General features: G+C 33.2%; 12 protein-coding genes across 14 annotated transcripts; 4 read left to right on the forward strand and 8 right to left on the reverse strand.

Annotated features, from left to right (window-relative positions):
- Positions 1 to 3,646: 3,646 nt before the first annotated feature.
- Positions 3,647 to 4,544, forward strand: LOC131650636 (uncharacterized). Its single transcript, XM_058920342.1, has 2 exons — positions 3,647 to 4,130; positions 4,177 to 4,544. Exons 1-2 carry the CDS (start codon positions 3,647 to 3,649, stop codon positions 4,542 to 4,544), a joined length of 852 nt encoding a protein of 283 aa, XP_058776325.1.
- Positions 4,545 to 20,696: 16,152 nt separating this feature from the next.
- LOC131652955 (elongation factor 1-alpha) lies at positions 20,697 to 23,286 on the reverse strand. The gene is made up of 3 exons (XM_058922952.1): positions 23,131 to 23,286; positions 21,942 to 22,413; positions 20,697 to 21,847 (listed from the first exon to the last, which is right to left on the reverse strand). Exons 2-3 carry the CDS (start codon positions 22,401 to 22,403, stop codon positions 20,966 to 20,968), a joined length of 1,344 nt encoding a protein of 447 aa, XP_058778935.1. The 5' UTR covers positions 22,404 to 22,413; positions 23,131 to 23,286; the 3' UTR covers positions 20,697 to 20,965.
- A 15,010-nt stretch (positions 23,287 to 38,296) lies between these two features.
- Positions 38,297 to 42,137, forward strand: LOC131652956 (ras-related protein RABB1b-like). The gene is made up of 6 exons (XM_058922953.1): positions 38,297 to 38,476; positions 38,567 to 38,706; positions 40,153 to 40,235; positions 41,181 to 41,385; positions 41,495 to 41,563; positions 41,846 to 42,137. The coding sequence occupies exons 1-6, from the start codon at positions 38,431 to 38,433 to the stop codon at positions 41,936 to 41,938; spliced, it is 636 nt and encodes a 211-aa protein (XP_058778936.1). The 5' UTR covers positions 38,297 to 38,430; the 3' UTR covers positions 41,939 to 42,137.
- A 3,120-nt stretch (positions 42,138 to 45,257) lies between these two features.
- LOC131650637 (uncharacterized) lies at positions 45,258 to 48,260 on the reverse strand. The gene is made up of 7 exons (XM_058920343.1): positions 48,129 to 48,260; positions 47,661 to 48,045; positions 47,321 to 47,568; positions 47,014 to 47,226; positions 46,833 to 46,925; positions 46,658 to 46,759; positions 45,258 to 45,808 (listed from the first exon to the last, which is right to left on the reverse strand). The coding sequence occupies exons 1-7, from the start codon at positions 48,258 to 48,260 to the stop codon at positions 45,287 to 45,289; spliced, it is 1,695 nt and encodes a 564-aa protein (XP_058776326.1). The 3' UTR covers positions 45,258 to 45,286.
- Positions 48,261 to 58,535: 10,275 nt separating this feature from the next.
- LOC131650638 (protein FAR1-RELATED SEQUENCE 5-like) lies at positions 58,536 to 68,197 on the reverse strand. Its single transcript, XM_058920344.1, has 5 exons — positions 68,124 to 68,197; positions 59,470 to 61,259; positions 59,159 to 59,397; positions 58,984 to 59,064; positions 58,536 to 58,898 (listed from the first exon to the last, which is right to left on the reverse strand). Exons 1-5 carry the CDS (start codon positions 68,195 to 68,197, stop codon positions 58,536 to 58,538), a joined length of 2,547 nt encoding a protein of 848 aa, XP_058776327.1.
- A 2,233-nt stretch (positions 68,198 to 70,430) lies between these two features.
- Positions 70,431 to 73,457, reverse strand: LOC131647425 (pre-rRNA-processing protein ESF2-like). Its single transcript, XM_058917313.1, has 7 exons — positions 72,994 to 73,457; positions 72,837 to 72,900; positions 72,645 to 72,712; positions 72,468 to 72,557; positions 72,256 to 72,386; positions 70,800 to 70,925; positions 70,431 to 70,693 (listed from the first exon to the last, which is right to left on the reverse strand). The coding sequence occupies exons 1-7, from the start codon at positions 73,247 to 73,249 to the stop codon at positions 70,676 to 70,678; spliced, it is 753 nt and encodes a 250-aa protein (XP_058773296.1). The 5' UTR covers positions 73,250 to 73,457; the 3' UTR covers positions 70,431 to 70,675.
- A 9,926-nt stretch (positions 73,458 to 83,383) lies between these two features.
- LOC131652957 (pentatricopeptide repeat-containing protein At4g35850, mitochondrial-like) lies at positions 83,384 to 92,435 on the reverse strand. Its single transcript, XM_058922954.1, has 13 exons — positions 92,309 to 92,435; positions 92,066 to 92,219; positions 91,212 to 91,374; positions 90,405 to 90,470; positions 90,190 to 90,287; positions 89,910 to 90,027; positions 89,614 to 89,823; positions 88,286 to 88,362; positions 85,034 to 85,127; positions 84,226 to 84,291; positions 84,061 to 84,138; positions 83,849 to 83,950; positions 83,384 to 83,723 (listed from the first exon to the last, which is right to left on the reverse strand). The coding sequence occupies exons 1-13, from the start codon at positions 92,331 to 92,333 to the stop codon at positions 83,628 to 83,630; spliced, it is 1,347 nt and encodes a 448-aa protein (XP_058778937.1). The 5' UTR covers positions 92,334 to 92,435; the 3' UTR covers positions 83,384 to 83,627.
- Positions 92,436 to 101,174: 8,739 nt separating this feature from the next.
- On the reverse strand, positions 101,175 to 106,059 carry LOC131652958 (E3 ubiquitin-protein ligase RGLG2-like). Its single transcript, XM_058922955.1, has 12 exons — positions 105,900 to 106,059; positions 104,734 to 105,057; positions 104,095 to 104,179; positions 103,855 to 103,995; positions 103,648 to 103,761; positions 103,445 to 103,542; positions 103,042 to 103,121; positions 102,856 to 102,961; positions 102,616 to 102,743; positions 102,274 to 102,493; positions 101,743 to 101,799; positions 101,175 to 101,538 (listed from the first exon to the last, which is right to left on the reverse strand). The coding sequence occupies exons 2-12, from the start codon at positions 105,043 to 105,045 to the stop codon at positions 101,458 to 101,460; spliced, it is 1,422 nt and encodes a 473-aa protein (XP_058778938.1). The 5' UTR covers positions 105,046 to 105,057; positions 105,900 to 106,059; the 3' UTR covers positions 101,175 to 101,457.
- Positions 106,060 to 116,722: 10,663 nt separating this feature from the next.
- On the reverse strand, positions 116,723 to 118,563 carry LOC131647426 (GDSL esterase/lipase At5g33370-like). The gene is made up of 4 exons (XM_058917314.1): positions 118,250 to 118,563; positions 118,033 to 118,160; positions 117,707 to 117,949; positions 116,723 to 117,599 (listed from the first exon to the last, which is right to left on the reverse strand). The coding sequence occupies exons 1-4, from the start codon at positions 118,488 to 118,490 to the stop codon at positions 117,114 to 117,116; spliced, it is 1,098 nt and encodes a 365-aa protein (XP_058773297.1). The 5' UTR covers positions 118,491 to 118,563; the 3' UTR covers positions 116,723 to 117,113.
- A 10,688-nt stretch (positions 118,564 to 129,251) lies between these two features.
- On the forward strand, positions 129,252 to 133,844 carry LOC131652961 (uncharacterized RNA-binding protein C1827.05c-like). Of its 2 annotated transcripts, none has more exons than XM_058922959.1 (9): positions 129,252 to 129,390; positions 132,350 to 132,452; positions 132,566 to 132,680; positions 132,792 to 132,847; positions 132,942 to 132,989; positions 133,093 to 133,190; positions 133,286 to 133,355; positions 133,423 to 133,533; positions 133,615 to 133,844. In XM_058922959.1, the coding sequence occupies exons 2-9, from the start codon at positions 132,366 to 132,368 to the stop codon at positions 133,660 to 133,662; spliced, it is 633 nt and encodes a 210-aa protein (XP_058778942.1). In that variant the 5' UTR covers positions 129,252 to 129,390; positions 132,350 to 132,365; the 3' UTR covers positions 133,663 to 133,844. The 2 variants fall into 2 exon arrangements, with proteins under 2 accessions (XP_058778942.1, XP_058778943.1); XM_058922960.1 differs by lacking the exon at positions 129,252 to 129,390 and adding an exon at positions 131,183 to 131,317.
- Positions 129,258 to 131,538, forward strand: LOC131652959 (uncharacterized). 2 transcript variants are annotated; one of them, XM_058922957.1, is made up of 2 exons: positions 129,258 to 129,390; positions 129,626 to 131,538. In XM_058922957.1, exon 2 carries the CDS (start codon positions 129,642 to 129,644, stop codon positions 131,049 to 131,051), a length of 1,410 nt encoding a protein of 469 aa, XP_058778940.1. In that variant the 5' UTR covers positions 129,258 to 129,390; positions 129,626 to 129,641; the 3' UTR covers positions 131,052 to 131,538. The 2 variants fall into 2 exon arrangements, with proteins under 2 accessions (XP_058778940.1, XP_058778939.1); XM_058922956.1 differs by having other exon boundaries at positions 129,264 to 129,390; positions 129,642 to 131,538.
- Positions 133,845 to 135,737: 1,893 nt separating the features above from the next.
- On the reverse strand, positions 135,738 to 140,946 carry LOC131650639 (uridine kinase-like protein 5). The gene is made up of 14 exons (XM_058920345.1): positions 140,835 to 140,946; positions 140,651 to 140,742; positions 140,353 to 140,422; positions 140,149 to 140,264; positions 139,976 to 140,072; positions 139,823 to 139,902; positions 139,548 to 139,742; positions 139,364 to 139,447; positions 139,220 to 139,280; positions 139,089 to 139,149; positions 138,698 to 138,791; positions 136,233 to 136,305; positions 136,072 to 136,154; positions 135,738 to 135,980 (listed from the first exon to the last, which is right to left on the reverse strand). Exons 1-14 carry the CDS (start codon positions 140,944 to 140,946, stop codon positions 135,834 to 135,836), a joined length of 1,365 nt encoding a protein of 454 aa, XP_058776328.1. The 3' UTR covers positions 135,738 to 135,833.
- Between the last annotated feature and the right edge of the window lie 3,233 nt (positions 140,947 to 144,179).

The following is a 144,179-nucleotide window of genomic DNA, read 5'->3' on the forward strand; positions in this document are numbered from 1 at the left end:
CATCCTCCAAAAGCAGTTTTTTGTCAAAAAGGATATGATCAAGATAAAAGCTCCAAATGAAAAATATATTCCAACGTGGCTTATAAAGGACCTCTTGAGGTTTCCAAAAAGTCTTAGAACTCCCTCATAGCTTAAAAATTGAGTGAGATATGATTGATCAAAGTTGAGTGATTTTTGGAGGCAAAATGTGAAAAAAGAAGGTTCAAATTGAGAAACTTTGCAAATAGGCCTATGGTTTTTTGATGCAATCTTGGTCCACAAGTCATTAGCATGCCCAAAATCATTTGCCACGAAATTTAGCATTATATTTGATTTAATATGATTTTTTATTTCATTTTAATGATTTAATTAAGATAAAAATCAAATATTTTGGTAAGGGAGGTATATTGATTGTTTCCAATCAATTCTAATGACAAAATATATTGCAATTTTCGTGACAATTGGATTGGGAAAGAATAAATCAATTTTAGCCAAGAATAGAAATTTTTGAATCAAGAACAAAATCATATTTCCTCAAACTTGCAAGATTTGATTCAATGATCTTTGGGCCTTTATTTCTAACCTAATTCCTTCATCTATAAGTAGAGAAGAGAGGGCAATAGACTAGGGGTCGGAAAATTCTGGAAAGAAGGAGTGCAGCCAAGAACAAAAAAAATCCATCCAAAACTCAAATTCGGTTTGGAGGAATTAGGTTGTTGCAAAGAGATTTAAAGCTGGCAAAAGATTCCTTGGATCATTCTGAACCTGTGTGGATCATCACTCGACCCCAACAACCCCAGAATAATCTCCTATAAGCCAAGGTAGGTCTTTCTGAAACTTTGCTCGATTTGCATGATTGAAGCATTCATATGTTAATTTGTTTGTGTATTATGATTGGTGTGATGATTGTGAACGTTCCTGAATAATTAATTGGGTTTCTGGGCGTGTTTGGCATGATTCACCATTATCGGCCGAATTAGGGTTCATAAATTGGATTTGGGGCTTTCTGGTTAGGGATAAAATTAGGGGCAATTGAGAACACCGTTGAATTCGTATTATCTGGACGAAGAGTTTGAGAGTGTCGCGAAACGTTTCTGTTGCGTATGCATGGTTTTGGTATTGCAGGGTTAAAAGGCTACGAATGTGTTCGTAGCAAAATCGTAGCAGAATATATGTGTGATTTGCAGGTCTGGTTGGGGAAGATGACTAGGTGTCCTCACGGTATTGGCGAATTTGAATTTCGCGCGCGTTACCATGTGTCTGTTTGTCTTTTTTATTTATTTCATTCAAGATGTTTTGTTAACACATCAACGACACAGCTGAGTTGGTAAGCGCGTTTGGGGGTTATACCAAGGGTCCAGGGTTCAATCCCTGGCCCTTGCTATTATTTTTTCTGAAATTTCTAATTCCTGATCCTGCGCATGCATCATCATGGGGTTCATCGTAGACTCTTAAAATCTGAACCATTCAACCTCCATCCATCTAGATCACACGCTCCAGATTTATTCCCCATACCATGTACCACACTAACAACCACATCAAATCCCAATCCTAATAAACTATAATAATTTTAATTAATTATTTATTTTAATTAATCTCTTTTAATATATTTATTTATGTAATAATATTTATCTTTATAAATAAATTAGTACACGATAATAATATTAAAAATGTCAATTTGTTGTTCGTTCCGATTAAATCGATTAATCGCTATGGTCAACAATAATTTTAATTAAAATGTATTTAATTAAAATACAATTAATTTCTATTTGATTAAATGGTTTCGACTATCTTATTAGTCGCGATGATTAATCTTTCTATTTTCCTTATTCTAATTCGCTATTCTTTTTAATCGAATCAATCGATTACGAGGGGTAACGATACAAACTAATTATTCATAAAATTATTAAAAAATACCTTAATTCATTATTAGTGATAATCGAATCAATCGATTAAAATTGGTAGTGATGCAATTTCAATCTTTTAACTATGGCGATCGAATCTATTGATCGTTGCGGTTAATAGTGCTAAATCAAATCAGGGTTGTACGCCCAAATCCTAAAACACTTCCCAAATCTAAAACATTCCAAACACTTCAAATCAAACTACGGATTTTTATCCTTATTCAAAACTACTATGGGCCTTCAAAAAGCCTTCAAACCATCAAATCAAATCCCAATTTTAGGGCGTACAACCCTTCCCCGAACTACGTTGACTCTGATTCTCCATAAGGAGATACGTAGGCACTTGGATAACCAAGGGGAGTCCCCTTCCCTCTAAATCTCATTTTTCCCGATTCGTTCCTCTTAATTATTTAACCCTCGAAAGCATAAACCTTTATCTTTAAATGTCAGCCTTTAGGAAAGGGTTGAGGGTGCCTAACACCTTCCCTCGACCTGAATATAGTATCTTACCCTGATCTCTTAACTACGTAGGGTTTCCTATTCGCCCTTCAGAATAGGTGGCGACTCTAATCTTTAATTTTTAGGGCAGGTTGCTACACACGGTTCAAAAAAATGTGAAACAAGGTGGAGGCAGTCAACTAACTCCCAAGCTGAATCAAGAAGTTTTGAGGATCAAACAACCTTCCTGGGACGTTTTAGAAACTCTCCCCATCAGTCCCAGGTGCTACAGCATATTTGAGTTGCTCACATCACCTCACGGTTTGCATCAATTTTTTTCCAAATCGATTTCAATCATTCGCTCATTGTAAATCTGCTTTGACTCCATATTTGCGTTAGTAATGATGTTTGCGAAGTGTTTGGATCGTTCAATTTAAGTTTTGACGCAGGAATACCATGATGCCATTCTTAGGGTTTCAAAACCTCTAATTGGGATCCCTCGTTCTAAGCAAAATTGGGCCAAATCGATGGCACCATTGAAACCGGAGCATCAATTCCAATCGAACCATGGTTTTCCCTTGAACTTATATTGTGTATTGCTAATTTGTGAAAGTTGCAGGTGTTAGCCACGAATGAAACCGTAGCAAAACTAAGGCCAATTCGTAGCTAATAGAAACTGGGCTCAATGAAGATGATGAAGCCAGGGCGCGTGCGTTTCCAATTTAAAATTTTAAATATCTTGTTTTCATTAATACTATCAGTGCATTTGGTTTTGTTTGCAGCGGATGTAACATGGCCCAATGGCAAGGAGAAGCGCGTAAGGCCTTTATGTATGAGGGAAGGGGTTCGATCCCCACTCTCAACATTATTTTGACAATTTTTCTTAGGTTGCTTCTGGCTATAGATCTGACGCGTCCAGCAAACAAAGGACCATCGTGCGCCCTCATCGTACAACCGTTTAATAATCTCAGATGTAGATTTAGTGCCCATGAACCGTTTGAGCTTACTAATTCACACAATGCTAATTTACTCTTGGCCTTCTTCGGTCTTAAAGAACATTCATAAATGGGCGAGAAATTTTATTTGGAGTGGGGAAAGTGACACTCGCAAGCTTGTTACGGTGGCCTGGGATAAATGTTGTCGACCTTATGAGGAAGGAGGCATGGGGATTAGATCACTGGTTACTTTAAATGAGACTGCAAATTTGAAACAGTGTTGGGATTTAGTAAGCTCTCATGATCAGTGGGCTTGCTTACTTCGTGCTAGAGTTTTGCGGGATAATCAACCGATTTCGTACCATATTTTTTCTTCTCTGTGGAGCAAGTATGAGAGCTTCTTGGGAAGATGTTAGAAGTAATTCTGGCTGGCTCATTGGCAATGGGAAAAATATTAATTTCTGGTCCGACAGTTGGAACGGTTCCAATGTGCTTGACACTCTTAACGCAACCGAAGGTTCCCATCCTTTCGCAAAAGACAAAGCTGCAACATACATTCAGAATCGCCAGTGGCAGCTCCCTAATGCAATCCAAATAATGTTTCCAACCCTTGCTAACTTACTGTCTAATGTTCATCTATCCATGTTAGAAAAAGACGACCTCTTTATTTGGACTCCAGCAGCTGACGGCATTCTAACCTTGAAAGCAGCTTATGACTTTAAGTCTTGCAATTACAACGATTTCGATTGGGGGAAGCTTATCTGGAATGCCCACATTCCAGCCTCGCAATCTTTGGTTTTCTGGAGGTTGCTTCATAATAAAGTTCCGACGGACGATAATTTGATTATTCGAGGAATTCAGATACCTTCAATTTGTAATCTCTATTGTGGAACACTTGTTCTTCTCTTGTCCTTTTGCAGCCAGGATCTGGAAATTTTTATCTTCGATAATGTCGCATAATTTTTCCTCTGTTACGGATGTTTGGACTGCTTACAAAAAGCTTAATTCTGATCAGAGTAAGTTGGTTCTTCTGGATGCAAGTATTAGCATAGTTAATACGATTTGGAAAGCTCGTAATCTGAGCCGGTTTGAAGATAAAAACATCACTTGGACATCCGTTTTGAACTTGGTCAAGGTTGAGGTTGCGTTCACGGGCAATACTACTCCGAAAATCGGTTCAAACTCAGTCTTGGATTTTCAGCTGCTTAAGAGTTTTAACATTAAGCTTAATCCTCCCAAAGCTTTTATAGTTAAGGAATTCTTGTGGCATCCTCCTGTTCTTCACTAGATAAAATGCAATACAGATGGCACATCGTCGGGGTGCCTCAGAATGCGGCTTGCGGTGGTATCTTCAAAGATCACACGGGTAAGCATCTTGGTAGCTTCTCCAAATGCATTGGGCCTGGGAATGTGTTGATGGCTGGGCTTGTTGGAGCCATCTTGGCTATTGAGATCGCGAAGCAGAAAAACTGGACCAATTTATGGCTTGAAACTGATTCTAAGTTGGTGGTGTTAGCTTTCTCCAAACCTATTGTTGTCCCTTGGGCTCTTCGGAACAGATGGGAAAATGTCCTTCATCATACTAGAAATACTAATTGTTTGGTAACTCATATTTTTAGGAAAGGAAATCACTGTGCGGATAGACTCGCTAACTTAGGATTACATGTTCAGGATTTTATTTGGTGGGAAGTTGTTCATTGAGACATACTAATGGAAGTTGCTAAAAACTCTTTTGGTTTTCCTTTTTATAGAGTTACTCACTAAGGGGTTTTGGTTTGGTCCCCTTTTTTTCCTCTTTATCTGTAACCTTATTTTTTTCTTTAATATATTTTATGGTGGCCAGTCCACCATAATATTAAAAAAAAAATTCAAGTATGATAAGTGGTTAAAAAAAGAAGACACATTAGAATTTGAAGATCTTTGCAAATATCTTCCCATGATGGTAATCAATCCATTTAGATAAAGGGTAATGCTAACATGCGTCCTAAAAGCACATGTTAAGAGTTAAATGTGAAAAAAACTTAAAAATTGTGCATCATTTTTATTAAAAGTTATAATTAATATATTTATTACGTTTTTCAATATAAATCTTCTATATTTAAATTCAAAGTGTGAAATGGGGGAATCGAAAGATTTTTTTCATAAATTAAGAATCAAAGAACAACTTTAATAAAGAACAGACTAGGTTTCAGTGACTGACTTTACTGAACCATAACTTTGGTGACTTTAGTCACTTGTATGGATCAATAAATAATTAATAGAATTACATTAATATTTGAAAGTAATTTGATAAACAAAGTTATGAAAGTCACGATATAGAAACGTCACTCAAACACATCCCTAAAACCTGTTTGTGTGGTGTGGTCTATGAAGCGCGGACACCTCTAGGAGTAGGCGTGTCGCGGTGTCCGACACGCGTCGGTGTCCGACACTTCTATGACACCCGTACGAAACGTGTCGGAAAAGTCAAACAAGTGTCGGAAAAGTCAAACAAGTGTCCCCTAAAAAAATGTTTTTTTCTTTGCTTCGACACTCTTTTAATCAGTGTCCGACACTCGTATGACACTCATATCACATATTTCCGACAACTCAGATAATTATTTCAAATAAAAATTTGTTTTATTTCTTTGCTTCAATACACATTTATATATTTTTTGGACAAATCTCACACACATCTAAAAGAGTTAAACATGTATTGACACAATGTTATCAATATAGAATTTCAGACATTAATTTTGATCAATATACGGATAAATGAAACTCAAATATTAGCTTATATGTAGCGGTGTCGGTGTCCTATGTTTTTAACATTATCGGTGTCGGAGTGTCCGTGTCGTGTCGTGTCCCGGTGTCCGTGTCGGAGTCTGTGCTTCATAGGGTGTGGTTGCCTGAGTTTTTGTGGTTTCTGCAGTGTTTGGTTGAATGGAGCGCCGTATGCAGTCTGTGCTAAAGGGAGTATCTCAATTTAGTTTCCTTTTGCTGGGGTCTGTTGCTGGTAGCTTCCCCTTTTTTGGCTATCTGGCTGCTGTGTTTGCATCATCAGAGCTTCGTTTTGGTGTCTCATGAGCTTAAGGTTCTGTGTTTGTGATGTCTGTTTTAATAGGTGGAGGTATCCTAGGTGGAGGTATCCGGTCCTGCATTGTGCAGTTTCATGTTTTCCTTTTATCTTGAATTACTGTGTATTCTGCTTATGTGTTTCTTTGTAGTTTTTGGCTCTGGTTTTAGTTTGGGCAGTTTTGATGTGCAGGGGTTTTGTTATGTGGATTAAGCTGGTTTGTAGCACTTCTTGTGCGCTATCCCTTTATTAATTGATATACTTTTTTGCTGCTTCAATAAAAAAAACACATCCCGTAAAGAACAATGCCTTGCGTATGTACTTCTTAAATAGTCTTTATCGACTTAATTACTTAAATATGAAGCATACCAAAACCATTATATAAAAATGCAATTATATTAAATTCAAAATGATATCCTGCGACTCAACTTACTCCGTAGTGTTATCTTATAGTTATCTGATTTACAAAACCAATGGTTATAGGAATGATTCCCAACATATTAAAAAAATGAATCATTAATCTTAAACAAAGAATCACAAAAGTTTGAGAAAAAGAAAACCCCTAAACAATGTGTATGCAGCCAAACGAAGCCTTCAAAGCACTCATAATCGTTCCTCGCCGCCGTAACGGCCGAACCAATTCCCAACAGCTCTCTCCACCGCCGTCCTCTTTCGACATAAACTTCGGAAGCGGCGCCGGCTCTTTACGCTCTTGCCTCATCTTAATATCACTCAGTTCCATTTGTAACGGAAACTTCACCATCCCAAATATACCAGTATAACTCTTCCTCTTGCTACCGCTCCTCCGGTACTGGCTTTCCTTGCCAGACGGTGATCGCATTCCGGGAACAACCGCGTTCTCTCTTCTTGTTTGCGATTCGGTTTTGCGTGTTATAACTTTTCCGAAGATAACGACGTCGTTTGGTAGTTCAGTTAAAACACCGGGAGAAAATTCAAAGTCGGTTCGGGTTGTACCCGTTTTAGAAACGGATCTGGGTTCAAGGAGTTTGTTATTATGTTTCATAGTTTTGATTGAAAAAAAGAGTGAAGGGGATGTGAATGATGTTTGAAAGGTTAGATACTTATTTTCTTTTAATGCGTATGCTTATTTATATAGTTTTCTTTCTTCTTCTCAAGAAATATAATTTTATATTATTATAATTATTTAGTTGGAAGAAAAATGAAAGAAGAGATATGGTTCAGGCATATTCGGCGTCATATCATAAGTGTGGGAAACACGTTAACGAGACCTATAGTATCATGATATGACTTGTGAGTTTTATTTTCTAGAATGCTTGTTTTTGTCGAATTTTTTTTCATCTAGAATACTAAGAGATACTATTCAGATGTTGAGAGATAAATTGTTTAAAATGTTATTCATATATATAGTACTTCCACCTTCTCAAAATAAATATTATATTTGCAATAAAATATTTGTCACAAATGCATTGCTTTAATTTTTTATCCAATTTTAGTTTTTATTTGTAAGAGTATTATTTATTTAGTACTTTTAATTTATTATTATAATTAGAATACACCAATAGATAATAAGAATAATTTGATAAAATTGTTTTTTTTTATTTATTATATTTTTTAAAATTTATCTGAATGTGTCAGGTGTGACACTTATTTTGAAACGAACATAGTATCTATGATTGCAACCATTCATATATGTTGAAAAGGCTCTTCGACTCAAAGATAAATTGGTGTAACTTGAGTTATTTTCTTCTCCCCCTTCTTTCTAAGTCAACAAACCCTTTATTCTCTTTCCCTCAATCTAAACAGTTGGTTCGACAATATAAATACTCTGATTTTGGTTGTGTGATGCCTCTTCTCGGGCTAAACCACCCTTAACCTCTGTTGAGATTTTCAAGCTGCTGTCGTGTCTATGGTTTCCTTACTTTCATATCTATTCTTTTTGAAGCTCTTGTGCAAAGATTTGTGTGTAAAGTTCATCGGCAACGAGCGTTGTTCTGTTTAGGATTTGTCGGTTGACAAAGTGTTCGTTTTTTGGGTGGGTTCTCGGCAATGGTGAATTCCGTTGTCTTTTCCGATGGTCATATCTTGTTCGCCACCATTTGGTTCTTATGAATATTTTGTTGGCTGGTTCGGTGTCGCTGTATTATTTTGATGCAATGGTTGGGTTTTTTTTCACTAGTTTCGCAACGAATGTGAGTGTTGTTGTTCTCATGCTACATTTTGAAGTTGCATTGTCTGCCTCCTTTAAGGTTTACGATTTGATTGTTTATCTTTACCTTTTGATTTTGTTTATATCGTTATTGAGTCTACTATCAATTGTGCACCTTAGAGTTAAATTTTAAATTTATTTTTACGCTTGCATAAATCAAATTGTTTGGTTATAGTGTAAGCAATACGCTTCAAGTCAATTTGTTGAGTTTTTGGATCAAGAACTATATCTGAAAATGGTTCAAGTCATGGCAATGTTAGAATCTCAAAAACACTTTTAATTTTGCAAAAATTGAGATTTTGGAAGTGTGACTCGAATCACACACTTCTATGATTCAAATAAGAGGAGCAGGGAATTTAGGAAATATTTTCATATAGTCATGATTTGAATCACATATAGCTTGATTTGAATCATTATGAGACAACTTTTCCTTGGATTTGATTTTGTTAGCTTGATTTCAATCACAAATTTACATGACTCAAATCACAAAGTTGGTTATTTCAGTTTTCAGTCTTTGATTCCAATCACTTGATCCTTTGACTCGAATCATACATCTTGCTTACGACTCAAATCAAACACTATTTTCACTCTTTTTTGTGCTAGATCTCCAACACATATAAAAGCATTTTCACTCAAAAATCTTTCACAATGTTGGAAAACATACACCTCCACTATTGATTTGAAATTTCACAACACAATTGTTCTCTCATTTTCAAAATGACTTTGAATTTGTTATGAGTGTTTAGCAAACGAATTCTTTCATCTTTTACCTCATTATTTTTCCATTTTAACATGGATATAAATCTCGTATTTTGATATGTGTGATTTTGAGGATATTTTGTTATTATGGTTAACGTTTCTTTAAAGATTTCTTAAGATTTTAGACGTTTGCAAAATGTGTTTGGTTGTGGCTAGTTTTGACAAGTCCATTGGAAAAGATGGAGGTTTTTCTCTCTATAATTACTTTGGCAGTTCTATGTTGAAGCCTACAGAAAAAGTGAGAGTTCTTCTCAATCTTCGAATAGGCCAAGGATCAAGATACCGTTAACATCGAGAGAAAAATTGTTGCAAAACTGAGACTTTGGAGCATCATTCTTGGCATTGGAAGATTCAAGATGATTTCGAGTAAAAACTTTGACAGGATTCAATTTGGATACTCTGTACAATTCAACGAGGATTCAGGTAGAAGATTTTTATATTTTTAGCATTATTCAAATCGTGATTGTACTTAACATCTTGTAATTTGTCACAAAATTTAATAGAAGACCAAAAACTTTCAATGAAAACCCATGGGAGAGTGAAGTAGGCTTAGCAAGAACGATAGTCGAACCACTCTATATTTGGTGTACTCTCTCTCTCTATTATCTCTCTTTTCTCTCTCTCTCTCTCTCTCTCTCTCTCTCTCTCTCTCTCTCTCTCTCTCTCTCTCTCTCTCTATATATATATATATATATATATATATATATATTAATTTCTCAAAATTGCATGTTAAGTCGTCTTTATCGCTTTTATAGAATCATATACTATTAGCTTATTACCTTGGTAGGAATTTATCTTTTAAGTAGGTTTTATTATATTGAGACTATATTGAAGGTCAAAGAGGAGAAACGGGAAATCCCCTTGAAAGCTTCATCATCAAAGACTAAGAAAATAGAGGATAATAGTGATAGTTCTAATGACGACTCTTCTAAAGAAGAAGAGATGAGGTTATTCACCAAGCGCTACAATCAATATATAAAGCAGCACAAGCTCTAACATTCTGACAAAAATTTGATCAACTTCAATAAGACATATATGCATAGAAGGAAAATAATAAAAAGGAAGAAGATGTCACATGTTACAAATGAGGAAAGTCAGGTTTTTACCTTACAACATATCCAAGTTTGAACAAGCACAATAAAAAGAAGGATAAATAATCCTACAAAACGAAGGGCAACTGTGCCAAAATTCGTAGGGCCTATATCGCTTGGGCCTATAAATAATCCTCTTCCATTTCTAGTTCAGATGATGAATATGTAAATCGTTGCTTGATGGCGCACAAGAAAAGGAAAGACTCGGTGGTATATAATTTTGATTCTAGTTTTAAACCATCTTACGAATAGTTGTTGAAAGTGTTTAGAGAAATTCATTTGAATGCTTTAACTTGATTACATTGAAATTGCTCGTAAAAATTATACAATGATATAATGTCATCATAGCCTTACCTGTGTATCTCAAACACAAGTACCACAACCTTCAGAGAAAGTTGGTCACTATTAACATCGATCTCGAAGGAGAAAAAAGAATCTTAAGCACTACTGCAAGACCAAGGAAAAGGTGTGGCTATGGAGATCAACATAGCTTCCTTCATTAGCCAGCTCAACATGATAAGCATTTGTCAACATGATAAGCTCCTACACATTTATTTGGCCTTATTTATTTATTTATTTTTCAAAAACTGCAACAATAGATGTATTGTATGGTGTATTGTGGGGTTTAGTGGGACCTATTTTAAAATATTTAATGGGTTGTATGAATATTTAGAAATGTAGATGAGTTGTTCAAATAATTAAAAAACTTAAAATAATATTAAAAAATTGAGTGGATCCCATTTAAAGAACTCAAATGAGTATGATGGATGTGGATCTTCTAAATTTAGAAGTATTATTATATGTTTACAAAATGTGCTAGTAAGTTTAACCCATAGAATAAATAGAAGTATTTTTATATTTTTATAATATACAAATAATCCAAAAAGTGAATTAAAAAACTTACAATAAATAAATCAACCAAATCAATGGTTAAAGTGTAAATCAATAAATAAATCTCAAAGAAAAGGAAGCATTCAAAAAAACAAGTAAATAAAATACTAAGCAGTAGAAATGCAACTAAAAGACGACTTCAACGTCCTCATAAGCGATCTCCGACGCCGTAACGGCCGGACAAGTTCCCAATAACTCTCTCCGCCGTCATCCTTCGTCGTAAACTTCGGAAGCGGCATCGGCTCCCTCCGTTCCTGCCTCATCTTTATATCACTCAATTCCATTTGTACCGGAAACTTCACAGCCCCAAATATTCCAGTGTAACTCTTTCTATCACTGTTACTTCTCCGCCACAGGTTATCTCTACCGGAAGGCGACCGGAGTCCGGCAACAAAGACGTTAATCCGATCGGATGTGCTTTCTCCTTCCGTTTGTGTTCTCTGCGATGCTGATCCGGGTTCTGTTTTCCGACTAATTACTTTTCCGAATAAAACGACGTCGCTTGGTGGTGAACTAATTAAACCAACGTTAAATTCAAAATCGGATCGGGTTGAATCCGATTGAGAAACGGATCTGGATTGAAGTAATTTATAACCGTGTTTCATTGTTTATGAACAGAAGTGAAAGAGTTGCTAATGTTATTTGAAGTGAAACATTACACAACACTTGAGTTGGGTACATATTTATAAAAATATATAGTTTTCTCTTTATGAATATTTTTCATTTTCTTTATGAATAATATATAGGAGTAGTTAGTTAGTTGAAAAGAAAATAAAGGATTATTGCTGGCACTATAGATCTCATGTAATTAACGCTATTGATACGAGTTTTTTAATTTCTAGAACTTGGAGAAAAAGAAGATTATTGACTTGGTCATTGGTATTTTATTTTGTTTCTAGACTGTTTCTTGTGAAGCATCAGCACATGAGTATGAAGCATTCTAGATTTCTAGCTAGTAGTTCTAAATAGTAAAGAGTTGAAATCTAAGCCAATTCTAGATGATGCTTTCCCCATATTAAGTGTAGGGACCAACTCCCTCAAGACTTTTGGAATTTCTCATTGATTTCTTTTAAATTTGAACTGAAAGATTTTATCATGAAAAATATACTATGTCAATTTAGTATGTTTAATCTACCTAACAAAATAGTATTTCTAAATTATTTTAACCAACATGATAATAAATTTAGGTATCTTTGGAAGGAAGGAATATAATTTTGTCGAGTAGAATAAAATATAAAGAAATAGAATTAACTGAAGACAATTGAAATTTATATCCGCTTTATTATTTCGGTATTTTGTTTTATTTTAGTGCATACATCTCATATTGGATAGAACGAGATTAAATGGATTCTATTATATTTTATTTTATTTTATCAATTATTTACCTATTCAAACAACGGATTCAGATTATTTACTATTTCACTACATTCTATTTTATCACATGCCATCAATCCAAACATACTCTTAGTGAAAGGTGTCACACCCCATCAATGTGATGATCAAAGAAGCATAATAAAAAAATAGAAACAAGTTGTACCCCATTTTTTTAGAAAGAAAATACGATTAAAGAAGTACAAATCAAACATATGGAGGAAAAACCAGATTCGAGATACGAAAAATGTGAAATTTAAAAATAGTAAAAAATGAAAGATGAAAAGTGTTTTGGGTAAGCCAAATGTCCAATAAAGAGAGCCCCATGTGCTACTCCAAAGGAAGCCCAATGAACCACTTGATCCAGAGGTATATATATCCACATGTGCAATTCTTGAGATACACATATACTTTCCATACATCACTTTACCCTTTCATGAGGTATATATATCCACATGTGCAAGACTTGACATACACATATACTTTTCATACCTCCCTACACTTTTTTGGACTCATTATCTAATTTAGGCGTTGGAGCTAACCTTGCAGGTACACCCTCGTGTTCCGCCACAGAAGAGACTTATAGCACCATATTATGAGTCCAACCCATTATCCAATCATAATTTTGTTTTTGATTCACAATAACGTCATTGTTTGTGGCAATCAACTTAAGATTCTCGCAAATTTCCACGATCAAAACTTGTCTGATGCAAAAGCTAGTTCACCGTAACATAACACCAAGAAAACAGAGGATGCCCAGTGTTTAGAGTTCCTTCATATCTTATGAACCTACGTCTCTCCTATTTTTGTCGTTGAATAATCCAAGAGAAAATTTCCATGCAAAATAAAGTTTTGAATTCCCTTCAAATCTACGTAAATAGAATATGAAATAGAATCGAGAACCCCGATACCATAAAAATATCGACAAGATCATTGTTACAACATCGTTAAAGTGATGAAAAATGAACTCGTATTGATAGATTTCATTCAACTTCCCACTAACTCCAAAAAACACTTTCGACGATATAAAAGTAGACTCCAAAAGACTCTAAATTCGCGCAATCACATTGCACCTAACCCTAATCACACTACTATTAAGTCACTTTGTTCATTTGAATTTTGATAGCTAATTTGGACAGTGTCACTCATATTGGGTCGCGATATTATCAGATAATTCTTTTTATTCTTGCTTCAACAAGGAGTTCAAATCATATTGATGGGCTTGATTAGCATCTTTATAATCTTCTATAAAGGTGTACGTGGACCGATTTGGATTGGGTTTGACCAAATTCATTGTCCAATCTATATACATTCCGGTTTGGACGAGGTAAAATAACCACTTGTTACATTAATGGGTTGATTTGGGAAAATCCACTAATTTTCGTGTTGGACTGGGCAGTGAATTGTCTATAATTTTTTTTATTAATATTAAATAATAAATGATGAGTCATCATATTTTTTTATAAAAAAATTATTCAACATTTATATCTTCTTAAAAATAACTAGATAACTTATTGTTACTATCTTTTAGCATCATATAATAATAAATTATACCATCAACTTATAAAACTATCACAAAATACTAGTAACAAATTAATGTTGCATGACATAAAATTGTATCAGCATCAAAATAATTAAAGAGTGAAACATTTAAAATTAGTTAAAGTCATGGTTCACTAAAATAGTAATGTTAAGAGACTAAATTGCAACAACTAAACTAATATTCACCAAAATCATTAAAATTGTAATAATAAATATTTGATTAGTGGGTTAGTGGATTTTTTGGATTTAACTTCATGTCCACCTCATTTTTAATGGGTTTTTTAGTTTTTAAATCTATATCCACCCAATTACTCGATCCAACCTATTTTTTAATTTTTTTAGTGGGTTTGACCGGATTTTAGGGGTTGATCCAACCCATGTACATCTCTAGTTTTCTAGGTCTTGATAGTATCCATTAGCGGATTTTGTGAGCTAATATCTCATGCTTTTTGTAAATTTCTCTATTTCTTTGTGTTTCATTCCTCTTCTTAACTTTTATATGAAATTCTAAGAAAGTTTTTGATTAGAATAATTTCATCATATTTTTCACGAATCTTTGAAATCTTCATTATATGGAATAGAAAAGTAAACATTCTTAAAAATATCAATTTTAAGTCCTAAAAATATAACATGATGGACTGTCATCACATCTACAAACTTTGAATTTTAATATTCTAAGTAAACTTTAAAGTTTTAAAAAAAAATTCTCAAGGAAAATGCTTCTTTTATTTTTTATGTATCTGTCAGAGATAAAATGATTTGCTTAATAATCATTTCAGTTTTCACACACTTACTAACAAACAATAAACTAACTATTAACTTTACAATTGTAATACACTCCGCTATCTGTACCAAAATTATATCTCTATCTCTCCCTTGATCTTCTATCTTCACACCATACGGTAGGGATAATCTACACTCATTTTTTGGTATAGAAGAACCATTTTATTTGTATTAGTGTCCCACTAAAAAATGGTTATGCTACATTAATTAGTGTATTATTATCTAAAAAGTTTTTTTTGGTATGATGTTATTAGTAGTATGGGAATTAGTTTACTGTGAAAAACACTGAATTATGACTAAGTATGAGAAGTATACATGTGATACAATTGAGAAACATTGAAGCATGACAAAAGTATGTTTTGATAAGATGTGGAACATTGAATCATGCATACAAGCATTACACATCATTCGTTAGCTTAATCTCTAACACTATGAATTTTATTTAAAAAACAATTTAGAAATATCAATCACTCCTATAACCCCTCAAACAATTTGATGGATCTAGCGGAGTTCCGACGACTATGAGCGAAAAGGGGAAGGGAAAGTCGGAAGGCGTCGCTTTCACCGATTGACCATTGAAGTAATTCTGCAGGAGTAGAGAAGGGTACGAATACCAACAACAAAGGCAAAGAGAATGCTCCAGCTCGTAATCAAGTGATAAACCCTAATGGAGAAGGTGTGCCGAAAGTAGCGAAGGTTGAAGAGAAAAATGAAGAGCCTAAGAAGTTATGGGTGGATGTGATTAGTGAAAAAAGGAACTCGACTAATGGACTGCAAATGGTGTTTGCAGCTCCTAAGGTGGTTAATGGCGAAGTCGAAATTGAAATTAAAGAGGAAGATATTATGTCGAAAGTGAAATATTAGGAAACGCCGCTTATCATGTATGCTATAGGACCAGCTCAGCATGAATATGGTCAAACAATTTATGATAAAGAACTGGATGTTTGTTCAACTCCCAGATCTATATTATAATGATGATAGGTACTTCATCTTGAGATTCAAATATTACCAAGATAAGGATGCAGTGTTAATGAAAGGACCTTACTCTATCCATAACAGACTTAGGCTATTGAGAGATTGGAAGCCAGACTTCAACATGAAAATCGATATGCTACAACCCAGCTGCCACTTTACTTATGGGGACAAAAGAGTTTGAGCAAGATTGGGAGCGCGCTAGGGATGCCACTTGTGACAGACGAGTGCACTATGAATAAACTAGGGATCTCATATGCCCAGATACTAGTAGAGATAGATATCACTCAGTAACCAACAAATGAAATCACAATCAAAGACATGGAGGGTAACAAGATGAAGCAGACGGTTGAATATGAGTGGAAGCCTAAGTTTTGTGGGAGATGTTAACGAGTTGGGCATAACTCTGATGAAGTAGTCCCAAAGAAAACCCAAAATTATGGAAACCAAAAAACGTGCCTCGGGAGATTAAAACTATAGAGCAAACTGATAAGGAAAAGGTGGAGGATCAACAAAGTTGGACAACAGTGGAAAGAAATAAAAGAGAGAAGGGAATTGTCATAGAAGGGTCAACAAGTGAGATCATCAGTGAGAATGCATTTGATGCACTAAACCTTATGAATAAGGTTTCAGTAATTAAGGAGAAAACACGATGGTCTCTTGGAATGTGAGGGGACTAAATAAGCCAGGTAGGATTCTCGAGATAAGCTCCCATTTTTTAATCTTAATCTTGAAATTGCTATTTTACTTGAAACTAGAGTAAAAAGCGATAAAGCTTTAGCTAATAGAAATAGACTGAATGCTTCATACTAGGATAACTATGAGTCTCGTGAGAATGGGCGAATTTGGATAGTGTGGGATGAAAGGAAAATTGATATCAAGCATGTCAAGAGCACTAGCCAAATGATACATTGTAGTGTTTTTTATAACAATGGTAATTTCATATATTGGATAACTGCAATATATGCTAAGAACCAGTCGGTATGGAGAGACATAAAGAGGATTCGCATGAGTCAACAAGGGGCTTGGATGTTAATATGAGACTACAATAATGTCTTGAAAGCTCGAGACAGAATTGGAGGTAAACTTGTCACAGAGGCAGAATTATCAGACTTGGAAGATATGATGAACAGGGTTGGGCTGGCTGAAATGGATAGTGTTGGAGACTATTATACATGGTCCAACAAACAAGTTGACAAGATCATTTATTCAAGAATATATAGGGTTTTAGCTAACATGGAATGGCTGCATGATAATCTGGATTCTACTCTTACTGTAATTGCTCCTAATGTGTCAGATCATGCACTCTAACACATTAAGGGGAAGGAGAAGTTTAGCAAATTCAAGAACCACTTTAAGTTTAAGAATTGCATTGTGAAAGTGAATGGATTCCAAGAAGCCGTGGCAAACAACTAGAGGCAGGCATAGTTTGGAAATCCTATGTATGTACTCTGGTAGAAATTAAAGAGATTAAAGTCCATCATTCAGGAGTTGAGCAAGCCTCTGAAGAATTTGAAAAGTAAAGTGGAACAGGCTAGACTTGAGTTACTAAATGCCCAACTACAACTCACTAATGACAGGTTGAATGCAGATATCCTTAACAACATTAAGCACTAGAATGAAGAGGTGATTAAATGGTCTGAAGTGGAGGAAATGGAATTAAAACAGAAGGCAAAAATTGAATGGATTAGACTAGGTGATGGGAATAATTCATTTTTTCGTGCATCTATAAAGATAAAGCAGAAACAAAATGTTATCAAGAGACAAATTAAGGAGGATGGCACTAAAATTGTGGAACCTGAGGAGGTGGAGGATGAAATTTTGAGGTTATATGGCACTCTGATGGGAATAGTAGAGGAAAATCTTAAGGAAGTGAACTATACTATCATGAGGGAAGGTACTCAATTGAGCCAAGAGCAGAGGGAATCTCTTATTAGTCCTGTGACTGAGAAGGAAATCAGAGATGCCCTAAGTGGTATAGGTGATAATAAAACCCTTGGTATAGATGGATATGGGGCTAGTTTATTCAAGAATGTATGGCATATAGTGGGAGTTGATGTTTGCAAAACTATCAAGGAGTTTTTTAGCCATGGGAGGTTGCATAGATGTTTCAATTGTACAGTTGTAGCATTGATTCCTAAGAATGCAGAGGCAAAAATTATTAAAGAGTATAGGCCTATATTTTGTTGCACTACTATCTACAATATAATATCAAAGATACTTACTTGCAGGCTTGGAAAGGTGATTAGTCATTTAGTAGCAAAAAATCAAACTGTCTTTGTAAAAGGTCAACATCTGCATGACCATGTGCTACTGGCTTTTGAACTTCTGAAAAGATATGATAGAAACCAGTCTACTCCCAAGTGCATGATGTAAATTGATTTGCAAAAAGCCTACGACATGGTTGATTGGAGAGCTTTAGAGAAAGTTCTGTATGAGTTTGGGTTTCCCAATCAATTTGTTGTGTGGATCATGAAAGCATTGAGGACAATTTCTTATAGATTCAATGTGAATGGTAAATACACCAACAGTATGGACGCTAAGAGAGAGATCAGGAAGGTGACCTAATGTCACCAATTCATACCAGATTTCAACTATCCCACTAAATGTAAAAACCTGCAGCTCACTAGTCTGTCACTTGCAGATGACTTGTTGTTGTTCTCTCGAGGAGATCTGATTTCTGTTGAGATTATGATATAATAATTCTACAAATTTACAAAGTCCACATACTTAAAAATGAATGCAAGTAAGTGTTATATCTACTTTGGTGGTGTTGATGGGATCACAAACAACATATTAAAGATCATATCCGATTCAAGGAAGGCAATCCTTCATTCAGGTACTTGAGAATTCCAATGACTAATAGGAAGTTGGCTATCAAGCACTACTTGGTGCTAACTAATAAAATCATGCACAGGATAATCCACTAAAGTTCAAAGTTATTGACTTAAGCAGGACGTATCCAGTTGATCCAGAGTGTGGCATTTGCTATCTCCAATCTATGGATGCAATTTCTTCCTCTTCCCAAAACTGTCATTCACACGATCAATGCTATTTGTAGGAGTTTTCTTTGGGGGTGTTTGTTTGATGGATTCAAATAGGGTTCCTAGAAATGAGAGGTTGGGAATCTCATATTCCCATGTTTGTTTGAAGTTTGAAGAAATTATTCCTAGGTACTTTTATTCCTTGGAATAAAATTTATTCATGAAATTTTATAAATTTATTCCCATGTTAATGGGTGGGAATCTTACATTTCCATAGGAATAAAAAATAACCACCTATAACTACTCATTTATATAATATTTTAATATTTTTGTATGTATTTTTAAATTTTTAAAATTATAAATGAAATAAAATTTTAAATTATTTCCAAGAACTTAAATAACTTGCCAAACAAATTGATGGGAACTATTTTTCCAGCAATAACATTCCTAGGAATAACATTTCCAGAATTATAAATATAATCCATGAAACAAACACACCCTTTAGACTAGAAGGAAGGAGCAAACCAGAAAATCGCTTGTTGCTTGGGAAAGAGTTTGTAGTCCTCGAGCTAATGGAGGAATGAATATGATTAACATTAAGAATTAGAATCAGGCCACCCTGCTAAAGATGTGATACTTATGTAACAAATCAGACAATCTATGGATCAAATGGATCCATACTTATTATGTCAAAAATGGTAATATTCTGCAGATTCAATGAAAGATAGTCGGTCTTGGATCATGAAACATGTGTTGAAATTGAGGGAAACGTACTAGAGTCTGCAACTGAGACATATAATTGGAGATTGTTTCAACATGAAGTTGTGTATCTATGTAGGTTGAGATACCCAGAGTAAGTTGGAGGAGTAATGATATGATGACACTGGATTTTTACATCTGTATTCTACACCGTATATTCATGTGAGTGGTATTATTAAATTGTGTACAAACCCAAATTTTGAGAAATAATTAAAATATTAAAAAATTATAAAGTAGTAGTTTTATACGGTGTAGTGTCATTATATGGTATACAAATAGCAATGCTGAAGTTGGAGAAAGTTGTTCTGCAGTAACTTGGCTAAACCCCAAACACAATTTATAACAAAGGCTTGTAACGAAGGCTAGCAACCAAAGAGTGTATGCATAGATATGGTATGGTGCAGGATAATAAATGCATCTTTTGTCAAGCATTTATTTTTCGCGCTTATGCGGTATGAAAATAAAGAAAGGGTATGAAAGTAAAGAAACGTATGGTTTTTGGGAGGAGATTATAGAACATATAAAGGGCGGATACACAGGAAAGTTTAGGAAAAACATTGCCACTCTTATGAAGGTGGTATAGAAAGGTTTGCATTATTTTTCTTTTAGATGTAGGTTGTAGATAGGTTTGCACTATTATTTTCTTGTTTGGATTTTCAGGATAGATCGTAATTATTATTTTCTTGTTTGGATTTCAGGATAGATCGAAAGCGCCTTGAACATAATTGGTTCAAAATAAAAACTTGATGGTCAAAAAATAACTATAGAAATTATCATAGTGTTGAAAATGCAGCTCTCCATCCTTTTTACTCCACAAAGAGAACATATGTTCTAAATACTTTCATGAATCATTCTAGCTTGAAAATAAGTCTACTTTGAAAAATCAATTTGATGTATCTAAGTAATCTATACTGAACTAACATCATCACTGTGTCCATTCAAAATTGCAGGGCCTATCAAACTAGCAGGCATTCTCAATCACCCCACAACAACTACAAACATTACCACAAACATCAAATACAAACATTTTGAACATAATTAAGGGTAGACATAACAAAACTCTTTCATAAATTTAATGAAACTTTAACCCTCAGCAGCAAATTGAAGGTAAAAACCTTTTAGCTGCTTAAAAAGTGAAGTTCTCAAGACTAAAATAATTAACACGAAAAACAGTACCACCGCCGATCAAGTACCCAGTTCTGTAAGTTAATACTGGAAAAACGAAACCGGAAAAGCAAAGAACTAAGACTCTGAAAATATGATAAACTACTATAAAGAAACAACAACATAGGCAGTAGTAACCATGGAGTCAAATCACTTCTTCTTGGCTGCAGCTTTGGTGACCTTGGCTCCAGTTGGGTCCTTCTTCTCCACACTCTTGATGACTCCGACAGCAACAGTTTGTCTCATGTCCCTCACGGCAAAACGACCAAGAGGAGGATACTCAGCAAAAGTCTCCACCACCATGGGCTTGGTTGGAATCATCTTAACCATACCTGCATCACCATTCTTCAAAAACTTGGGCTCCTTCTCAATCTCTTTACCAGATCGCCTGTCAATCTTGGTGATAAGTTCAGCAAACTTCACAGCAATGTGAGAGGTGTGGCAATCGAGCACTGGGGCATAACCGTTTCCAATCTGTCCAGGATGGTTCATGATGATGACTTGGGATGTGAAGTTGGCAGCTTCCTTGGCAGGGTCATCCTTGGAGTTGGATGCAACGAAACCACGCTTGAGATCCTTGACAGCAACATTCTTAACATTAAATCCGACATTGTCTCCTGGTAGAGCCTCAGTGAGAGCCTCGTGGTGCATCTCAACGGACTTAACCTCAGTTGTCAAACCGGTAGGAGCAAAAGTCACAACCATACCAGGCTTCACAACACCAGTTTCAACTCGTCCCACTGGCACAGTTCCAATACCACCAATCTTGTAAACATCTTGCAATGGAAGCCTGAGGGGCTTGTCTGAGGGTCTCTTTGGCTCGTTGATGTTGTCAAGAGCATCAAGGAGAGTTGGTCCCTTGTACCAGTCAAGGTTGGTGGACCTCTCAATCATGTTGTCACCCTCAAAACCAGAGATTGGGACAAAAGGAATTTTGTCTGGGTTGTAACCAACCTTCTTCAAGTAGGAAGAAACTTCCTTCACGATTTCCTCATACCTTCCCTTGGAGTACTTAGGGGTGGTAGCATCCATCTGAAACAAAAAATTGATATCATCAGAATATGCAAACACAAATCAACAAACTGTGCTAATATAAATGCATAACCAACAATCCCTAGAAATTTACCTTGTTACAACAACAGATCATCTGCTTCACTCCAAGAGTAAAAGCAAGAAGAGCATGTTCACGGGTCTGTCCATCCTTAGAGATACCAGCCTCAAAACCACCAGTGGTGGAATCAATGATAAGGACAGCACAATCAGCCTGGGAGGTTCCAGTAATCATGTTCTTGATAAAGTCACGATGTCCAGGGGCGTCAATGACTGTGCAGTAGTACTTAGTGGTCTCAAATTTCCACAAAGCAATATCAATGGTAATACCTCTTTCACGCTCAGCCTTAAGTTTGTCAAGAACCCACGCATATTTGAATGAACGTTTGTTCATTTCAGCAGCCTCCTTCTCAAATCTCTCGATCACACGCTTGTCAATACCTCCTAGCTTATAGATCAAGTGACCAGTGGTGGTTGATTTCCCAGAGTCGACATGTCCAATGACGACAATGTTGATATGAACCTTTTCCTTTCCCATGATGTCCTAACTGCAATTCACAAAAAAAACAGAAGTAATAAGCAAACAGAACTTCAATTCTCATAAAATTGTGCTATTCAACAATAACTCATGTGATTGGGCACAAAATAGTAAGAATTACTAGCAACAAATTCAAATACCAAATAAACAAACAAGATCTAATAAAACAGATGAATCAAACTCATCATATCATGAACAACAAAACCAAAGCCAATCTAATTATACAAGCCATACTTAAACTAATCAAAATTTCAGAAATTAACTCAATCAACAAATTTTAAAAGCTTCTGAAAGACGTCAAAATTTAAATAATTTCAAAATTTTTTGCAGGTAAAACATGTCACTGTTTAAAGTATCAGAAAGAGACCCGATTAAATCATCATAGAAAGTATCATTTTCATGCATTAAACAAACAACAATCATTATCACAAGCTAATCTAACAGATCCATAATTAAACAACAACATAAAAAGCTCATAACTTTCAAAACAGAATTACATGATTTGAACCAAAATTCGACAGATCTATACATACAGAACGAAAATCGATCCAATCAGCTAAAACAAATCAAAGATTACAAACACAGATCGATTCATTGCAAATACAAACATCTCAAACTTTGAACAAAATTAAACAAAATCAAACTAACCTAACAAAATCATAATCGTATAATACAACAGCAATTAAACACCATAGATCGAATTAAATAAAGATGAATCGAAGGTTACCTTAGCAGAAATGAAATCGAAGATTGCTCGTTCAGAATCCTCAGCCGCAGAGTGACTGAGCTATTTAAGAACAAGTAGAGAGTGGTAATGAAAAAACTAGGGTTCGAGTTTTTTTATAGTGAAAACAATATTTTTGTATTCCGAAAGTATCCTTGATTTACTTGTGGATTTCCTGAAATACCCTGGGTTTGTTTATTTGAACGTTGTATGTGTTTCACCCTTATAAGGAAAGCCGTCTGTACACTGTATTACTCTCGTGGATTTTCTTCTAGGTCCTTCTTATCTAAACTTTAATATGTCGACTCTTTATTAATTAACTTAATTATTAAGACAATTAAATATAATATAATAAATATTTATCTTCTATTTAAGATATTTATTTTCTATTTAAAATATTTTTTCAAAACTAAAATATGTCAAAATTTTATAATGGTAAAGTATAGCATAATATTATTGGATAAGAACAATCAATTAGAAAGAATATTGATATCTATATTTATCATTATTTTTATTTATATTTATAACTTTTTTCACCAAATCAATTTTTAAATAAGATGGTATTCTTAACTCTTCTTCAAATCCGATTATTTGTCATAGCTTCTAGTAATGGTATTTTTTATATAAATTATATTTTTTTAATATTTTGTAATCTTTTTCTATAAATAATGAATTTATAAATTCTTCATCTAGAACTAATTTATACACGACATTCTTTCTGCAGAATATTCTTCTAAAATTCTAATATACAGATTTTTTAAAACTTAAATTATTAATTAAAACAATAAAATAAATTATAATAAATATTCATTTACTGTTTAATTAATGATTTTTAAAACAAAAACATGTCGTAATTTTAAATAATAAAATAATACTCAATAAAGAAAATAATAAAATATGTATATTAATATTTATGGTGATCTTTATCTCTATCTATCATTGTTATTTATTTTAGGTAATATTAAGGAGTGTTTCTGGAGCACTAGTTAAGATATTAAAAAGGTAAGTTGAATATTATTTAATAAACTAAAAGATAAGTTTTTAATTCAAAATATGTGTATTCAATGCGTGAAGACTTAAATAGTTTACTTTTCTAAATAATATTGTGTGTATTCAATGCATTGAATCTAGAATATCTTCTTTACGTGAAATGTTTAACTAGTACACGGGGACACTCGTTAGCATGACCCGTTAGTTTTGTTACCTAACCAAATTATTGATAATATGATTTTCTTAACAGTCTTCAATTCATCTTATTGTAATCTCTGGAGTTTGTTAAGCTGTCTCAACTCTCAAGTTTAAATTTTGTCAACTTTTAATCAATAATTTTTTTTTTGAATCAATTGAAGATTGAATTGATTCAAAAGCAATGGAATACAAGGCGATCGCACGGATTCAGCCATCAAGGAAGACAAAAAGAAAAGAAAGTAAAAACTAAAAAGCCATCAGCTTTGTTATATGTAGCCTAAGTTTCCTACTATACCAACCCCTATAAACAACCATATCTATAATATTATCCACGATTTTAGCTTTATCAACAGCATTACCAAAACAAATATCATTACGATATTTCCACACACCATAAACAGTCTCCGCGTCAGCTAGCTTCAGGATGGATGATATCCACCATTTACCATTAGTATTCTTGCTCAACCACAAAATTTATGCATCCCAAGATTGTGGAATACGACTAACCTGTATCCAAGCAAAGATTTTGGCCCAAATACAAACTATTTCAGAACAAACAAAAAATATATGATTAATAAATTCCTCCTCACTATTACAAAGACAACATTTGTTATCATAAACCATCCCAAACCGAAAGAGACGTTGTCTCGTAGCCAATCTGCCATGACAAACAAGTCATATAGTCATCAGGACCTTCGGTCTAACAACATTATGACGGAATATTTTCCTTCAACTAACATGAGGCGTATCGTTACACAACACCCTGTAAACATTTGTCATCTTAAATTTACTATTGATTAGCATAGTATCCCACACTTGTTGGATATCACCCAATTTGGCTCTTTGTTTGAGGATACTCTTCATAATCCAAGAGTTATGGCTTTTGATGCTAAAATTCATCAAATCCCCATGTTTTAGGTAATATGTATGAATCCATTTAACCCACAAATTATCAGATTTACCACTAAGATTTCAGTACGGACGTCGATGGGGAGGGGCGGGGGATACATTCCCATCACAATTCTCGCCCTCGAATTTATTCCTCATCCCCGCTTCGGATCCCCGCTACAGAGGAATTTTGTCCCCCGTCCCCGCGGGTCCCCACGGATCCCCAAGGTTCTTGCGGAAATCCATAAACATGATTTTTTTATTTATTATTTTAAACCAAATTAATAGTAAAAGCTTCAAAAACTAACCACAAGAAATTTAGAAATTAATCATTTATGATAAATATATTGTTTTAACAAAATTTAAAACTAAAAAAATATTGAAATAATCATGTAGATCTCACTCTTTTACTATATATATATATATATATATATATATATATATATATATATATATATATATATATATATATATATATATATATATATAGAGAGAGAGAGAGAGAGAGAGAGAGAGAGAGAGAGAGAGAGGACATATCATATGAGAATGACTTTTTTTATATGAGAATGTGAGAATGAATCTCAACCATTGAATTTTAAAATAAATGGTGGAGATTATGGATGAATCTTTTTTTTCTCTCTCCTATATTTTGAAATAAATGATGTAGGAGAGAGAAAAAAAGATTCACCCATAATCTCCACCATTTATTTTAAAATTCAATGGTTGAGATTCATTCTCATATTCTCATATAAAAAAGTCATTCTCATATGATATATATATATATATATATATATATATATATATATATATATATATATATATATATATATATATAAAAATTTGTGTATAAGATTAATTATATGAAATGACAAATAAACTTACATAATAATTTAAAATTTTATATAAATTAAAGACATTATGCTATTTTAGTAAGGACATTATTCTATTTCAGGCGGGGCGGGAGATATTTACGCCACCCCCGTGCCCGAAGTGCCTTCGGAGAGACTTTGTTTCTCATCCCCGTCCCCGTGGGAGAAAATTCTCTATCTTTGGGGCCCCAAACGGGAAATCCCCACGGAGATCCCCGCTAACGGAAGCAAGTTGACATCCCTAGGTTCCAGAGCAATTTCAACATTGTAATTTTGTTCTAAAGTTTAAGGTTATTATACCCAACCCTCCATGGTCCTGAGGTTTACAGAATCTATAAAAAATTTGTCTTGTATTCAATTGAATTTAACTATAAAACGCTATTAACGGTTAATCGAATATACATCTTTAATAAAGTGTGGGAAGTCATATAGTCATACAAGCATGTATAAAATTAAAGGCTTAACATGAAGTTTGTTAACTTAATTTTATATTTCACTCTAGTCCTTTAGTTAATAAGCGTTGCGTATTGGTCCCTTAACTACAATTATGTTAGCCAAATTGATCATTTATGTTAAATGTGGGTAAAAAAGTTAAGTCCGACATATGTGGCATGACAGTGAACAGTTTTTAAAAATTTGAGTCAACACATGTATGACAAACTAACTACGAGAAACATGCATAAATAGCAGGGTTTTTTTAATCTAATTTGAAGGGGTTTTGACCTCCACAATAGCATAAATATATTCTTACAAAGCATCATCTTTCAATAGCATCATCATGTGATTGAGAGCAACTCCTAAAATCTGAATGCCTATTTTTTCTCTATAACAAAATATTAATTAAAATAAAAATCTACCTAATTAAGCAAAAAAAATCTAAACTCGAAAACCAACCTCCAATGCAGATTCTTCATCAGTTCCACCAGATTCTTCATTGACATAGAAAAAGGATTGCAGGTATTAGCAAAAGCTCTGGTTTATACACGTTACGTTGTGAAATCGATGTCAAGAACAAAGTATAATAGATTTATTTTCTTGGTAAGAAACTCATAAGGGTATGAAAGAAGGAAGCAAAAAGAACACAGTGAAATTGGTTATAGTCTGTTATTCTTTACTTTCTCTTTGAAACAAGATCACAAGTGTTACAAAATAACAAATAACCTTTCTCGCCATAATTAGGATTTGTAGTGTGCGATGGTGAGAGAATAGTATGTTATTTTTAATAAAACTAACACATTAAACGGGTGGGATTTTACATACAAACCCATTACACAAGCTAACTTAGGGAGCAAGCTAAGCTAAATAATTGGGCTTAACAAACATGCCCAATTTGACATGCTAACAATCCTAGCATTTTAACTACTACATACTTTAGTAAACTTCGACTATAGTATGTGAACAGACTTTGACGGCATGTTGTGATCCTGTCAAATTGTCGAACCAAGAAGCTACCCTTCGCCCATACTAGAGTTCGATCCAATATTTAACAAGTCTCCATCTTGTAACAAACTCTATAATATCAAGGGAACAAAATAGCTTTCTTCCTGCAATTTTATCAACTGCATACAATGAAAAAACTTCCAACATGGCAAGGTCTTAGTGATCATCTCTTTAGCAAAACCTTCAAGCCATAATGCTTCTTTTACAGCTTTAGTGAGGGCAATATATTCCACTTCAGTGGTTAATAAGGCAAAAATCTTTTAAAGTGTTGATTTCCAACTTATTGATGTGTCAAACATTGTGAACAGACATCGAGAAATAGATTTCCTGGAATCCATACAATCTGCATAATCATAGTCGACACACCCTTTTGATTACTGCTTTACTATCTTCACCACAAGTTCCACCATAAATTAGAATTGTTCAAAGACCCGTTTATGTACCTTAGAATCAACTTCAATGCTTGCCAGTGAGTCTTTCCAGAATTTGCCATGTACTTGCTTACAAGACTTATTGCATATGCAATATCGGGTATAGTACAAACCATAACATATATCAAAGAACTTACTATGTTAGCATATGGGATGCTATTCATATAAGCTCTTTCGACCTTAGTACTAGGACACTGATTTATACTTAGATTGAAATGAGGATTTGTTGGCTTTGAATCCAACATACCAAATTTATCTAGAATCCTCTTCAGGCATGTCTCTTGAGATAAACATAATCTTAATTGCTTTCTATCTCTTCGGATGTCAATTCCAAAAATCCTAGATGGAGCTCCCAGGTCCTTCATGTTGAACTCCTTATTGAGTTAAGCTTTCACCTTCATTACATCCTCAATATTGTTACTTGCTATGAGAATGTCATCCGCGTAAAGCAACAAAATAATAAATGAATTTCCATGTCGAAATCTAAAGTAAACACAGTGATTGAACTGACTTCAAATGAAACCAATGTGTGTTATGAACTTGTCGAATCTCCTATCCTACTTTTGAGGAGATTGTTTCAGTCCATATAAAGATCTATTCAACTTGCACACATAATCTTTCTTTCCCTTTTCTGCATACCCTTCAGGTTGCATCACTAGGATTGTTTCATTTAGATCGCCATACAAGAAAGCTATCTTCACATCCATCTGTTCAAGTTCTAGGTCGAACTTTGGCACATACATATGAATGTATTGCTTCTAGTATGCAGGAGGATCTCATTGGCACAGTCAAAACGAAATAATTTATAGATTGCTTCCCTACTAAGCAACCTTCACAAAGTTTGTCGGGCATCATAAGACTTGGTATACCAATTACCATATCTTGATTAATCAGTTGATTGAGTGACCTAAAGTTTATATGACTAAACCTCAAATGCCACAACCAACTATGCTTGTGGCCGACAACTATTTTTAAGCAATGTTACTTAGTTGAATTGATCATGGTCTTAAATGTCATATTCTTTTATATATGAGATTTTAAATCCAGATTATTCTGAGTGTCGTACAATTCTAAGGCTCAATCTTTCATAACCCCTTAGAAAACTTTTTTGACCAGTTGTAAAACACTTGGAAGATTTCACTTTATTCCAAGTACATATAATACATCTTTGATCATATATTTTGCTTTGTTGGTCCTTTAAATAACTATGTTGCCAGTACATTATGCTTACAATGAGCTATTATCTGAAAGTTTGACCTTGATATTTTTTTACTCGTTGAAATTTGTTAATCGCACCTCTCTACCAATCATGTGATTCAATAAGTCAGTGTCAAGCAACCAGATATCAGAGTTGACGTGTGTCGCTACCGCGAAAATTAACAGAGTCGCCACTAACATATTTATCCTGAAAAGGAAAGGGAATGCCAGTAAACCACAAAACAAAACAACGGTCTCACGACCAGAGAAAAAGGGTAAGGGAGTCGGTTACGCGAGGGGAAGGTATTAGCACCCCACGCGCCCATCGTACTCGATGGTATCCATGCCTGCGTCTAAAACTATGGGTGCGTAACAAGTCTACGCCTAAAATGAACTAGTATGCATGCAAAATGTAGGGAAAAAGAAAGAGTTATACTCGCACGGGCCCTACCCCGTTACCTACGTATCCTTTTTGAGGAATCAGAGGTACCGTAGCTCGGCTAACTAATTTCTGTTTGTTTTGTGTTTTTTAGGTGAACGAGTTACATTCGCACTCCGCTGCTCGACCTTTGGAGACTTATGCTTGGGAATGGAGCGGAAATAACAAACTCTTAAGAAAAAAAAATCAAAGAGTGTGGTTTGTGTTTTAAAAGATGCATGAGTAAAACCTAAACTAAGGGGGAAAGTTTGCTATCTATGTTATCATACAAAGGGTACAAGTCTAAACTAGCCTAGCAACCTATGGGGGAAAACAAAAACAACACACAAGAATATCACACAAACGAGCTCCGATCGTAAAGCAAACAAAACCACCGGCGCAGGCCGAGTAGTAGAAAAGTGGTCTTGCCATAGCCAAGGGGAGCGGATCACCCGAGTCAACCAAGCATTAGACCTCGCGCAAAGCGATCGGGCCATAGACAAGAGGAACGAGTCCCTCTCAACAACCAAGCTGTCACAGATCTGAAAGGAAAATGGTGTGTGCGTACACCGAGCATCAACTTCGGTCAACGTGAGCTATAGGAAATGCGGGGGTCCGATTGCATGGACCCTTTACCTGACATACTCGATAACAAAATCTTGTGCTAGTTCAGAAGCAAGCAACGCGTAGCGTGCGCTTACTGAACGGACTCGATGAGACTGGGCAGGGGTTGATTGCTAACCCTTTCCGCATGCCTTCCACGAGGACTTAACGGAGTGTCTTTAAAGGTCTTATTACACCGTGACTCCCTGCCGCAAAGCACAATTATAAACACACCAACAAAAACAGAGCCTTTTTCGAGGGCTTGGCCAGATGAATGCCTAATTCCTACTTCTCATGTTAAAGGATGATGCAAAAAGGCGGTAAAGTTCGAGAAAGATAAAATGAAACGGGATCAATACCAAACGGATTATGATCTGTAAACTGCAGCGAAGAGAGAAAGAAAACTAGGGATCCCGCGAGCGAGCTAGCAAAGGCATTAGCAAATAGTCAGCACACCGATTAGCCATGTAAGCAAACAAAGGTCGACATGCGCGTCGAGCATAATCACAATACTCCTGCAAGAGGAACAAACAATCCAAACATACAAATATAAAGGAAAAGAAACGTGTCTCCAAGGTGAGAACACGACACGAGCGAATGAGATTGTGTCCCGCAAATAAAGCGGAACACCCAAGTAATAAGCGTCGATCGGTGAATATCCAAATGCCTTGCACACTAGCACACAAGTTAGAGATAACAAACATCACAATCGGAATTGCGTTATTGCATTATAAGCTAAGAGAAAATGAACAATTAACGCACACATGAAATGGACAACAAATGTCAAGGGAAAGACAAACATGAATAACCTACAATCAATCAATATCAATAATCTCATAAGATAGCACATTTCACAAGCCTTCCAACGATATAAAGAACGTGCAAATCGGAGTTACGAGTAAAAAGATACGAAAGACTGAAGTTAGAAAAGAAAAGAAGAAAAAAAACACACAGGGGAACCGGTTCCCCTATATGGGAACCCGGGTTCCAGACCCTTCTGCCACTCGTTTTGGCCTCTGATGGATGGGAACCGGTTCCCCAAAGCTAGGAACCGGGTTCCACTGTTTGAAAATCACTTTTTTGCTATTTTTTTATGTTTGGGAACCAATTCCATCCAATCAAAACCAAAGCCAACTTGCACACGTAATATAAACCAATAAAGAACTCTCACAATCTACGAAAACGTACATGGAATTACGACATAAACTCAAGACATAGAATATCACATGTTAGCACATATGATATGCAAATTGGAAATCAACATAAACACGTTTTCTAGCAACACAAGCAACAAGTGGCACACTTCCTCACATACCACATAAGCAAACCAAATGTATATCATGTTATAACAGTTAAGCACGACTCGAAAAACGCTATAGCAACAAGTGAAAAATATGATTCACATATATCACACATCATCAATCACATGATTCAAGCAAATGAGCCTCAAGTTGGCCACTAATTCCACATTTAGTCATCACCAACAATGATCATACCAACACAACAATTGATACAAAGATTAGCATATGCAAATATGATCATACCAACGCAAATATGCTCAAGCCACGAATAAATCATCAAATGCGACAACTATCGAGCAAAAGTTTAACACATGCATTTGTACAAACACTTTGAATGCACCACAAGTCACATCAATGAATTTCAACAATTAAACACACAAAATCGATAACAATTCATAGATCCAAAGCACGGAAGTTATAATCCATTACTAACGATCATCAATTATATATAACAATCATTAGATCTAGTCAAAACTCACATGATCACCACCAATTCGATTAACAACATGCAAATTCACCGGTCAATCATCATCAATCAACATTAATCAATAACAAAACATGAATCTAGATTCAAATTCACATAATGATCAACAATTAAGCACTTAATTCAAGATCTGAAAGCTTACCGGATGAAGATCTAATCTGACGCGCGAACACGAACACGACACGAATGCGAACACGAACACGAAGCGAAGTCGAAGTTGAGAATCTGGAGAGATTGAGAGGGGAGGCGCGCAAGATGTAGAGAGAGCGGAAAATTCGAACTCGAGATCTTGATCTTCAATCCATGTTGTTCTTGAATTTGATGAAGATCAATGAATGTTCATGAAGATTGATGAAAGTTTTATGATACTTGTGGTTTTGATCCAAGGGAATTGAGAGAGAATTAAGAGAAAATGTTTTTGATTATTTTGGGTGAAGTGAAGTTATGAGAGAAAATAGAGGGAAAATGTTTATATAGTGTGAGTGGTGAAATGTCAAAAACGCCCTTAATTGTCTCATTTTTTGCTCATTTTTGAGGAAATGTCATTCGGTACGAAATTCGAAAACGGGACCAACGTCAACTCAAAGATGACTAAATTTGTGACTCGTAGCCGCGAGAATCGTCTCAATCCGATAAGCGATGAAGAAATTACGCGCGTTTGAATGACGAGAAACACCGATTCATCTGGCGCGACTGTGTATAATTTAGTGTGTATCGCTCAAAGAACTCGATAAAACTCATCCTTTGGCTCGAAATCTGAACAAGCATGTGTGTCGAAGAATCGAAGCTAACAAAATTTCCGAGAGAATGCCGCCGGAATGGACTTTGTATAATAAAAATCGAAGAAGTTATGAATTTTCAAACTTGTCGCGACATATCCGAAAATACACTTTTCACCGAAAGATTACGACGTTCTTCAACATGCTGAGAATTTTCAGTGCATAATTGGTCGAAGCCCCGAACATATGAAATCTCGATAATAATGGTACAGAGCTCCAGTTAAAAATTCGAGCGAATCCGACAAGCGGATTATGAGATATGAACTTTCTAAGGTCTGAAAACCTACATTCAGCACCATTTTTCACCGTGAAAGCTCAAGTAATTTACAAATTCAACCACCTTCCTCATAATATTGGTTTCTGAGTCAAACACAAAAATTGTAAAGAACGTCGAAATCGTCCCGACTATGCGGGACCAAGCTCATATCACCTTCCAAATAAGACTTGTGAATTTTCTCGTATCTCCACTGTATAAACCACATTTCACACCATATCTCCTTAAAACCATGAAAATTCTTTATTATTTTTTTCCCTTTTCGAACGACGAAATAAACGTCTTTGATAACTTATAGCTCAAATAAAGAGGGCAAATTTTGGGGTGCAACAACTTCCCCTATTCTAACTTCTTGAACCTGGCGAGCGAGAAACGAAAGTTTCGAACCGTTAAGGTGGAAGGAGATTGAATACTAGAATGAACTCGAAAATTTACGCTCTTGATAATTAACTGATCCTACTTGTAACAAGAAAGATCAGGCAACCCCATTGCTGAGGAAAAAACTTTAATTGATATGGGCATCAAGAATAAGTAAGCCTTCATCTGATCTGACGGTGTCCGGATAAGGAGACCAACTTCTTCTGATTCGAACATCAGGATAAGTGCTTGTAATGATTAGGCGAGCTGCTCTCTGGGAGGCATTTGAATATCTTGATGACTTTCCTGTAGAAAGAAACATATATGATATGATTTATGCATGATGCATGTATGAATGTTGTTTTATGGAGTAGTATTTCGATGATGGAACAACTACATGCTTAACGAATGCAATGCGAATGATGCATGATTCAGACGCTGCATAGGGAAACAGCGGATGAGCACTGAATTGCTGAAGCAGTCCTGGAGAGAGCATAGAACTTTGCGGGGAGGACAATGTGAGTGACCACAACACAGTCAATTTATCTTCTAATAATAATTCCACAACTATTTCTAATGTTTGTTCAAATAAAATTTCTCTTTGGCATAGTAGATTAGGACATACTAATGCTGTTAGTTTGAAATCTGTGTTGAAACTTTGTAATATTGCTTTACCTAATAAAGAGTGCCTTGAATTCTGTAGCTCTTGTAGTGTTGGTAAATCCCATAAATTACATGCCCTTTTGTTTCAAATTGTTTACACCACACCTTTTGAGCTAGTACATGTAGATTTATGGGGGCCCTCTCCTAATCCTTCTAGTCAGGGTTACTCTTACTATCTAGCAATTGTTGACACATTTACAAAGTACACTTGGATATACTTTTTTAAATAGAAATTTGATGCATTGTTAATTTTCAAAAAATATTGTGCCTATGTTCAAACTCAATTCCATACCTCTATCAAGGATGTTCAATCTGACTTTGGAGGTGAGTTTAGGCCATTCACCAAGTACTTAAATGACTTGGGCATAATTCACAAGTTAACTTGCCCTCATACTTCCCATCAAAATGGGACTGTTGAATGGAAACACAAAAGCATTATGGAAATGGGTCTGACTCTCTTGGCTCATGTTAGCCTTCCCATAGAGTTTTGGGATCACAATTTTACAACATCTATTTATCTACTGAACATACTGCCTACCTCTACCTATCCTACATATTCTTCCCCTATCATGCTCTATTCAACAAGCTCCCTAAATATCAAAACCTAAGGGTCTTTGGCTGTGCATGCTACCCTCATCTTAGGCCCTTTAACAAAAACAAACTTCAAGTCGGAAGCTTTGAGTGCACTTACCTAGGGATATTACCTCTTCACAAAGGTTATAAATGTTTGAGAAAAGAAGGGAGGATTTACACATCTGAAGATGTAATTTTTTAGGAACATAGATTTCCTTATTCCACTACAGTCAACACCTCAGTTTCCACTGGTCAAAGTCATACATCTAAATCGTTACATGGGCCTCGCTTGGTATGTCCCACATACACTCCACAAGACTGTGATAGTACTAGAAACAACCTGTCATTACACACTAGACCTACACAGTCTGTACAAATGCACAATGAGTGTGATTCCAATATTAGACAAGTCCGCATCAGGTCAGGCCCATCACCAGTTATTACCCATCAGGAATTACCTGAAATTGTGCCACAAACTGTGGAAATTCCTAATAAACAGTCTGACTTATCTCTACAACATGAGCAGTCTCCTCAAATTGAGCAACCTATTATCTCTCCTCAACATGACTCAGTAACCACAGGTTTCAATCTTGATTATAATTTTGCTCCTTTATCTCATAACAACTCTCCTATTGTCAATTCTCTTTATATTACTTTATCTGCATCTACTCATGACACTACTCCACAACCCTATTTAGTTGTCAACAAGCATCCTATGGTCACTAGAGGTAAAACAAGCAATCTTAAACCTAAAGCATATTTAGCTTTGATTGAACCTACTACAGTCAAACAAGCCATAGCTCAACCTCATTGGTTAAAAGCTATGGAGCAAGAATATAATGCTCTTCTTGCCAAAAACACTCGGACGCTCAATTCTCTTCCCTCTCGCAGAAAAGCCATAGGATGCAAATGGGTATTTAGGGTCAAGGAGAACTCAAATGTCTCTCTTAATAAGTACAAAGCTAGACTTTTTGTCAAGGGCTTCAATCAACAATATGGATTTGACTACCATGAGACTTTTTCCCTGTGGTTAAACCAGCCACCATCAAAGTACTTCTCACACTTGCCTTGACATACAAATGGGATGTTCAACAAATTGACATCAATAATGCTTTCTTGAATGGAGCCCTTGAAGAAGTCTATATGGTGCAACCACCAGGCTTTGAGAATGCCAACAAATCCATAGTATGCAAACTTAACAGGGCACTATATGGACTCAAACACGCACCTAGGTCCTGGTATGAGAAGCTTCACAAAACCTTGTTTCAGTTTGGATTTGTTACAAGCAGATGTGATCACTCTTTGTTCATCTATGATCAGCAAGGTATTACAATCAACGTACTTGTTTATGTTGATGATATTCTGATCACAGGCACTTTCTCTACTTTAATTCACAAGCCGATATCTAATCTTCATGACAAATTTGCCCTCAAGAAACTTGGGAAGCCAACATACTTTCTTGGTCTGGAAGTAAAATACCAAGCAAATGGCTCATTAATCCTCACACAAACAAAGTATATCAGGGATCTACTCAACAAAGTTCACATGGAGGAAGCCAATGGAATTGCAGCTCCTATGTATAGTCACTATAAACCTAGTAAATTTGGCACTGACACTATGCAGGATCCTCTCTTGTATCGCTCGATTGTGGGAGCTCTGCAGTATGTTACACTTATCAGACCTGATATTTCCTTTTGTGTCAACAAGGTCTGTCAATTTATGGCCAATCCTCTTGACAACCATTGGAGCATGGTTAAAAGAATCCTCAAATATATCAGTGGAACTACCACCCATGGAATGTTGATGTCACCAGCTGTTCCTAATCAAGATCTCTCCATCAGGGCCTTTAGTGACTCAGATTAGGCTAATGATCCAGATGATGGAAGATCTACATCTGATACTTGCATCTTTATTGGCCCAAATCTCATCTCATGGAGTTCCAAAAAGCAGACTCTTGTGGCCAGATCAAGTGTAGAAGCTAAGTACAGGGCACTGACACACACAACAACTGAGTTACTTTGGCTTCAATCCTTTCTTGCTGAACTGAAAGTTAAGTACCTCCCTCCCACTCTACTGTGTGACAACTTGAGTCCAGTGCTCTTATCACATAATCCTATCCTCCATGCTAGGACAAAACATATTGAGCTTGACATCCACTTTGTAAGGGAAAGAGTCATGGCTAAGAAGCTTAAAATTCAACATGTACATGCTTCAGCACAATTGGCATATATCATGACTAAACCTCTTCCAAGTGCTGCCTTCCAAGAACTAAGGAACAAGGTCAAAGTCGTGCCCCTACCACCACCTTGAACTTGAGGGGGAGTATTAGAGTAAAACAGAATGGTGACTTAGTCAACATTCAGGTGTTGGGCTTACTTGTATCATTGGGCTTGTGCCTTGTATTGTGCTCTATGTAAATTGATAGGAGTAGTATATTAGAATACTCTTAGTATGATAGTTGTTGAAGAAAAACAGTCATGCAATGTAACAGTATTGTAACAGAAAACTCTTTGAGATTGAATCAATGAATGTGCAGAACACATTTCAATCTAATAACCACTTATAGGGTTTCTTGAAAACCGAACAAGGATTTCATTATTACTGTTCATCTTTACAGCAAGTGCAATTCATAATCCCTAAAAACACGGTCACTGACATGTAGTTCTTGAAAACACGATAAAGAAAAACGAACCAGAAGCTCTAAATATTAATTTTTTAGTGTGTGATGCACTTGTGTGAGAAAAGAATGAGAGATAGAGAGAGAATGAAAAGTAATTGTATTGAATTGTGGCTGTTTTTAAAACTGAATTACACTATGTATATATACAAGTAGGTTACTTGTAGCCCAACCAACTAACTAACAATTTAACTAAGTAACTAACTAACTTGAATTATATCTCAACACAACACAATCATGTTTCAAACTCAACTATTTTAATACATGTAGGATCACACCAAATCCCAATTAGACCATCATTTAGAGATAACTTGTGAATATACTTATTTGATAATTATTTTTACCAATATAGCATGTTATTTTTCTTTGTAAGCTTCTTTGACATCATCATCTCATATGCAAAAATTTGAGTCCTTTGTTGAATCTTGATATTAATAATATCTCTTTTGTCATGATAACATCCTTATTGCTGTTGTTGATCTTGTTTCTTGATGTTTTCATTAACCATCATATTTGTTAGTATTTTCAGGTTGGGAGGAAATGATTCACAAGGTAGATCTACACAAAGCTTAGTTTTTTTTTTCCTTTATCGATCATTCTCTTATTCTTTATGAGAGTTGAATAAAGTAGAAAGACCAGATAGCTAGGAGGAAAGAAGAACAAACAACCTAGATACAATTTTTTTTATCCAAGGAGAGCATAAAATAAGCCACACAGAGACCCAACTAAAACAAAAAAAATAACAATTCTGATTGAAGACAGAATGAAATACAACGACCCACATAAAATTGTAAATTTTTTAGTAACATTGCATAAAATTGAAGTGAAGAGAAAATAAAAGATACATTAACCATGTAATTTTATTAAACGACAACGAAAAACTATTTTATATTGTAGGTGGATGTCTATTAAACTTGAAATTAATTAAATTATAAAAACAAAAATAAAATAAAATAAACATAAAAACAAATAAATTAGTAGTATGATATCGCAGATGTTGCTTTCTCATGCACCTATCATACGTCACATTCTTTTTTTCGATTGGGATTCAAAATCCACAACCATCGTCAATATCATCACTCAAACCATCCATAAAACGCTAACTTGTTCTTCTTCACCTTCTTCTAAATCCCTCTAAACGACGCCGTTTTACACATAACCATGTCGTACGACTATCTCTTCAAGTATATCATCATCGGCGACACAGGTTCGTTAATTAACCTCTACCCTTTTCTTTTCTCTGAATTGGGTCTCTGATTCTGATTCCAAGTTTGGGTTTTTATTCTGTGCGGTGTAGGTGTAGGGAAATCTTGCCTGCTCCTTCAGTTCACCGACAAGAGGTTTCAACCTGTTCATGATCTCACTATTGGTGTTGAGTTTGGTGCTCGTATGCTCACCATTGATTCACGGCCGATTAAGCTTCAGATATGGGATACTGTCAGTTTCTCTCTTTCTTTCTCTAGAATTTTATTATTCTGTTTTTGAATTATATTGTTATTTCGGTTGGATATGATATTAATTTATTTAAAGGCATGAATTAGAACTTGAACACTAAAGTGAACTATACGTGATTATTGGATTTGAATGTTCCATAAGTTTGCAATATATGTTTTGTTGTTTGGTGAGGATTGATTGACAGTGTAAAAAGTGTTTTCGTGTTACCACTTTTCGAATTTGATGGTGATGTAGTGAAGAGCCATCAAATTGCCAACTAATTATGTGTTTGGTATTGAATCAAATTCAATCAAATCACATAAAAAACCTACCAAAAGCTACGACTTGGAGCTTCTTGATATCACATCTAAAAATAGGAAGTATGGGGTTTGAATGACAGGGATTAGAAATATGACCTCTTAATGTTTTTTTTCAACATGAGAGGATCTACTCCCATGTGTAAATGTAGAAATAGATATATATGTGTGTGTTTGGATTGGCAGCGGACATATAATCGATTTTGATAGAATTGAGTTTGGTAGAATTGATTTTAAATTAAATGAGTTTAGCATAATTAATGTATGTTTACATACATTTGTGTAAACATGAGTTGAATAACAAATTTCAATGTAAAAATCACGTTTAAACTCAGTAGCTACAAATTCTAGCTTCTAGTAGAATCAATTCTAGAGGCAGAATCAATTCTACTTTAGAAGAACCAAACATCTAAAATCACTCTAGAATCAATTCTACACCTCTAGAATTGCGTTTGGCTCTCTTCCAAAAGCCAAATCTAACATGCTAATATTGGAACAAGGTTCCAAATTTGTCCCTAAGTAATAAAAAGTGAGTCATAACGTATCAAAAGTAGATCAGTGTTGTTGAATAGCAGCTGTAGAGGCTTTATTGCATAACAGAATTTGATCAAATCACTATTGTCCGCTTCATACTAAATATTGTGAAATAGTAGCTAAGGTGGCCACTATAGTAGTGTTGCGTAGCCAAATTCAAACAAACCTCTATTTTCCACTATCTGCAATTGACAATAATGAGATGTAATTTATCCATAGACCTAATATACTACAAGATTTTATGATGTCTACTATTTCATGTACCCAATTCTACTTGGTAGAAGAGATTTACTCTTGAAATCTAAAGGGTTTTGGGATCACATATTGCTTGAATTTGTTCAAGCAGATAACACACAACCTACTATTTACTCCATAGGTTACTTAAAACTTCTTTATTTGCCGTACTGCTTAATTTTCTTTCTATTTATGCAACATTTCAGCAAGATTGTCCTAAAATTTGTAATTATTCCTATCAAAGAAATTACATTTGGCACTCATTTAGTTTGATATTGGTCCAAATGGAAGTGTATTTGTAGAATATGGTTGTAGTTTTCAGTACGACTCAACTACTGATGCAGAGTACGTTGTTCAATTGTAGGCTGGGCAAGAATCTTTTAGATCCATCACTAGATCTTACTACAGAGGAGCAGCAGGGGCACTTCTAGTTTATGACATTACAAGGTGGGTGGTGCAATTGTTCCTTTGACACAATTATGATCTGCATGTTTATAATAATAGCTAACTTTATATCCTCGCTTTTCCTCTGATGAATGCTAAATGTTTGAATATGTTGATATTCACAATGTATACAAAAGATTTGACTCCCATTGATTGAAAAATATATGCGCGTGCTGTTAAAATCTCAACTGTTGTTTTTCCAATCAATAATCATAGTTATGAAGTGAAATGCTGCATATCTCTTCCTTATCTTTTGTTATTGTCGGTTTTCCTATTTGAAAGTTTCAATTCTTCTGACTTTCAAGTCTAGATCATTCATGGTATAGTTTCTTATCAAAATAAAATTCAAACCGTCTTATATGATTTTCTAATCCCTCATCTGAGGTGTTCTAGTACTGCTGGTTGCAAGCAGGATGTTTTCATGGTATTTCTCTCTCTCAAGTTTATGAATAAATATGGTATGCGTTGAGAGTCGCACATTGGAGGATATATAACTTGAAAAATGTGTTTATAAGTGGGAGACATCCTTCACTTTACAAGCCATCTTTGTAAGAGTTAGATCCAACCAAAATTAAGATAGTATAAGATCCCGTCCAAGATTTTTGGGTCACCCACGATCATATCAAACTTCACATATCCAGTCCTAGGCATGAGTGGGTGTGTATTGAAAGTCCTATATTGAATGAGCAAAAGCCTAAAAAATGTGTTTATTAATGGGAGAATCATCATCTTATAAGTCAGTTTTGTAGGGTTCAATTAAATCCAATCCAAATTTTAGGAGTACGGATCCCTTTTTCCTTTGTTGTGGGCCCCAAAATAATGTACACTTCTGTTCCATATAAACAAATCAATTTATGTCCAGTCCCGTTCTTTTATGATTGTACGAGGTTTGCTTATTTTTCAAATCACGCCTTCAACTGAAAACTAGAATTTTTTTTTTTTGATCAGGAGAGAAACCTTTAATCATTTAGCAAGTTGGCTAGAAGATGCGCGGCAGCATGCCAATCCTAACATGACAATCACACTCATAGGCAACAAGGGCGATCTGTCTCACCGTAGGGCAGTCAGCATAGAAGAGGGAGAGCAATTTGCAAAGGAAAATGGACTTCTATTCATGGAGGCTTCTGCCAAGACAGCGCAAAATGTGGAAGAGGTGATTAATCTCAAACGATAGCAAGAAAGGTGCAGCATAAATATATGGTAGCCTCAAGAATATTATGATTTTGGTTACCATCAAAAGTAACCTTGTGCTTATTCTGCAGGCTTTCATAAAGACTGCTGCGAAGATTCTTCAGAACATCCAGGATGGTGTTTTTGATGTCTCCAATGAGGTAACCTGTCTACTGTCAGCTCCATGTGAAAAATATATGTGAAATTAGTTTTGATGATCACCTTGGTCCCATGCCACGCCCTATATAGCAAATGGTTTATAAATCAAAGTCCATGCGGTGGGCCGCATGTTTAAGATGAAGAATCAGTGATTTTCAGATACATTAATTTAAAGATTAGTTTTTAGAAATTTTATGTGAAGTAGAGTCTAATTTGTGTTCGCTTAAAAGAATAAAAATTATGTTTCGTTATGGCTAACTTTTTCAATGAATCTTCAATTGCAGACATGTGGTATAAAAATTGGCTATGGACGTCCACAAGGCCAAACAGGAGGCAGAGATGGAGCTGCTGCTGCAGGAGGTGGATGTTGCAGCTGATTTTGAGGAAAAAAAACTCTGAATCCAATCCTTTTGTGCATCTATCTCTGGAAAACTGAGTGTACTCTTTTAGACTTGACATGGAGCTTTCTTATAGCACTTCAATTTCATGTATAGTTTTAATCTTAAAGGCCTTCTTGTGACAAATTTGACTGAATAGTAGATAAGTTTTAGTGAATGTTTCAATCGTTGGCTGTTATGTTAAATTCCATTTTCAATTCGTTCTATGCCGTGGTTTTATTTGCTCGTATCGTTCCATTGTTTTCCTTTCAACGACACAGTAATTTTCTGAAAAGTTCACCGGAGAAACATGTCATTGCCAAGGTCATAATCATGATTAACTTCTTTTGAAATTGGTTTGAGTTTGACGAGGAAAGAGAAAGAGGAAGTTTTTGATGCGGTAAAGATTGAATCATCTCTGATGTGTTGAGAATTACGGCTGTATCAAGATAAGATGTTATGCCTACTGTTTTTTATCAGAAACTCGAGGACATGCTAAATTTGGTTCTATATATTTTCAGATTTGGAGTTGATCTAGAGAGCATCAAACTGTACTTTTATATGGCTTGCAATCATGATACTTTTTGTTTTACTGAATGTTATGGAACTTGGTGTGCTACTAGGAACAAGAAGTGCTAAGAAAATAAGTAGATTTTTCGAGAGTCGAGAACTAGAAAGTCATGGAATTGTTTAAGAATATAAGAGCATAGACTAATGGAATATTGGTGTGATCATTAGAGATGATTGTAGACATAGACTGATTAGAGCCAGAAATGTGGCTCACAGTGAATTACTTTGCAAACACCTTCTCTCTGATAAAGAAGGGTCATTTTCCATATGATTAGTCCTATGAAAAATATAATTGTGAGAAAGAAAGACAATCGGATGATTGTCACAACACATCACTAGTGAAGAGAAAGCAACATATAGCTCTTATAATAGAGTTTGAACCTATAAGATATCAGTTGTGGCTTGAGCAACACTCGCGTGCTCAGCCTCAGTGCCCGATGTAGCAACAGTTAGTAGCTTTCATGACCACCAAGAAATTAGATTTGGTCCAAAGATGAGAACACAAGTTGTCGAACTATATTACGAATTGTGGATTAGGGAGCAAGGTAGAATTTGAGGTCAAAGTTAATAATATCATGCGACTATATTAAGATTCTTTTAACAACAATTAATTGATACACCTTGTTGAAAGCATAGGATGCATGTGATAGTTGCATATTGCAGAGTTTCTACTATTGGTTGCTTAACACTCACTCTAGGTCATTTCTTTTTAAAGCCTTAAGGTTGTTGCATATACACTTCTTCCTCAAGGAGTCCATTGATAAAGGAATTGTATGTAGGAGAGAGCAACGGTCAAGATTATGATGACTAGACGAGTTTTGTACTTGTTGATAGTTAGTTATATATGAATTTTCATTGATCTTATATTTTCTATTTGAAGGCAAGGGAACAAAATACCAAGTTTGATTATTTTGAAGGGCATCACATTCTTCCTTCATTGCAACATGCCACTTAGGATCAAGCAAGGCTTGCTTGACTTTCTTGGGTTCAGTATGTGTGAGAAGTCTAGGATGGATACAAGAACTATGCCATATTTGACACGAGTTTTCATGGGATGAGTGGTAACATAGTAAAGTGGTGTTACGTTGCTTTTAGTGGATATAGGAGAAATGGTATCAGGGTGAGAAATGTAGAAATAGATACTAATGAAGCCAGAATTTAAACTTTATAAAAATTATATGTTAGGAGGAAAGGAAACAGGCACAACATAACACTTTGAAAGACTTGATTCCTTTTCATATACATTGTTTTTGAATGAACTGGAATTACTAGAAACAAGACACAACCATACGTAAAAAAATTCTTTAAAATTTCTTTATTTAGTTAAAGTTTTGATTAAAATGATTGAGATGAAAGTCTTGTTTAGTGATTAGCATTTTGCATGAAGTTGCTTTTGTAACTCTTTTCGTATATTACTTGAATTGATGTGAGGCATTGGTTTAATTATACTACATTGAAAACTAATAGGGAAAAACAAACTATAAGTTGACCATAATTTTGTTGTCCTGTTTTGTTTGGTGGGGTCTTATATTTTATTAATGAAAGGCACTTCCTTGTAAATCTAGAATCATATTAGTAAATTAAATATCTTAAGCTTTCAAAAAAATAAAATAATAATAAGTGTCCCTGTCATGATTAACCTTAATACAACTATGAGAATTGAATGACATCTTGTGATGGAAGTCCCTAACTCAAGTAATTATTTATGGCATAAAACATGTTGACAAACATTAAATTGTAGTGAATTTAGTAACGGTGGTGAAGTTGCCATTTTGGCTTCACTGATGTAGTTATTTTAATTGACCAATCAAAATACACCACTATAAATCCCAATTGCCACATCATTAATTTATATCAACCATATCTGCCACATCATTATTATATATAAAACTTTCATTTATTGCATATCAGTCCTTTATAAAATTAATATTAAATTGAAAAACAAATTATTTTGACAAAATCAATTCTGAGATGAAATCCCAAAATCAGAAATTCACAGTCCGAAACCCACCTCCTTGGCCTCCTTCTTCATCTTCTTCCCCTTCTACTTCTTTATGGTTCATCCTTCTTCTTTGTTATCACACTACAAGAAAATTGGCAGATTGCGACAGCTATTTTGATGGATTACGACGGTTAAAACTGCCACATTTCCAAATTTACGACGGTTGCAACACCGTCGCAGAATTATGTGTCCCCAACCTGTTTCGCGACGGTTGACAAAACCGCCACACATAACTGTCGCGCTATTTCACGACTGTTTGGTACTGTCGTAAATTAGAAATGGCGACGGTTAAAAACTGTCGTGATTATGCCTTTGATTTTTGTTTTTGTTGTCATTCGCGACGGTTAAAAACTGTCGTCAATGTGATATCCTGACGGTTAGAACCGTCGTCAACATTATTTAATTTTTAGCAATAGTTTAAACCTTTACTAATTTTTATCTATTATATTTTTTTATTTAAACTATAATTTACTAAAATACTTTTAAATAAAATATTATTCTTTTTAATATTATTTTTTCTTTGAATTATTTCTACTATATTAATTTTATTTTTTAGTATTAATTTTTTATTTTCTATCACTTTTTAACATAGTAAAATTAATTCCAATAAAAACATATAAATTCAAATACGCATCATAATATCAAGAAAATGCGAGTTTCATAATCAAGTAAAATGCGAGTTCCATAATCATGTCATGTAGTACAAAACACCGAAAACATATCAAATCCTAATCTTATAATAATAAACACATTATGCCAAAAATACATAAGAAAGTTCATAATCTAATTAAGTTATAACAAAGTCTAATTTGTTCTTCTTGATGATCCATTATCTGCAATTCGGTAGCTAGACTCAGATGAACGTCTACCGTCAGCGGGTGATTCCAATCCCTGAAAAAATGTATTAAAATAATACTATGTAAAAAAATACTCACAAGCTTTAACTTTAAATTAATGTATCCAAAATAATATACCTGTCTTCCACTCGAATTTTGCATTTGCATTAAGAGTTCAATTTCCTTTGTCCTAGCATCATCCCTTTTCTTTAAGAATGTGATTGCATCCATCAATTCATCAATTTTTGAATTCTTTTCTTTAAGTGCATTAATTTCTTCTTGCATTTCCTTTATTTTTTCATTTTCTGCAAAAGAAGATGCCGATCTCGTAGATCTATTAATCTGAGATGGTGTAACTCCAAGTCCCATACTACGAACATATCCATGTTGTTCTTTTCCAAATACTTTCTGAAATGCCTCATTTTCAGACACAGAATCCTTAATTGCAGCTTGTAATTTTTCCTGCACATGAAAAAGAAAAAATTGAGCAAACAACATTACTCAAATATGGTCTTACACAACCTTATTAACATAAGAAAGAACAATATGTGTTTATAAATTAAAAATTCAAACTATTACACAACCTTACACATCCTTATTAACATATATGGTCTACTTTATTGTTTCCATATATGATACCAACTTTTCCTCTGAACTGTTATACATCCTTATTAACATATATAGTCTAAGAGATTATAAATAACTTATGTTATTTCATGATCAAATTACATTACAGGAAGAATATCACATTACATGCATGTACTTAGAAGAACATAAAACCTATACATACATATATATACACTTTTCATTTCATTCCAGAATAGTATTACGCTCACATGCAGAGACATAATGCACAAAGAACCATGAACTAATACTTGTTTAATATATATGTGTTGCCAAAAGAGTGTACTTACCACATATAATAATTAAGATTTGTCTGCAGCATGCATTTGTCCTAATTAACTACGGTTCTCTTCTACTTTGTGAACGGTGATAACAATGGCGGTGACTACAAGCCATGTACACATGTATCTCTTTTCGCCCATACATATTGTGTAATTTATTTCTATAATGTACACGTCATGCATATAGTTTCTACTCTAGTCATGCATGACGAATATTGAATGTAATAAAAGGGCTTTGGGTCATGTTAGGTTTGTGGCTCAAGTGCCAATTTATTCGAGACATTTCTAAGACATTTTTTCTTTTCAGAAAGGTTCTCCCCACCTCTAAGAGATGCCAAAAGGTTTGATTTTTTTTCAAACCTTAAGGAGACTAACAAATATTTCAAAAGAATTAACGTTTACTTACATTATTGTTGAATGCATCTTCATTGACAAAAGACCCGTCAGACTTTGTATGAGAAATTGCATACATTTCTCCTCTGCTGTATGTTCGTCCATCTCTTGATTCCTACAAATAAGAACAAATATTAATTAATTGTACTATCAAACATACAATCATTAATATATAGATTTGGACATACCAACTCATGTTTCTTCCTTGCAAGCGACTTAGATCCGAGTGTGTGCGGAGCCTTCAATTTTGCTCTATTTTGAGCATTTTTTTGGGCTATTTTCTACATTGGTAACAAATAAAAACACCCGTTATAGATAAGGATAACATACAAATCAGAGAAATCTAACAAATAAAAACACTAATATTACTTGTGTTTTTTCTTTCCGTCTATATTGAACAAAAACAGCCCAATCGTGTTCCGGAATGCCTCTGACGGTTGGAAACTTTTGAAGATTTTCCTCCAAAGTGAGATCCCATTTATAAAATTTGCGAAACAAATAATGTCGGCCATCCTTCCATTTCTTTGCAGCAGAAGCAAGTACGAATTCTTTATCACGCCCGTCATCAACAAGAAAATGGAGCTAAACATTAAAATAAAAATTAGTTCAGAAAGCAAGTAATAATCACCATGAAATTAATTTAAAGAACATGCAATTACTTATTAATGATATATACCTTTATCTTTGAATCATAAAACTTTGTTTTTGTTTCCTCTGGAATATCCTTCCAACTCTCAAACATTATGGGAATGTCTTTATACATTCTAATAATCATGCCTAAATACCCTGCTAACAAACCTGAAGCTTGTCCTATTGCACAATGATCATTATTGAATTCAAGTATTATCCATGTTCCATTGGGCTCTGAATTCGCAACCAAGTCTTTCGCACATAAACGTGTGCTTGAAACATGACCCTCTTCATCTATCATAGAAGAAAGTAAACAGATTAATATCATAATTAAACTATGTAAATAATTTAATTATTTATAGATACTTTAACCTTAAAATACTTACTAATGATATTTACATCCCAATACACAGATTTAGCCTTTTTATCAACATCTTTAGTCTCATCTTCTACAACAACATCTTCATCCCCATCTCCTACCACAACATCTTCAGCCCGATCTCCTACCACAATATCTTCAGCCTCGTTTCCTACCACATCATCTTCAACCTCATCTCCTACCAAATCATCTTCAGTCTCCTCTCCTACCACAACATCTTTTGTAGTTTGGATTAGTGGAGGGGTTATTGTAGGTTGTATTGGAGAAGAAGTTATTGTAGTTTCGATTGGGTGAGGAGTTATGGATGATTTGCGCATTGTAGTTGAACGTAGGCGCTTCTTGTTTACTTCAAGCTCTCCAGGTTGTACAAACCTCGGACGAACCTTCACAGACTAAATAATATGCATAAGTGAATGTCAGTCAACAATCAATATAATTAATTTATATGTAGTAGTATTGAGAATTTATTACTAACCGGCAATGGTTTGGAAGAAGGCTCACATGATTTGTGAAGGGACTGAGAGAGTGTATGAAGATTGAGAGCCTCTACCTTTTTCTTATTCTCTGCAATTCTTTGGAGGCGCAATTTCTCATATGGTGTAGTCATTGTCTAACAACAAGCTTCAACTACAAGTATAAGTATTAAAAGACAAATTAAAAGACAAATTAAAAGACAAATTATACAATAACACATATAGTAACAATATCATCTCATACATTAATTGATAAGCAACAAAAAACATATAGTAACAATGTCATCTAATACATTAATTAGGGATGAGTAACAATGTCATCTCATACATAAATTAGGGATAAACAACAAAAAAAACATAAGTCTCACACGAGTTAAAAACAAACTAAACTTTTGATTAATAAAAAATAAATCTTAATTGTTGTCATCATTTGTCGCTGGAGTTACAAGATCATCATTAAGAAAAATTTGTTCCAAATTTTGTGATGGATACGGCTCAATAGGTGTCATAATTTCATCATTTCCACCCATGTCATACAAGTCTCTTGGCTTCAAATGAATAGGTATGCTCCATCCTTGTTCACTCTCATCATCCACATAAAAAACCATTTGAGCTTCTGAAGCTTGAATGTATGGCTCGTTATCTTCATGTTCCCCAGAATGTAGTAGTCGTGCAAAGTTTATAGAAGTAAAACCCAACTTATCTATCTTAATGCCTCGTGGGTTTGTGGTATTAGCCCATTCACACTTAAACATGGGCACTGTGAAGCCATCATAGGAAAGCACAATAATGTCTATCAATCTTCCATAGTAAGGAACCCCTCCAAATCTCATTTGGGTATCACTATTGCTTGAATAGCTTCGTGTACCAAACATGCCAAAAACTCCACTATTTTGAGTTTTTAAAAGATTATCTCGCTCCAACGTTCGAAACTTGAATCCATTGACATTGAACGCGGTAAACCTTTTAACTTTATCAAAAGGACCATGAGCAAGACTAATGAGAACATCTTTATCTGGTCCACCAATGCTGTCTAGATTGTTGCAAATCTATACACGATACAACATCAAATTAGTCTTATTATTAAAACCAATTTAACAAAAAAATTATATTTTTGTACGAAAAACTTACACGATTGCGGAACCAGTGAGTAAACTCTCTATGAACCTTCTTGTCTATCTCAGCAGCACTTCTTTGACTGCGCCTCATTTGGCTCTGAGTAATACTTCGGAACTGCCTATTTGGTTATTTGATATTAGATGTAAAAAAACGTCTTAATAGTGTAGATGAAACTACATAATGAAATAAAACTACTTACTTTAGATAGTCGTCAACTATTGGACAATTTGTTAAAACATGTCTATGAGCCTGCAACTTTTCAATTGGTGTTAGGGTGTAAAATGAAGATCCACTCGCAGGTTTTCCAACTCTAGGAAATAATTCTGCTACACGTGAACCTGTTTGGATATCACCAATAGGTTCATCATCTACACGCCCGGGTTGATTCCATCTAGTCTCAATGTTTTCTAGATATCTGGAACAAAATGTAAAAATCTCTTCGAAACGATATCCTTCCGCAATAGACCCTTCTGGCTTTGCCTTATTACGTACATGCGATTTAAGCTTCCCCAAATACCTATTATTGAACCATAATAGTTTCAGTTAAAAAAATTTCTACATTCTAAGTTAGTAACATTAGAACAAAATCACATACTTTACCTTTCAACAGGATACATCCATCGATAATGAACAGGACCTCCAAGCTTAACTTCTTCAACAAGGTGAACAACCAAGTGAACCATAACCGTGAAGAACGAGGGAGGAAATAACATTTCCATGTGGCATAAAGTGAGGACAATTTGGTTTTGCAATTTTTCCAAATCTTCAATTTTCAACACCTTACCACATAATTGTCTAAAGAATGAGCACAACTCAATCAATACTGCTGAAATCTCATGAGGTAATGTTGTGCGAATGGCTAATGGTAGAAGTTGTTCCATTAATATATGACAATCATGACTCTTCATCATTCCATTCACCTTGAGATTTACCAAGTCAATGCATCTAGAAATGTTGCTTGAATAACCATCAGGCACCCGAATATTCCTTAGAGTTGTTAAAAAATTCCTTTTATCTTTACCCGTTAGACTAAAGGGCGCCGGAGAAATTCTACCATTTTCATCTGGCCAAAGATCAGGTCTTATGCCCATATTTTGAAGGTCTTTTCGAGCCTTAACATGGTCTTTACTCTTTTGCCTATCATTTAGTAAAGTAAATATGACATTATCGCACACATTTTTCTCAATATGCATCGGATCAAGATTATGGCGCAGAAGATTATCCTTCCAGTACGGAAGTTCAAAAAATATGCTTTTCTTTTTCCATTGTTGAGGATGACCTTTTGTAGGATCACACCGTGTACTATCACCTTCTATAGGTTGTCCCTCACGTGTTCTTTTTACCGATTTTTCTTTCACTGGCTTTTTACCAAAGACGATATCAACATCTTTAACCTGCTCAAAAACTTGATGTCCAGATAATGTTCTCGGCGGACTCCGCATTTCTTGTTCACCATTAAAGCGGATCCTGTTCAATCTAAACCTGTGTCTCCGATCAAGGAAACGCCGATGACCCATAAAACACCATTTACGACTACCTTTAAGACGGAGAGATGTAGTTTGAAAGTTACATGATGGGCAAGCAAGTCCTGTGTATGTGTTCCACCCAGAAAGTGCACCCAGAAATTATCCCTGGCCTCGTTCTTCATCTTCTTCTCATTCTCCTCAACCAAGGGTATCGAAAAATTTCTCTCTTCGTTGTGCTATTGTCCCCCCAATTTTCACAGTGGGACGACGCCATATTTTTTCACAGGTAATCGTGTCCATCTCAGTCTTTATATTTTTCCAAAATCAACTTGATTTGAGTTAATTTGCATAAATTATGGAATTGGATATTAATTTTGTATGTTCAGTTGAAGTTGATTTGGTAATGAGGGTTTGTTTTATAATTTGAAGCTAGTATGTGATTTGGGGATTGTGGTTTGTATTTTAAGTTGAAGCTGATTCAATTCAATTTTTATGCAGGAATTAGAGAATTGGGGATTAGGGTTTATATTTTATGAAATTCATAAATTCATAAAAAAATGCATTTGAGTTGAATCGGTATATAGTGAAATAATCTTAATTTAATTGAATCTTCAGGGTTTCAATTAAATTGTTTATTTTCCAGAGGAATTTATATTGTGATATTATTCAAATTTAAGTTGTGGTTGTGTATTATTGTGAATTATTTTGATGATTTGTTCTTCAAATAACATGCAGTTAAGTAATGGATGCAAACAGTATGCTCAGAGTGTTTGAACTCGAAAACACATCTTGAACAAAGTTACTTCATGAAGGTTATCCCACTTAAGGTCTTGCATCAGCTGATATTGTTCAACTCTACCAAAATATCTGGTGTTCAGAATGAGATGCAAGGAGATAGCATGATTAACATGTAAATTTGAGATAAGGTCTTGTACATTAACTATTAGAACTATTTTGTATTGCCAAGCTGTGTATTTGAGTTAAATAATATCAACTTTTTGGACTCAACTGAAGCTTGTTCTTTCTGATTTTAAATTATCCAATATAATGATAAACATGTAAATGTTAGTAATCGTGCAAGTACTGAAACTGTTGTAATATGAAGTGTGTAAACTGAGTATAATAAATTGAAATATTTTGTCTCAAAGCAAAATGTTTGTTTATTTGTTAAAGCGGTGAATTTAGATTTGGAGTTCAATATCAACTTCCAAAAAAATGCTAATTTATCATACTGAGCCTATTATTTGAATTTGATAATTACTTAAGTTTTGTTGCATTTTTGAAACAGCATAGGTCACGATGCAACATGTTGATTAGAGATGAAGTCAACTTGTGAAGGAGAATGTGAATATAAGAGAGCTCAAGTCACGTGTTAGCTTAATTCAGTTGTACATATCCAGATCACAGAGGTATGTTAAATCCAGACGTAACATGAGTTATTTTTGTGTTATTTGGAAGACCTATGCTAGGCTTACATCTGCAATTTACACCGTATGCAATTGACACCGTATGTATGCAATTGGTTTAGTGTGGAGAAAAACTATTTAAAAAATGATTAGTATATATGTATGGGATTTTATCATTGTAAGTGTGAAATTAATGGAAAAAAACTGTTATGTGTATTTGGTCTGTAGCTATCTTATAGTAATTGGTAGTTAATTTTATCAAAGAGTTCAAAACACATACGATTATACAAAATATAATCAAATTATCCATAAATTATATCAAAACATAGACACCCATGATAAAAACAAATCATACTTGTGGCCAAAAAAACCTAACACATCACCACAACTATTCAACACCTACTGCCATACACTTATAAATGATACGATTATTACAATTTCACTCATAACAAAATCCCTGTAAAGGTCAATAACACATAATAAATGATACAATTATACAAAATATAACTCAATTATCCATAAAAAAACATGAAAGGAAAACCAACAAGTTTGATAATCATAAGATAACACAATACAATCACACTTGATGTTTCATGGAGACCAAACTGTGTACGCGTGCACACAACCAAATTACACATAAGTTCCATTAGGAGAGACCGCCATGACCTTGAAAGGGGCAATGTCAGAGGCTCTCCGGACTCTTGGTAGCTCTAGTTCATGACCCCAGACCATAGAATCCACCTCAGCCTTAGTTTTCACAACTCCTTGTTGCATGAATAGTTTAGAGAGGACTCTTCCATAAGGAATGAAGAATGTCTTTCCTTCTTGGAAGGATAGAAGAGTCTTCTTCAGATACTCAAAGAAAACATATGGGAGATTGACCTTTGGACCTTTGTTGACAAGTAGAAGAAGAAAGTCCCTTTCACAGCTATCTAAGATATCTATATCCTTGTTCTTTGGCAAAAAGTTTGTGGCCAGAATTTGATACCAAAATAATGCCTCGGGTGAAAGATTGGAGGATTTTGAAATGTCAGATAAATCCTTGAAGATGGTGCAGAAGGGATGATATTGTTCCCAGGACATCAAATCTGGAGGAATTCCATCGTCCTCACATCCTATTGCCTATGCAATAGTCGTTCGGAAGACAAAGATAGGAATACCAGATACTTTAGAACAAATGACTTTGTCCCGATTCAGCACTTGGATTGATGCATTCACCCAGAATTCAGCAACCAAATTTGGGTAAGTGGGACCATAAAGCATATCAAAGTACTCATCCCATCCAAATTTGGAAACCATATACTTGGTAGTAAAGGCTAGATTCTCCAACCTATCTTCAAAGTTAACACGGCCTTCAACGATAACAACCAACTAGCTCTCCATAGTCCAAACCCAATTTAGTTTGTAAGGTTGTCTTAGGTGGTGAGCATATAAAAAGAGTTTTTAGAAAACAGAGAGAAGAGAGAACAACTGGTGTTTTAAACAAGAGAAAAGAATGAGTTCTTTAAAGACCTAGCCAAGAGTATATATAATCATAATGTAGTAAAATACGACTTTACAAGTCCAAGAGAGAAGTTTTGAAAATATAAATGCAATGATGTGACATTTGATGGGTCTATACATTATAAATGTCTTCAAAACTATGATAATGGAGAAAAGTCAAGGACAGTCATAAACGACAGTCACTAAATAAACGGACAGTCACTAAATAAACGGACAGTCATAAAAAGTCATAAAAATCATACAAAATATAACCCAATTATCCATAAATTACATTAAAACATAGACACCCGTGATAAAAACAAATCATAATTGTGACTGTCCCAAATTGTTTCAAATTAATGGACAATCAAAAAAAAAGTCCAACTTCAATCTTCCAACTTCAAACTTCAACCTAGTTTGACCAACTTCTTCCTTTGATCTTCCTGCTTTTTCCAATATGCTGCCGACTTTGCCAACATTTCGCATAACAAAATATTATTACCGGAGTGTAACAAAAAAAGGGTGAGTTTCATTCTGGTTGAGGTCATAACCTGTAGGGAATATAATTATCAACATTTAGGACAAAATGCAAATATATTGTCTATGGGAAATGATTAAGTTAATGATATTCGCATGAATTCAACGTACATGGATTTCTTCAAACAACGTTTGGAAGGGACACTCAATCATCCACTTACATACCCAAACTCCACAATCATTTCTGTGGTCAGTGAATAAATGCATTAGTAACAAGTAATAGGTCATATTGTCAATCAATTAAAATAGAGTAAGGTTAAGGTATGAGAGTACTCACGATCCGGCAAGTTGTTGCTTAAGGGATGTTGGGTCCTCTATGGGGTAGGATGATATCGAATGTGTTGGATAATTTGGAATCATGTCAACAAAAGAATTGTGACACAGAATCTCCTCAAGAAATATGGCCTGCCACATGGGTCAAACCAAATTTTAAAAAAATACAAGCAAGTGAATGGAAAGTAAATAACAAAATCTGCACAGACTTTAATACCGTTTTCAATATTGCACGGCGTCTGGATGTGTGTCTTTCAGGGCAATAGAGAGAGTCCAACCAATACATCTTCTTGTCGGCAATATCAACAACCATGAGATACCAGTGGTTTCCAAGGTCGATCATCGGAATAAAAATCTGAAAAAATGTTATTTAATGTTTGAGATGTCATGAAACTGTTTTATCAACGTGGCAACTGTTTTAACACACACATAACTCACCCTTAACACTCTAGATTTGGATGTCATGAAACGAGTCTGGTAAATATCCCTCACATAATCAGGACCGTGACGTCCTTCCAGGGTATATTGCTGCAATTAAAATAAAATATTAAATGTATTATAGTTCAATTAGATTAAGACAAACAGAATGTACAAGTGACCGTAGTATAGTAGAATAGTAATCACCGCGAACTCGGTAGGAAAATACCAAACTGACTTGGTCTTTCCCGCAGTTTCAATGAACCAGTTCTGTCTTGCCACAACCAGATTAATAATCTGCATTTGCATATGAAAATGGCCTTAACAGATTTATACATAAATGGGATCAATTCAACGCGGTATCATATTAACAATAACCTCCTGGTCTAGAGGGCTTCTTGGCATCAGGGTCTTGAATGTTTTTCGATCTCCGTAAACATTTGAAGTTGTTTTTACCAATACCTCACGACTGCTCAGAAAATTGCAATTATAATCAAATTAAATGTGATAAATAAACTTACTATTAGGTATTAGGTACGTTCATTAAAAATAAATACCCGTAAAGATCTTCTTCGTCACCCATAAAAATGTATGCGGCAGTGCAAGCACATATGTCATTTAGGGACATTGCCGGAGATGGTCGAAATGACATTGGCATCCACTGTCATCAAACACAACCCAATCAAATATTGTTGTAAGCAATAATGATATGTCATGTAATATTAGGTTCTATTGAAAATAAATATTGAATACTTACTTTAGGGATTTCAACCGGATCGTGATCACCTTCATATCCAACACTATTTTCAACTGGATGGTAGTTGAGGTAAAAATCGTGATCTATTCGGTCCTCAGGTCGACAGAATAGGGTCTTCCTGACTTTTGGGATATGGCCTTCATCTACAATTCCTTTTCCCCATTTTGGCGGTTCCGAGGTTGTTCCCAAAGTCAGAACCCGCCTTTTAGTTATTGCTCTCCTTTCTGTTGCCCTCTCCCTTTTTAAGACTTTTTTGGCTTGCACAACGGGTGTCGATGCCGTCGAATCATAGTCTTTTGGTTCAAATTTGTCACCGTCAGACGTAGTCGTTTGATGAGTACTTAAATCATACAAAAAAACCAGTTTAGTAATGGTACAAGAACACAAAATATAATTATGAAACAATAAGTATATATGATTATGAAAGGTTGATTCTTATTTTGGAAAAAATATCAATCAAACACATTGTACACGCTAACACGTAAACCAAAATAAGAAATATAACCTCGATGAAATCACTATGATCTCTGATCTGAATTTCTTTTTGTGAGTCTCACTGTAATGCTCACTAATCCGTATAGAATGAGTTGAAACTTCTGGGTTCTTATCTGATGCATTATTGTGGTGCTTTATGCGTTTGATTTTTGTGTTTCCCTTGGATGCAGAATTCTTCTTCATTGTGTAATGTAAGTTTGAGTTTTTTTTTGTGTGCAGGAAGTTGAAATTGGAAAAATGAATGGAGTATGGCAAGGGAGCTTCAGTACGAGTGAGCTTATGTAGAGTACATCATATTGTGTTAAGCTTTTCCATGATCCTAATGTCAACTCGATGTGGAAATGAAGAAAACTTGAAAACGGCTACTTGCCTCCCAAGTCAGAATTGGCACGGTTTTGGATTAGAAAGGTGGGAAAACTACTGTACCTATCAGTACTTGTGATCATGATGAAAACACGGGATCCTAGACACTGGTTCCAATTGGTTGCTAGTAGTTCATAGCTCATGGACAATTAGTTCAAAGTTTCATAGTTCACAAAACTTTAGAGATTCATCAAAATACCGTAAATTTTGAAATTTCCGGTATTTTGTCCAATACCAGAAATTTTGAAATATTTGAAATTTCCGGTATTTTTTAATTTTCTTTTAAAATTCTATTTTTCTTATTATATTTTTAACATCAACACCAAACAGAAGTTTCATATTCAAACAAAATAAGACCCAAAAAAAGCCTAGCCAACATCAACAGTAAAACATTACTTCTGTGACGATATCCAAGATAACTGAACTCTTGTATGACAAAATAGATCCAGTGCAGATCAGATACAAAGTTTTACTAAAACTAGTAAAACTTTGTATCTGATCTGCAGTGAATCTATTTTCGTCATACAAGAGTTCAGTTATCTTGGATATCGTAAGTAATGTTATACTGTTAAGCTGGGCTTTTTTGGAGACCTTATTTTGTTTGAATATGGATTAGAACTACTAGTCTAGTCGATCTCATTTTGAGACACTTTTGATGTCTGTGTTTTTATTAGGTTGATGTAATTTTATTTTTATTATGTTTGACACTATTTATAAGATGTTTTCTTTTCGTGTAATATATATACGATTACATTTACATTACACTACTGTTTTTACTATTTTTTTTTTTTTAAAATTCTCATAAAATCATTAAATATGTTAAGATATGTTAGAGCTTTTGTGTCTGACAAATATCTTAGAGTTAAGAATTTGAACCATAAATTATATCCAATCCAAAAATCAAAAGAAAAAAAATTTAATAATTTAAAATAGAACCGAAAAAAATTGAAATTTTAAGTAAGTTGTTCAAATTTTTATTAGGATCCATTTTTATTATTATCCCGGGCCACCACCTTTAAAGTAACGATTTTTATCCATATTTTTATTGTTACATTATATCCATATTTATAGTTAACGATTTTTTTATAATTGTTGATTTAAAATAAAAGAAATTGAGGTTGATTTAGTAACAACTACATAGATACAGCACACTTGTTCTCCTCTTCCCTCTTAAAGCGCTACCTGACCCTTAGGTCTGGGGTTTCTGGGGTTTGAATCCCCCTTTCCCCGTTAAAAAAATCATTTGTATATTAACATGTGTAGTTTTATTTGAATATTAGTAATTTTATAATAAATTTAATATATTTATTTAGTTTACTAATTTTTTAAAAAAATATATTTATATATTAGTTATCGTAATTTTAATTTGCAAAATTTTAATACTAATTTAAATAATGACAAATATTAATCCATATTTATAGATAACCATTTTTTATCAACTCAGAATCTTCAAAGACTAACAATCAGACATACAATCGTAAGGAAACGCTGAAAGAACCAACCTGATTTCCATGTCGTCGTCGTCCGATATCCACCCGTGGCACGGTTTTCTTCCTTCGGTCATCTTCTTCTGCATGCAGCAAAGCCGAGGTGACGATACTGTTCAAATAACTCGTGCGTTTTGGTTTGACGATTCTGATTTCTTCTTTTCAATATAACATAACTTCATATACGGTCCCTTTACTTCCCCATGATGATGGGAAGTTACACCTACTAATTAGCAATGGGCCAAGACAATTGTTGGGTTCCATTGGGCTTGGATAATAATTCATTAACAGGGCTGTTCCAAATCTAACCCCTGCTGACCCAAAATATGTTGATTTTAAATTAATAAATTCAACTAAATAATTTCTATAATGTTATCCCCACAAAATTTTGTTATATTTCTTATCTTAATATTGCCCCTATATATACACATATATAAAAAATAATGTTATAATATCAATTATATATATAAAAAAAATTCTACAAATTTATTTAATAAAATTGAATTTATATTGATAATATAAAAAAAAAATTGCTTCGGCGAAGGCACGGGTCTCTTACATGTATAACGAACACCTGACAGTTTACGTAAAAATCACGAATGTTGGATCATTGATTACCACCGAATTTCATCATATGTTGCATCAGACCGAAACACGATGTAGTATCCAAAACAGGCATTCCATACATTGGGTACATGGGTTGTCCCATGGGCATTTGATGAATTACAGATTGTCCCACCGGCATCAAGGGTTGAAGTCCAATCATTGGACCCACATTTCTGCTTCTAACATCCATATGTGGTGTAGTTGCAATGTTAGCACCTCGACTTTGTGGTGTAGTTGCAACGCTAGCACCTTGACTTTGTGGTGTAGTTGTAACATTAGCACGTTGACTTTGTCGTGTTCGTGAAAATTGTTTTCCCCTGCTAATGCTAATATTACAGCTGGATTTCCTTTTCCCTTTATTTGTCTATATATATATATATATATAAATTCAATTAATATTTCAAAACAGATGTAAATATAATATGAGTAATTACCAAAACTAGACATACCTTGAGTATTTGGCTTGAAGAATCATTTAACGACATTGACTCGAACACATCATTCTGTTCAGATGTTCTGTCTTGTTTGTCCTGGAATATATACCAAATAGGTAGAATATAATGTTCAAAGCGATATACATAATAATAAGAATAAGACTCAGATTACAAAGAAGGTATGTATTACCGAACAATTCCTCGCATCATGACCTGTGCTGTTGCATTTTTTGCAGTGTCTGATTGTTTTGAATTCATTCTTTTTACGCTTTGGAGCACATTTTCTCTTCACTGCCATTGGATCACCTACAAATGCATTTTGCGTCCCAATTGGTTCGTCTGAACTACAATACTTTATCTGCAGCTTCAGGATGTCATCCATTACATCCCCATAGACACCATTTTGTTTTGAAACTTCTTTGCAAAAAGCTGTAAAAACAGAACAATAAGCACTAAATCGAGATTGCTCAATCATATTTGATTATACTCCCCCATCAGAACCCATATTCAGAAACCCAATTTTGGCATCCTTCGTCCAACGCGGCAATACCACAGTACGCGGAATATGATCCATATGCTCTTCTTTGATGACGTAAAACATGTGTGAGCATGGAATTCCGCGAGAATCAAACAATTTACACGAACACCGCAATGTTTCACCTGAAGGATCATACACAACCTCTCTTTCATATCCATCCTCACAATATTTTGTCAATGTATAAACTCTCAGTTCCCCTTTTATTAATCTCCCCTTTACAATTAATGCACCAGCCTTCATTATTTCTTCTTTTATTTCTTTGAAAATCTCTGCTGTATAAGTTTTGGCAGCGTCACTTTCGATCAGACGAAGATGAGTTGTCAACACTGGATCTGAAAACTTCGATTTAAAATCAGCAACAAGTTCATTATTTCTGTAATCCCTCAAAGCTTGTTCAAAGTTATGCATAAATTCAAAAATGCACCCTTTCTTCCTTACATAAGACTTGATTATAGCATTGACAGCTTCGCACTGTGACGTAGTTCTTATACGACCAAAAAACTTATCGCGTAGATATGCAGTAGCCCAAAGTGACTTGGTCTCATATGTTTTGGCAACCCAAGCATTTCCTTCAAGTTCATTCTCTTTAACCATCTCCCACCAAAATTCTTCAAATTGTTCTGTTGTAAAATTTGAGTACATTGCCTTTTTAAAACCATCCAAAAATTGCGACTTCTTTACATTTTCACCTGCATTCTTGTTCAAATTCCAAGCACACAACTGATGGGTCGCATCAGGATAAATTTGTTTTATAGCCTCCCTCATAGCACCATCTCCATCTGTTACAACTGCTTCTGGATATTTGTTTTCCATGCAGTCTAAGAAACACTTCAACAACCACTTATACGTCTCTATCGTTTCGTCCGACACCAATGCCGCACCGAATATAACAGTCTGTGAGTGGTGGTTGTAACAAGAAAATATAACCAAAGGATAATTGTATTTGTTCTTCCTGTAAGTTGTGTCAAATGCAAGAACATCCCCAAAACATGTATAGTCCGATCTACTAGGGCCGTCTGCCCAAAAAAGTGACTTCAATCTTCCGTCACTACTGACACAATATTCTGCATAAAGTATAAGATCCGTAGATGATTTCACTTTGAGATAATTTAGGGCAGCAACAACATCACCATTCTTAACAACATCACGCATTTTTTTGTCGGAATAATTGTACAAGTCTTTCTTTGTAAAACAAACATCATTATATCCACCCTTTTGGGCAACCATGTACCCCATTATATGACACGTTCGGATACCATGTGATCGAAGACTGTCAATTTGAGCTCTATCTGCCTCAGATATATGTCGATATCCGGGGTGTAAATGCACAAACTTTGTCGGGGTTAACTCATGGTTATGAGCCTCTTCAAAAAATGACACAACATATTTCCCATTTTTCTTATTGTAGTGCACATGGAGCCTAGCTTTGCAACTAGTGCGGGTTGTACATCGGTGTTTTCTTTTCCTATCTGACCTAGCCAAGTGCTTCTTGTCTCTTAATCCATTTTTGTTACATACAAACTGCCTCATCACTACTATTTTGTTACCTTCGGGCCCTCCTCGTTTAACATCGCTTTTCCTAATGGCAAAACCTTTACATCGTCCATACTTATAATAAAATTCACAAGCTTCTTCCACAGTTCCAAATTCCATAGCACGAATTTCATCCGAAGTAATGGAATTTAAACTCACCAAACTATCACCTACAAATGCTTGGCTATTTGACAACTCTGTTCCAACCGATTCCTCACAACTATATTCATCAGAATCAGAACTATATTCTGTGAATACAAGATCACACTCAAAGATGTTTTTGATTCATGGCAAACTCAACAAGCATACAAGCAACAAGGTACAAGTAGAAGAACTCAAAGAAAAGCAAGCATTGGTCACTCATAACAGAGCAGGTCGACCTACTATGCATACAGGTCGACTCAACACAAGCAAAATAAGAGGAACTCAGAAAAACAGCAGTCAGGTTTACCTACTCCCAACACAGGTCGACCTAAAATGAAGAAATTTACATATCATTCTGCTAGGTCGACCTACACAACAACTAGGTCGACCTAATATGAGGAAATGTCCCCAAAACGCATCTGAAGTGGATTCTGGTCGACCTACTTCTTTAACAGGTCGACCTAACTGGGAACAAATGACATTCAAAGGATATGCAGCTCTGTTAGGTCGACCTAAGCACCACAAGAGGTCGACCTATCTGATCAAAAAGGATATGCAGCTCTGTTAGGTCGACCTAAGCACCACAAGAGGTCGACCTATCTGATCAAAAATGCCAAAATTTCTGGTTTTCTCTGCTCCAACTGATAAGCTCTCATATATATTGTCCAAGGTTCAATTATTGTAATCAACACCAACGACTGAAAGATACACAAAGTCTTCTCATCTTCGTTCTTCGTCATCTCCAACACAATTACACATAATCATTTTTGCGTTGAGGGTTAGTGATCGAGTTCGATAACATCCATGGAACGGAATTGAAGATTCCTAGTGGGTGAAGATTTGTGGGGTTTTTGGTGAATAAAATCCGAGGGTTTTGTCCTCCAAGATAGGTGTTTCTTGGGGGTTTTTATCAAGAGGTTTCATCGAGGATCCATCTGAGTGTGAAGATTGAAGAACAAGGGTTCAAGGCAATTCAAGACACTGCAGAAAAGGGACCAAGTGAAGCTATTGGATCACCTTGATCTGACTCAAGATTAAGGGGGAAGAAGATTCAAAGGATCGACAAATTCGGTTTATTGTTTATCGCTTTGTTTTCTTCTTTGTATAAACTGCTTTCAACATTAATGGAAGATTTCCCAATTTCAATTTGGAATTGGGGGCAGACGTAGTCGTAGCGAGGACGATCGACGAACTGCCTGAACAAATATCGTGTTCTTGTCGCTTTTATCTTTTCATTTACGTTCTGTTCATATTTGGTCATAATTGCAAAATTGATTAACGATTCAAGAGTTAAAATTGTGAATTAAGGTTCTGCATAAACATCACAATTCACCACATCTTGAATCATCATCAATTTGAACATTATCACCAAGTGTTTGTCTTTTTGCTTATTCCATTATTACTGCATTGCAAACCAAAGTTTGTCAATTTAGAAGTTAATTGTTTTTCAGCTGTGAAACGTATTGATTCGATAACATATCACTTCATCGTTAATCTCAATTATCTTGTGGTTTTGTCACATATACAACCCTTGCAATAACGGTCCGGAATAGACGCAAGTCGATTCAGAACCGCTTTCGCTTTAGTTCGAAATAATTTCGAAAAACTCTGGAAGATCTATTCACCCCCCCTCTAGATCCTCAGGCCAGCGTCTAACAAGTGGTATCAGAGCTCTGGTTTATTCCGTGCTACGTGAAACACTTATTGGAAAGTTGGCTTCCGGACCTAAAGGGGCTCACAATAGAGCTCCAGTTTTCAACGGTGAAAACTATGGCTATTGGAAGGATTGTATGTGTGTCCACATCAATGCAATTGATAGGAACATCTGGACAGCTATTGTCAATGGCCCCTTTCAGATCACCATGACAAATGCAGCTGGTGCAGTTGTTCCAAAACCAGAAAATACTTGGGATGCAGAAGATGAAAAGAGATATGGATACGATTGGAAAGAGAGAAACATTCTAATCTCAGCTCTAGGAGTTGATGAATACTATCGTGTTTCCCATTGTAGATCCGCTAAAGCTATGTGGGACACATTGCAAGTTGCCCACGAGGGAACGGATGATGTCAAACTAGCTAGAATCAATACGTTAACTCAAGAATTCGAACTCTTCCACATGGAAGATGGTGAATCCATCGAAAACATGCAGAAGAGATTCGTTCACTTGAAAAATCGTTTAAATTCTCTTGATAGACCTGTTTCCAATGCAGTTGCTACTAACAAAATCTTAAGATGTTTGAACAGGTAATGTCATTACAGCAATAAAGGAAGCAAATGATCTAAACACCTTAGACATTACCACTCTCTTTGGTAAACTAGAGGAACATGAACAACACCTTAAATGCCTTGACATGCACGAGAAAAGGGCAAAGAAAGAGAAGAACATGGAGAAAGAGGTAGAGAAGAAGTCAATAGCTCTAAAAGCTTCAAGCTCCAAGACCTCAAGACAAGAGCTAGAGGATAGTGATACTAGTGATGAGGAAGACTCCGATGATGAGGAAATGAGACTGTTTGTGCGAAGATACAACAAGTACATAAAGAAAAATAGAGCAAAACTCTCCGGAAAAAGCTTGATTAATCATAGGAAGCAATTAGACAAGTCCAAAAAAGATGATAACAATAAAAGAAAATCCAAAGGCCCTTGTTTCAATTGCGGCAAAGATGGTCATTACAAACCGGATTGTCTATATCTCAAGAAGGAGAAAGACAAGAATCAAAGCAAAAGTCACAACAAGTCTAGAAGAGCCTACATAGCATGGGAAAGTGATTCCTCAAGTGAAGACTCATCAAGCGATGAAGAAGAATCGGCAAACCTATGTCTTACGGCTCATCAACACAAGAAAAAGAAACGTGTAAGTCATCTTAAACCTGAACTTGTAGATAAGGTATCTCATTCTCAATTAAAATTAGCCTTTGAAGAACTACATAGAGATGCAATTGAAGCTTTCAAACTTTTGGCCTCAAATAAGAAATTTTTTTCGTATCTTGAATCAAAAGTTGAGAAGACCGAAAAGGACATGGAAGCTTTGAAACAATCTATGCTAGATATTCAAAAGGATAAAATTGAGGAAGATCCTACATCATGGTTTGGTTGTGAGACATGTCATATTTGGCAAAAAGAAGTAAGAGATCTAAAGGCCAAATTAGATAAGGCTCTACAACCAAAAGTGACTTTTGCGGTTGATCCAAATAAGTTCAAAAGATCGTATACTCCTTTATATAGTAAATACACTTTTGTACCAAAAGTATCAACTAGCAAAATAGCATACTCTCATCATATTACTTGTCACTATTGTTGCAAAAAGGGACATACCATTGAAAAATGCAAATTTAGGAGGATTTTAGTTCCTAAAGGAGTATTTCAATGGTTGCCTAAGTGCAACAATTTCTGTACTCACCACCTAGGACCCAATGAAGATTGGGGACCTTCCACTCTAAATTAATTTTGTAGGAAAAGTGTCTTGACATTGCCGAAAGGTTGTGGTTCCTTGATAGCGGATGTTCAAGACACATGACGGGAGACATATCACTCTTTGTTGAGTTCCACGCAAAGAAAAAGGGGTATGTCACCTATGGAGACAACAATCGGGGAGCTATACTTGGTAAAGGAAGTGTAGTTCATGTGTCCTTTTGATGAATCTTATGCAAAATGTGTCGAGAAAGGTATATCTTTTAATAGTGCAGGCCCATCTACTGAAGACATTTCTCAAAGATAAGGAAGACGAAAGTGAAAGTGTTGCAAAGGAAGATGCTAAGAAAGAGAAAGATGAGTCTCATGATAGTGTTGAAAAAGAAAGCATCTCAAACAATGAAGAACTTCCTAAGGCCTGGACAAATGTAAAAGATCATCCAATCGACAACATAATAGGGGACATCTCAAAGGGCATGACAACACGCTCCAAGATAAATTTTTCTAAGCTTATGCAGAGTGAATTTGAGATGAGTCTCATGGGTGAGCTAAATTTCTTCCTTGGCCTACAAATCAAGCAACTCAGTCATGGAACGTTTGTGAGTCAAACTAAATACTGTACGGAGCTGCTCAAAAGATTTGGAATGAGTGAAGCGAAGGAAATTGACACACCTATGGCAACAAATACTAACCTAGACAAAGATGAGAAACGTAAAGAGGTTGACGTGAAATTGTACCGAGGAATGATAGGTTCACTATTGTATCTTACTGCCTCAAGACCAGACATTATGTTTAGTGTGTGTATGTGTGCAAGATATCAATCTTGTCCAAAAGAATCTCACTTAAAAGCTGTCAAAAGAATTCTGCGATACTTACGTGGAACCACTACATATGGCCTATGGTATCCAAAGGGAAATGAGTGCTATTTGGTAGGATTCTCCGATTCAGATTTTGCTGGCTGCAAATCCGATAGAAAAAGTACCAGTGGAACGTGTCATCTATTCTCAAATTCATTGATAAGTTGGCATAGCAAGAAACAAGTATCGGTTGCATTATCTACTGCTGAGGCAGAATATGTAGCTGCTGGAAGCTGCTGTGCACAAATATTATGGCTCAAGCAACAACTTCTTGACTTTGGTATTAAGCTTGATCGTATACCTATCATGTGCGACAACACAAGTGCCATAAACTTGAGTAAAAATCCTGTCTTACACTCACGAACCAAGCATATTGAAATAAGACATCACTTTCTACGAGATCATGTAGAGAAAGGAGACGTTACATTTGAACATGTAGAAAGCAAGAAGCAACTAGCTGACATCTTCACCAAACCTCTAGCAACGGAGCAATACTTCAACATTCGTAGGGAATTAGGGATACTCGATATCTCTAATTTGGGCTAATTACGTTTGTTCTCTCTTAATGTTATTCCTTTACTTTATATCTATATTTTTCTGCTAACATTTGTCTTAGCGTAAAGGTAGTTCATTATCAAGCCAGGCGTCATTCCACATTGACTAAAGGCTGCCACTAAAGTTGACACCTACATATTGAGAAAGCGGTAACGTAACTGTTGTTCACTTCCAAAAATATTATTGATACTATAATATGCTATCAATTAACATGCTTATAGTGACTTCATAAATATATCTCTCTTGCTCATGTATGTGTTTCATCTTTAATGTACCTTTAAACATATTTGGCTCTCATGCTATCACTATCTACCTTTTATCTACTATACTATGAATGCTAGCGTTTTATCTATGTTTCTCTCGTTACCCTCCTCTTCTGTTTTTCTTGTATCTCTTTTGATGTTGTCAAAGGGGGAGATAGATGCTGAGTGTACGGGGGAGCTCAGCTGAGTGAATAGATGCTGAGTGTACGGGGGAGCTTTTACCACTTATTGCCAAAGCTTCTACTACCGGTTTGCCATCATCAAAATGGAGGAGTATGTGAATACAAGATCAAACTTAAAGATGTTTTTGATTCATGGCAAACTCAACAAGCATACAAGCAACAAGGTACAAGCAGAAGAACTCAAAGAAAAGCAAGCATTGGTCACTCATAACAGAGCAGGTCGACCTACTATGCATACAGGTCGACTCAACACAAGCAAAATAAGAGGAACTCAGAAAACAGCAGTCAGGTCGACCTACTCCCAACACAGGTCGACCTAAAATGAAGAAATTTACATATCATTCTGCTAGGTCGACCTACACAACAACTAGGTCGACCTAATATGAGGAAATGTCCCCAAAACGCATCTGAAGTGGATTCTGGTCGACCTACTTCTTTAACAGGTCGACCTAACTAGGAACAAATGACATTCAAAGGATATGCAGCTCTGTTAGGTCGACCTAAGCACCACAAGAGGTCGACCTATCTGATCAAAAAGGATATGCAGCTCTGTTAGGTCGACCTAAGCACCACAAGAGGTCGACCTATCTGATCAAAAATGCCAAAATTTCTGGTTTTCTCTGCTCCAACTAATAAGCTCTCATATATATTGTCCAAGGTTCAATTATTGTAATCAACACCAACGACTGAAAGATACACAAAGTCTTCTCATCTTCGTTCTTCGTCATCTCCAACACAATTACACATAATCATTTTTGCGTTGAGGGTTAGTGATCGAGTTCGATAACGTCCATGGAACGGAATTGAAGATTCCTAGTGGGTGAAGATTTGTGGGGTTTTTGGTGAATAAAATCCGAGGGTTTTGTCCTCCAAGATAGGTGTTTCTTGGGGGTTTTTATCAAGAGGTTTCATCGAGGATCCATCTGAGTGTGAAGATTGAAGAACAAGGGTTCAAGGCAATTCAAGACACTGCAGAAAAGGGATCAAGTGAAGCTCTTGGATCACCTTGATCTGACTCAAGATTAAGGGGGAAGAAGATTCAAAGGATCGACAAATTCGGTTTATTGTTTATCGCTTTGTTTTCTTCTTTGTATAAACTGATTTCAACATTAATGGAAGATTTCCCAATTTCAATTTGGAATTGGGGGCAGACGTAGTCGTAGCGAGGACGATCGACGAACTGCCTGAACAAATATCGTGTTCTTGTCGCTTTTATCTTTTCATTTACGTTCTGTTCATATTTGGTCATAATTGCAAAATTGATTAACGATTCAAGAGTTAAAATTGTGAATTAAGGTTCTGCATAAACATCACAATTCACCACATCTTGAATCATCATCAATTTGAACATTATCACCAAATGTTTGTCTTTTTGCTTATTCCATTATTACTGCATTGCAAACCAAAGTTTGTCAATTTAGAAGTTAATTGTTTTTCAGCTGTGAAACGTATTGATTCGATAACATATCACTTCATCGTTAATCTCAATTATCTTGTGGTTTTGTCACATATACAACCCTTGCAATAACGGTCCGGAATAGACGCAAGTCGATTCAGAACCGCTTTCGCTTTAGTTCAAAATAATTCCGAAAAACTCTGGAAGATCTATTCACCCCCCCTCTAGATCCTCAGGCCAGCTTCTAACATATTCATCACAACTATGTTCATCACACCTATAATCATCATCAGATGAATCAGTGTGAAGATTGTTCAAATCAACCCCAACAGATTCCCCGTTGTTGTCCATCTGTAATCGCCCAATAAATAACATAACATAAGTCAACACGAACCATAAAACCATAATTCCAAACTTGAAATGAAATCATCATAATGAATTCAATCATAAAACCTAATTCCCAAATTACAGTTTACAACATTTGAAATAATTAAATATTAATCCTTAATTACCTTAGCCGGCTATCACTACGAACTGTGTGAGCAGAGCGATCGTATTTGATGATATTGAACTTTCGCTTCTTGAACAGGAAGATGAAGCGTGTGTTTGGTATACCGATAAAAAACGAAAACGCACGGTGCAGAGCTACGAAGGTGGTGATGAAATCCTTGGACCTTGTACGGTGGCGGTGGTGGTAAAAAGCTTTGCAAACGTACGGTGGTGGCGGTGAAAAGTTGTTGTTGGTTAGAGAATGAAGATGAATATGAACTCGTTGAAGAAGATGAAGTTTTGTGAAAAATACTAATTCATTAATTTTGAATTGTGAAATATTTCAAAAAAAAACAATTGAAATGTTATTAGGGGTTTAGTTTCAAATATATTAGGACTTAATTGCAATGTTCACAAGTATAACATTTCATTTAAGTTGATCCAATGTGGCATTTTAAGGTTTGACTTAAATTAGTAAGTTGAATCTATGTGGCTTAAAGGACACTTGTGATTGGCTAGAATTGTAACTTTTTCCTGTGAAGCTAAAATGGCAACTTCACCATAGAATTGCCCTTTAGTAACTGCTAGATTGTAAAATGATGAATATATGACGGGTTACTTAGGTTCAGAGAGAGAGATTCTTACTCGAGGAGTAAGTTTAAAACAATTACTCCAAATTTTAATTTTTGATTTTCATTAATCTAAAGGTTTTAATTAATTATAAATATTTTTAAAAATAATTAGATTAAATGATCAATTATATTTAGGGATGTGCAAAATATCCGATTTTGATGTCCAAATCCATAACCAAACCTAAACCACTTTTAAATATCCGGATATAATTGAATGGTTATTAACCGGTTTAGTTATTAATGGTTTAGTTATCCATTCATATAATCCGGATATAATTAAATGGTTATTAACCGATTAAATTATTTTGGATTCGGTTATAATCCGGTTATTATCCAAATCCAAATATTTTAATTCTCAAAATATTAATTTTTTTTGAAAAAAAATATTTTCGCAAAACTGGATTTTTTTAAAAAACCGGTTATATAATCATAACCAAATTTATAACCAGTTTTGATTAAAATGTGGTTATAGTTATAAATCCAAACCATTTAAATGATTTTAAAATGGTTATGATTTAATTTTTGAAAATAACCAACCATGCACACCCCTAATTATATTCATTGTAATTTATCATTTTTATTCATCATATTATATTCAATTGATGCTAGATTATCAATGAGGATACATATATGCAGTAGATATTCATGCACAAAATGATTTGCAAGAGAAGTGGATTGTAATTCTTTTAATAATAATAGGATAGAAGTTTACCCCTAGCTCATAAAAATGAGCACACCCAAGAACACAGACGATAATTTCGGTAGAGAGTATGGATTAAAACCACGAAAGAGGAGATAGTATGGATTGAAACCACGAAAAAAGCATTTGATTGCTTTAACGCCACTGAATGAACTTAAGGTTTAGTTTGACACATGTGTGATCTTCATAACTATTTTTCTTTTAGAATATTTTGTTTTTCACTAGTTATTTATATAATTACTCCTATAGGAAGCTAATCCTATGTTAGTGTGAATTGTTCCCTAACTAACTATAATTATGTGCGCAGGTTAGATCTAACTGAATCTAGAATTCTAGAATGTGCATATCATTCTCATAATTGATTCTAATAGTGTGCATAGATGCACAAGTTAGATCTAGCATTAATAATTTAATACAGCTGCAAGATTACACTTTTCAAAAATAAATTACATTGTTAGTGATATACTCTAATATATACTTTTGCAAATTTGAGCATACATAAGGTAGACTGAAACACTCTTTTATTTTTTTATAAAGTTATTAGCACACGACTTTAAAAGCAAAAAAATTCTATAATAACTCATATATTGGAATCAAAGTATTAAAACACATTTTAAGTAATAAAAATGTTAAAAACACGTATTCTAAGTAATAAAATTATTAAAAACACAGTTCAGACAAGACCTAGTTTATAAAAAAAAACAAGACTTTTTTAAGAGCGAAAAGGCAAAAACAAGAATGATATATTCAAAATCAAATAACATTATATTGGAATCGAAGTATTCATATTGTTCAACAACAAAAGATTTAAAGTTTACAGTTCAAAACTTGATATTTTGTAATAGGGGCATATCAATGCATGGAAAACCAAGTTTTGCCCAATTTAAAATTTTCAACTCAAGTTAATTGCCTATTATGTATACATAATACTTTGATTTCCAGTTTCAAAACCTGAATAAAAAAGTAAAAATATTTTCTAGATAAACTGCAAATGAATAAATACATGCATTACGAGCCACCAAATACCTGCAAGGGTCAAAGCCGAGAATCTTCAATTAAAATCTAATGAAAAATAAAAAATCACAGAACAACAAAACAAAATGAGACAATCAATAATGAAATTGATACTTACTGTATCTAGAAAATCATTCGACAGTTCAGTTTTACTTTGTTTAGCATCAGCAGCAATAGGTTTTGTTTGAGGGAAATGCCTAATCACTTTTTCCACTTGTACTGAGTCTTGTTGAACCTTCTGCTTCTGTACAAGCCAAATGAAGTGATTCATCAATATACATACTAGATAATACTTAATGAAATTTTAAAAGTACAGATAAAAAGATTATTAAATTTACTTCTAATCAAAATGTTTGTGAAGCATGTTATGTGAGCCAGCGTGATGAAAGCATAAGCAAAAAGAAGTAAATAATCACATGTGCTTGTGGATTTAAGGAAAAAATTAACAATATTTTTATATTCTAAAACAAGCGTTAGCAACAATGCACAACTAGAGATGGTCTTGCACCATGCAAGATCATCTTTGAATCTTTAGATGAAAGAGTTCCACCAAATTTATCCCCTCTTCTCCACCATTTTTTCCTCCTCAGGACCAAACACGCACAGCCTGAGTTAAATATTTGGGAACGGCTACCCTTCCCATCTACATAGGTTGGATGCTACGTAGATCTTGTAGGTGTCAACAGAGAACTTGTCAGATGTTGAACATCGCAACAAATGGATGAGAGGCAGAAACTCTCTTTGCGACAAGAGGTGTGGTGGCTGACGAGAAGTGAAACGGCGATGATGAGAGGACACGTGCTCAGTGGATGGCACGAAGGAAAGGGGACGCATGCCGACCATTATTCGGAGGTGGCGAGGGAGTCGTATCCCTTTCTATTTTCTTCTTCCTAATTTTATTTTTTGAGTTGAGGTGGCTGGTGGAGGTTTAAATGATGTTCCTCCCTCTAGTTTTTTCTCTGTTTTACTGTTTGTTTGGTGTTCGGGTTTCCAAAAATGGGTTTAGTTACTGGATGATTGAGTTTTGTGGACTGAGGTAAAAGAGAGGAAGAAATGTATTTTCTTTTTATACAACTGAAAAATATTATACATGTGCCGTGAACCATACAATAAAAAGGGATCAAAATTTTATGATACATTAGTGTTCTGTGGACTGTGAAGTCACAGATCTAGGAAATATAAAGGTTTTGCTTGTGGTGATTTATACAGAAAGAATGTGGTGAGTGGGCAAAAAAGAAAGTCAATGAAAGTCATCACTTGCTAATTTCAAGTTCCAATTACTGGATAACTTTTCCTATGGATAATTTCAAGTTAATAATTGATTTTAAAAAATACACATAAGTTATTTCTTTAATGAAAACCACTGTTACAATTCTATTTTTTTATATCACCGAACCAACGCCAAAGGTAGTAAAAAAAATGCTGTATTAACCAAGGAAATCAACAGATATGGAGTAGAGAGAGCTACCAATTTATTTTCTTAACGGGGACATATTGAAATTGAATTAAGTGATGGCATGATAACTTATTTAGTGTTATGTTTGGGACAAGCGCAGAGACAAACAGATATGTACCTTCTTTAACCTCTCCTCAATAGCATTCGAAGCACGTGACTGATCAACTTGGGACTTATAGAAATCCCTCTCTTTCTTGGCAGCAGAAAGTTCCAATGCCACTTTTTGCTCCCGAGTAGCTCTCTTGAAGGCTGTAACAAACATATTTACCTTTAGCTTGAGCTGCTTATTCCTCAATAAATTAAATCAATAACTGATCATAAAGTGATTACCTAGTTCTTCAGTTAGATCATCCCACTTGAACTTGCTTAAGTACTTAATATTCCAAAGGTCATAGTAGAAAGATGACCTCTTCCTTCCCCCTAGACAAACACAAGATAATTCAAAAACTAACAACGGCAAACAATTGCAAACATACATGAAAAAACATTCTAGAGCCAAACAAATACCTATCTGTTCACCATTTAAATTATTGGCAACCCTCTTGGCAACAAATTTATTGGCGAATTCAACCCATCTACACAATAACAAAGCAAAAATTCAATCATCAAAAGGCACCAACATAAAAACAAATCACCTTAAAAGCTTCAATCAGATGCTAATTCAGTCCAATTTCAAAATCAAATAAAATAAACAACCACCCTTCCGAATAAGCTTGGTTTTGAGATGCACGTGCCCGCTTAATTTGCACTCTAGCAGAAGACGCTGTTAAATTAAAAAAAAAAAACAAATAAAAATCAATTAGAAAACTAACCAAGCAGTAAAAGAAAACGTTTTTATGTGTGAAGAGTGAGTGACCTTGAGGGGCGAGAAAAATTCTTTGAATATCCCCAAATTGAGATAGAAGCTGTCGAAGCTTAACATGATCCATATGAGGAGGAATACGACTCAAATAGCAAACACCGCGCTTTTGAGCTTTCTCCGTTTCCTTCTCCAGCTTCTTCTTCATCTTCAATTTCTTCTTTAATTTCAGTTTTGATTCCAACTCCGTCTTCTCTTCATTCGATGGTACCGTTGTCGCATCAATCTCGTTATTTTCCTCTGGAGCCTCCATTCTTTTTTCTTCTGCTTCTTCTGTGTTTGATTGGTTGAAAAGGAGAATGAGGTGGAGGTGGATGTTGAAGGTGTGTGAGTTGTGATGGATTGCAGGTGGCGAAGCCGAAATGCTGCGACGGTGTTGTTGCCGGAGTTCTGGGTAGAGTCGAGGAACGAGAGAAGAAGATTTAACTTAGGGTTTATAAGACGGAGAAAATCTAAACAGTAATGAAACGACCTCGTTTTGCAGATTTTTTTATTTAACGTTTTTTTGACAAATTAATTTTTAGTATTAGTTGATTATAAAAAAAATACAAAAGTCTAAATTTAATAACCAAATCATTTAATTTTTTAATTCATAACACATGAAAATGCTTACCTTTTTTATCAATAAAAAAAATAAATCATCAAAAATTAAGTTTTTGGAATTGAATTCTTACTAAACAGATACTCCCTCCATTCTCTTTTATAAGGAAAAAAAACACATTTCACACATAACAATAAACCCAATTAAAAGTCAAATAATTGTGTAACTTCTAAAAAAAGAGTTAACTATTTACACCATTACCCTTTAGTATTTTTTTTTTTAAATATTTATAATGATGAGCCACCATTAGACTATTTACAATGGTTTTCAAATTCAACACCCTACTTTTTCACTTTTTATACTCCACATCATCTTCTCTCTCTTCCACCTAATAATTCAACACACATTCAACTTTTACTCACTACAATAGTTTTGTTTAATAAAATTCAACACCCTACTTTACCACCATTCACAACACACTAAAAATTCAAATAATCACAACAACCAATAGGATTTTGCAAAATATTGTATGTGGCCCCCACTCTCATTCATTCAACATGTTGAATTCTTTCAACACAAAGTAATCCACGTCATATTAAACAAGCTATTAAACATATCATTGCATGAATTCAACCGTTGAAAAAAAATTTCAACACCCCATTGTACATAGTCTTAGAGCTCGTTTGGCCCGACTTTTTTAAGTCTTAAAAATTACTTTAAAGTTAAAGTTAAAAATAAGAACTTTTAAAATTAAGTTAAAGTCGTTTGGTTATGATTATTTTTTAAACTTTAGAGTTATTTTTAATTTTATTTTTTTCACTAAAGTTATATATATATATATATATATATATATATATATATATATATATATATATATATATATATATATAAAATGCGTATTGATTAATTGTTGTATTAACATCTATAATATAGTGTATAGTTTAATAATATTATTATTGAAAATCATTATACAATAAAATAAGATATAATATACAAAACGAATAAAAAGTTGGACAAAACTAGTATCTACAAAAATGATGATGTAAACCGAAGAAGAAAAAAATAAAATAAAACATAACTCTAGATGTTATGAACTGTAGAAAAAATTGAAAAATTGCCGTTTACTGCACTAGCGCAATTTTTTTAAAGAAAATGCTTTCGTTGGGATTCGAACCGCGGCCACATGTTTTAAGCTCTGAAAAAGTTGGTTTCAACGCCTTTTTTACAAGCTCCTTTTATTTAATTTTTTGCCTTGAAAAAAAAGTTACTTTTTTTCATAAGAGCTTTATAAAAAATGTGTTTGGCCCTCCATCTCCTTATAAGGAGAAGAAAAGTAGATTAAAAGTTAGGCCAAACGAGCTCTTATAATAATTAGGGCATTAATTGGTGTTCTTTACACTGTTCCACATTTCATTTTCTATTCAGGTGGCCAGAAACTTTTCTTTTCCTTCTTCTTTCAAAAAAGTTTGCCAAATTTTCATTCAAAATTTTCGTTTTGCCGCTTTCTTTATTCTTTAAATTGAAAACTGGAATGAATTAACTATCATCTCTCTTATTTGTTCATGACTATAGTATCTCATCCATTATAAACATGCCTCTAAACTTTGACTTAAACAAACCTCCTACAGAACTTTTAGATGATGAAAGTAGTACAACTTCCATATATCCTTCTTCAAGTTTGATTATGAGTAACAACCAAACAAATCAAAATTCTTTTGAAGATGAAAACAGAACAACCTCCATGAATCATTCTCCAAACTTGGTGATGGATTACAACACATCACCTTTAGAATTTTTTGATAATGAAAATATTACAGCTTTCATGAATCCTTCTTCAAGCTCTAATTACAACCAGTCCTCTTTAGATTTTTTTGCAGATGAAAACGTAGCAGCTTCCATGAACTGTTCTTCAAACTTGGAGATGGATTACAACACGACAAATGGAGAATTGTTTGATGATTATAACACTGACCCTTCAAATATGAATGATTTATTTTACGATGAAGGTATTAGCGAAGAAGATGAAGAAAACGCTCAAATAATATCCCAAGAAGGTACATTAATTTTTTAGATTTTTTACATTAATTTTTTTTTGAAGATTATTGATTTGTTTTTTTACATTAAGTTTATTGATTTTTTACATCATAATTTCCTTATATAAAATTCATGTTTTTTGTTGCAATTATAATTTTTGTTTCCTTATATAAAATCTTTTAATTAAATTGATTATGTTTGTTTTTTACATCAAGTTTATTGATTTTTTACATTTTAATTTTCTTATATAAAATTCACGTTTTTTGTTGCAATTCTAATTTTTCGTTTTCTTATATAAAATCTTTTAATTAAATTGATTATATTTTCTTTTTTTTAGAAGACTGCATCGATGATGAAACAGATTCATCCGGAGGAAAACGACACTTCCTGAACAATGTTGATGCGGTAAAGCGGCAAGCAAAAAGTAATAGGTATTATTTATTACCGGGTGATATAGGTTATATCGTATCGTAGTCCACAGAGATTGGTTGAGAAAAACTGTCGTTCGACTATCTCGCGTTCTAAGTTTCATGATTTGGGTGCGGAAAGTAAATGCGGGAAAAGTAAATAAAAGCAGATAAACAATCTCAATAGTCTAAGAGAAATAGTTATGGAATTGCATTTCGTTCTACCCATCGAATACTTAAATCTAAAGATCTATCGCTCGACACTCACAATACGCATCAACATCACCGGGCATCACTCGAGATGCCACATCGGTGTCCATGTCTGCAACACCGACGAAAGCTCAACCGTACTATTCACATCAGCGATTTCTCCACCGACACAAACAACACGGAGGCATTAGACTCGATACCCACTACGATTGTTAGTCCTAAATCCATGTCTGCAACCCAGAAACTAACAGTTATCATTCCTAATCAAGATCTATGGTGTCCATGTCTGCAACAACACAAATCCAGAGCATTTAAGCAAAAAGATCAAGAACAACAACAATGATGATTTGTAAAGCGAATATATAAACGATCCCAAGATCCACAAATATACATACAATAAGAGTAGAAACATACATACAACACTAACCATTGGAATGAAACAAAGGGAAGAGAGAAGATGAACCGGAAAGATCTCACCGGTACAATGAAATTGAGACAGATCCATGATCAATCCACATGACGTCGCACCCAATGGTGTTTCCTAAGCCTCTAAACTATCAAAATTGGACCAGAGCCACTCCATGGGGGAAATGGATGATCCGGGGTTGAATCCTTCATCAATCGGAGCCGACAAACCGGGAGATTTTTTGGGTTTTTCTTCTTTTCTTCTCTTTGTGGTTTCATTTGTGGGTTTTGTGTAGATCTACTATGATCTCATGTATATTTGTTGACTATTATGTTATATAAATCTTGCTTTCATATTTTTATAGATTATTGTCTTAGATTATTGCTTTGTGGCTATGTGTTTGAGTTGCTATAGAGATGTAGGGCTCTAATGCTTATCTAGGATGATTTTCTATTAACTTAATTGCAGAGATGGATTAGGTTGATAATCACTTAGTGTCAGTGCTTAATGCGTCTGAGTGGTCGTGTTTGTCTGAGAGATCGACATTTACGGGAAGCTCGGATTTCTCATGTGTTGTTTAGGTGTCTGAGAGATCGTCACTTAGATAATGTTGTGGGTTGTGTTGTTGACATGTGGTAATATTGATAGGTTACAAGTTGAGTATATTCGGTCAATAAGTTTAAGTTTGTGAAGAGTAGATTATATGCAATACTTGATAGTTTCTTCTCTCTAAAGAATGAATTCTTTTTGTGTTAATATTTACTTTTCCATTTTTATCTTTAACAAATTCAATCCAAACTCATAACTATGGAAACTGTTGAACGGCAGTTCAATGCACTAGTCCCTGTGGAGACGATAAATTTCCTGGAGTAATACTTCCAAAACTTTTGTTGCTTGCCGCTTTACCGCTCCAACAAAATGGCGCCGTTGCCGGGGATTGGTGTTTTATTGAACTTGCATCGCAATAGTTTCTTTTGTTTTGAGTTTTGTATATATCACACATATTGTATAGTCTTACTTGTTTATATTTATACTTATAGTTGTGAATTTGTTATATCATTGTTTGTTCTTTTCACGTTTGCTTGTGTGTTGTTAGGAATAGCCAGACGGAAGTAACTTGAAGGAACTTTCTTTAATAACAGGCGTCGAGCTTACGACGTAAAACACGCATGTTTATTCTTTTTAGTTTGTGTTTAGTTTAGGTAGTGTGATGCAATTGTCTAAAAAAATTTAGATCGGACCAGTTCTTAAATTTCATATCTTCACTTTTAAATTTGTTTAGACAATTTCATCCGGTCTTTTAGTTTGTGTATATTAATAGTTGTGTGTTTGTCTTTGAGCTTGTTTTGAGTAGCTTGAGGAATTTGAGGTGATTTTCCAAGTTTGATCGTTTCGACTTGCGAGTGTATGGTAATGATTTTGTTAAAGTTTTGTTCACGTTCAAGGTATGTGTTTATCGCTTTCTAGACTTTAGCATATTCATGATACTTAGGCTTTTTACAATTTTTATGTCATTCATTCTTTTGTATACTTGTTCATTTGTGAATCACTTTAGTTTCTATCCTTTTTGTGAGGTAGCTGTCCATTGTTCACATATGCTGGAGACCACAACTCTTGTTTTAACTGGATTTTATTATGTTAAATCTTTTGTTCGTGTTGATTGTATAAATGTAAGAAAGTGATCAAGGCATTTTTGTTTCATTTTGAGCACAACTACCTTGGCCAAATTATCAATTCACCTTGTGAGTGTGTGATCATTAGTAACCCCTTTAAGCTTTTTGTCAATGTCCATGTTGTTTTTGCTAAATGCTTGTCTATGAGTGTTTGGTTCTTAGTTTTGTATGGATGTTGATTTCTTTGTTTTCTTGAACCCTCACCCATGGTTTTTGGTTTGAATTTTTGCCTTGCCTTAGAAAGTAGGGAGTATTCACACTTTGATATTATGGTTGAATTCAAGTTGGGGAGAGAATGATTGTGTACTTATTGGTTGATTGCTATGAGGTTGAAAGAAAAGAAAAAAAATATGTGAAAAAAAAAAGGAAAAGAAAAAGAAAGAAAAAAGAGAAAAGTTTTGAAAAAGAAAAAAAAGAGTTTGTATAATTGTGCAAATAAGTATGGTGCTTTGGTGTGAAATAGGGGTTGATGAGGAAGTTTGATTGGAATTTTGTATTTGAACTTTTGTGAGTTGATCACTCCCTTAGGTTTGGGCAAATTTTTGTTTCGATTAGCCTTAGGAATTATCCCTTGTTTGTTAACCAAGCCACATTACAACCTTGAAAAGTCCTTGTGATTCTTGCATTTGTGTTTTCAACATAATTTTTGGATGACTGCATAATTTAGTCTTTTGTTTGCAAGATTGTGGATGAGTGAAATTACCTTATTTTGTGTGTTTGTCATCTACCGATGATTTCATTTTACTAGGTGTGATTCATTTTTGAACTAGTATTGTTTTAGAATGTTTGGTATATTATTTGTACTTTGCGTTTGTTTCATGTTTATGTTATCGTCGTAGTTTAGTGGTAAGTATTTACTTTGTGTGTATCGTTTTGCATTTGAGTCATACATTTGTCCGTGTTTCAAAACTTGTTGTTGCGTAATTGCTTGAATATCGCTTTTGTTTCCTTGAGTTAGTTGATTCTTGTTTAGGGACAAACAAGTTCAAGTTGGGGAGAGTTTGATAAGTGCAAATTGTAGCTATTTTTGCATATACTTTTTAGTGCACTTATCGACTTTTTGTTGTTAATTTCAGTTGAATAAACCCAACTTTTATGTAAATACGTTTAGTTTGTGTATACTTGTGTTTTTGATTCATTTATGTATCATTTGATAGTTTTCTATTCATTTTGTAGGTATTGAGGCGTATTTGGAGCATGAGCAATAAAGTGTCGAAGACATGGCTTCAAACGCGCGATTTTGAGCAACGGAAGCAACTAATCATCGAATAAATCTCAAAATCAAATAAAAATAAATCATCAATTTAATTGTTATTCATTCATTATTGGATAGAGCATGGAATAAGCTTTCCAATGCTTCGAACCGGGCGCAAATCGGAGTTACGATTCTCAAGTTATGGCCGAAACAGTGCAGAATTTTTCTGCTACTGGTGTCACTCGCCGGGCGAAGGATTAGGCTCGCCGGGCGAGCCCGACTGACCCAAAAATGTGATTTGCTACTGCCTGGAGTCGCCGGGCGAACCATTTTAGTCGCCGGGCGAAGCAGTGTCGGCAGAAAACGCAATAAAGCTGTTGGAAATCATTTTTTCAAGGATGGTTGGATATTTTAGAGCTCCAATCCATCCAATAGCATTTTTTGAGTGGAAAGATGCTAGAAAACACATTGGAGCTGTCAAATGGATGATCCGGGGTTGAATCCTTCATCAATCGGAGCCGACAAACCGGGAGATTTTTTGGGTTTTTCTTCTTTTCTTCTCTTTGTGGTTTCATTTGTGGGTTTTGTGTAGATCTACTATGATCTCATGTATATTTGTTGACTATTATGTTATATAAATCTTGCTTTCATATTTTTATAGATTATTGTCTTAGATTATTGCTTTGTGGCTATGTGTTTGAGTTGCTATAGAGATGTAGGGCTCTAATGCTTATCTAGGATGATTTTCTATTAACTTAATTGCAGAGATGGATTAGGTTGATAATCACTTAGTGTCAGTGCTTAATGCGTCTGAGTGGTCGTGTTTGTCTGAGAGATCGACATTTACGGGAAGCTCGGATTTCTCATGTGTTGTTTAGTTGTCTGAGAGATCGTCACTTAGATAATGTTGTGGGTTGTGTTGTTGACATGTGGTAATATTGATAGGTTACAAGTTGAGTATATTTGGTCAATAAGTTTAAGTTTGTGAAGAGTAGATTATATGCAATACTTGATAGTTTCTTCTATTTGAAGAATGAATTTATTTTATGTTCATATGTTATATTTTCCTTGTTTACTTTCAACCCATTCAATCCAAACTCATAACTATGGAAACTGTTGAACGGCAGTTCAATGCACTGATCCCTGTGGAGACGATAATTTTTCCCGGAGTAATACTTCCTAATTTTTGTTGCTTGCCGCTTTACCGCTTCAACAAACAACAATCAAAGAAAAACCATTTCTGCATTATTGTTACATTCAAGTTACAATGGAAAACTTGAAAAAGGGATTGTTAACAGGGTAGCTTCTTCATTTTCGGTATCTAACGCTGTTATTTATCGAATTTGGAGACAACTGCGTGAAACTGGAGATGCTTGTCATAAGAAAACAAAAAACTGTGGTCGAAAAAGAGTTGAGATTGATTATGAGAAAATGCGTGATATTTCATTATCTAAGCGTAGAAATCTTCTATCTTTATCTCGTGCGTTGGGCATTTGCAAGACATCGTTGTTTAGATATGTAAAAGAAGGAGTTTTGCGTCGACATTCAAGCGCATTAAAACCACACTTGAAAGACGATAATATGAAAGATCGACTCAAATTTTGTTTCTCTATGCTTGAGGAAAGTAGCATTCCTCATGATCCGAAGTTTAAATCCATGCACAATATTGTCCATATTGACGAAAAATGGTTTTACATATCTAAGAAATCTACGAACTACTACCTTCTTGCAAATGAGGATGACCCATATCGCACGTGCAAGAACAAAAATTACATCGGTAAAGTCATGTTTTTAGCTGCAGTTGCTAGGCCTAGATTTGACAATGAAGGTAACGAGATATTTTCAGGAAAAATTGGTGTGTTTCCTCTTGTTAATAGCGTACCGGCAAGAAGGTCAAGTGTTAATAGAGCCGCGGGAACACTTGAAACAAAACCGATAACTTCTATCAATAAAGAGATTAGTAGAATGTTTTTAATTAATAAAGTTCTACCAGCCATCAAAGAAAAATGGCCGCGAGACCACGCATTTGAAACAATTTACATACAATAAGATAATGCACCTTCCCATGTCTCTATAGATGATGAAGAATTTCGCCGAGTGGCTTCGGAAGGTGGATTTGACATCCGCTTGACTTGTCAACCTCCAAACTCTCCTGACTTGAATGTTTTGGATTTGGGTTTTTTTAATGCCATTCAATCATTGCAACAAATGGAAGTAACTAATTCTGTTGACGAGCTTAAATCATGTCTATGGAGTATTAAACAAGGAGAATGATAAATAGAAAATACTCAGTTTTTGAATAAGTGAATTTAAGAAGTTAATCAACACTAGTATTTCCTTCATGTTAGGTGTGAAGAAGGATAAGCTACCGTCCTTTATGAATAAGAGATTGAATAAATTCACCAAAGGGGCACGAGGATGGGTAGAAGACACACTCTTTTGAATAAACTTAAGAGTCATTTGAGAATCAGACTCGCAAATCACATTTATGAAACCATGATTCCAAGCAATATCAAAACCATGAAAAATGACTTGAAGTTCGACATTAATATTAGAGTTGAAACCACAACTTAAATCAAACTTGTGATTTAACCTCCAAAAACGTTTCTCAAAAGACCACCAAAGTCGAATGACCATGGACTACCAATGAAGTTACCATCTACATTGACCTTTATCACATTCTCTTGGGGAGGGTGCCAAGAAACAAATCTAGGGGCTAATACCTTATTAGAACCACCTGTAGCAACTAGTTTAAAATTGAAAGTCGCCACCATTTTCTTTATCCTAAGGGTAGTTATTTGGCTAACAAAATTCTAGAGAGAGCAAGTTCCATTTAAAAGATTCTTCGTTACAAGATTTTCAAATCATCCAACAACAATTGAGAAACAAAGAGTTGTGATTAACAACCGCGTTAATTTTCAACCAATTATACATATCATTCTCATAAAAATGAATATGAGATGGAAAATTGAAATTGTTCCAAACTTACATGACCTTAGGACAATTTCTAAGAGTGTGTAAGATAGTTTCAATAGTTGCACCACATCTATAACAAGAGACACTTGTTGAAATGTGATGAGTGGCCCGTGCATGATGATCCAAACAAAATGACGAATATTTTGAGGTAACTTAAGGTTCTAAATTCAATACCAATTCATTGTCTGAATTTGAGGTGGATTGGACACCAAAGTTAACAAAGAATAAGTTGATTTGGTAGAGAAACTTCCAATAAAATGCTTACATGTGATAAATATGTTACTGTGACTTATAAATTAATTAAATCAATTGTTATGTGAGAATTTATACAAACACTCACTTATATCATATTTTTGTGTGTGTATATGTGCGCACACGTGCGTGCGGATATATAAGGGAAACCCTATATACAAAGACTTGTGGAAAAAATTAATGATCTCACAATGACTAGATTCGATATATCTATTTCAGTAACTGTAGTAATTGAGTTCCTCAATTCTCCCTGTGACAACCATCGAGAAGATGTTATTTGAATCCTTAAGCACATGAAATGATCACCTAAAAATGAGCTTGTTATTGATAGAGGCAACACTGATATCATTGGATATTTAAATGCTATTTGGAATAGAGATGCAAGTAATAGACGATCTACACTATGTTATTTTATTTTCCTTTGTGGAAATTTGATTTCATAGAAGAGAAAAAAAGAAAAATGTTGTTGCTCAATTAAGTACAAACACTAAGTATCGAGCCATGACCATGCCGCGTGTGAGCTCGTATTGTTGAAACATTTATGGTTGGAACTTCATTTTTTGTGAAATCGGTCACTTGAAACTTGTGTATGATAATCAATCATTTTTGTACCTCTCCTTCAATCCAATTTTTGTAAGAGGACAAAATATATATCCAGTTCCATAATTCTATTCAAATCGCTAATCTCGAAAATTCATTTATTTTAAAACAATAAATCATTGGTTGATAAAAATCAAACCAAGTGCACCAATTTCAATGAGATTACACCTTAGACAGGATTGATGAAGACTGCGTGAATTAATGAATTCTTAAGATCAACTCATACATGAATCAAGTTTAAAAAATTCTTCGTAACTCATGGATTTTCTTTTCAAAACAGAAAAACCTATCAACAGCTAACAGAATTCACAACAAAAAAAAGAAAGAACATAAATCTCTATACATTCCCACTTCCCCTAAATCTCGAGCGAAGGTTGTCATACATTTGAGTAACCAATACGAGTCTTGGATCATCTTGAGGAATCTGTCGATCCTGCAATTCAACACACATAGCATTGGCATCAAGGGTATAATCCAATTGTTAGATAGCTAGAATAGATGATGTGACAGTAGATGTCCACTATATTAATCAATCTATTGCTGAGGTGAATAACTCACCTTCAAACCCTGGTAGTATGCTTCCACCGCAGGCAACGTAGGGTAGACATTACGGGATCGCATCAAGTCCCATATGTAGTTAGCATTTGTATATCCTCCAGTCTATGAATTTAAAAACAACAAAATACACACATTTAACTCGTGAGCAAAATGTGTTAATCATCTCATATTAAGCACATAGCAAGATGGTATAATTGGAAGAGAATGTTTACCTTTTCACCAGCTGCCCTGAGCAGGAGCTCACTTCCCATTCTGGCATTCATGAAAAAGTTTCTTTCATTCATCCTTACCTACAATTACAGATTTAAATTTAAATCTTTAAACATATCAAATTAATTTCAACTTAACAAAGTTATTCAGTGTCTAAGTTAACTTACCAGTATATCTTGAGAAATTTGCATTCCTTTCTCAGTGTAACCAACCATTGCCCCTTCGGCAAGTGTCTGCAATCATGTTGGTTGGTATAACATTAATTAATAAGCATTTTATACAGTTTGCTAACAAGATAAAAAAACCTTGAAGTGAACAATTGTGCGCATTTTTTGAAAACAATGAAAATGACATGAAGAATCATTTTCATGAATTTCATCTTCTCTCCGTCATAATGATTTTTCTAGTCTCGGATCTTATAAACAAGTTAAAATGAACACATTTTTAAAAATGAAAATATAAATATTTGCACAAAGAAAACGGACCCTTAAATTTATGACTTTGTTTTTATTTTATTTTCAGTTTTCAAATATTTGTACGCAAGGCCGGCAGTATAAACAATGTGGCAATTTTGTAACTAAAAGTGAAAACAAAAGAGTACTTTCACAAATTAAACATGCCCAACAGAGAGGAATCGGCATTTTAAAATTCACACACACATATGGGCTACACCACTTCCAAAAAGACATACTTGGGCTCTGAGGAAAAACATCTTAATTAAGTGCTTACAAGCAAGCGTGTATCATATAAATCCTGATGTATAAGATACTTGTATACAAAATATAAAATAAAGTCAATTTATTTTCATATAAGCTATAAGTTATTTCCTTAAGCTCTCTTAAACAGTCTTACAAATGTATGTCAGTAAAAGTCAATCTAACCAGGCCCTCAGTCACATTACTGGTATATGAAGAAATACAAGCATTCAACTACGAAGTTGGTATTTATTGAACTAGAAACTTGGAGAAAACTCACCACAAAAAGTTCGGCAGCATTACCCCTTCCTAAATTTATAAATTCCTCAAAATATTGAAGACCGCGTTCAATTTCTCCAGCATGACAATAGCACCTGTATAAGAATGGTAATTGGTAATAGAGATTTAAAACTGAAATTTGTATATAATGGACAACAAAAACAGTTGAAACAGCAGCAAGAAATGAGGATTTTGTCTAGACCTAAAAAGTTCAAACTGCAAACATATTTCCTTACTTCACAACACAACCAAGTTGACCCAGTTTGATGGTTACAAGTATTCCTTTTACAAGCGGCTCATAGTTTATTGTTAGCAACAACCCCGAAAATTCAAACTGGTTTACATTCTATGGTTCCATCCCTGAATCTACCCATATCCAAGAGTCCAGTCCGGCTTTACATGAGGTAACTTCCTAGACCCTTCAAGTTCTAGAAAATCAATTTCAAAATTCTCTCATTCACATGAACCAGAATTAAACCCAGTCTTACATAGGGAACTAGAACTCAGCTCAATACGACTGCTACACTATGAAGACTTACATCTTTCAGTTGCCCTCAGGAAAGATACTAGAGCCTTTATCAAAAAGACTTTACCCTCTATCCAACTACCTATGCTTTGAACAGTTCTTACCTGATAAAAAAGTCTTCCTCGCAAGCCTAAATAAACACTTTAACAATATCTACCTATCTATTTGAGGAGTTGTCTGGCGGGAAATGAAAACAAGCTATGGACTTTGAGGTGGAGGCATTGGATAAAAAACAACTCTTGGAAATTGATTTCTCTACCAAATGGAAAAAACAAGTAGGGTGCAAGTGGATATACAATGCAAAATACAAGGTTGATGAATCTATTGAGAGGTACAAAGCAAGATTGGTACCCAAAGTACTCGCTCAAATTTATGGAGTATATTATTCAAAGACACATTTGCTCTAGATGCAAAAATAGTTATTGCCAGGGTGATATTTATTATCTTTAGCAGCTAATTACAATCGAAACATAAACAAATTTGATGTGAAAAATGTCTTCCTTCATGGAGAACTTTAAGAGATCTACATGAATGTACCCCCTAGCTACTGTGAACATACTACCGCCAACACCGTGTTAAAAAAGGCTTTATATGGGCTAAAGCAATCACCCAAGCATGGTTTGCAAGATTCACTAAACTTGGGGGGGAGTAACAATGTTACTGGTGTATGTGGATGACATTATAGTGACAGATGATATAAGGAGAAACATCAGTTGTTAGGCAAACACTGCCAAGGAATTTGAGATTAAGATCTTGGGAAAATTGAAGTATTTTCTAAGAATTGAAGAGGCAAACTCTAAGAAAGGAAACTCTATATATCAATATAAATACATAAGTAATCTTCTGCAAGAGACTGATAAGACAACTTAGAAGTGCACCAATTGATCCAAGTGTAAAGTAGAGGAACGCTGAAGAAGATAATGTGGTAGATAAGGAAATGTATCCCAGGTTAGTCAAAAAACTTAGATATTCACCGCATACAAGACATGATGTTGCTTTTGTTGTAAGCTTAGTGAGCCACTTCATACGCCAACCAAAGGAGATTCATTTACAAGTTGCACTCTTAATCATGCAATATTTGAAAGGAACTCCATGTAGAGAAATTTTGTTCGAACGGAATAGAAGTGTAAGTCTTAAAGCATATATTGGTACTAACTATGCAAGGTTAGTTGTGGATAGAAGAACAACTACATGGTATTGCACTTTCTTGGGTGGGAAACTTGAGACTTGAAAGAGTAATTATCCGGATCTAGTGTTGAAGAAGGGTTCAAGACAATGGCACAAAGGATATGTGAACTACTATGGCTGAAAATAATCTTGTAAGACTTGAAGACAAAGGATATTGAAGTTGACAGACACCTCATCAAAGAAAAAGTAGATAGTGGTCTTATCAGCATTTCATATGTCTCTTCCCAAGACATCCTTGCAGATTTTCTAACTAAAATGCTGAATAGCAATAACTTTAAAATAATTGTTTCTAAGCTAGAAATGATAGATATTCATTCACCAACCTAACGGGGAGAGTGTTGTAAATAATGTATTTTTTACTATTATTATTATTAGTAATTTGTATTTGGTCCACTAATCAATTAGTCAAATAGAGCTGTCAAAATGGGCTAGCCCATATGGACTTGCCCGCCAGGCCCGTAAAATCATAGGGCTTGAACCTTAAAATTAGAGCCCATATTTTTTAGGACTTTTTCAACACAACCCTAAAAAACCAGCTACCCATTAGGGCTAGCCCGTATGGACCGTGGGTAGCCTGTTAGGCCTGCATAGCTATAAATTTTAAAAAATTATATTAATACTTATATTATCTTACTCCAAAATAACACATTGATTTTTCCCTCCTCACTAAATTTTATCTCTATTCTATTCAATCTTTCTCTTTTAAATCTTATACATTAATATAATCAACACTCTTTCCTCGTATTCTATTAATTTATCTTATGTTAAATATTCGAGTGAATAGCCCGAAGCCCATCTAGGACCGGGCTCAAGTAGTAATTTTCAAGCCCATATTATAAATATTATTTATAAAAGATAATATAATACTTAAAAATGTATTATGGGGTTTTATTTTAATTTTTTATATAAAAAGCCCGTTTAGGGTCGGATAGCCCGAAGTCCATCTAGGACCGGGCTCAAGTAGTAATTTTCAAGCCCATATTACAACAGGGCTTTTTTGACCCAGCCCTAAAAAGTCCAAGGCCCATTAAAATATTTGGAACATCCATAAATTTTGTTAAACTCATGAATTGCAACCAATAGAGAGGATTGTTTTAAAAAGTGTGTTAGAAAATGTGTTGCTAACGTATTGTATGACAATTATTCTTGATATAGCTAAGTATTTTCATTTTCTTTTGGCAAGTATTTCCACTAAATTTTCCATTTCTTTTGTAACTACATGGTTGCCTTCTTTCAACTAGTTGCCACAATATCCACTATAAACTATAAAAGATTTTTGGCATGACACCATATACCATTTGTTAACATTAAGAGATGTTAAACCTAGATGATGACATGCAGAAAATAAAAGCAAAAGAGAAGCAATTAATCAATGCACTAGTTATTGATGTAATTAATGTCTAACTTAAAGAGAGCATAAATTCCCGATTCGTTAATCTACATTTACATCCTAACATAAAGCTATAGTATGATAGAATGCATGTTTACAGGCGACCTAAATAGTACAACAAGAGAAATTAATAATCACTAATTAATTACCTAATTACTTGCATGACAATATAGATATCAGGAATTTTCTTCTCCTTGCTCAGCATTTCAAGAAGTGTATCCGTCAACTGTCGAGATTAGACATCAACCATAGAAATTTTATAAGTCAATTTAAAACCAAAAAAGAATGAGAGGCACAATTTTTCAATCTGGACTCTACTTAAGTTTAACCACCATTTACATATGATGCATTTAATATATAAACCAATCTGCAAAAATGGGCTTAAGCCTTAAAACTTAAACCTGATCAAAATTAAATAAAGGGGCAACAGCTGCTCTTACAAAAAAACACAATTTGAACGGATGTAATTCAATAAAAAAGCTAAATTGGGCTTCATCCAAAGCTAAACTGGTTGGAAAAGAAAACAGAAACCAGAAAAATAAAAAATAAAAATAAATTTCTGTTTTTTATTTTTTCCCCCTACTACAAATACAAAAAAATAAAAAAGATGAAATTGAAATTGAGCTTTAAATCATTGGCCCTAAATAAAAGAGGAAGTCTAACTTCTAAAACTTCTGTTTTATCTTCAACAAACTAAAACAACCGTGCATGCTATAAAGGCTAAACATAGAAGAAATGTGTAGTTTGCTATCTGAGATCACTATTTCTATCGTTCATTTAGTCTCTTATCACTGGTCAGGAGTCAGGATAGAGGGTAATCATAATAGAAGAACACTTCTAGGTGTCCTCCTGCCGTGATTTAAAGAAGCTCCAAAAGGTAGCTTCTGGCTCAGACGTGCGTTTATTAGTTTTCCACTGCGGAAACAAATATAGCATTAGAAGATCTGCCATTAAAAGGAAGACGGACATGTAACATTCTGGTTTAATAGGCAATAAAATCTCACCAAAAGCCCTTGCAGTGAATAAGCCAAAATGAAGTAGGTAAAGAATATTTAAAAGAAATGTACAACATTAACCAGTAAAGTGGATATCTTGATTAGATTTAAACTCTAATAGACTTCCATATTCAAATATCACACATGACCCATTTTAACTAGTACATTGATTATTTGATCCAATATCTCAAAGGTGTGGTTGAACGATTTCATGCCACCAAAGAAGCAATGCAGAATAAGAACTTTGAAGCAAGCAAGAACTCAGTGTTGTCAACAGTGGAAGATAGTATTTTGTTCAAATTCCTCTATACTACAGTACTATAGCTCTACTATAACCGGTATTTGACATCACTTGATACTAAATTGTGTATCCCAAAACAATAGTGGTTCGTTAAAATTCAGCAATGTCACTACTAGATAACGACATCGCAAGAACCATTTATAAATAGCATGAAAGTTCATAGAGACGCGGCGCTTCATACCTTAACATTCTTGAAGTCTGCAGCAGCATTGAATGCAGTATGATATGCTGTAAATGGCCTGTTCACGAATCCTCCGCGCCTATTAATGTATTCTGCCGTTGGTAAGTTATATAACTCCTCATCAGTAACACCCACCATCACATTCTCAGCATTGGCACTGTCGGTTTCTACTGAAGACCATATCTTCGACCTCTCCACGAACTCGGTAACCTTTTTCCACAGAACAATAAGTTCAAAGATTTATGGAAAAATACACAATAATACATGTCAAATCAAGAAATAGATACGGAAACTACTTTTGCATCAAAATCATCAGTAAAAGGTGTTTTGTTCTTGTGTGCAACTATAAGCCCAGCATAGCAGAACTTGTTTAATCCCAGACCAGCTGCAGTCATATCACGGACAATTGCATACCTGGATCAAAAATTTGAATGAAATGTTTTTTTGAAAAAGATAAACACATAAAAGTAAATTTGATGATGCTGATACGCATTTGGCAATATATAAAAAAGATGGCACGAAAAAAGAAATAATCTTTGTGAAGGAGCAATTTTTGCCAAAAGAAATATAACATACACTCGGTCTACGCGCCCTTGTGCTGCACAAGCATGTAACAAGCAGATGTAGGTTTGTACATTTGGCTTTACTTCCATGGATTTCATCTCCTCCAAAATCTTCATTTTAAAGGACAACAAGTGAAAACAATATAAATCTAAAGACGAGGAAGCAATAAGCACTTCTAATGCAGTAGAATATAAAAAGCCTATCTACAAGTAGAAGGTGACCGGTACCTGAATAGCCTGATCAGAGTTCTTGCATTTCCCACATGTTGAAATGAGAAAGTTGTAAAAAGTAACCTACATCATCAATATGAGACTAGTCATTGATCTCCAAAAATAAAAATCTAAGGGGGGAGTTGATAGTATGTTGTCAACAAGTGCTATGGGACTATGCCATGTTACAAAAAAACAATTGAACAATGACTCCGCTGATCTTCTTTACTTCAAGTAGGATATAATTCATACGGGAATTAAAAACTAATAGCCATTGATGCAGCGATGCGCAGCAATCCCATTTTTATGCATATACTCGTACATACAACTAAGGCTGCTACGTTTAAACTACAAAGTTTGTGCAGCCTCTAGTTACAGCCAATTGAAGTCACATTTTTTGACCAAAACACAAAAGTAGATTGTCTAGAAAAAGAGAACCTTAACTACATAATTCATATTACTCAAGATTATCCATATTCAACAGCTGTTGCAACAAATAGACAAAGAAAAAAGGGCTTAACCGCCAAATACACCATCAAGAAATTGCATTGAACATAAAAACATTTAGAGTACAATCATTTTAACCATTTCTATTTAACAGTGAGAAGGAAAAAACAGCATAGCTAGTTAAAAAGATGTAAACTTCAACTCACATATCAGCAACCAACTGAAATTTAAATTTTCACGTAACAAGGTTAAAGTATCCACTTTTTCATCACAAAACTTCAAATATTACTCACGCAATAACCCATATCAACAGCATAACTTTAAACAAAAAGTTGAACAAGCAAAAACTTATGAAGAAAACAAAGAAACTGTACATACATCGGGAACCAAACCCGTGATTTTCATTTGGTCCTTGAAGAAGAAAGCATCATGCATTCTAGAGCCTCTCATGGTTCCAACCATAAGCGAATGAAAAGTGTCACGGGTTGGCTTCACTCCATCAAGCATCATATCATCATACACATCCCTCAGCAAAAAAACCCTATCAAATAATCCAACAAACCCAAAATTATATTTAAAAAATTTTATCAAAAAATGGGGTGTCTCAAATTAATCAGAAAAAAATAAATAAATAAGTAAACACTCAATTCGATCCCTGTAAAAAAACACAAATCTAATTGGTCATCAAATATGATTATACAAACCTATGTTCAAGAAAATGAGGCAATTCCCTCCATAAATGTTTATTTCTCGGTCCCTCTGTGGCCGGTCATCCTCTTAGACCAAAATATAATAACTAATAACAGATTTGAAATTGTAACATTGGTTCCATTCCCGATTCATAATGGTGGCAAATAGATAAAAGCATGATGTCTTCAAGAGAATCTCCTATCGAAGTTCACTATGAATCTTTGGGTATATGTTGTCGTTAGCAACTAGTTCACAGGTTTGAGGAATAGTCGAAGCCGACATACTAATTAACAAGTATGTCTATGTATTTTTTTCATGGACAACTATAATTTCAGGGAACATATTTTAGACTATTTTTCTGTCCTCAACTATGAAAATTCTCTGAATTCTTCCTTGAATATGATAATATAATATTTGTCCCTAAAATTATCCTAAAAATGACTAATTTAACTAACATTTTATACGTTTACAACAAAATTAACAAATTTTAATTCTTATAAACGTTTTTTTTTTGTTAAAGAAATGAAAAGGGAAAGAGGAACCTTCTTTGAGCATTGAGAGAACCCAAAACAGTGTTGTATTCAGCGACATTGTTAGCGTAGTTCCTCTTGGAATACTCTTCTGGGGAAGCATTGAAGAATCGGAACCCCGAAACCCGACACAGTAACCTATCACGCACTGCAAAACGGGTTTTACCTGAAAAAAAGTGATTATGAAAAAGTGAAGTTAAAATTCTGAAATAAGTGATTATGAATGAAATTGAAATTGAAGAAGAAGAAAAGTACCTAAGAGAGATTGAAGGAACTTCATAGCAGATTTAAGAAGAGAATATTTTAGTTCAGTTCAGTTCCGTTCCTCTCTCTCTCTCTTCTCTTTTCTGTTTCGTCGTTAAACCCTTGCGTTTTGTTTGATACTACTCTATTTGTTTTTTTGTTGGGCCTGTGGGTTGTTGTTATTGGGTTTGGGCCTTATATTGGGATTGTTGATTTGGGCACTTGTGAAATAAGAGGGGTGCTATCATCAATTGTTTAGAGAAATGTAAAATTATTAGTGTTTACTATAGAATTTAAAAGAGTTTCATTGTCAATGTAAACATGTGTACCATGAGCTCCACCTCATTTTCCTTGCCAATCTTCATTTCACATAGCAAAGATTGTACTCGGACACCCTGATATGTTGCATTTCCAGCTAAGATGTATTTAGTTTCACATGATGATAAGTTCATAACCATTTGGTTATTAGGAAACTGCGAAATTGGAGGTCTTAATACACAACTCGTTCAACTTTTCTTTTATAATTTTACCATACCAATTTGAATCACAATAAACAATTAGTTTACTTATTTTAATTTCAATTTTTTAGAACAAGACACAAAAATCAATTATGCTTTAGAAAGGTATTTCATTATTCTTTTTATTAATTGCATATGTGAAAATTTAGGGTTATGTGTACAGTTTCTTACCATCCATACACTCAATCATATATCAAGTCTCAAATTGCAAGCATGCCTTAATCATCCTACCATCTACTTATATATATATATATATATATATATATATATATATATATATATATATATATATATATATATATATATATATATATATATATATATATATATATATATATATATATAGTATTTTCCATTATTTTGTCATCTTCATAATTCCTTAGTTTATAATTGACTTATGTGGGCGTGAGAGTTGAATTGCGGTTCAATACGTAGAAGTTCTTTATGATATCAAGTATGTGTTTCCTTCGATGAATCATCATTCCTTTTTTGTTTCAGCAAACTCGAGGTCAAGAAAATACCTTAATCATTTGAGATCTATCATGTCAAACTCAGTGTTCATATGTAGTTTAGAGTTAAAAATCTAAACATGATTACTCCCATTTATGTGTAGATCATCCATAAGCTGGCACATCATATCGAATTTTCCTTGATTTAAGCCTTTGACATAAATTATATGTTCTATTGTGCATTTTGAATAGTCAATGTATTGCCATAAATAAGACATTGGCTATTTTTTTTCCTTTGACACTGATTCATGTGAGTTTCATTATCTGTGTTGCCCAATCCTCTTAGAACATATTTGCCTTTAAACTTATCAACAAAGTTCCCATACCTTTGATAATTGTAGCACTAACTTTTATTCTTGTTCGTTTGCCTCTCTCCCTTCATATTTTGGTGAACATCATTATTGCTTGATGGAGATTCATCTTGATTAGCCTTGCTCTTTGTTGACTTTGATCCCTCATTTTTTGAACTTGCTTTTTACTTTCCATTTATGTCCATCACCTTTCTTAGAAGAATGATGTTTCTTCTTCGATAAGTATTATATAAGAATGAATGAACACTTGATTCTTAAAGTAAAGAGGTGCACAATTTTCATATGATGCATGCTATGGTGTCGATATTGTTCCATTTGTAAATAAAAAAAATGTAGGAAAGTGAAATGTGGAAAATGAGGTGTGTTTCTTTGACGCAATCAGAAACACTAAGGATTAGTAAACGTTAAACATATAATGAGAACACGTGTTTGTAAGTGTAAAACCTGACAAATAAACTCAGGAATCCACTAGATAAAGAAAATACTAAATTTTATTATATCAAGAGATGATATTTGACTCACGCCAAAAGTGTTTAAATACAGAAGTAAAGATATCATAGTGGACTTTTAATCCAAAACAGAATTAAATAAAATAAAAGTAAAAGAAACCCTAATAGACTTTTAATCCAAAACTGAAATAAAATACAAAATGCAAAAAATATTAAAATGTTATTTTTGGGCCTGAAACAAACTTGAAAAAAGCCTTCTTACATCAATCTCAAAAGAACTCGACCCCGAGTTCTCTTCTTGAAAAAGAGCCTCATCTGCTTGATATTCACGAATGTCAGTAACATTAAAAGTATTGTATATACTCTTGAAATCCCAGAGAATTATCACATAAGCATTATTATTGATCTTTCGGATCACTATAAATGAGTCATACTTGCATGGCTTCAGTTTGCAATAAGTACCAACTCGAAACCTCTCCTTGCGCAGAAACACCATCACATCGTCTCCCATATTAAAAGATTTAACTTTCCAGCGTTTATATCGCATACGAGGCAAATCGTTTAGTAGCTCAACTGCGGTCAATTCCTAGAAATCATCTAGGATCCCTAATACTTCGTATGTAATTATTATTTCCTCCTTTACAACACTCATCAACCATTTACTCGCCACTTAACAAAAAAATCCAGGTTTTTTTAACAACCTCGTCAAGCTCATTTTCACTTCGTATCATCAATAAGAAACTATACTTTTTTCTCCTGGATTTTTATCAAAGTGAAAAACAGGAGCAATAATAATTTTATGTGCGCACCAAATAAACATCATCTCGTTATCTCGTCCTCAATAAGTGATATCATTATCAAACTGGCAAGGTCAACCAAGTAAAATATGACCAACATCCATATCAAAAACATCACAAAGTACTTCTTATCTGTAATAATTTTCAATGGAGATAGGAACTCTATAAGCTAGTATTACTCAAACTTGAGAGCCCTTGATTATCCAATCAATGTTGTATGTCTTCTTCTACCAATTTTCGTGACACCAAATTCTCCATGTTGCCAGTATCCACAATCAGATTACACACTTTGTACTTGATAGAACAATGTGTTTTAAAAAAATTATTGTGGTGTACTTCATCTTTGGATGCTAGTAAAATTCTATCGACACAATATTTACCTTCTCATCAGATTCTTCCTTTGTAAACTCAACCCTTCCATATTCATCGTTCTCAATGGCATGTCCTTCTCTTTCCTATTCATCTTCCCTTTCTTCCACAACAACACCGACTCTCCTTGTTGGACAACATTTCATCTGTGACCTCTTCCATTACAACGATAACATATGTCTCTAGTGGATTTAGCACATAGATTATTCTGCTTCTGAACCGATACTTTACCCTGATGCACACCACTAGGGTTGCTAGTCCCCTTATTCTAAGGGTTGAAATATTTGGTTGTTGCACTATTTTCCTTATCGCCTGCTGATTCAAAGGTATTTTTGGACAAATACCTAAAATATGAGAATTGTTTAGGGGATTTCTCCATTAATTATGCCTTCAAAGCTAGTATGGACGCCTCAGCTACAGTTTATATAGTCTGTAAACCCATCTTCTCCTACAATAATCCATTTAGGCCACTGATGTATGAATCTACCTCCTGGTTCTCTAATTCTCCCAGTTCATTACGCTCAGAGAAACGCATAACTCATTTGTGTATTCTGTTACAATTCTCTTTCACTGAACGCACTCAATATACATCTTATAAAGAATATGATCATTATCCTATAGTAAACACCGCTCCAGCATCAATCATTTCATTCTTCTCCAAGATCTGACTAGCCTTTTTCTTTGCCTCTACCTCTGGAAAAATAAGTTTATCCCATCAGACAATATCAGAACTCTTTAGCCTGATCGCCATCATCTTAACTTGCTTCTTCTCAGGGACACCCATGACATTGAAGAATCTATCAACATTGATCTTCCAATCCATAAACTCCTCCACTCCCATCGTTCCATAGAATAATGGAATATCAAGCTTCACTCGATTGTCATGGTTATTCTGTCGATTCCCATGATCAACCTCTTCCTCGTTGGGTTATTCTTCTTCAGAACTAGAATTTTCAACAATAACAACACTATTGTTTCCACCATATGTTCACTGATTCCCTTGTCTATTTGCTGATTCCCACTGTTGGCCTGATTTTCTAGAGTCGCCATATCTTCAATCAAAATAGTTAGACACACTGTAAATGTCATGGTAATTTCCTTAAGATGTACCTTGTTCATCGGTTAATCAGTTATGGTTGTTAAGCTATAGAAAAACATAGGAGAAAACCTGCTTTGATGCCACCCTAGCGCGGCCAGAAACAATAGAGATTATCAAGCGTTAAACCTATAATGAGAACACATATTTGCAAGCACGGAACCTGAAATCCACTAGATAAAAAAATACTAAATTTTATTATATCAAAAGATCATCTTTGACTCATGCCAAAAATGTTTAAATACAAAGGCAAAGAAACTCTAATGGGCGTTTAATCCAAAACATAAATAAAGTAGAAAAACTCTAATAGATTTTTACTCCAAAACATAAATTTAATAGAAAAATTGCAAAAAAATGTTAAATTGTTTTTTTGGGTCTGAAACAAACTCTGATGGCTTAAAAAGTCTTTCCACATCATGCTTTCCATTCCTTTCCTTCCATTTCTTCTATGCAGCCATCACAATCACGCCTCGTTCTACCCAGGTTACTACCCGAGGGTTTCTAAAAAAAAAAACATTTTTCTTCTTTTATGCAGTTAACCTCTAACTGAAGGGTCATAGGAATTCGTCATTAAAAGAGAGAATGGAAACATTGAAGATCGATTCTCGTAGTTGGTGTCAATTGGTCTATGAGGGACATAGTTTCTTCATAAGTGTGGTGATGAACCAAGATCTAATGGAAAACTCTGGTTGATTTGTGTCTTGATGCTCCATTCTGGCAGAGGGGGGATACCTGCAAATATTTCGATGCCCAAGTCAAAGACAATTAGAATTGAAATGTCTTTATTGTAAGAATAATATGTACTTTTATGTGACACCTAATTTAAGTTTTTATAGTATGATTCTAGGGTTTCATTGACTTAGAACCTTCTTTTAAGGGATATTTATCTCAAGAGAGAGATATTCTAAAATCTCCACTTGCCTTGATTTGATGAACACTGTCACTTTGTGGAGCATTTGGGCTCTTAATCATCTAGACCACTCTCCTTGATAGTCCTTCATGGAGTGGGCATCGACCCAAACTAGAATAATTGTATATGGATTTTGAAAAAATAAGCTAAAACTTAATGGAACTATTGAGAAATACAAGGCTCTCTTTGTAGCTAAAGATTTTAGACAAAGAGGAAATATACATTTTTTGACGTTTTTTCACTAGTTACATGGATAACATCCATAAGAGTACTCATTTAACTTATTATTCACAATTTAGATATTTGAAGGTTTTATGGTTCATTGACAAGATGTTGGAATATTTTATATTTAAATATCATTTAATTATTATATTCCAATTGTTATTATGTGGACAAGATGAATTATATTAGCTATTTATCAAATTAAGAGTCTTAATTGATTAAGTGGTCAAATAAAGTTTAAAAGGCCAATTAGATTTCTATTTAGTAATTAATTAATTGGATATGTGCTCAAATATGAGTGGATGTCAGGATGGCCCATTTTGAAACGATGGAACTCGAATTGACCATCATCCTATATATATAGACTATGATCTCCAATATACTGTACAACAAACAACTTACTTCTTCTCCCTATATGAAGAGTGTTCAAGGCCTTAGAAGTACTAGTTGCAGAAGATCCACAAGCCAACAAGTGTCAGTCACTCGTCTCTACACTTTTGCGTTTCATGATTACAGTTATCATTTCCAAACAACTGTTATCTTATGAATCCAAGTATTCCTGAAATCCCATCTCTCATATACTAACATGTCATAGATCCTATACAAGGCCGACCTAACATAATGTGAGGCATAAGGCGACTATTAAACAAAGTTTTTTTTGGTTCATCGTTATAATTAAATATTTGATTTTTAGAAGTTCTAAGATTTTTTACGACTAAATATTTTGGTATCTACTATGAAACTAATGTTAATTTTGGTAGTTAAATATTTACGTTTTTTTTTATCAAAGTTGAATTATCTTTCGAAATACAAAATTAATATGAAATTCTCTTTATACATTAAGTCATGTTATCCACTCTTACATATTATGTTGATTAAACAAAAATCTTAATAATTTATGTATTCAAATTACTCTAGAGAAATAATTTATGTATTCAAAAAGTGAAACAATGTTTAAAAAATAATTTAAATAACCATTAGTTCTAATAAAAAGGATAGTAAAATTTTCTGATTTGTGGCCCTACCAGATATGAACACAAGACCTTTCAAATAAAACATTATTTACTTACCCCCTCAACTAAGCAAGTATCTATATGTAACTTTTTTATTTTTGGAAAAATTACTGAATTTTTAAGGCCCTTGGAGAAGGCCTAGTCCGCCTTACCCTTGGGCCGGCCCTGATCCTACAGTTATATACATATATATGTACATGTATATGTGACTTATTGTTATTGAATTAATACCAACACAAGAAGGTAAGGCTAACTTAAATAAATCTTTATATGGTATTAAACTAACTCATAAGCAACGACATGAACAATTTAACAATCTGATTATCTCGAAAGCATTCACTACAAGTCCAAAAAGTTTAAAGCCAATTTTGGATCAATTTATGAATATTTTTTAAAAGAATTATACTTCTAATATTTCTTTCTTAAGAAACACCCATCATAATTCTTGTGTGATCATATATGAATCTCATAAACCACTTTGATTCAGTGACATTGTTAACTCACTTGAGAATGACCTCATACATCAATGTTGATTAAGGGAAAAAAATGATAGGATGATTTGTAAGATTGAACATGATAATGAGATTTGGTGTGGTTCATCGATTCACAAACTTCTTATTTAAACAAATATGAATTTTTATTAAATAAAGATATAAGTATCTTCTCGTACGTGAAGTTAAGGTGTCCTAAACATTAATAAAAATAAAATAATATATTTTGAAAAAATTATAAAAGCACTATTGATGGGTTCAACTTTATCATCTCTTTTTTCAAAATGGTCATCGTATTTTTTAGTATTGTCAATCTTCCTATTTGAACCCAAATCTTAAAATTCATGTGTGTGCGAAAAAATAATTTAGTAACATACTTTGAATCTTAACTTACTACTCCCTCCGTCCCAAAATAAGTGTCACATTTACTTTTTAGGTTCATTGAATATTTAATGTATCTAGTCTGTATAGAGACCAGATACATTAAATATTCAATGAATCTAAAAAGTAAATGTGACACTTATTTTGGGACAGAGGGAGTAATTGACAACAAGCTACAATAGGGACATGTAATATAAATTCAAGGGTAATCTCATAATGAAGGGACATATTCAAGGGTAATCTCGTAATGAAGTCATCATGACATGGATTATATAATTGATAAACACACTAATGTTCTTGTTCATATGATTTGAGGCTTCAAAATCAACAATCCAAAAAAATTTCTTTGGAGAATGAGATGGAGCAGAATAAGAATTTAGCCTTATGAGCAATAGTAGCGTTAAAAGAGTGTATTAATATTTTCAAAGAATTAGTTTGAGTAGTTTCAGAAGTGTATCCATATGCTCTTTGCTTAATAGACTAGATTAAGATGCTTTTGCAGAATTGTTTTCAGTTGAGGTTGTTGCATGAGCATGTCTATCCTTAAAGTGTGGCTTCCAAACTACTAGTTTTCCACATAGTACCCATCACATCTCTTTTGCATGTCTTGACCTATTGCATAATAGAGCTTTCAACATTGGTACTTAGATTATAGTCCTAACATAATTTTTCTGACCTGAATCCTCTCCAGCCAATTCTCTTCTGCTGTTTCTTTTGCTTTCATCACACCCTTTCATCTATAATTTTTCACTCTTTTCAAAACTGCACTTTTTGTTTATTACTAGTTTTTAATGAAATTTCAACCATTGGATGAGAACATGAGGAAAGGCTGGACCCAAAAAGCTGCAGATGATCTATTTTCTAATTTTTCTGCTTTTTCTCTCATTTACTTTAACAAGAGCTTCACGACTTTTTAGGAAGAAATTTAGTTGCAAGTATTCTTGCTTTTATTTTATTCCAATCAAATTCTTGATCAACACCAACAAGAACTGATAAATAATCTGATTTCTTGTTCAACCTCAACGAGAACTGATAAATAGAATTTTCTTAATGAATTGTTTGTACAACTTGCTATCTTCAAGATTCCTCCAAACTATGTCTCATAAATATCAAGTTGCTACGAATACCATGTGATAGAACGATAACACTCTATAACATTATTCTCTTTGTGGCAAGTCATATAAGAGACTTTTTTTTTTTTATCTCATCTCTGATTGATTGCTCATATTTGAGTAGATTTCTTATGCTGCATTCCAGATCTCGACAACAGTAGTATAATACATGAATTTTTCTCCTTCTCCTATTTCATTTGTCATGGAGTTTAGTGGTCAATACACGAACAGAAATGTGTAATGGGGTTTGGTCTTCTTTGTCCAATTATTTTGCATTTTTGTATCGTCAGTGATAGTCTTCCTTCCCTTCTCTTGGAAGAAAGATACAAACTAATTTAGCGCATTGTGAATACTTCTGTGAGAAATGTTTCGTTCAAATGAATGGTATTATTGCTAGCATCCCATTCGTGATGTTTTCGTTTGGATCCAAGGTGTAGTTGTAGTAGTTGACCAAGAGAATTTTCTTGGAAAAGAACATTGCTGCTAATACCATTTGAAATATTGTAACTTTTATTTCCCTTGTAAAATGTATTACATAGATCAATTGCTACCATTTATTCCTATATATACAAAAGGAAAGAATCATGAAGATTGAAGTAAATAAATAAGACATCTGCCCCAGAATCATTGGCAACTGGCTTTCATCATTTGTCATAAAAGATGTAGATCAGTAAATAATTTGAAATTAATTCCAAATCCATATTCAGCAAATTCATCCTTGATTTTTATTAAACACTACAATTTCAATCTGCTATTTTTTTTCAGCTATCAGCCAGCTTCTAAGTTCACCCGCTAAAACTTAAGTTGCCAAACCATCACTATGAGAAACAAAAATGATTGAAAAAAAAAAAAAAATAAGGAATGGTTACCTATAGGAAGTACCACTTTTCACAGGAGAAACAAAGATTTAATCTAATGTTTTATACACAACCACAAAAAAATTCAAAGAATACATATAAATACTCCCAACATAAGATGCTGGCTTAGTAGAGCTTTATTCTGGTGTTGATAGGGCTCCTACAGATGGGACACGTCTGCAGATCTGGTCCACATTCACAACATGTCTGTCATGTTACAAAGAAATCATAAGCATTAGATCCTTAAAAAAATCTCAAATGTTGATCAAATATAAAACATCCTAAGAAACTATTATAATATAAATTTGAGATTCTTATGAACCTAATTAGAGTTTTTTTATTGCTTATTATGAACCAAGAGTTCTCTGTTTTTTTTTTAAGCAGACCAACTTGCTAAAATATTGCTTTTACCTGATGCCCGCATCCGAAGGCCATGTCTTTTGGATTGCTCAAACATATAGGGCAAAGCTGCACAAAATCAATTTAATTTGTTAATTTTACAGTTTGGAAATATTTAATAATAAATTTATGCTAACATGAACCGTTTCAAATTCAATCCCTATATGAAACATATAAAATGCACAGCAAGCAACCAGGAAATAAAATTATACAAATAATACAACCTGGATGATGCATGACAGTTGACAACTTCACAAGTACCTTTCAGATTTAGTCATTAAAAACAAAATGGGTACTCCAATAACTCAACAGAACATGTAATTGATGTCATTCATCTCTTCTCACAAGACCAAGTACTAGTAGATGCTTTATCAGAAGAGTAATCAAATTACTCAACTGAGGCATGTAAAGATAATCCTAAGCTATATGGAGAAATAAACACGATATATTTGTATAATTTAAGCAATTTCCTGTAACATTCATGTTTGAACCCAAAAGACCAGATCAGACACATTTTTATTAGAAGCACTTTGTAGGTTGTACCTGATTTTCATATGTAGAACTTGGGGCAGAAGGAGATGTGCCAACTACTTTGCTGTCGTCAGGGTAAGAAGGTGCACTCTGCTCAAAACTAGCAGGGGCATGATAAGGTTTTGAAGCACCAAAAGATGCTGAACCATAAGGTTTTGAAGTGCTAAAAGATGGTGAGCCGTAAGAGGGTGTTGGGAGGGCAACTCTCTGAGGAGCACTGGCCTTCCGACCACTGTTTGAGATAAATAAGCACAAATATGGACAAACTTTTGTCAGAAATAAACTTTAAGATTTGTTTTTTTTTTATTTAAAAAGAAATAGAATAATACTGAAGGTATTGAATCAAAATTTTACCCCAGTAGATCAAGCTCTATTGCGGCTTTATACTGAGAAGGAATTTCCATCAATGCTGCGAGAGCAAATGCTGCCTCTTTTCGTGAAGGAGGAATGTTTTTTGACATGATTTCCGTGAAATTCACAAACTAAAGAAGCACAAAGAGAATTCCACAATAATTAAGGGGATGAAATCCAATTATTTAGAACATTTTAACTAGTATTAATTAATCAATATTCTGTATGCTTTTCATTATCTACCTGAAAATTATCAAAGACCCTGGCTGGCATATTGTCATCAAATTCCTTCATCATGTCCCAAGGTCCATCTCCAACACCGACCAATATGATTGAAAGAGGAAATTTACTGCAACAGAATAGAAACGTAAGAAAAGATATTTAAAAATAGAACATTATTAAGAATAACCTTGCAGCATAATCAATCACCTGGCTTCAACAATGGCATCCACAGTTTTCTGTTCCTGTGGACTAAGCCTCCCTTGATCAGTGTCAATACTTCTTGTAACCTGCACCAAACAAAGTTATGGGCATATATAGCATAAGATGTTTTGAAAACAAATCAAATCAAATCGGGAAAAGACTAGTCCCAACAAATAAGCAAACAAATGATCAGGTGGGGGAATAAACCAAAAGTATCTACACTTAGTTGTTAAAACTTTGATGGGTGAAAATGAACAATGAACATCCAGTTTGATTCTGTTCATATTTCAAATTCAACTACTTTTTCCTTTGAAATGATATAAGCACAAATGGAAAAAGTAAGAAGCAATCCAGTCTTTCTGATTTGTTCAAAGATAAACTCATACATAATGGATAGAGAATAGAATACCTGGCCATCTGCAATTATCACCAAAACATGGTATTGGCCTCCACTCTGCTCAACAATTGTCATGGCCATTTCAACAACCGGTGCAAAGGATGTAGGGCCTGATGTTAAAACATATCGATGATTAGTTTTCAGTATTACAATATCTATAATATGAATAAGTAGAATTCCCACAAGAACAACAAGATAAGTAGTAAATGTATAACCTGCAAGTCGAATATTAGGAACAATTTCCCTATACCGACTCAAAACTTCTTCAAACCCATTGCAAAATCTTTCGTCTGGATAGAAACTGAAGATATCTTGATCATGTGTTGAGGCTGCCATGATATCACAGTAATGCTCATTGGCACTAGCACATTTTAAATCACAAACAAAAAAACAATTCAATTTCTAAGTTGAGAGAGACATACCATCTCCAAATCCAAAACAAGGAATCAAGTTATCCTCATCAAATGCGGCCAAGGTTTTCCCAACAATGGATATTGCTTGTTCGTAGGGATTTGGACCATTCCCGATGTGATGCAAACTTTTTCTGTTAAATGAATGCTTTCCTGAAAGCAACATCAAGCTGAGCATATATTTCACGACAATATAATGCATAAATTAAAATCTTAGCTTAGAAAACTATACATTTATAAATTTGGCCTAACCTGTCCACTCATTGCTCTTGGTGAAATCAATTCCAAGAATAAGATTGGAAGACTCGAGGCCTGCACGTGCAAGAGCTTCAGTCACCTGTAATGAAATATAAGTATAAAAACTACTTGAGTACTAAGAATTGAAATAATGATAAAGAAAAATAGTTTTCCCTAAATAAAAAGATGAATAAGTAGCATTGTCAGTGAGATGGAAATTTAAAAATTGCAAGATAACATCATTTTCAGCTAAATCATGTCAAGTCACATAGATATCAACACAAAAATAGTAAAATCACGCATTGCTCTAAATTCATCAGGAAGAAAAAAACTTAACATGCAGGGCCATTCTCTTGCCATTCTCTTTCACCTCTGTGAATACAATTTAGTGAACTTAAATGGCTAAAAGGGGAAACATGATGAGGTGACAGCCATTCAAAGGTATTTTGTAGGGAAAGCACAGGATATTCTATTTTAAAATCTACCAAATGTCGAATTCTAAATGAATCTATCTCAGAGAATCATCACCATCTCCTAAATGCCAGAATATAATAAATAAAAGCTAGAAGAAGTAAAGCACTTCAATTCCCATGTGCATACAAAATATCTACATAGGTATAAGGATCTTTTAATCAACATGCAAACATCTTTTACCTCATCTATGGAGTTGTAATTATCAGCAATCCTTGAGTATTTCCTCTCTAACTTTCTCTTATCATCTTGACGGGGCACTCTACCACTAGTATGAGGCTCATGGTCATAGTTTTGTGGAGGAGGAGGAGGCCGGGTATCATAATACGGTTGATAAGAAGGCTGTTGTGAATCATAGCTATATGGATAACCACCCTGACCGTAACCCGAATGCGGATCAGGATATGAATTCCACGAAGAAGCAGAAGCAGATGAACTTGATCGCAAAGATGAATCCTGCCTCAAATTTTCCTCTTTAGAACTTTGTCCCCCCATCAACTTAATTCTCTGAAAAACACCAAAACAACAACAGTAACAACACCAATTCCAATTCCTAACCGCTTATCTCCTAACAAAATCCAGCAGAAAGAGAAAACCAATCCAAAACCAAAAACCCAACTAACAAATTGAATCAAAAGTCAAAACCAGACTTTACAAACCGACTTAAAACCAATCCAAAATTCAAATTCCTAACAACCCACTTATCTTTTTGCCAAAAATCAGTAGAAAACTAATTCAAAATTGAACTTAAAAGCCAATTGACTTAAAACCAATCCAAAATTCAAATTCCTAACAACCCACTAATCTTTTTAACAAAAATCAGTAGAAAACCAATTCAAAACCGAACTTAAAAGCCAATTCTAGACACTATAAATGGATAGATGAGTATCTTGTTGAAGGTTGAAGTTCACCACTTTCCAAGCAATTCAAACAAACTTCACCGACTCAAAGAAGCAAACTTTCATTAAGTAACCTTTTAGATATATTCAAAAAAGAAAGCCTCAATAAGTAACGTTTGAATGCAAAAACAAATATAGCCGCCTTAAAAAACTTCAAATACAATCAACACACGCAACCTCTATTTGGTAACCAAAAGCCATAAATGTACAAAAACTCGTTCAACGGAAAAAAAAAATCGATTAAATTAATTAACCCTAAATAACAATTCAATTTCCACACAACTATCTAATAGTAACAATTTATGTTTATCAATTAACACGTTTGGATTAATCGAAAATCAAGATTGCTAAAAATGTTAATCCTAATCATAATTGCTATTTATGAGATTAACGACATTGTGTTAGAGCGAAGAAACGAGAGATTCGAAAGGGATTGGAAGGTGGAGATACCTGAATCTGGAAAGTGAATGAACATGGTGGTTGGGATATTCTGGAATCGCGGTTTGAGATAAAAAGCGCGATGCAAGAAAGAGAACGCGATTATTGAAAACTCGAAAAGAAGAGAGTGAAAAAAAGCTGAAAGGGTGAAACGCACTTTTTTTTATTAGTTTTATTTTGTTACTTGATTATTTTTAAAATCAATTATTGTTGTTTGGTAGTAACGGAATTGATGGAGATGGAAGATGGGAACACATGGAGCTTGAAGTTTCTTTTTGTTTTTTTGTACAAGGAGCCTGTAGTTTCTAATTCTATTATCCATTTTAAAATAAAATTGAAATTAATTTTACTAAGTTAATTATGTAAAATTGCTTTTAATTAAAAGTAAATTGAAGGTAAATTAATTTATATTTAAATAATTTATGAACAAATAAGTTTAATTATAAATTTTAATGTAAAAATTATATTTAATTTCAAAAGCTATAAATTAATTTTAAGTAAAATCAATTATAAAATTATAGTCGACAACAATTAAAAATGTCAAAATTAACTCTACACATTTACAATTAATTTTAAATACTTTAAATATAAAATAAAAAATTTACTTTTAACGTCAAAAAGACGTGTCTATAGAGAAACTCCATTTTATATTTTTTCATGTTGGATTGGCCTCGTAACACAAAAATTGAATGTAATATGAATTTTCAAAGAGACACTAAAATGTACTGACTACTGAGAATAGCTTGCATATTAATGTTAATAAAGATATAATTGGAAAAATAATAATTAATTGTAAATTAAAAAGTGAAGATAAAAGTTATTTAAGAAATTGATAAATTATAATTATCTCTTCTGATCTCTGTCAAAGTGATGCAGATAAAAGTTTTAAAATATTCACTAACTTCCCATAAGATATATTAAAATGACACTGATGTTACTTCTAACTTCTGATGTTCCTTCTAACTTTTAGCAACTAACAAAAATCTTTTATATATATATATATATATATATATATATATATATATATATATATATATATATATATATATATATATATAAAAGATTTATCTACGGTTGTTATCTCACTGAATATTTTCGTTGGTATATATAAATTTAGGAGAGATTAATGCATATTTGGTGTTAGTATCATTTTAACATACCTCAAAAAAATTAATGTAATTTATTAACTAAAGTCTACAAAAAATCAAATAAAAAGTGGTTACTTAACTATACTTGATAAATATTGAGCTTGTTCTATTATTTGAGTAGTAAATTTTCTTAGTGAATGGTCTATGATACCTTCAAGTTTATACTCAAACAATTACACAAATTTGTAAAGCAGCCATTAGCTATTTTAATAGGTAATTGATCTAAAAGACATTAAAGTGTGAAAATATTAAAAGTTTTGTGAGATGGAATTTTTCTGAGTTGAGATGTAGTATCGATGTGGTACTTGCAGTACTTGTGTTCCCCTATGTGTTCCTCTATTGTAGTTCAGACATGAGGTGAAAGTCTAAGAGTTAGGTTGAATTGTCATGTCATCCTTCATGATAAAGTTGTGACATGTGTGTGTCGACCGACTTATTGGCGTAATGACGTGAGTGTTACTTTTTTTGCCGTGACAATAATTGTCGAATTTATTGATTTTGCATGTTGTCGTTTCGTGTAACGAGTGAATATGAATCGTTAAGAGTTAGGTTGAATTGTCATGTCATCCTTCATGATAAAGTTGTAGCATGCGTGTGTGTCGGTCGTCTTATTAGCGTAATGACACGACTGTTACTTTTTTTGGCGTGACAACAATTGTCGAATTTATTGATTTTGCATGTTGTCGTTTCATATAACAAGCGAACGAGTCGTTCGTAATTGTTGTAACTGTTGATGTGGGGTTGTCAAAAACAATTTTATATTTTTTTCTATTCCATTTCCCTATATTTTGGATATTGTATTTTCTTTCAAATCTTCAAGTCTTTCTTAGTTTATTCCTTCAATCCTGAACCTCGGATCTACCTCTTTTTTTTTCATGTTGCGTCTAATTTTCGTCTCTATATTCGTATATGTATTATTTAACAACCATGGTGCAGTTGAGCACGTTGGTTATAAGAGGACTATTTTGGTTTTTGATCCATCGATTGTGACCATGTTTTTCGAGGATTAAAAGAAGTTCACCTCGATTTCTTCCTTAAGTAGATATGATGTTCGATTAAGGTCACGTGTAGATTTTTATAAATCTGACAACATAATTGTGATAGAAATTTGTCGGAGTATGATTAGATAGAAAGAAGTAACACAAAGAGAAAATATGTGTGTTCGAATGAAGATTATGTTAGAATGTTTGTTTTGTCTCATTCTATCCTTAAACATGAAAACAAACATATCTAAAGTTTTTGATGAGTGACGAAAAAATTATATACAATAATTATTTGTATAAACGTATATTAAAATAATGAAATTATTATTATTAATGATAAAAAAGAGGTATATTACATAAAATATACTATTTTATTTTAAAAAATTGAAGACATTTTAATATCTATAAAATTTAAATCATCTTTACATATTTTTATTTTTTAAAGAGTTGCAGATTTTTTTCAACACTATAAAAAATATATCTTTTATAAATTCTTCTCAAAATCTTCAAAGAATTAATATGAAACACATTTCTTGACTTTGAGTTTTCATGTAACAGGAACACCATACTTTAAATGGGGATAACATTTAAAGATCTAAAATTAGCTACCAAAAAAATTTATCGTCTATATATTATAGGGGCAACTGCCCTTAACTACTCAAGTGTAGATCTGTCCCTAGACACGAATATTGATTTTTTTGACTTTCGCATAATTTCTTGTTAGGAAAGTGATGTGTTGGTTGACGTTTCTCCCTCGTAATAATTCGCCGTACACTAGATGTGTTGAGTTGGCGTGCAAACACTATAAAAACATTATTTGGCCAACGTATTTTAATACTTTTACACTTTTAATGTCAAGATTAAAATTAGTATGTGTTCTGTGAGTGGTCAGTTGTCTCAACGTTTCTTTTCTCTGTTTGATCTATCCCACGAATCCTTAAATAATGATTACTTTAAGGTGGTTTTTATCCTTGGATAACCATGCATCTTTCAAGATGAATTTAGTGATTCCAAATTTCCTTTTAATTGATTTCCTAATCTAGTAGGGGTTAAGTCTATGGATAAGGGTTTATTTTTTCTTATTACTCGATGCTTTGTTGAGGACATGTTGATCATACATGTTTAAAGTCATTATTTGTTGAACAATTATCATATGTCCACTTTTAATATGTATGGTTAATGATGAATTGTTTCTTAAAATCGGATTGTATACTCGTTAATATATGAAACCAATTCACACCAAAATAACTCGATAATTCTCCCTTATAATTATATAAAATAATACTACAACGATTACATAGATCAAATATATTTAAAAGAGATTCACCGATTGATCTAGTGAGAACATTGCTTATGGGAAGGATTCCTAGTACGATTGGTGTGATATATTGGTAAAATGGATTAGTAATTCATTGTTGGTCACCAACATAATAATTAACTGATCATGACATGACTTTCACCCGATTAGTGTCAGTACATCAAGTTTTGACATATATATTGTGGGACTAGCCGATATATGCGGGAGGTAATCGATGACTGCTAAATCGAGTAATCTACAAATGAACTCTGTGTTCATGCTACTAAACTAAAAAAAATTCATCCAACATAAAACATGTTGTTTGTTTAAAGAGCATTGTCCAAAGACAAAACTTGCCACATATCAATTTATCATATTGTCTTAGTCAGTTTTGTTGACATATGTAGCTATTTAAATTGAAGATTAATATGGTTGAACAAATAAAAAATTATTAAAAGTAAGCATATTTTTTGAAATATCTCTTATTAGAACTTGTTCTATAAATACTAGCGTCTAGACGGGCACTGCTTGTCTATCCACTTTTCTTAGTACGTAGGCAGATAAAAATATAAATGATATTTTGTGTGTGTTTATTTTTTATTTTAATTTAATTATTTATAAAATAATATAATGAAAGAGATGTGCAAATTGTCATCAATTAGCAAAAGAGATATTGAAGTTAAAACAAAAATTAATAAGAATATAATTGTAAGAAAAAAAATAGGCTTCACTAAAATTATGTTTCCCTTAATATATACCTTTATAAATAATATTTTTTGGTAATGAAAAAGAAATTTTAAATGAATTAAAGAATATTTTAAAAATGATTGAAAAGATTGGTAAGAAAGTGATAACATTGAGTACAATGGAGTCAGTTGAATTTTAATTTAGCACTAAACACAACATATATATTTTTGTTTAAATATAATAATAGAATTAGTGGAGTGTCACATAGTGGAAAGCATGATGATGATAATTTGTTAATTGTTGCTTCAAGTTCAACCATAGTGGATTCCACACCAAGAAAATAAGATAGAACGGCTAATGAACTTCTTTTTTACTTTTCATCTTGATACACGAGTCACATGGTTTTTATGACCTCGTTCATATTCATCTCGTGAATATTATAGCTTTGTTAGGACATTTCGTGAAGATGTGAACATATATTATGTCTACTTTTAGGGAAGGGAATTTGGCCCTTACGCTGTAGATACCCTTAAAAAAATATTTATAACGGATAGAGTAAACCCTTAAAAAAATATTTATAACGGATAGAGTAAAAATTTAGGAAATTTCTTTATTCCCTCCCTAATTTTTTTGTCACCCGCGGCGAATTTCATGTCTTTATATTTCGGAGATACATCTACGAAATTATTTTTTTTTCTAAAAAAAAGTTGATTTCGGAAGTGTACTTCCGAAAACACGAAAAATTCCAAAAACACCCCTTTTTGGGAGAGGGGTGTCTTCGGAGACGCATATCCTAAATATTCCAAGACCAAATTGGTCTTGGAATGTTTCGGATATATCCGAAAAAATTCAATAATTACTAAAAAATTAAAATCAAGGTGAATCAATACAATTAATATGTATAAAATCAAGGTGAATCAAAATTTCCTACACAATTTTAAAGTTAAAAATTATTTTGCTAACTTATATAAATTAAAAACATTTTAATTTCATAAGTAAATTTTGAATTATCTGGAATTAAATATAAAATTTATTCATTAAATAAAATTAAGACAAAATCTTTTTTTAATTTTTTTAAACTAAATGAAAAATTATAATTCATTTTTAATTATGAAAAATAATTTTTTTTATCATAATTCATTATGAAAAATAATTTTTTTATCATTACTATTATTATTATTATTATTATTATTATTATTATTATTATTATTATTATTATTATCAATAGTCTTACTTGATCTCTTTCAATATTATTATCAACTGTAGAAACATGAATTGAAATTATTCATAACTACATTTTAATAATTAGAATTATTTTAAATTTTTTGTAATTGAAATTATTTTAATTTTTTTTAATTAAAATTATTTTAAATTTTAAAATATGAATCACAATAGAAATATATAATAATTATTATTCATAACTCATAAACTATATCAAAATATATAATTATTATTATTCATTACTCATAAATTATATCAAATTTATGATATGTGAATTAATTAATATCCCAAAATTTTTAATTTTTGAGATTTTTAAACTTTTTTGGTTTTTTCGGAGATGCATCTCCAAATTAATAAAAATTCTAATTTTTTGGGATTTTTTCGGAGATACATCTTCGAAGTCTGGAAAATCTAAAAAAAATACTTCGGAGATACATCTCCGAAGCAGGAGCATCTTGGGATTTTCGCTGGGGTCACCCCATAGAGAGGTGGATAAAAAATTTCCAAAATTTATAAAATGAATATAGACACGAATACCGATAATTACACATTAAAATAAAAGGATATGAGTACAAATACGTATATCTTACTACTCATCTGACCTTATATCCACACTACATATTCATATAAAAATATTAAAATTCATATTTATCAATTTTTAAATAAATAAATAAATATAGCACTATTAAACTATTACATATCTAAATAAAAATGTTTATTTATTTCTTAACTCAACAACAACATCGATAATTTTTTTAATATTGCTAAAAAAATTATAAATATATGATATTTTGTGATTAATTAATTTAATTTAACTATAAATACAGGTAAACGAGTACGGATACAAGTATTGAGATACCCATAGGATACGAGTATGAACATTGGTGCCCACACAGGTATGGGCTCGGGTACGAAGATTTTTTTAAACCGCGGATATGAGAACGGGTAAGTCTATAAAATGGCGATTTGGGTTGACATTTTAGACTCGCCGTCCACAAAAGTCCGTCCCGCCGAAGCCTGCCTCACTTATTCATTCAATCTATTCCGCATTAAGTCCACACTTTTTTAGTTAATTCTAGTCATTCCAATTTTTGATGGCTTAATTTATACATTTATTTGTAAATATATGCAACTTTTTTTAAGTAAAATTTATTAAAGAGATGTTTTATAAAAAATTATTTTAAAAAATAAGTGAAAATTTGAATCACTATGATTTAAAGAGATGTAAATATATTCAACATCACTATGATTTAAGTCAAGAAGTGTTATGTTTTGAATCACATACTTCTCTAATTTGAATCAGACTCACAGGGACAATTTCTTTCACTTTCAAGCTATTGTTTGATTTGAATCACAACTTGTCTGATTCGAATCAAACCTTACAAAAATCTTGATTTAAGACTTCTAACTTGTGATTCAAATAACACTCAATATTTTGACTGATATCATATTGCAAAATAAATGAAGGCTAAAACATATTTTTATGGGTCCAATTCTAATTGAATAAATTTGGAGGTGTCTCAAAGGTACATATCTAACAAATGAAGTATAAGATTACAAATAAATTATACAGTGTGATAAATCAAATTACATACATATACATATCCATTAATTGATAGACCATCAAAGTAAACAATACAGACTGCAGTGCAATTTATGACTCATCTTTGTGTTTATTTTCTCTCACTTTTATGTGTAACCTCTAACACCTATATAATTTTTTTTTGTAATTTTTCTAAATTATTAATATAGAACTCTTGCAAAATTCATAAAAACACAGTTGAGTGAGCTTTTTATTTTTATGAAATAGTAAGATAAAAAATCCACTCTTTCACAAATCTTGATAAAAAAACCCATGTGTGATATTCCTTTCACAAACATGACCTCACCTTGTTTCAACCTTATGAAAAACTTTCTAGAATATTGTTCTTGTGAGATCAAGATTGTGTTGTGGAAGAGTTTTTAGATAACAATCATCATTTTGAACCTTGAACTAAAAACCCTGGTAGTGGTACTCAACTCTAAAGATTGAGTGTGAATGGTAGATCCAAAATACATTAGAAAAACTAATATTTTTGATGTGAATTTTTGTTGTGCGTATCATGATAAAGATCATTTTATCTATGGTATATAAAAATTGACTTCCAACTAAGAGAAAGAGTATTATCTACTCTATTGAAGACTTTGATAGATATGTGTAAATGTTGTTTTGGAACTAAGTTCGGAGTTTCAAACATTTTTTGGTAGAACAAAGGCTCAAACAAGGAACCATAAGGTTGAGTAAAACTTGATGTGGAACAAATGCTTAGAGTAGGATCTTTGTGTCTCATAAGATTTTTGGAAGATCTTGAAAGATTAACAGTTTTAGTATTCTGCTACAACATAAGACAAAATCAATATAAACATGTGTTTGGCTAAAGCAATTTCTTGACTTGTAGTGTTCAACATTGTTGATCATCTGTTATACCAAAAACACTCTTGTATTAAATTTTCTTAATAGTGGAAGACTCTGAATTTTCAATGGTAAAACCATTGAATAGTGGGTTAAGCTCTAGTGATGACGAATGACCCGTATCAGTATAACTTTTGTGTATATTCTCTCTAACCTTTATTGCTTTTGCATAGATATTGTATGCTTATTGTATGCTTAACCTTTATTGTGATCGTAGAATTTTTATCAATTAAATAAATTTGAAATAAATTTCTTGGGTATGTTCAAAGTTAGATTAATTGCTAGTTGATTGCTTATTAATTTCATCGTGATCATATTATACTAGAGAGATTTGATTTTCCCCCCTAATCCGTTGCAAAACCTGGGATTCAAACCCAGGTCACTAAGGCAACAAACCTGGGATTCAAACCCAGGTCACTAAGGCAACATTGCTGCAAGCTTACCACCAAACCATGCATGTTTAATTGTTTATAACTGCAAAGGAATTCTACATATTAATAAGTTTAGGGAATAATTTTTATAAAAAAGCTGCACATATAAAATAAATCATTTTAAAAAAGCTGTACATATTTAAATTATTCAACTTTAAATGTTTTTTTAAAAAAGTTGTACATATTTATTAAAAAAATTAAAAACGTTAATTATTAAACTTTATTCAACTTTAAAAAAATTATTCAACTTTATAAAATTAAAGACGTTAATTATTAAACTTTATTCAACTTTAAAAAAATTATTCAACTTTATAAAATTAAAAACGTTACTTATTCAACTTTAAAAAATTATAACAGTTTATAAAATTAAAAACGTTAATTATTCAACTTTATTCAACTTTAAAAAAATTATTACGCTTTATAAAATTAAAAACATTAATTATTCAACTTTATTCAAATTTTAAAAAATTATTCAACTTTAAAAAATTATTCAACTTTATTAAAAAAAATTTAAAAAGGTTTATTAAAATTATTATAATTTAACGTTTTTAAAATTATTTTAAATACTGTGAGTGATTATATATAAACATTTTTTAAATAATTTTATTTAAATGATTTATTTAATTAACGTTTTTGTAAGCAATAATTAATAATTAAAAAAACTGAAAAAAATGTTAATTAAAAATGTTAATTAAAATTATTAAAAAAATGTTTATATAATTATAAAAAAAAGTTAAAATATTTAAAATACATTTATATAATTATATAAAAAAATGTTAAAATATTTAAAATACATTTATATAATTATATAATTATAAAATATTTAAAAATACATATAAAATACATTTATATAATTATAAAAAAAATGTTAATTAAAATACATTTAAATATTTTATAAAAAAACGTTAATTAAAATACATTTAAATATTTTATAATTATATAATTATTAAATAATACATTTATATAATTATTTAAATATTTTATAATTATATAATTATTAAATAATACATTTATATAATTATTTAAATATTTTATATGTACAGCTTTTTTAAATATAATTATAAAAAAAAGTGATATTTAAAATAATTTTGGAATACAACTAAAATATTATTACTAGGGGTGTAAGCGGATAAAAAAATCCAATTAAACTGACAATTCAAACCAAACCAAACCGAAATTAAATCGATTATTATTGGTTTGGTTCAAAAACCGAACCAAACCAATAAAAACCGATGTAGTTTGGTTCGGTTCTCGGTTCTAGTTTTTAGGAACCGTCAATCCGATGAACCGAACCAATGACGCTCTAAATATTTTATTCTACCAATCATTAAACTCAAATTTTTTATCGGTCCAACCATTATCCATCTTTGTTTACACTTCCTTCCTCTAAGAAAAACATGCATCTAGAACCAAACTCTAAAGCATAGAAAGTAGAAACCATAAGTCACAAAAAATGCTTTCACGGAACTGCTGCTTTTGCTGCCCACAACTATTGTTCCTTTCACTACCGTCATTCTGATATGTTATGGTCGTCTTTTTCGTGTTCAAGTTCTCTTTGTTAATTTTCATATATCTTTGTACCTTTTTCTTTTTCTTTTTCTTTTTCTTCATCAAAATTCATTCAGATCTTGTTACAAAATAGTTTTGAAGCGTGTTTGAGGAGTGAAACATGTCAATGAATGTGCGTTTTGTTATATTCTATATGTTAAGCTTTGAAATCCCTTTCCAACTTTCTGATGCTAAGTGTTAACTTTTATATTTGATAGTGAACTTATTTCATGATGTAATGGAAATCATGTCACTATTTCGTATGGAATAAGAACAACTTGTAATTTGTTTATAATAGTATAAATATTTCAAAAACACGATAATGGAGAATATACGGATGAATATAATGTTTTAAAAAATAATAGTATAAAATACACCAAACAATACGATAATGGAGAATATACGGATGAATATAATGTTTTAAAAAAACATTATAAACCGATCAACCAAACCAAACCAAACCGAACCAAATCGGTTAGTTTGGTTTAGTTGCAGCAATGTTGATTTAGTGGGGTAGGGTGTTGAATTTTATTAAACAAAACTATAGAGTGAGTAAAAGTTGAATGTGTGTTGAATTATTAGGTGGAAGAGAGAAGATGATGTGGAGTATAAAAAGTGAAAAAGTAGGGTGTTGAATTTGGAAACCATTGTAAATAGTCTTAATTTGCAATTTTTCCAGCCTTTCCAAAGACAGCCACGTTAGCCGCCAAATATGAATTATGGTGCCCAGTCAGCAAGATTCTCCAAACCTAGTTAGTCAAACATGGAAACAAAATCTTTTTGTTAAGGGGCCATTCAAATCACATCTATTGTATTTTTTTCCGCTTCTAAACATTTTATTAAATTCTGATTTTGAAAATCAAACATTTTTGAAAATTATTTTTTTTTCGAAATAATCTATTCAACCTTCTTCTAAATCATTCAACTATCATATTCAACCCGCACTATATACTCAACATAACTCAAAAACAATTTAATTTAAAGTTTCCAGCATCGTAGCAAAGAACCAAAATTGAATTTAAAAATTGATTTCATCTCTCAAGAAAAAAGTGTTTAGCTCATGCTGAGTTTCAACCAAAATATGACAGCATATAAAAGTATGAAAATTACATATCCATATTACAACTCAAAGAAGGAAACATAAGCACATATGAAATAATAAAGATTAGAAACAAATTCACAATGTTGTAGACTCTATCACCGGGTGCCACAACAATGCTAATGCTTCTTCTCTAAAAGGAAAAAAATAAAGAGTGAGTAGGTGAATAGAACTGGCAGCTAAGGTTCTCAAAACTGAGCAAATTGTGTTTCACAATCATAAAGAGAACTATAAAAAGCAAAGTTACAATAACAAAAAAAAGCAATGAGCTAGAGATCATGTCATGTCATGAGCTAAATATATAATATCCAAAGCATATACTTGTGCTTGGTTTTATTAATTAGGTCATTACTCATATCTTCATATGGTTTCATCCAATGCCAAGATGGTGCTAAGATTCATTGGATTCATGTAAGCCTTAGAGCCAGCCATAATATCATTGACAATAAGCTTGTTGGCCTTTTCAGATGGATGAAATGCATCCCAAAATGCGTACTCATCTCTATTGGAACACAAGTTTGAAAGTGGTGTGCATAGACCTATTCCATTGTTTGGTCCTTGTCCACAACATGCTATTTTTGATGTTTTGAAACCATATTGTCCCGGGTTGTTTACGAAATTCAGATGAGTTTTTCCTGTGTTAGCTGCAATGAAAACATCTCTACCAAGTTTCTTGTTGAGTGCTAGTAACATGCTTTCAAGTTGAGGGTTAAACAATGATGAAGCTCTTTGAATCTCAGTTGAACATTCTCCATTTCTTCCCCGTTGAGCAATTTCTGAAGGTACACATCCCATAGGTCCTGTTCCTGTCACAAGAACTCTTCTTGCTCCCAAATCATACAGTTTCTGAAACAACAAACCATATTCAACTTACATGCATAACACATAAACACATACACACCAGACACGATATTGACAAGTTGACATCAGTACAAGTTTTAAGGGAGTGTTACCTGCAAAAGTTTTTTGTACTCAGAAATGAGAAACTTGACATATTGAGGTAATGGATACTGACGAGACCTTGCGGAATAAGGAACCAAGTAGTAATTATTTACAAAATCATTACCACCAACAGTGATTAGAACAAGTGCTTGATTCACACGAGCTTTTGCTTGTGATGCTCCAATAAGTGCACTTAATCTATTTTGATACTCTTGAAAATACTCATATTGTCTATACATTCTTATAATGTTCACCTGCAAAATTGCACATATATATTAATATCAATGCAGATACATAATGAAATTATCAAAAAATAAAGAAAAAAGATATTAATTACAAATTGAATTCCAGTGTCATTGAGTATTCCAATTCCAGCAGAAGCAAAATTAGCTCCAACAAGAAGCTTTGGTCCTCTTAATTCAGGACTTAAATATGGCAATGTTGCTTCTGCACCAAGTCTCTGACCTGAAACAATAATTCCATTATAGTTATATACAAAAACGAATGAAGATTAATTATACATATAAAAAAATGAATGAATATGTAAACTTAACTGATAAGATCAGGAATATTGTAACCATTGGAGAATCTACCAGTTGGTCTGTGGGATGGATAATCGATTCCATAGGGAGGAGCATCGGCACGAGCAGTTGTAGCCAAGTAATTGTTATTTCCATTATCAACAAGTGAATCTCCAAACACTAGAAATGTTCTTGGAATTGCTTCAACAAATAATATTCCTCCAAAAACTAAAACAACAACAGCAAAACTTACTGACAATGAAGAATATGCCATTTCAAAACTATATTTGTTGTTTGTTTAGATGTTTTTGGATGTGGAAAATTACGTGTGATTTATGTGTTTATATAATGATGAATTGTTTCACAGTTTGATTGTGATTCTACTAACATAGGAGGCTCTTTAATAATTGAAGGTTTATTTCTTTTATGTTTTGTTTCTGTAAATGGTGGCAATATGCAAGAAAGATTAAATGTGATTGGTTGGATTCAATAAATAAGTTTCAACTGCAATGGTAGATCATTATGTTTTTCATGCTACTTAATACATGCAGCTTATAATTGTCAACAAGTTATAGTCTTAGTTAGAGTTTTGGAGAGAAAATCATTATTGATAGAAAAAGTGTTGATCAAATAATTCAGACTGAAAATAAAGTGTTCAACCAAATCATAAATGATAGGCATGCAAAACCACTTTTTTCTTCTTTTCTGGTATTCCATTTTGACACTTGTTTTTCAAACTTGATGATGATTAAACTGTTATGGTTATATATGTGCATATAATTCAATTACACACTTATGAAATATCAACTATGATCCTAGATGAGTAAAACAAATGGTCCTGGTTCATCTTTCCAAATATAAAAAAAATCATATTAGCATTAAACCAAACGGACCAAAACTTTTTACATTTTGATTGAATTTTGAACTAAGTCTTCTAAATATTTTTTATTAGTATGATATATTATATTAATCTATTATTTATTAGTTTTTATTTTTTTGACAATATATATTTGATTTATTGTATTTTAATTCATCTAACTACTTCACTTATTATTTTTAATAAATAATTTTATTATTATTATAATCAAAACAACTAACCACTATTTTAAAAATATGCAAAATTTAAATACAACATTTAAAATGAGCAGAAGGAAATACTAATTTTTGTATTAGTTAAATGAGTTGAAATAAATAAATAGACATGTATTAATAAAAAATAAATATAATTTAAGATATATAAAAATGTTTATAAAAAAACATATAAAATAAAATGTAATGCACTTTCTGAAAGTAGAATGAAATTTCAATGGTAATTGTGACTTTTTGGGTGATATTTTTGGGCAGTGACTGCAAATGGTGTTAGGCAAATGTGAGAATAATAATGGTTTCTGCCATATGCTGATAAATAATGAAGAGTGTCAAAAAATGTGACACTCATAATTTCAAATACTATTAACTTTATTTTGAATAAAAGATATAAAAGGTGGTAATTTTAGGCTAACTGTTTAACGTGATCCATGGTTTGCTATTAAATTTTAAACTTGTAGGTGCTATTAAAGTCTCATTTCACTTTATCAATGCTCCTTTTCTTGGTAGAGATCAGATAAGGGTAGAGGGGAGGAGAAAATATACTCTAAGCCAATTTCAGATTCTCTCTAAAAATAAGTGTTTTTAGAGATTTAGATGAAAGTATTTATATAAATTTGGATTAAAATAAATATTTACTTAATTTTTTTTATCATAGCGACTATATTAATTATTGATATATTCCGTTCTAGAACCAAAATTACGAGTAATGCAGTGGTGGGTCTGCAAGATTAACACTCTAACGCACAAGTCAATTCGGAATTTAAGATGAATGTAGTGAAAGTGAAAATCAAAAAGTGTATCTTGCATTTTGCATGAGATGCCTTTTATATATATTGGGTCATATGGAGTGACATTGATTTGAGTCTTAACTCTTTGGATTTGGCCGGCTCAGAACCGTTGCTTCCCAGGCTTGTCGGACATTACTGAGTTGGGAAAATCTTTAGCAGTCGTGATCGGCCTCTTGGAGGGGTACCATCAGGCACCCCTCCAACAAAATTTTCAGTATGTAGCATCAGGCACGGTAAATTGGTAAATCCAACAATTTTTTTGATATTTATATGAAATCAGGCACGGTAAATTGGTAAATCCAACAAATTTTTTGATATTTAAATGAAATTTCTGATACGGTATTGAAAATTTCAAAAAATTCAATATTTTACAGAAATAATTTAGTAAAAACACCCTACTTAAAAGGAAGACATATATAAAATGGGGGTGGCAAATAAATTATCTCCCATGTTCTTTAAATACAACACCATTTAGAATTTTCAATTTTATTTCTTTTGGGTAAAATATAATCTTTGGCCCTCATCAAAAATAAGATATAGATGGCCTCAAACCAAGTATTTTTTTAAAAATAAACTCCTTCTCTTTTTCATTTTTTTCTTAACTTTAAAAGAAATAAATCTAAAATATTTTCCAATTGAATTAAAATAAATAAAAAAGTAACTTAATTAACTAAAAATAAAACACATATATTTTTTGAATATTTTTAAAAATGATAATAAAAATAAAAATATATTATTGTCTAGAAATGAAAGAAAATTAGGATAAAAGTTTAAACCGAAGAAAAATGTGAACATGCACAAAAAATGCAAAGATACAGATGATTGTTATATTTGTTGACTTTAGTAAAAGTCATTTTTTTTTCAAAAATTATGTAGAATGCGTTAAACTAAAACACGACATGCTCATATGAATGACATGATGAAATGCCAGATAAAGAATGAAATGTCCGAGGCAAAAATTGGGGTATGACAATAGTGATCTCTGGACGTATGATTCCAGTCTCATGGCACTAGGATCAAAGAGTGTGTAATCTTTTATGTTCATTGCCTTGTCATTGGCAATGCCAATAACGTCGATGTCTGCCATGACAACTTCTTCTTCTTTTTCTTCTTCTTCTTCTTCTTCTTCTTCTTCTCCTTGTATTATCCCTTCTAAATCTGCTAAGTCATCTACAATGAAGGGAGGAAGACTCTCTGGCAAATGTCCACTAAGTTGAAATAATCTCCTTAGTACTCTAAGAGTTCTTTGAGGTTTATGATCTCCTTTTTAAACTAGATGCAACAACTTGCGCATACAACAACTAAACACCTTTCGTGACATCAGAGTACATGAAATGTTAAAGGCTCAAATGCTTAACAAAAAAATAGTAATGAATACAACATAAAAAAGTAACTTGGCACTCCCCGACAACGACGGTAAAAATTTGTTGCTTGAAAATGTGTCACATACAAGTATACATGTATGTTTAAAAGTATCAAGTGATAAAAGTAAGGATATCGTACCCACAGGGAGTGATTGTTACTTAGATTGATTTGACAAGAAACTATCTCTTGAAATTAGGCATGATCAATGATAAAAAATAATATATAAGCATCATAAGTTCAATTTTCTTCTCAACTATATATAAATAGTGCAAGGTAAGAGTGAGTATATATCAAGAGAGAGTGTGTTGAGCTATAATCCATTATTAATAGTGAAGTAAATACATGTTCATGATGTGTAGTGTCGTGCCAGGAAAGGTCAAAGTGATCTAGACGTGTATCTCTACAACACAAAGCATGCATTAAAAGGCAAGGGAACAAATCTCTAAGTCACACTTATAACTCTATAATACGTTTGTTTATATTCTAAAATCCCTTATAGTTGTAATTCCTTATCTCTAAGTGAACTAATAAAGTGAATATCTCTATCCTACTCTTTTCAACTTTTTTTTATTATGAAATCCACTTGTTGTTGGATCTCTCACAACAACAATCTGTTATCTTTTTCTAAGTTGATCATTCACAGAAACATATTTGCAAGAAAGTTATCACATAATAAAACAATGCAGTAAACAACACATCACTTAACATAAATACCACTTAATATTAGCTTTTCATTGCCCAACAACAAAAGGTTTAGCTCATAATAAACTGAGTACAAACTGCTGGAGGTAGAGAAAATAACAAGAAAGATGGGGGGTTTGAATTGGGTTTTCAAAACTTTTCCCTTCTTAGAAAAATATTCATTTAGATAAACATTAACGCATGAAATAAATAAAAAGATGACATATTCAGTTATCTAGGTTCCCCTTAGAAAAGGTTAGTCCTGTCCACCCGCCAAGGTGATTTCGCCTTAGGAAATGAATCAATCCACTAATCATTGAAATGATTACAATTGCACGGGCCAACTGCCGGTAACTAACAACAAAACATTGATCAATCATGTTAGTGATCACTTAAGAATTCTGACTCAACTGGTCCCCTAAGAGATATAACGATCAATGACTTATTTAAGAATTGTGACCCAACTAGTCCCCTAAAGAAGATTTTCCCAAAGCATGTTGATCAGCCTGTTAGTGATCCCTTAAGAATTCTAACCCAAATGGTCCCTTAAAGAAGATTTCCCATGATGACAAATTGTCACCGTCTTCTTGAGCATACAGACTAAGACTAGTCACTAAAGGAACAATCAATAGAAATTGATTAACATTTTGTGTTTACAAGATTGCTTTTTAAAAGCATTTTACACAAAAGATTAAGTACATGCAACACAAAAGTGTTGAGAAAGATATGAGCAACAAATCCTTGCTTTTTACAAGATTCTACAAAGATGTTTATGATAAATTGTTGATTTGCATCTTGTAGTAATCTTCTCTTCTTTTTCTTGTCATCTTCGGCTTCAGCTTCATAATGTTGCAACAAATTTTTCTTTGCTTTGATTGAGCTTCATATTCTTCGCATTTGTTGTAGTAGCATTACAGCTTTAACATTTTTGATGGACAACATCTTTGGCTTTGGCATTTGCAACTAGTAGTATCTTTGGCTTTTGCTATTGCAGTGGCAACCATAAGATTTTCTCCTGAAGTCTTGATCTTCATATATACTCTTCAGGGAAAGAGACATTGAGAGGATAGAAAATTCTTTTCTTCAAATCCAACGGTTACTTTCCAAATGATATAAGTGTATATGTCGGATGTAGGAACACATTACTTCCTTAGCCTTGTAGCTTGCAGTTGTAATGTGATGGCCTAGAAGACAACTTTTGAATAGTACGAACGTCTTGATATTTTCGATTTGTTGAGCAGACCGTTGTATTGAATCTTCATGAGAAAGTTTCTTGATCTTATCTTCATTTGATGTACTTCTAATTCTGAAGTAGAGGCTTGAAAGAGATCACTTTCTTTTCTTTGTTCTTCTGATGATGTATCTGATGAGTAGTTCAGAAATTACTTTGTTGGGATAGCATAAGAACATCAAAATGAAACATGAGCAGAACTTTGTCTTTCAGAAATAATGACAGCAGCCTTTCTAAAGTACGACGAAAATATTCCTAGATCAAATCTGTATCTGAAGAGATAACTAATTTGATGGTGGGACAACAGGAGCAATACAAGCTATAGTGTTTAAGTCCTTTCAAAATAGAGCAGTATCTTATTATAATAGTGCAACATCATATATGAGGAACACGTCTAGATATCTGAACAAGAGTCATCAACTAAACTATATTTCAGATGAATTCTTATCAGCTGATCTTTGACTATGTCTTCAGAATAATGAGCAACAACTCTTCTGACAAACATATCTTTGACATCTGATCTTGACGTGACAACTTGTATATGATGTAGACTTTGATTATGATTTGGAGCAGCAACATCTTGGTAGAAACTGTTTCTTCTGAACACGCTTGAGACTTCTGAAGCAGCAACTTGTTGAGAAGTGTTGTGGAGATCTTCTTTATGATTCATTAAGCATTCCAAGCACCTACAAAAATGAAAGAGAGTAGTCTTTTGGATGATTCTTTAGATAATATTCCTAAATCATTTTGAGCTTTCTGATTTGCACACTGAAGAAAACATTAGAAACAAAATTGTTTACATATAAAATATATGTGTTGTTATCATCAAAACTTAGAGATTAGGTGTAGAAACAAATCTTGTTCTAACAACTGCAAGCATGGTTCTCAGAGGATGCATTCTTAAACCAATATTAGGAAAGAAATGTAAACCTAAAAGTAACTTGAAGACTTCTTGAGATGGATAATCAATAAGAGATGACTCAAGTCGCGCCAGGACTCAGAAGCTGGTACAGTAAATGGTGAGAAGAAGAAACTCTCTTTTATCTCCATTATCCTCACACTATTATCTTATGTATTTTCTCTTTGAAAATGTTGAACTTCTTTTCAATCTCCATCAATGTCTATATATAAGCCTCCAGTAGGTTCCTTTGGATGTCTTGGATTATGGGCCAAAAGTGAGGAAATCAAATCAAGCCCATTACATGAATAAACGCCTTTACATCATTTCTTCTACTTAGCATGCAAGGAATCATGTATAAGGGAACAATTATGGGGGACAAGGTGTCTTGTGACAGGATGCCACAGTAGGGTGCAGGCGGTGTTGTCCTTCTCTTGCAGAGCGCACAGATTAGTGGGTGAGCCATTATACCTTCTTTTGTCTTCTAGCGCCTCTTAGTCTTATCAATTGTAAAATCACAAGGTGGTTTTCCTTGTTGATTTAGTTAGAAGCTTGTGTATAGAAGTCTAGGCTTATGCTTGTACAAAGTTCTAACAATATTTAAATCTCTTACAGTGGTAATGAGACTAGATGTACCCTTGGTTGATAAAGGTAACTAGTATATATCATTGTGTTCATTTACTTTTCTGCTCTTTATTTTCGATTTATTATTCATTCATTTATTCATAATTATGGAAAAATTACAAGAAACAAGAAAAGTGCTTAAAATCTCTAAAAATTCCATTAAGCCTAATTCACCCCCCTCTTAGGTTATGCACTCAAAACTTACAAGCCTTCATTATTTTGTGGTAAACACTTTGATTTCTTGAAAATACACATGAAGGAACATCTAGAAGCACAAGGAGAATAAATTTCGGATGTTGTAGAAAATATTCCATTTGTTCCTATTAATGTTATCAATGGTGTTGGTACAACAAATATAAAAAGTTCATGGGATGAAAATGGCAAGAAAAATGTCTTATACAACAAGAAAGCAATCGATTTACTTAAAGCATCTCTAAACATGAATGAATTCTTCTTTGTCTCTCGATGTAACACGAAAATAGAAATTTGAGATACTTTAGTGGAAACTCATGAAGGGATCGTTGAAGTAAAAAGATTCAAATTAAATACTATAAGCCCGGAGAATAAATCCTTGCATTAAAAAAATATTTGTACACATGACCAATCACATGATTGATCTTAGTAATAATTTTAATAACAATGGACTTAATCTTAAAGTGCTTATATCTTTAACTAGAGAATGACAACCAAAGGTGACAACAATATCTGAAAAGAAGAGTCTATATACTACGACATCTTCATCTTTGTTCAGAAAACTTCAAGAGCATGAGATTGAACTTGGGAGACTAGAAAAGCACGAGATTCAGGAGAAACAAAAATCCAAAGGCATTGCTTTAAAAGTTGACTTAAGGGAAGACTAGAAGAAGATGAGAACTTCACGCTTCTTGTAAAAAGGCTTGGTAAGTTTGTTTTGGTAGTAATAATAAATATTTAAACTTTGCAAAAAGAAATAAAATTTTCAAGGAAAAAGAAGCCTGTACGTCAACTCAAAATGTCACTTGCTATGAATGTGGAAAGCAAGAACACATAAAGTTGGATTGTCCAAAACTTACCAAAAAAGTGGTTTCAAAGGAAGAAATGAGTCAAAGTCCGAAAAGACCTATATTGCTTGGGATGATAATGAAGTGAATTCATCATCCGATTCGGAAAGTGAGGAATATGCAAGGTGCAATGAATTATTGCTTTGATGGCATCTCACCATTTCGATGATGAAGAAGAGGTTAGAAATGAAATATCTTCTTATGATAATAATGCACAAGGTGCAATAGATGAATTACTCAATGAGTATAAAATTATGTACAAAATAGTGTCAACACAAAAGAAGAAAATTTATATCTTGAAGAAAAGATTGACACCATGCAAAAATATTTTAAAGTTGAAAAAAATATTATTTTGTTAAAGAAAAACAAAATTTTACATGAAAAGAGTGTGATTCACCTTCTTTCCAAGTCGTCCATTTAAAAAAGAGTTATCAAATTAGATTGGAAGGTATAATTAGTAGACAAAGGTATTCTAATGATAAAAGTGGACTTGATTATTTAAAATTTGATAAGCCAAATACTAGTAAAACTATCTTTGTCAAGGCAAGTGACCAATCCAACAAAGAGAACGTGAATAAAGTTCATAATGTTCATCATCATCCTAAGAAAAGATTTGTTAAGAAAGAAAATCTTATGTTCCTAGATATAAAAGTAATTTTGTTTCTACATGTTTCTATTGTGATATAATTGGTCACACACCTAATGCTTGCTATGTAAGGAACTTTAGTATTGTTAGCGAGCATTATGTGTGGGTCACGAAAGGAACTAATTATGAAGAACCCAAGGCACATTGGGTACCTAACAGAACTTAATTTGTTTTGTAGGTTTGCTTGAAAACCTCTACAAATCTATGATATCTAGGTAGTGGTTGTTCTAAGAACATGATAGGAGATATAAACATATTTTCATCTCTAGTTCTAAAGACCAAGGATTATGTCACTTATGGTGACAACAAATGATTGATTTTTGGTATAGACAAAGTTGAAGCACCACCTTTCATAACTATTGAAGATGTACTGTATGTTGAAGGACTAAAGCACAATATTCTAAGCATAAACCAACTTTGTGACAAAGACTTCAAAATCAAGCTCACCAAAGATGAATGTTTGATTGAAGATGAAGCCACTCATGATGTAAAACTTATGGGTAAAAAATTTAATAACATTTTGATGATTTCTTTAGACGATTTATCTTCGAAAATAAAATGTCCTATGGTAAACAATAATGACTAGACTTTGGTATAAAAGAGTAGTCCATATTCATATGGAACACTTAAACAAATAAGTTAGACGTGATCTAGTCATTAGTTTACCAAAAATAAAATTTGTCAAAGATAAATTATGTGATGCTTGTCAAAAGCGAAAACAAACCAAATCAACATTAAAAAAAAATAATATCAACTACAAGGCTCTCCATTTCTGATTTCGCAACGGAACAATTTTTATTTTAATTCTTTGAATTTTTTTAGCGCCAAAATTTTCAAAACAAAGAAAGGCTCTGTTTGGTAAAACTAGCTGATAGCTGATAGCTGGTAGCTGATAGCTGATAGCTTTTAGCTGGTGACTGGTAGCTTTTAGCTGGTGACTGATAGCTGATAAGTTAACATGAGTGTTTGGTAAATTAGCTGTTTCATTAGCTGATAGATACAAAATGACATAAATGATCATTTTAATTAATAAGAATAATAATATTTTATTAAAGTAATAAGGGTATAAATGGAAAAAAAAGTCACAAGCTAAAAGCTACAAGCTCAAAAGCTACTTCAAATAGCTTTTGATAAAAAAACTAAAAGCTAGTAAAAAAGCTACAAGCTAAAAGCTAAAATAGCATTACCAAACAGTGCTTTTTCATTAATGTTAGCTGAAAAGCTAAAAGCTAAAAGCTAAAAGCTCTTTTTTTGGGTCTGACCAACCAGACTCAAAGTTGACTTGATTTAATTAAAAAAAAATTAAAGTTTTTTTTTCAACTTCATTAATTTACTATAATATATAAAATATAAATAAATATAAATGATAGACATAACTATTAAAAAAAAGCTTTAATGCAATTTTGACCCTCAAGTTTTTTAATTGTTTAATTTTGTCCCCTCAAGTTTTAATTGTTTGATTTTGGTCTTTTAAGTTTTTCAATTGTTTGATTTTGGCCCTCCAAGTTTCAATTGTTTGATTTTGGCCCATGAAGTTTGCAAATTACTTGATTTTATTCTCTCAAATTTGTCCTCTTTTACATTTGATAGTCCCTTAGTGACATGTAGACTAAACTTCTCTTTTTATGTTTACTTTTTCTCTTGTTTTTTTACTTGTTTTTTCTTCTAATTTTCTTTTCTACAATTCTATTTTTCTTCTCTTTTTAATAGTAAAATTTTGAACGAATTATCTTGAAAATCTTAATTATTTCATTCAACATATACTTAAAGACAAATTATTTTGACAACCAAGAAGATAGACCACTAGCTAATTAAAATAACATACTTTTTGGCTAATAATGTGTGTGAACCTTTTAACAAAGTTATTTTAGAATATAGGGACAAACTTAGAGCATCTCCAACCATGAACTCATTTTTGGGTTTTTTGTGGGACCTATTAAGTCACGTCAACTCGAAGCAACTCAATTAATTTTTCACTCAAATGGTGCAACTCTGAAGAACTCATATTAGGTCCTACAACTTTATTGTATAAATTAATATTTTTATTCATATGATATTCATATTGGGTCCCTTAATGGCTAGTTTGTATTTTATAATATAAAAAAAAGTGAACGAACCGTTGCATGTCTTTGTTCTGTTGACCAGCTGGAGCACTTTGAGAATATAAACTTTGATGCCACCTGGAAATAGGCAGCGACGAACCTCCTATTGGAGGTGGTCTTACAATATCCCTTTTAAGATTGAAATTATATATGACCAATATCATTGTTAAACTTTGAGACTTTTTGCTTATATATGAGGGAGTTATTGGCCAAAGAATTTGTTATTTTAATTAGTTAGTGGTCTAATCTTTTTGTTGTTAAAACGATTTGCCATTAGACATATGTTGAATGAAATATTTAAGATTTTTAAGATATTACGTTCAAAGTTTAACTATTAAAAAGAGAAGAAAAATAGAATTGTAGAAAAAAAATAAAATAAAAAAAGAGAATTTTAGTCTAAATGTCATTAGAAAACAATCAAATATAAAAGGTGACAAATTTGAGGACCAAAATCAAGCAATTAAAATTTAGCGGCTAAAATAAAAAAATTAGAAAATTTAGGGACCAAAATTAAACAATTAAAATTTAAGAGACCAAAATCTAACAATTGAGAAATTTGGGGGCCAAAACTAAATTTAAAGAAAACAGAATTCTTTGAAACCTTCGTGCCTGTGACATCGCCCTCGCAGCTCACAGTTTCTTCACCGGCCATTGTCCACTGCTCACCAACCACCGCCCTCAGCTCATCATCAATTGTCTTCTGTTTTAAGGTTAGCTTCTCCCTCTTTATCGAATAATAAGAAGGTTCGGTTTCACTAAAAAATAAATCAGAGGTTCGATCTCAAAATTTAGGGTTCAATTTTTGTTGATTTGCTTTCTTAGGTTATTTCATTTTGCAATTTGTTTTTTTTTGGTTAATTTCAGTATTTCTTTTTGGTTTCATCAAAATTTTCTATTTCTTTAAAAATTTATGTCATAATTTTGTTGAAACCACCGCAATTGAAGCCGTTTCATTTTGAAGATGAAGATGAGGAAGGTTCAATGGTTCTGGACTTGGGTGATCGGTTCGGTCATTTTGAGACTGATTCTAGTTTACTTCCCCAAAAACCTTAACCTCTCTTCTCGCCCCGAAATTTCGACCCCTCTCACTAGCATTCGTCGACTTGCTGAGGGTTACTGGTTGAAGCAATCATCAATGTCACCCTATGCTGGATCAATGTACCATGGCTCTCCTTTGTTGTTGACAGTACTTGGACCACTGACAGTTACAAAGATTGAGGGACAACCCGATGATCTTTTATGCAGTTTGGTTTTTGTGATGGCAGATGTTGTCGCTGCAATGCTCATTTGTGCGGCTGGTAGAAAACTTCAGGTGGCGTACGGTTCAAGTTTGCAATCTGTTGGGCTTTATCAATTATCAGAGGATTCAGATGTTTTTCTTTCAGGGGAGTTTGCTGCTCTTGTGTACTTGTGGAATCCTTTTACGATTGTTGCATGTGTTGGTCTATCAACTTCTGTGATTGAGAACTTGATGGTTGTGTTAACCCTTTATGGAGCGTGTGCGCGAACAGCTCCGCTGGCTGCTTTTGGGTGGGTTATAGCTACTCATTTGTCTCTGTACCCGGCAATCCTTATTATCCCAGTAATACTGTTATTTGGCTATGGCCTTGATGCTCCCCCAAGGAAATTATTCCGGCAAAGAAAAAAACTTGAAGTCGATGATTCCACCTCAAGCGATAGGAATTGTTTAGAAGCTGAATTGGTAAACGAGAAAAGGATGGTTAAAGTATTCTCACGGAGGCCAGTTGTGCTTTTTTTGTTCTGGGTTTTGATGTGGTCATCCTACGTTTTAATCCTCTGTGGCATTTGTGTCCAACAGCACGGTGGTCTGCAGGAGATGTTAAAAAAATCCTATGGCTTCATTCTTAACATACAAGATTTGTCTCCAAACATTGGAGTTTTTTGGTACTTCTTTGCAGAAGTTTTTGACTTCTTCAGAAGTTTCTTCCTTATAGTATTCCACGGCAATATTCTATTATTGATAGTGCCCTTAGCCATACGTCTTAATCACCGGCCTTGCTTTCTAGCTTTTGTATACATTGTGCTTTCTTCCATACTGAAGTCTTATCCTTCTGTTGGTGATTCTGCTTTGTACTTGGGTTTACTGGGCTTATTTGCTTATGAACTCAAAGATATGCAGTATTCATTCTTCCTGTTTTCTGGTTATGTTGGAGTTTCACTTTTTAGCCCTGTGATGCACAACTTATGGATATGGAGGGGTACCGGAAATGCAAACTTTTACTTTGCTACTGCAATTGGTTATGCTTTCTTGCAAATCATTCTGGTAATTGAAAGTGTAAGCGCCATGCTTAACCATGACAGAATGCTTACAAGGTTATCTACTGCAAAGCTTCAAAATGTCAAATCTTGAGGGCTTCTTTTGAAGTATGATTTCAATGCATCAAAAGTTTCTGTAGTGTCCCCGAGCTCACTTGATCTTGATCCAAAAAAGGAAAAACTATAAATTCCACGGCTGAACTACGGCTGCCCTTCAATTCCTTTTTATCATCCATATGTATTGCTTTGAATGCAAAGGTTTGTAGTATTTGAACGCAAGACTCTACAGGGGATGCTGGTTGCCAGTTACAACAGTAGAATTTTGTCTTAAGGATAAACATTCACGATTACTTTGTTAAGGTGATTGGAAGTTAGACTTCTTGATGTGCCATTTAAGATGTTTAGGTGGCTTCATTCTTCAAATTGAAGTACAACACATGTTGATTTGTTTGTATGTTCCAAAAAAAATCATAATTTTGTAGTATTTGATTGATGGATTTGGAGAATGGAGAGATACAAATCCGACACTTTTGTATCAAGTTTCAATGCTCATGTTATAATGATTATAATTTTTTTTTATATGTTAGTTTGTTATTGATTGACTTTTATGAAATTGTTTGTTTACTGAAAAAAAAAAAGAACTCTTGTTATCAATGTGTGATTGCATCATTCACTTTAGTAGGGTTGATTACAGGGTGCATGATTGTATGATTTTATGAGTCTATTATTTAGGATCTCTTAGAATTAAGTAACTTTTAAGGAAACACACAAACTCCCTATTTCTACAGATATCTCATCCAAAAAAAAGGAAAAACTCGAATTAGAGGAAAAACAGAGGTTAAACCAAAAATACACTTAAATTGTATAGGATCCATTTTTTTATTTGTTTATCATGTTTTTAGAATTGATGACCTTATTGTATATTTATTGTTTATTTCTGTGAATGTTAATTATCTTAATAAGCTGAGTCAATATCTATGCCACGTAGGATATGTTCTGTTACAGATATGTTAAGTTTCAGCTTCGTTTGTTATTTCATTGTTATGATAAACTCTTGTATGATACTTTCATTATTCATTCATTTTGAATAAGAGATTCATTTCAAAATATGAATCCTTTTATTCTCATTACTTTGAATTTTGATCTGTTTCTTTTAGTAGTTAAATGTGTGTGGAGTTAGGAGGAGGGATTGATTATTTTATGACACTCTCAGTCATCATCACTTAAAATTCGTATGTTATTGTTACAAATAGATTATAGCGACATTATGACTTGTATATTAGAATTTGAACAAATCGCTAATGTCCCTTAGTACACTACCTAACTTTGCCTTTTCTTGAATCAGTTTTTGAGTCCCTCTAATTATGTTGTTGCTACTGTGGTTTGTAACAGTTGTGTGAAAAGTGAGATGGGGACCAAGGCAAAGCAAGCTATGAAGAAGAGTTTGAAAAAGCTTAATGTTACTATTAAGCCAGCTGAGGGTGCTGATTTTTTGGTATGTCAATGTTTGGTAACATTTTTCCTCTCAATTTTTAATCTGCTTTTTCATCATGGTTAATGGTGTATTTGATTAATTGCTTAATTTTTTTAATCTGATTTGGTGTGTAGCCATTGGCAGGTGGTCCGGGTCGCAAACTTCCAGAACTTAAACCGTTGGAGAATACTTCCCCTGTTTTGTATATTGGTAGGATTCCACACGGGTTCTATGAGAAGGAGATGGAAGGTGCTTAGCTTACAGTTATAGATTTTTTTGGTTATGTTTATTGCTTCCTCATTTTTTAAGATTGCTATTTAGCTGGAAGGAAGCTGAATTTACAAATTTGTCTTTTGCCAGCTTATTTTGCACAATTTGGAACCATTAAGAGATTGAGAATTGCCAGAAATAAAAAGGTCAAGATCCTAAACTTGTTTTTCACCGCTGTTGTGTTTGCTTACACTTGTATCAACTATTAATATGATGATGGTTTTTCTTCATGTTTAACAGACCGGAAAATCAAGACATTTTGGGTTCATAGAATTTGAATCTCCTGAGGTAACAACTATTTCATCTGTATTGTGTTGTGGTTTTGATTTATGGTTATATAATCTTTGTTGTAACCTCTTGTTTGTGCTGATAACATTTCTATTTTCTATAGGTAGCAAAAATTGTTGCTGATACTATGCACAATTATTTGCTTTTTGAACACCTTCTTCAGGTGTATGTCGTACCTTCAGAAAATGTTCATCCCAGATTGTAAGTTACTATTTTATAGTTGTTTCTTTTTCTTTCTTTTCTTGTGTTAAAAGAGAGTTTATTATGAGATAATAAGGTGGTGTTTTTCTTTGTAGATGGAAAGGATTCAATTACCGTTACAAGCCGTTGGACTCTCTCAAAATTGAACGAAAGCGACATGACAAGGTATCTATTTTTATTAGTGGGGTGCTCTTTATAAAAAGAAAGTGAGTTAATTATTTTGTCATTTCAGGAAAGAACATTGGAAGAACACAAAAAGCTGGTTGATAGGGTTATGAAACGCGATAAAAAGCGTTGTAAAAGGATAGAGGCTGCTGGCATTGATTATGAATGTCCCGAAATTGTGAGCTTTTTCCCTTTATTAATCTTTTGACTGAGTCCATGTCTTGAATTTTTCTCATGTTATGTTTAATTGGTTTTGCAGGTGGGTAACTTCCATCTTGCTCCAAAGAAGATAAAGTTCGATGACTGAGTAGGTAACATATTTCCTCTTTAAAAGTTCGACCATTCACCTCAGCGAAGAATTTTAACGTTGAAATTTTGATATAATGCTCTCTTGTTAGATTTTGTTATCCTTTTCACAATTCATTAATTTTTGTTGTAGTTAATAACTTTTTTTAATCAAAAGATGAACCGTTTATTGGTTTTGAATACTGGAGATGGTTAATTGTTGATAGTAAAAGTATGGATAGGAAATGCATTTAAATTATGTTATGCTTAGGTCAAGTTGAGAATCAGGTAATTGTACTGGAGTAATAGCTTTTGATTGTCAATTAAAATGTGATAATTCTTTATGTTAAAAAGAAACATGGTTAAATAAAAGAAAAATTTACCTTTCTCATAACATTGTAATGTTCTTTCAAAGTTTAAAATGTATATTTTTTCCTCATCAACACGGAGCCTTTTTTTGCGCAATAACTGAATAAAAAAGTGTTTTTAATAATCTCACCATATATTTAATTATACAATATACTAAACCAATTTGTGAAATGGCGTCAATTATTATACAGCCATAAATGGGTCTCAAGCTAATGTTCCCCTTGAGGTCCTAAGTTCGAAGGAGCCTAGGACTAATTTTCGGAGGCTATGTGGGACAGTAATACTCTCGAGTGGATTCGTCGGTATGGAATGAAAGAGACCGCTCTATAAAAAAAAAATTATACAGCCTAAACATTGAGAATCTTAGCACTTACAAAATTTATCAACTACATTTTACACTGGGAACCTCTTTTGGCATAACACATTAAATCATTCCGATATGAAGTTGTTCTCCTTCCTGAAATATATAGGTGCTGAAACCATTACCAAAATAATTAATATATATATATATATCATTCAACGATCAAATATATAATAATTTTGCTGAAATGAAAACCACTATTATGACATTGATTCCAGTAACAAGAAAATCTTAAAATTAAATAGTATTGTAATCATTAAACCATCAACAATAATGCATATTGTTTATCTCTAATTCAAAATTACTTTCATATCAATTAATCATTATTGAAAAATTATAAATCGAACTTGAGTCTATAATACAAAGAACGATTTATGATAAGGGGATTCCTACAAAGACATGACCTGGACTACAATAAAGTATATGCAGTTGTAGTTACAATCAAGACAATTAGGTAGTGTTTGACCCAACTTTTTATCTACTTTTCTTTTCCTTATAAGGAGATGGAGGGCCAAACACATTTTTTATAAAGCTCTTATGAAAAAAGTAGTTTTTTTCTCAAGGCAAAAAATTAAATAAAAGGAGCTTGTAAAAAAGGCGTTGAAACCAACTTTTTCAGAACTTAAAACATGTGGCCGCGGTTCGAATCCCAACGAAAGCATTTTCTTTATAAAAAAATGCGCTAGTGCAGTAAATGACAATTTTTCAATTTTTTCTACGGTTCATAACATCTAGAGTTATGTTTTATTTTATTTTTCTCCTTCTGTTTACATCATCATTTTTGTAGATACTAGTTTTGTCCAACTCTTTATTCGTTTTGTATATTATATCTTATTTTATTGTATAATGATTTTCAATAATAATACTATTAATTTCTTATACTATACACTATAAAATATTAATACAATAATTAATCAATACGCATTAAAAATAACTCTAAAGTTTAAAAAATAATCATAACCAAACAACTTTAACTTAATTTTAAAAGCTCTTATTTTTAACTTTAACTTTAAAGTAACTTTTAAGACTTAAAAAAGTCGGGCCAAACGAGCTCTTAGACTAATTGTTCCAATTTATAGTTTCACAAAATAACGCATGATCTAACTTAAGTAAGCTTTTCCAAATGGAGAATGTGAAGAAGAGGCACATGTAAGTTAACTGGTAGAGTTAGAGATTACGAAAAGGAGACTCGTGTATACGGATTAAAGAATACTCTATATGTTCTGAAATAATATACCAGATCATGAAACAAGAACATTGACGGCTTCCTACTTCAACAAAGTTTGTTAATTTTGTAATTGCGCATCATATTTACTATAGAAACTCAAGAAGAAGAAAAAACAAACACAAATTGATTGTGCGTTTGTATGTTGATGACACGATGATAGGTTATTAAATTTGACATCAAAGAAAACAAATCTATAGATAAATTTTCATCACTATTTCGATTTTGCTATCGAAAACTAATCATCCGTGGCAAAGTAACGATCACCAAACTCGCCTAATCCAGGGATCACACGAGAACTCTCATTTAGCGTTGCATCAATCTCCGATGTTACAAGTTTCATCATTGGAAATCTCTCACAAACTGCATTTATTCCTTGTGGTGCCTACATCATATATGAAATTTACACTTAGATATATAATACTATAGTGCAAGGAATTAAAAAATACATAAGCATAATTCATAGTGATACTCACTGCTATTAAATTTAAAAAGATGATGTTTGATTCTAATACACCTTTCTTCAGAAGTAGAGAGATAGCTTTCACTGCAGAACTTCCTGAAAACAATTACAATTATTAGATATAATTAGACATGAAATATAGAGAGTTATTTATGTTAATATAGTTTGTTAAACCTGTAGCTAGAACAGGATCAAGTAGCAACACATGACGACTTGCAATATCTGATGGTAGCTTCTCATAGATTAACTGCATCACATTGTCAGATTATGAGATAATCACTTTGATTAAGTGCTTAATTAACTTCTCATGCATGCATATACCGTTTTTATAACAAAAAATCATATAAAGTCAACTAGTTACAATTTTTTTAAAAACCAAATAGAATCTATAAATAAAAGACACTAAAAACTAAGGTACAAAACAAAGGGTTGAAGATGGTATAAGGGGTACCTAACATCCAACATTACAGAAGCATAAATATCGCAAAAACAAACACCATCACCAACCTCCAAACAAAGAGAAAATAAAATCTGAAGCAAGGCAAAATGAAAGCGCCAAACAGAGAACAGGCTAGAGGTAGGGGTGTGCAAAATATCCGGTTTTGATGTCCAAATCCATAACCAAACCTAAACCACTTTTAAATATCCGGATATAATTGAATGGTTATTAACCGGTTTAGTTATTAATGGTTTGGTTATCCATTCATATAATCCGGATATAATTAAATGGTTATTAACCAGTTAAATTATTTTGGATTCGGTTATAATCCGGTTATTATCCAAATCCAAATATTTTAATTTTCAAAATATTAATTTTTTTTTGAAAAAAAATATTTTCGGAAAAAATAATTTTCAAAACTGGATTTTTTTTAAAAACCGGTTATATAATCACAACCAAATTTATAACCGGTTTTATAACCAGTTTTGATTAAAATGTGGTTATGGTCATATATCCAAACCATTTAAATGGTTTTAAAATGGTTATGGTTTGGTTTTTGAAAATAACCAACCATGCACACCCCTAGCTAGAGGTCCCCAGACAAGAACCAGCAAACAACAGTATCATCTCCACAGAAACAACAAAAACACACTAAAGGGAGGATGAAGACACCCACGCTGCTATTGACTTAAGTGTAAGATAAGATTCTCAAACCAAACTAAAAAGCACGAGAGTTATCTATGAACCTACCATGATATCATTTTCAAGCCAAAATAGTATTTAAGTATTCCACGCCATTAACAATCCCTCGTAATCCTAGACAAACCACCAATCAGAGAGAACATCTGAACGAGGGTCAAATTTTTTTTAGGTAAAACTATGCTCCAATTCAGCCACCTGAAAATCATGTACCAAACAACCACTACTGCCTCGCAGGTCACAGAAAAGGTGAGAGGACGACTCAAGGGTCTTCAAACCGAAAAGGAAAGAGGCTCCGCTGGGACTAGGGTGACCTCTCTCCCCTCTTAATAAGATTCTCTCTAGTAGAAATACGGTCTTGCAGAACAAGTCAAGAAAAAACAATTATTTTAGAAGAGGCCCAGCTCCTCCAGATTCTAGAAAGAACTAACTCCACTAGGTAGACCTGACGATCTCTAGTCAACTCCCAAGTGAGAAGGAAAGAGTACACATAGGCCGCAAATAAAGAACCATCTTTAAAAAATCCTAATCACCAATCTCTTCCCCACTTAAAATCTCAAATCCACGACTGAACCTCTCGCCTACCCATCTCTTCCACCGTACAATCTTTCTACACATGGATAGAAAATAGCCTAAAAAACCTAACTCGAAGAGAAATATCCTCAACCCAAAAATTGCTCCAGAACTAAGTGAGAAGACTAGGTCCAACTCTCTTAATCATATTATCTCGGCTGAGGGGTCCTCCCCTTTGGTTCCTAAAAGGGACACCCCTCTCCACTGACACAAACTAAAGACACTCAGCCTTCCCTCCCAAGATAGAAGAGATCGAAAATACTCCATATTTAGAAAATAAAATATCTCTCCATATGCTTGTAGCATTTGAGATTAGCCGCCACCTCCACTTATCCAAAAGGGTCAAGTTAACTACCCGAGGTTTGCGGAACCCTAAACCTCCAAGATTCTTGAGCTTGCACACACCATACCGCATAACCCAAGCAATCTTAGAATCCCTTCTAGCTCAACCCCAAAGAAATCGCCTTTGAATTTTCACAATCTTCTTCCAAACTTTAACATGTACCTTTAAGAACGACAAATAGAAAATATAAATGACATTGAAAGACATACTTAAAAAGGACCACTCTCTTTCCCAAGAACACATGCATAAATGCCTCCACGAGTGGAGTCATCTAGAAATTTTAAGTTGTTTTCGTAAACCGTCTTCAAGAGATTTATAAAAATAAATTGAAAATAACGTATATCAACAAAATAACTTCAGAAAAGTGTTTATGTTTTTTGGTTTCATTTGCACACAACAAAAATTAGGGCTGGATTCAAACTTAGACTTAGACTTTTGATTAAATTGGAAGAGATCTTACCATTTCATTAAAATATTTTTAGGTCAGAAGTGCTTATGTTAATAGATAAACTTGATTAAATAAATCACCAAACATATCCTTAATCTAGAAGAATAAGAAAAAGCAAGGTATTGGCATCCACAAACCTGTCTTCCATCTGTGCCATGTCCAAGAATAAGTATTTTACCAATTTTGATTCCTTTACAGCATGCTCTCAATGCATTTTCCATGCTTTCTCCACTGAGATTAATTCAAATGAAAACGGTTAATAAATAAGTTTAATATGCTTCATCCACCTCAAAATTTAAAGGGTATGCATTTCTAGTACTTAGCCCTACAACATTAATAATTAATTGTTAGGTTAATATTTTCTCGTTCATCCGATTTTAAACTTGCGTCTTCTAACTTCTTTAATCCTTACTTCAAATCAAGTAAGTTATCCAACTCGAGAACATAAATCTTCCTGCAATTACTATTTGACTGCACAATATTATCTGCGCCCCCGACAACATATATTAAAAACTTAAAATTAAGTACCTTCTAATAACTGATACTCCGCACAATCTGCTACAAAAAATCACACCAGAATATACAGATCCTACATCCACAAGATTAAACATATGAATACAATTTTTTAAAGAAATGTATCATTGTTAAAAAATAACTACCTGTTGGTGTTGTGACCTGTTTTTCTGTAAAAGGAAGGTGACCAAGTCCATGTTCAACAACCTAAAAATAAAATCATCATGCTTCAAAATTTATGATAATTTTTAAAATTACTTCAATTTTACACAAATTATAAACAAGTTTACCAATCTAATAAGACGATCTGAATAAAATACAAAATCATGTTTTGTAGTTCCAACATCACGGATTAGAGTATGCATTCCTTTGATCTGTATACATAAATAATACCAGTAAACAAAAATAAAGAGACTAAAAATGTAATTAAGTAGTTTTTTTTTATAAAATATATTATGATTGAGAAATATTTACCTGAAAAGTAGAAAAAATGACAAAAATATTGGGATATATTTTACACAAATCATGTTGACCAAGCTTTGTACGAATATTTTGAATTATCAAATCAATAGCAACATCATTATCTCCTCCCCCAGGTATGATAATATCAGCATATTTTTTTGTTGGAAGAACAAAATCTTCAAAACTAGGTTTTACAAATCTGCAATACTGAATATTTATGTTTTAATTAGTTCTTAAACAACATTGAATAACAATGCATTAATGACTTAATCATATAATTAACTAACTTGGTCTAGAACATTTTGAATGTTTCTCCCATGTTCAATTGTGAGGCGTTGAATCCTTCGCGTTAGGCGAATATCAGAATCTGCATTGCTTAAATCATAATAGTGTTTATTATCCATATGAACAAGAGACAAAATTATGATTAATTAACCAACCTTCGTCAACAAAGATCTTCATGTTCAAAAGATCACGAACACGAGAATCGTGAAGAACTAGTATTCCCTCTAAAACTATGATATCTGCGGGGTGAACCTACAAGAAACCAAAACATAAAAAGAGTGTAGGGTCTAAAGCAAATATTCGTGATTTTTGATATGTAGGTTAATACCTGGCGTGGAGGTTCAATTCTCTTACGAGTACTCATATTATAATTCGGTATGGAAGCCGGTTGCCCATGTTTTAATTTCTCCATACTAGAAAGCATAAGCTCTATATCAAATGCATCTGAAAATTAAGGAAGGAATATCAATTATTATTCTAATCTAATTGATTAGGTTTTTCAAAATAATTATGCATCAAATTATGTACTCACCAGGATGATCAAAGTTATAGTCATTAACTTTTTGTAGTATATCATCATTCAATGAGTGGTAAAATGAGTCCTACAAAATTATTTGTAACCGTGAAAACTATAATTCATTCGAATAATAATACAGAATTACGGTCGTTCTGTAATCGCCTTCATAGACACATTTGGTCGATTTGCATAAACAAAAATCATTTTTTTTGTTACAAAATCATATTTATTATCTCACATATGTAACATGATTCAACTTCACACCCTAATATTAAAGTAAAATAAAATTTTAATATTATGGAGAATTAATTACTTGATTAATGAGGACAATACGTTGATCATGAAGCTGGCTGTTTATCAAGTTGCATACAGTTGTTTTCCCCGATGCAGTTCCACCAGCAACACCTGAAAAATTTTAGTTTGAAAAAAAAAATTAATTAGTGTAAAAATAATTTAAAAACATAATAATAATTGTTGATAAAATTATAATTTGTTACCAATGAAGAAAGGCTGTTTGGGGGATGGTGGAGCTTTGGAGGCATTAGATTGGAGATAAAGCTTGTCCTTAGTGTCAAGATTCAATGCTTTTTCTTTTCCAGAATTATTCATCTCTATTAATTACTATCTACAAATCTATGATTTTTGTAATTAACATACATGTACATAACACTTTCATCTATGATTCAGATCAAAATAGGCTAACACATATGGTAAAGAAGAATTACACACCTTTTTTTTCTGCTTGTGTTTTGGAAAATTAGTTAGTGTTGTAGTATTAATTTGTTTAATTTAATTAATTAGTGAATTAATACATCAATTTGTGTTGTTGGCTATTAGTTTCTATTTTTAGTATAATTATATAAAATATACATGAACTAAATGATTCATTTGTATGTACAAGTGTGGTATGATGATGGAGACAATCAAGTATGTATAGATACATGATGGAAGCATCTTTAATGGTGTAACTTTTTTTTTTTTTTAAGTTTTTTGTGGGACCCATTAAACCACGTCATCTTGAAATAACTCATCTAATTTTTATTCCAATGGTACAATTTTAAAAAACTCATATTGGGTCCTACAATTTTCTATTAAAAATAAAGAAATAGCCATTCAGCAACACTCATATTTATATTTATTAATATTTTATTCTAAACATCCGTTGCATTGCATTACTACGGTTGCCCAACCTGGCCAACTCCAATGATTCAGAAATTGAAAATGTTGTTTGCCACGTTGGAGAACTTTTTAAAAAACTGACTTGAAGACACTTTTAGAAAGAAAAAAAAAGATAGTACATAGCAAGATTGTTTACTTTTAATTTAAAAATAAATAAATATTGTTTTATTTTATTTTGTATGTAATTCATAGTTAATTAAGTGGAGTTTCTTATGTGACACAGGGACAGACAGTACTTAAGTCATTTCAAAGCAGTTAGGCTTGAATAGTTAGTTAGGATTAGTTGCTTTTTAATTATATATATATATATATATATATATATATATATATATATATATATATATATATATATATATATATATATATATATATATATATATATATATATATATATATATATATATATATATATATATATATATATATAGGCTGCACATGTAGTTCGCTTTACTAATCATTCGAGCACTATATGCTTCAAAAGAATCACTTGACTAAGTGTTATTTTTCTTATCTCTTTATTACCATTTAAACCTTTCTCTTTGGAAGTTATCTCAAGGAAGCATTGGTTCAATTAACCTTCCCTTCAATGGGGAATGGGATCATAATTTCAAATCAATTTTCAACAAATCTATCAGTGTTTAAAAAAGGAGAACTATGATAGATGGTGCATGCAAATGAAACATATTCAGATTTTAAGATGTTCTTGAAATAGGATGATTTACCTGGATTTGAAGCCAATGCAAGTGATGCGCAAAAAGTTGTTCATCGTGAGTCTAGGAAGAAGGATTGGAAATCTTTTTTCTTGATCAATCAGTGTGTGGATTTAAACATATTTGAAAAGTTTATTGAAGAATAAACCCTAAGAGTGTATGGAATACACTCAAGAAACTATACGCACTACTACGAAAAAGGTATTTAATAACGGTTGGAAAAAGTCTATAATCATGCAGGTCCTAGCGTTGTTATGTAGAGAGTAGAGTGTTGGTGTAAATGTGTTACTTACAATCACGGTCCTGGGACCGTTGTAGTATAATAGAAAGCGCGTGCGATATCACAACTGTTGCGATTTACCTAAAGGTCCTAGGTTCGATTCTCAACCGTTGTGAATGACCTAAAGGTCTCAGATTCGATTCTCAACAGTGACATTTAGAACATAAATTATAATTCATCACAGTTACAATAGATAACTGTTGTGGAAAGTTCCCATAATTTATTATATAATATGTAGATTACTTTTTTCCCATTAAAGAAATACAACCATTCAAATTGATGAAGTAGTATATAATCTGAAAATTAAACTATTATTGAAAACCAACTTAAACAAACCACTGTTTTCCGAATTGCATGTCTCTCATCATTCATTTCCTGCTCTTTAACACAAAATGTAGTTCAATGATACGATTTCTTCATTGCATTGATTCCTTCGATTCTAGTTTAATTTGAATAACATTAATTTATTGCCCAAGTCTACCTCATCATCGTTACTTAACATTCGTAATCATAACAATCACAATGATAAGCGACGGTGATGAGGTAGACTTGATCAATAATTATATTTTATTAAAATTAAACTATAATAGAAGATATCGATGTCATTAAGGAATCAAGTCATTGAACCATATTCTATAGGTTAAATAGCATGAAATGAACGATGAGACGCATATAATTCATAAAACATCGATTGATATAGGTTAGTTTTCAAATACATCTTAATTTTTAGATTGTAAGTTTCGATGTCAATTTAAATAAATGTATTTTCATTAAAAGGTTAGTGAAACGAAAAATCTACATAGCTTCATATATTGTCAACCTGTATAAGAATTTAAAGAACAAAACATTGTTAAGTAATAAGAAGCCTCTTTCTTGTGACTTAGCAATGTTTTGTTCTTGTTTTGAGAACATTTGCCAACAACAACACAACAAATACATGTAACAAAATAAAAAAACATACATTTTAGCAAAAAAACACTAACAAACATCACAAGATATATTAAATTGTTTCAAGAATGCACCTTTTATTAAAAATAATCGTAGAACTGTAACAAATTATGAAGTTCACCTAGTTTGTGATGCTATGAGAAAGAAATACAAGGTGGATGAATTTTCCACAACAACTTCATACTTCTTGTATTTTTTTTATAGCAACACAAACCATGTGTACCATAGTCAAAGCATGCGCTTTGTTAAGGTGGTGAAGACGAATCTACAATGTCATCCATGATGTCCGTAACATGATCTTCAATATTCTATTCTACAATGTTAGCAGCAATCATCTTCTTCTCTACATATTTCTTTCTCTTAGCACTATGTTTATCATTTTTTTCTCAACACTTTTAGAGATATGACAAGTTTGAGATTGTCTCTTCTCATAAAGTGACCACGTATATTAATTATCTAAAGATCTGAATCCTTTAGTAAGACAAGTATATGTAGTTGATTTATAACTATGAACTCCCTACTATTGAACTTGAAAACAACTCTTGATCACATAGTTCACTGATAAGACTAGTAGTAAGACCAACAACAAGCAAAACTTTGTTATGAAAAAAAGGACCAATATAGTCTAACTTCTTTTTTTCAATGATTTTTCTTTTATCACCATCACCAACTGTAGCATAGTTTTGTTTCTTCTCCTGTCACGTGTCTTAAAAACTACCATCAAA

Source organism: Vicia villosa, linkage group LG2 (genome assembly GCF_029867415.1).
Source record: "Vicia villosa cultivar HV-30 ecotype Madison, WI linkage group LG2, Vvil1.0, whole genome shotgun sequence".
Lineage (NCBI taxonomy): Eukaryota > Viridiplantae > Streptophyta > Magnoliopsida > Fabales > Fabaceae > Vicia > Vicia villosa.

Excerpts from the sequence above, each read along its gene's own strand:
- LOC131650636 (XM_058920342.1), top strand. The coding sequence starts at position 3,647 with ATGAGAGCTTCTTGGGAAGATGTTAGAAGTAATTCTGGCTGGCTCATT. Across the intron at positions 4,131-4,176 it reads AATTCAGATACCTTCAATTT|CCAGGATCTGGAAATTTTTA; the intron begins GTAATCTCTATT and ends GTCCTTTTGCAG.
- LOC131652955 (XM_058922952.1), bottom strand. The coding sequence starts at position 22,403 with ATGGGAAAGGAAAAGGTTCATATCAACATTGTCGTCATTGGACATGTC. Across the intron at positions 21,848-21,941 it reads TGATCTGTTGTTGTAACAAG|ATGGATGCTACCACCCCTAA; the intron begins GTAAATTTCTAG and ends TTTTTGTTTCAG.
- LOC131652956 (XM_058922953.1), top strand. The coding sequence starts at position 38,431 with ATGTCGTACGACTATCTCTTCAAGTATATCATCATCGGCGACACAG. Across the intron at positions 40,236-41,180 it reads CTAGTTTATGACATTACAAG|GAGAGAAACCTTTAATCATT; the intron begins GTGGGTGGTGCA and ends TTTTTTGATCAG. Across the intron at positions 41,564-41,845 it reads TTTTTGATGTCTCCAATGAG|ACATGTGGTATAAAAATTGG; the intron begins GTAACCTGTCTA and ends CTTCAATTGCAG.
- LOC131650637 (XM_058920343.1), bottom strand. The coding sequence starts at position 48,260 with ATGACTACACCATATGAGAAATTGCGCCTCCAAAGAATTGCAGAGAAT. Across the intron at positions 46,926-47,013 it reads GACGGAAAGAAAAAACACAA|AAAATAGCCCAAAAAAATGC; the intron begins GTAATATTAGTG and ends TTACCAATGTAG. Across the intron at positions 45,809-46,657 it reads AAGATGCATTCAACAATAAT|GAAAAATTACAAGCTGCAAT; the intron begins GTAAGTAAACGT and ends TTTCATGTGCAG.
- LOC131650638 (XM_058920344.1), bottom strand. The coding sequence starts at position 68,197 with ATGGACAACAACGGGGAATCTGTTGGGGTTGATTTGAACAATCTTCAC. Across the intron at positions 59,398-59,469 it reads AATTGGGTTTCTGAATATGG|CTTTTTGCAAAGAAGTTTCA; the intron begins GTTCTGATGGGG and ends CTGTTTTTACAG. Across the intron at positions 59,065-59,158 it reads ATGATGCGAGGAATTGTTCG|GACAAACAAGACAGAACATC; the intron begins GTAATACATACC and ends TATATATTCCAG.
- LOC131647425 (XM_058917313.1), bottom strand. The coding sequence starts at position 73,249 with ATGGAGGCTCCAGAGGAAAATAACGAGATTGATGCGACAACGGTACCA. Across the intron at positions 72,713-72,836 it reads AACCAAGCTTATTCGGAAGG|ATGGGTTGAATTCGCCAATA; the intron begins GTGGTTGTTTAT and ends GTTATTGTGTAG. Across the intron at positions 70,926-72,255 it reads TTGAGGAGAGGTTAAAGAAG|AAGCAGAAGGTTCAACAAGA; the intron begins GTACATATCTGT and ends TGGCTTGTACAG.
- LOC131652957 (XM_058922954.1), bottom strand. The coding sequence starts at position 92,333 with ATGAAGTTCCTTCAATCTCTCTTAG. Across the intron at positions 90,028-90,189 it reads CAAGGGCGCGTAGACCGAGT|GTATGCAATTGTCCGTGATA; the intron begins GTATGTTATATT and ends TTTTTGATCCAG. Across the intron at positions 85,128-88,285 it reads ATTGTCATGCAAGTAATTAG|GTGCTATTGTCATGCTGGAG; the intron begins GTAATTAATTAG and ends ATTCTTATACAG.
- LOC131652958 (XM_058922955.1), bottom strand. The coding sequence starts at position 105,045 with ATGGGGGGACAAAGTTCTAAAGAGGAAAATTTGAGGCAGGATTCATCT. Across the intron at positions 103,543-103,647 it reads TCCTAATATTCGACTTGCAG|GCCCTACATCCTTTGCACCG; the intron begins GTTATACATTTA and ends TTTTAACATCAG. Across the intron at positions 103,122-103,444 it reads TGATAATTGCAGATGGCCAG|GTTACAAGAAGTATTGACAC; the intron begins GTATTCTATTCT and ends TGTTTGGTGCAG.
- LOC131647426 (XM_058917314.1), bottom strand. The coding sequence starts at position 118,490 with ATGGCATATTCTTCATTGTCAGTAAGTTTTGCTGTTGTTGTTTTAGTT. Across the intron at positions 118,161-118,249 it reads CAATATTCCTGATCTTATCA|GTCAGAGACTTGGTGCAGAA; the intron begins GTTAAGTTTACA and ends TTATTGTTTCAG. Across the intron at positions 117,950-118,032 it reads ATGACACTGGAATTCAATTT|GTGAACATTATAAGAATGTA; the intron begins GTAATTAATATC and ends GCAATTTTGCAG.
- LOC131652959 (XM_058922957.1), top strand. The coding sequence starts at position 129,642 with ATGAAGATGAGGAAGGTTCAATGGTTCTGGACTTGGGTGATCGGTTCG.
- LOC131652961 (XM_058922959.1), top strand. The coding sequence starts at position 132,366 with ATGGGGACCAAGGCAAAGCAAGCTATGAAGAAGAGTTTGAAAAAGCTT. Across the intron at positions 132,990-133,092 it reads TAGAATTTGAATCTCCTGAG|GTAGCAAAAATTGTTGCTGA; the intron begins GTAACAACTATT and ends TATTTTCTATAG. Across the intron at positions 133,356-133,422 it reads AACGAAAGCGACATGACAAG|GAAAGAACATTGGAAGAACA; the intron begins GTATCTATTTTT and ends TTGTCATTTCAG.
- LOC131650639 (XM_058920345.1), bottom strand. The coding sequence starts at position 140,946 with ATGAATAATTCTGGAAAAGAAAAAGCATTGAATCTTGACACTAAGGAC. Across the intron at positions 140,743-140,834 it reads CAAACAGCCTTTCTTCATTG|GTGTTGCTGGTGGAACTGCA; the intron begins GTAACAAATTAT and ends AAAATTTTTCAG. Across the intron at positions 135,981-136,071 it reads TCTTTTTAAATTTAATAGCA|GCACCACAAGGAATAAATGC; the intron begins GTGAGTATCACT and ends TATATGATGTAG.